This window comes from Haliotis rubra, unplaced genomic scaffold (assembly GCF_003918875.1).
Source record: "Haliotis rubra isolate DU_JTF1 unplaced genomic scaffold, ASM391887v1 Scf84, whole genome shotgun sequence".
Taxonomy (NCBI): Eukaryota; Metazoa; Mollusca; class Gastropoda; order Lepetellida; family Haliotidae; genus Haliotis; species Haliotis rubra.
Genome location: NW_025767568.1, coordinates 1,623,554 through 1,767,732, shown reverse-complemented (window position 1 = coordinate 1,767,732; position 144,179 = coordinate 1,623,554). Strand labels below are relative to the sequence as shown.

At 41.3% G+C, this 144,179-nt stretch overlaps 4 protein-coding genes across 5 annotated transcripts in view; 2 read left to right on the top strand and 2 right to left on the bottom strand.

Moving 5' to 3' along the window:
• Window positions 1-15,988, top strand: part of LOC124262455 — a 54,675-nt gene extending 38,687 nt beyond the window's left edge. The window contains exons 3-5 of the mRNA XM_046696961.1: window positions 8,915-9,006; window positions 10,568-10,617; window positions 14,523-15,988. Coding sequence (XP_046552917.1) covers window positions 8,915-9,006; window positions 10,568-10,617; window positions 14,523-14,786 — 406 coding nt within the window. The 3' untranslated portion in view covers window positions 14,787-15,988. The remainder of the gene's footprint in view (window positions 1-8,914; window positions 9,007-10,567; window positions 10,618-14,522) is intronic.
• Window positions 15,989-36,208: 20,220 nt separating this feature from the next.
• Window positions 36,209-57,177, bottom strand: LOC124262486 (organic cation transporter protein-like). Its single transcript, XM_046696991.1, has 8 exons — window positions 56,902-57,177; window positions 54,279-54,700; window positions 53,135-53,374; window positions 46,387-46,521; window positions 45,538-45,620; window positions 41,220-41,340; window positions 37,282-37,354; window positions 36,209-36,570 (listed from the first exon to the last, which is right to left on the bottom strand). Exons 1-8 carry the CDS (start codon window positions 57,175-57,177, stop codon window positions 36,343-36,345), a joined length of 1,578 nt encoding a protein of 525 aa, XP_046552947.1. The 3' UTR covers window positions 36,209-36,342.
• A 24,124-nt stretch (window positions 57,178-81,301) lies between these two features.
• On the bottom strand, window positions 81,302-118,644 carry LOC124262492 (organic cation transporter protein-like). Of its 2 annotated transcripts, none has more exons than XM_046696997.1 (9): window positions 118,541-118,644; window positions 102,405-102,711; window positions 101,105-101,526; window positions 99,967-100,206; window positions 96,966-97,100; window positions 96,144-96,226; window positions 86,302-86,422; window positions 82,516-82,588; window positions 81,302-81,669 (listed from the first exon to the last, which is right to left on the bottom strand). In XM_046696997.1, exons 2-9 carry the CDS (start codon window positions 102,678-102,680, stop codon window positions 81,442-81,444), a joined length of 1,578 nt encoding a protein of 525 aa, XP_046552953.1. In that variant the 5' UTR covers window positions 102,681-102,711; window positions 118,541-118,644; the 3' UTR covers window positions 81,302-81,441. The 2 variants fall into 2 exon arrangements, with proteins under 2 accessions (XP_046552953.1, XP_046552952.1); XM_046696996.1 differs by lacking the exon at window positions 118,541-118,644 and adding an exon at window positions 106,098-106,245.
• Window positions 116,160-124,493, top strand: LOC124262484 (solute carrier family 22 member 16-like). Its single transcript, XM_046696990.1, has 6 exons — window positions 116,160-116,324; window positions 116,965-117,386; window positions 118,271-118,510; window positions 122,798-122,932; window positions 123,712-123,794; window positions 124,405-124,493. Exons 1-6 carry the CDS (start codon window positions 116,160-116,162, stop codon window positions 124,491-124,493), a joined length of 1,134 nt encoding a protein of 377 aa, XP_046552946.1.
• Window positions 124,494-144,179: the final 19,686 nt, after the last annotated feature.

Below are 144,179 nucleotides of genomic sequence, written 5' to 3'. Positions count from 1 at the left end.
CAGTTATGTCACCTATGTGATGTGACACTATGTAGAATTGCAGTTAGGTCACCTATGTGATGTGACACTATGTAGAATTGCAGTTAGGTCACCTATGTGATGTGACACTATGTCGTATACCTGGGACACACCTAGCGTGTTGGGGCAATATGTCGTATACCTGGGACACAACTAGCGTTTTGGGGCAATATGTCGTATACCTGGGACACACCTAGCGTGTTGGGGCAATATGTCGTATACCTGGGACACAACTAGCGTGTTGGGGCAATATGTCGTATACCTGGGACACAACTAGCGTGTTAGGGCGCTATGTCGTATACCTGGGACACAACTAGCGTGTTGGGGCAATATGTCGTATACCTGGGACACAACTAGCTTGTTGGGGCAATATGTCGTATACCTGGGACACAACTAGCGTGTTGGGGCGCTATGTCGTATACCTGGGACACAACTAGCGTGTTGGGACGATATGTCGTATACCTGGGACACAACTAGCGTTGTTGGGGCAATATGTCGTATACCTGGGACACAACTAGCGTGTTGGGGCAATATGTCGTATACCTGGCACACAACTAGCTTGTTTGGGCAATATGTCGTATACCTGGCACACAATTAGCGTGTTGGGGCAAAATGTCAACTGTGACACCACTACCTTATTTAGTATTGCAGTCATGTCACCTACAGTATGTAGTATTGCAGTTATGTCACCTATGTGATGTGACACTATGTAGAATTGCAGTTAGGTCACCTATGTGATGTGACACTATGTAGAATTGCAGTTAGGTCACCTATGTGATGTGACACTATGTAGTATTGCAGTCATGTCACCTACACTATGTAGTATTGAAGTCATGTCACCTATGTGATGTGACACCATGTAGTATTGCAGTTATTCTACCTATGTGATGTGACACTATGTAGTATTGCAGTTATTCCACCTATGTGATGTGACACTATGTAGTATTGCAGTTATTCCACCTATGTGATGTGACACTATGTAGTATTGCAGTTATTCCACCTATGTGATGTGACACTATGTAGTATTGCAGATATACCACCTATGTGATGTCACATCATGTAGTATTGCAGATATTCCACCTATGTGATGTGACACTATGTAGTATTGCAGTTATTCCACCTATGTGATGTGACACTATGTAGTATTGCAGTTATTCCACCTATGTGATGTGACACTATGTAGTATTGCAGATATACCACCTATGTGATGTGACACTATGTAGTATTGCAGTTATTCCACCTATGTGATGTGACACTTTGTAGTATTGCAGTTATTCCACCTATGTGATGTGACACTATGTAGTATTGCAGATATACCACCTATGTGATGTCACATCATGTAGTATTGCAGATATTCCACCTATGTGAAGTCACACTATGTAGTATTGCAGTTATACCACCTTTGTGATGATACACTATGTAGTATTGCAGATATTCCACCCATGTGATGTGACACTATGTAGTATTACAGTTATTCCAACTATGTGATGTGACACTATGTAGTATTGCAGATATACCACGTATGTGATGTGACACTGTGTAATACTACAGTTATTCCTTCCATGTGATGTGACACAAAGTAGTATTGCAGTCATGTCACCTACACTATGTAGTATTGCAGTCATGTCACCTATGTGATGTGACACTATGTAGTATTGCAGTTACTCCACCTATGTGATGTGACACTATGTAGTATTGCAGTTATTCCAACTATGTGATGTGACACTATGTAGTATTGCAGATATACCACCTATGTGATGTGACACTATGTAGTATTGCAGATATACTACCTATGTGATGTGACACTATGTAGTATTGCAGTTATTCCAACTATGTGATGTGACACTATGTAGTATTGCAGATATACCACCTATGTGATGTGACACTGTGTAATATTACAGTTATTCCTTCCCTATGATGTGACATTATGTCATACTACAGTTATTCCACCAATGTGATGTTACGCCATGCAATACTGCATTAGTCCATCTATTTGATGTCACACTATATAATACTACAGTTATTCCACCGATGTGATGTGACCATATGTAGTATTGTATTTTTTCCACCTATGTGATGTCACACTATGGGATACTACAGCTATTACACCTACGTGATGTGACACTATGTAATATTGCAGTTATTCCAACTATGTGATGAGACATTATGTCATACTACAGTTATTCAGCCAATGTGATGTTACGCCATGCAATACTGCATTAGTCCACCTATGTGATGTGACACTATGTAATACTACAGTTATTCCACCGATGTGATGTGACACTATGTAATACTACAGTTATTCCACCCATGTGATGCGACACTGTGTAATACTACAGTTATTCCACCTATGTGATGCGACATTATTACCCACGTGGTCAACGTATGGGTAGTTGCATACTAATCTCGTACGTCACACGAGTGTCGTTTCGCGTTGACCTGTGTCGTAACGACTTGACCTGAGATTCTAACGATTTGATTGGATAACCGATGACCTCTCAATTAGGTCACATTCTGACGTAACTATTTTTTCATTCATAACAAACACGTGAATCCATTCATTCTAAAACTTAAATGCATTGTGGGAATGTAAACATCGCGAACGTCGCCGTGTCGCTGTTTAATTGTGAGCCGAACTGAGACATTATACCCGTCGAAAAACGTAAACGCAATGTTTCCACCAGTGATGTTAGCCGAATGAAGCAACTGCAAACCAAGAAACGAGGTGCTACGGAGTAGTTTACTGTAGGAGGCTGTACGAGGCGATGACAACTGACATGCATCGTGACGTCGGTTACCAAGGCAGTGACGTCATTACAGTGACGTCATGCAAATATTGTACTACAGTGCAAAACTCTTCCGCAACCTCTTTATGAAACCGGTTTCGGTTTGAAACCACAATATTAACAAAAATACGCTATTTTGTCAATTTAATGCATGTAAGACGTGGGTAATAAATAAAATACCGCACTCGGTCTCATTACATACGAATTATACGAAACTCGTGACCTTCCTATGTTATCTGAGCTCGCTTTCGTTCGGTCAGATACCATAGGAAGGACACTCGTTTCGTATAATTCGTATGTAATGAGACCTCGTGTAGTATTCTCTATATATGTAATACTACAGTTATTCCACCTATGTGATGCAACACTATGTAATACTACAGTTATTCCACCCATGTGATGTGACACTATGTAATACTACAGTTATTCCACCTATGTGATGCGACAATATGTAATACTACAGTTATTCCACCCATCTGATGTGACACTATGTAATACTACAGTTATGCCACCTATGTGATGTGACACTATGTAATACTACAGTTATTCCACCCATCTGATGTGACACTATGTAATACTACAGTTATTCCACCTATATGATGCGACACTATGTAAATCTACAGTTATTCCACCCATTTGATGCGACACTATGTAATACTACAGTTATTCCACCTATGTGATGCGACAATATGTAATACTACAGTTATTCCACCTATGTGATGCAACACTATGTAATACTACAGTTATTCCACCCATCTGATGTGACACTATGTAATACTACAGTTATTCCACCTATGTGATGCGACACTATGTAATACTACAGTTATTCCACCCATGTGATGCGACACTATGTAATACTACAGTTATTCCACCTATGTGATGCGACACTATGTAATACTACAGTTATTCCACCTATATGATGCGACACTATGTAATACTACAGTTATTCCACCCATGTGATGAGACACTGTGTAACACTACAGTTATTCCACCTATGTGATGCGACTCTATGTAATACTACAGTTATATCACCTATGTGATGTGACACTATGTAATACTACAGTTATTCCACCTATATGATGCGACACTATGTAAATCTACAGTTATTCCACCCATGTGATGCGACACTATGTAATACTACAGTTATTCCACCCATGTGATGTGACACTATGTAATCCTACAGTTATTCCACCCTTGTGATGTGACACTATGTAATACTACAGTTATTCCACCCATGTGATGCGACACTATGTAATAGTATAGTTATTCCACATATGTGATGCGACACTATGTAATACTACAGTTATTCCACCCATGTGATGCGACACTATGTAATACTGCAGTTATTCCACCCATGTGATGTGACACTATGTAAAACTACAGTTATTCCACCCTTGTGATGCGACACTATGTAATAGTATAGTTATTCCACATATGTGATGTGACACTATGTAATACTACAGTTATTCCACCCATGTGATGCGACACTATGTAATAGTATAGTTATTCCACATATGTGATGCAACACTATGTAATACTACAGTTATTCCACCCATGTGATGCAACACTATGTAATACTACAGTTATTCCACATATGTGATGCAACACTATGTAATACTACAGTTATTCCACCCATGTGATGTGACACTATGTAATACTACAGTTATTCCACCCATGTGATGCGACACTATGTAATACTACAGTTATTCCACATATGTGATGCTACACTATGTAATACTACAGTTATTCCACCTATGTGATGCGACACTATGTAATACTACAGTTATTCCACCTATGTGATGCGACACTATGTAATACTACAGTTATTCCACCCATGTGATGCGACACTATGTAATACTACAGTTATTCCACCCATGTGATGCGACACTATGTAATACTACAGTTATTCCACCTATGTGATGCGACACTATGTAATACTACAGTTATTCCACATATGTGATGCAACACTATGTAATACTACAGTTATTCCACATATGTGATGCAACACTATGTAATACTACAGTTATTCCACCCATGTGATGCGACACTATGTAATACTACAGTTATTCCACCCATGTGATGCGACACTATGTAATACTACAGTTATTCCACATATGTGATGCAACACTATGTAATACTACAGTTATTCCACCCATGTGATGCAACACTATGTAATACTACAGTTATTCCACCCATGTGATGCAACACTATGTAATACTACAGTTATTCCACCCATGTGATGCAACACTATGTAATACTACAGTTATTCCACCCTTGTGATGTGACACTATGTAATACTACAGTTATTCCACCCATGTGATGTGACACTATGTAATACTACAGTTATTCCACCCATGTGATGCAACACTATGTAATACTACAGTTATTCCACCCATGTGATGCAACACTATGTAATACTACAGTTATTCCACCCTTGTGATGTGACACTATGTAATACTACAGTTATTCCACCCATGTGATGCAACACTATGTAATACTACAGTTAATCCACCCATGTGATGCGACACTATGTAATACTACAGTTATTCCACCCTTGTGATGTGACACTATGTAATACTACAGTTATTCCACCCATGTGATGCGACACTATGTAATACTACAGTTATTCCACCTATGTGATGCGACACTATGTAATACTACAGTTATTCCACCCATGTGATGCAACACTATGTAATACTACAGTTATTCCACCCATGTGATGCGACACTATGTAATACTACAGTTATTCCACCCATGTGATGCGACACTATGTAATACTACAGTTATTCCACCCATGTGATGCGACACTATGTAATAGTATAGTTATTCCACATATGTGATGCGACACTATGTAATACTACAGTTATTCCACCCATGTGATGCAACACCATGTAATACTACAGTTATTCCACCCATGTGATGCAACACCATGTAATACTACAGTTATTCCACCCATGTGATGCAACACTATGTAATACTGCAGTGAACACACTAACACAATCTCTGAGACATACTCACGCACACGTTCATCCTCAGTGATTTGAATGTATATCCCGTCATATGTAAGAAGTTACTATTATCATAGTATATTTATATAGCGCACATATCCGCGCAACTGGTGCATGCTCAAGGCGCTGGTATTTTTTCGATCATTGGATGTCAATCTCAACGGCACATCGTATTATCAATCTCAACTCTCTGGGGAGTATACAAATCTTGCTGCCACTAGGCGCACTGTTTCACGTACTCCTCACCCTTACGAGGTACCCATTCATAGCTGGGTGGACTGGGACAGATAGTCAGAGTACTTTGTCCAAGTTCACTGCACGTTGCACCCGTGAAAGCCTTGGTTAGAATGAACCTTCAGTAACCCATGCTTGTCGTAAGAGGCGATTAATGGAATCGGATGGCCAGGCCCGCTGGCTTGGTTGACACATGTCATCGGTAAGCGATAAACAGTGGACAAAGGGATGCCTGTTCTACTTGAAATCACTTTAGCTGATCTGATGTCCTTGTTATAATACTCTAAAAACAACTTCCTCTTTTCTAAATCATCCATACTGGGGATCAGTGAAAATGTCGTCTGCTAGCAAGTAAACAAAGGGGGATAACTCTTCACAAACTAATGACAAAGGATTAACGGAGTTGTCTCTCTTGAATGAAACAAAGCACTTGATAGCTGGTCAAGGTTGTTTATACCAGAAATCCAATTAAGCATATTCCTAAAATTCTCAATAATTTCTGGTCATACTATAAGTGCACAGGGTTGTGTACTGTACTGTACACTAGGGGTTGTGAGTAAGTAAGACTCTTACATATTCTTTCTTAACTTGACAAGACATGTGCTGTTTGATGTGGTATCTTCATATGGTTGCATTATGTATGAAGTCTTCTCTTACACCACATATGCTCGCGTCAGTGGAAGTAGGTACACATACTCCCATGATAATGATAATAGTTACACATGAGGAGGAACGCGTTATTTACTTGAATTATTTATGAAATGTACAAGATCCGTATATCATCAACATTATAGTAGATTGATGGCATTTACTTATGTCATGAGTGTCATTTATGGTCCTTTTCGTTCAAATGTTTGTTTCTGATTTCAGAATAATGTTCATATGCAATGAAAAATGAAATTCTTTTTTAACGCAATGTTTGTCAACGAAATATGCAAATTAGTTCTGTTGGGTTGCAATAACGCCCATCTCACATCTAAAGTGACGGAAACGTGTTGGTCACTCACTCACTCACTCACAGATTAATCAGCTCTCAGGAATATTTACTACAGTTCCTATTGGAATGGTCATTTTATCTCTCAAAATGTCACAACTCAATCCTAGCTTGTATACTAACTTTTCTTTCGCGGATCCTTACACAGTTAGTGGGGGCAACATCTGCTTCGTGAATTCCGGTGACTTTTATGGCGAAGTTACATATACAGCATGACTGATTTTTATGAAATGACGATAGTTCATATTTTAAGTAAACGTTTGGTGCTGTTTGGTGTTTAAACAATTACATTCTGGTAGACGATTGATTTACAACATTACTTTGTCACATTGATATGCTTCTTTGATAATAAAAACATATGTACAACAAAAAAAATTGCTGCTGACTAAATGTCAACAATATTACAAATATAATTAAAGAAAAAAACAAGAAACAAAACAGAAACACGTCAAGTGTTCTCGTAATTACATCTAAATGTTATGCTATTTGCTTCAAGATAGAAAACAAGGATTACCTACTTTTGGCGGAGCGTCTAATCGATGCACCTGAAATAGGTGTTTGTGAGATTACATTCTGGGAGCCCCACAAGCAATATTGCTGGCAAGTAGACCGGATTTATGCCGTCCATTACACCGTTTCCCACTCACATTTAGGGCAGATTGCTCACCAATCATCTCCGGGTATTGGTATTTGATTTATTGGCATCTTCATTAGGTATTAGTTATAGTTAATTCATTACATTTTACCTGTCCTTATCAGTGCCACGCACGGCGTGTCCTGATCTGTCATTTAGCATGCAGTCTGTCCGACGCTGTCCAACACTCGGAGCTGCCCTATTGTCCGCGTTTAATAGCGATGGCTATAATGGAGCTGCGCCAATCAGCTAAATAACTTGTCTATAACTATGTTCAGTCTACACTGAATGTGTATCGATTATCATTCAATCACGGTACACAGTATAGTGTAGAAATAAACTCGGCGATTATTAGGATTATCAGATTCCACCTCGACCAGAAGGACATTACGGCTATTGATGAGGGTCGTCATCGTTGCTGTACACACTGACGTTGCCAATAACGACGAGGATGCTTTGAGGCCGTGATGGTGAAGTGAGCACGGCGCACACAGTGAATATTTCAAGCTCTGTATGGAATCCACCATGGGAATTGGATCACATGCTTGCAATGTAGTCTCATGAATTGTGTTGCCAAGGATTATTTCCTGCGATCGATCTTAGTATTGGTCACAGCGTACTCAGTGAGTGAGTGAGTGAGTATGGTTTTACGCCGCTTTTAGCAATATTGCAGCAATATTACGGCGGGGGATACCAGAAATAGGCTTTACACATAGTACACGTGTGGGGAATTGAACCCGGGTCTTCGGCGTGACCAGCGAACGCTTTAACTACTGGGCTACCCCACCGCCCCCACGACGTACTGGCGGTGGATAGGGACTATGTATCACGTGTTCTGGTGGGGGATGGGGGATGGGGGAGTGACGTGAGTAACATTAGTGACATGGGTAACATGAGTGAAGTGAGGAACACGAGTGACGTGAGGAACATGAGTGACGTGAGGAACATGAGTGACGTGAGGAACATGAGTGACGTGAGGAACACGAGTAACACGAGTAACGTGAGTGACGCGAATAACGTAAGTAACATAAGTGACGGGAGGAACATGAGTAACATGAGTAACGTGAGTGACGCGAATAACGTAAGTAACATAAGTGACGGGAGGAACATGAGTAACATTAGTAACGTGAGTGACGCGAATAACATAAGTAACATGAGCAACACGCTTGTTAAAGTGAGTGACGTGAGTGGCGCGAGCTACACGCGTGACGTGAGTGACATCAATATTGTTTTGTTTCAGGCCAGTGGGAGTGCGGGACAAGTCAGGACAAGCCTATATCACGTGCACCTGGGAGGTGGAATTTGGCCCACAAAAAGTGGTCATAGAATTCTGTAAGTATCAGCATTTTGTGTAAGTTGTCAAATATCGTTGTGTCGAACTAGGATAATTATGGCAAACAGAATGTTGGTGGACTGTTTCTTAAAAGGTTTCTTTGGTTGTGAATGAAGTTTACAAGTTTCAAAACTATTTTCGACGCATCCATGAAGTCAGTCTCCTTATTTACTCGCCAGGGTCTTCGTGTTTGAACCTGTGAAGAATTGTTCTTCAACAGCCCATGCTTGAGGGGGCGGCGAACGGCATCGGGTGGTTAGGCTCGCTGACTTGGCTTACACGTCATCGTATCCCAACTGCATAGATCAATGTTCATGCTGTTGATCACTCGATTGTCTGGTCCAGACTCGGTTATCTACAGACTGCCGCTATATAGCTGGAATATTGCTGTTAGCGGCGGAAAACTAAAACTAAACTTCGTGACGTGTCCAATCCAACGTTATCCCACACCAGGGGCGGTGGGGTAGTCTTGTGGTTAAAGCGTTGACATGCCACGCTAAACAACATGGGTACAATATGTGGACCCCATTTCTGAGTCCCCCTACGAGATGTTGCTTATCACATTCACAAACGGAATCCCAGCTTCTACAGTCCGTTTGGCTCAAAAGCGGACGGATGAATTTCAATCTAACTCGAAAACTAATAAACATAACATACTCAATGAAACGCTGATCATAATCAAAACATCATACCCACTCTGTGAGGTTGTTGCAGAATTTTTGTCCTAAAAATAAAAAAGTTGTTTAACAAACTATCATTAAAATATTGACACAGTTCACTGTTTGTTACGAGGGAGGAGTGCAGAGAAAGGGACAGCCAGGTGTTCGTGAAGCACGTTCACAGACAAAGTTATTTATTTATTAACCTGTGCTGTGCCGTCTCAATCCGTTCTCGAACACCTGGCCGTCCCTTTCTCTGCACTCCTCCCTCGTAACAAATAGTGAACTGTGTCAATATTTTAATGATAGATTGTAAAAACAACTTTTTTATTTTCGTCTAATTTCAAAACCACAGATTTTATAATATAATGCATATAGATATAACTTAAATATTCCTGCAACTAGATGTGTAAATCTGTATGTTTCTGGTCTGATGGTTTAGCCTTCCATGACACCACTTCTTCTTTTCCTTCTATTCATTCTTTCTTTCTTTCTTTGTTAGTTTTTCTTTGAGACACAATCTCTTCTGCATGAACAACCTTCGTCTTCGGGAGTAAAGCGGATTCGTTTCTTGTATTGGAAAAACAAAACTTTTACAGGAATCCCTACAGTTTATAGCAGAGTAACGTGATGTCTAAACTTCTCTACCGGTGAAGATCCGGGTTAGAATTGGTCTACAGCAACCCATGATTGTCGAAAGAGGCGACTAAGGGGATCGGGTGGTCAGACTCGCTGATGTGGGACACACATGCCTTGATGCTTATGATGTCCATCACTGGTATCCAGACACCATTATTTACAGACCGCCGCCACAGAGCTGGAATATTGCTGAGTGCGGCGTTAAACAACAAACAAGTAATGTAACAGACTCTAACTAAAGCTGTGTATCGTTGTTTTCCAGCTCGAGACAGTATGTGTGTGTACATTGACAAAGTACCCGTCCAGACAGAAGTAAGTAACCTCAGTCATGGTTTAGCTTGCGTAAGGCGTGTTGGAGATAAATAGAGATTATTACACGAGTAAGTGAAGTTTTGTATGCATAATTTTGCACGAGTTTCCTAAATTCGTATGACACACTTTGCTCAAGTGTAATAATTTCTTTATTATCTATTTTATTCATTTTATGTATTTTTATGTACATTTGTGCAGTAAAATACGGCAACACGTGTGACGGTTTAATGACGTAACAGACAACGAAATACAGAAACAATGATTGCTAGGCAAAAGCGATATGTGCAGATTCACATATGATATATGTGACACTGGTTATGTTTCACCATATGGATAGTAAGTTGTTTTACTGAGCCGGGTGGCTGATCCGTCGGCTTCCACATACACTGAGACTGAATTTCACCAACACGAAATATGTGAACATAGTACATGTTCCGTCTAGTGTGTCACTTTATTCATTTTATAGTGATGATAGTGCATCCATTCTCTGTCAACTGGAGTTATTTCCAGGGTGTCGGTAAGATGACATTGATTGCTGTAACTAATAGCGAGTTGGTGCATTCCTCAATAACAGTTTTGCTGAATTTTTCTGAATTCCTTGATTAGATTTCGTATTCAGTTTGGGATTTGTTGACATGGTATTTCATTTTACTGGCTCATGGTGTGAAGTGCACTGAGGATAAAAAAACCCCGTTATGGTGTGGATAATGAGCCAAATTATTTTATTATATATGAAGACTTCTATATAAAACACCCAATTGCGTCAGTTTAAATGAAATTAGCTCAAAGAATGTCAAAGTATTCATATGTGCATGTCAACACGGTTTGGGGACAGAATTTATAATATATTCACACAGCAAGCACAGTGGTTGTCGGACGAAAATGTTCAAGTTTTAGACTGGCCCTGTTACAGCCCAGATCTTAACACTATTGAGAATGTTTGGGGACCAATGAAGGACAGAATAAACCAAAAAGGTCTTAGAAATATTGGGATATGAAGAAAGAAGTGGTCAAATATTGGGATACGCTGTCACGCGATTTCCTACAAACTTTGATCGGTAGTGAACCTAGGCGCATCCATTCGTGCATTGCAGGGTAAGGAGGTCCCACAAAGTACTGAAAATACACCTAGACTGTGTTCAAGAAACACTCATTATATCTTGTGGCCAGTTTGTGAGTTCTATGCATGTACCAAATAATCCAGTGATGTCTGTAGATGACACAAGATATTAAATGAAAACCTCCCACCAACATCCAACAGTCAAAAACATCACATTGAACGAGTAAACTACCAAGTCCATGTTTGGAAACAGTCACTGCAACCAATCATGGACATTCCTTCACCAGTTGACCATGGTTGGAGCATTTGTGATGGTCAGCGTATCCTATTCTGATGTCGAGAGATCCTGCTCCCCGTGGATTGGTTGAACTGACATCGTGTAAATGCAAAAAGTCAGCATGCCAGCAGAAAGAATGATAAAGTGTGCACATAGGCATGTCTTTTTGTATGGCAGATGATTGTTGCCCGAACACATTTGACTTGTTGCCAGTAGATGACTCCGATTCTGACATGAGTGAGTGAGTGAGTTTAGTTTTACACTGCATTCAGCAATATTCCAGCTATATGGCGGCAGTCTGTAAATAATCGTGTCTGGACCAGACAACCCAGGGATCAACAGCATGAACATCAATCTGTGCAATTGAGATACGATGACATGTGTCAACCCAGTCAGCGAGCCTGACAACGTTACCAGATCCCGTTAGTTGCCTCTTACGACAAGCATGGGTTATTGAAGATCAATTCTAACCCGGATCTCTACAGGTCCGATCGTGACATGATGTAACATATGAAATGAAAGAAAGTGAAAAGGAGGGTTAATTTGCAAGCTTATGGATGTATCAAAAGTGATTAAGAGTTATCTGATAGAACAATTTGAATGCCTACAACCAAAGGTTATACGTAGTTATCGGCCATGAAGCATAGTTTTCAAACACTTTTGGATAATGTTATTTCATCAAATATTTTAGGAGTGTGAAGCTTTGATTGACCCTATCATTGAAATTTAGCTGTATTCCTATACTGTATTTAACATTAGACACCAAATGATTTGTTTGGATTTCATATCAGCACAAATTTAGTCCTCCGCTAAGTATATGTAGTAAAAACTACAATGGCGGCCATTTTGGCGGCCATTTTGAATTCTGGGTAATATATAAAAATCCCCAATAATATGCCGTCACTCTAGAAGTAAAGAGAAAACAAAAACATCTTGTTTTAGTAACAAAAATAATGTTATCTGCCATGAAAGAAATCACCCTCACTCATTTCCATGAAAAGTCGGAGAATTGCTAAAATACCCCTGTCTCAAAGAATAAGCTGTAAAACATTAAATTACCACGATATGACCAACCAAATGACTTGTTTTGTGCCCAAGCCATCACTCTAGGAGAAACAAGTGTCAAAACACATCAAAAGTATCAACTTTGGATGTAAATGGAAACATTCGGTGTACATTTTTATGTAGATTTAAGTGCTGAGAAGGCAAAACACGACAAAACAAAATGGCGGCCATTTCGATTTTGTTTACAAAACAAAATTATGTCAAATAATTTCTACATCCTTTAGCAGTACACAGAAGTCAAAATGAAAGTGATCAGATTGATAGTAGTAAAACTATTAATGATTAACTTTGAGGTGTTGTCGGGCAGCAAACCAAATGTGACGAAAATGCCCCCAGACCACAACCACATATAATGGCCTGTAAAAAACAACTGATACCACAATCTGAGAGTATTACAGGCCTTTTCATGAGCCCAAGACATCATACTAACTGAAAATAGTATCACACAAAATCAGTACTGGGGAGGCTACGAAATCCTATTTCTAGGCTCCTTTTGAGATTCTCCTCCTGGACTAGTACAACAGTCATCTCTCAACATATTCATAAAGTAAAACTTCAATAGTTTATATACATGTATTAGATATTTGCCGAAACAACTTTCTCAATTCTTTCTGGGAATACTATATACGAGTTATTTGTGTATGTTTGTTGTATGTGGTGTATAGTGTATATGCTGTGCATATGCTAGATGTATTGAATATACAGCTTATGCTGTCATGGAAAAGCAAGTTCTATGGATGGTCAGCTTCTGCAATGAGTATGACGTTTCAGTGTAGGTACTAACACCGTTATCAAGCAAGTGATACAAAGAGTTAAAACAAGGAGAATATATACATAGCTGCATAGTGAGTATATACAATTGACAAGGTTGATGTACGTAGGATATCTAATTAGTGATTTGAGAAGGGTAGGTACAGAGTGATTGGCTCTGATTAGAGGTTGAGTTTATACAACCGAGACGTCGCACTCATTACAATAAAGAAGTTGACTATCCATAGAACTTGTTTTTCCTTTATTTTTACAACTTCTAAAATGCCTCTCAAAAAAGCTTATGTTGTGTATCTGATATATATTAATGAATATCCAGTATATGTTTGTTTATATGATATATAAATGAATACCCAGTATATGTTGTGTATATAATATCTATTAATGAATTTCCAGTATATATTGTGTATATTATTTATATTAATAAGTATCCAGTATGTGTTGTGTATATGATATATTAATGAAAATACATTATATATTGTGGATATAATATATATTAATGAATACACACTGTCAGTATATGTTGTGGATATAATATATATCAATGAATACACACTGTCAGTATATGTTGTGGATATAATATATATTAATGAATACACACCGTCAGTATACGTTGTGGATATAATATATATTAATGAATACACACTGTCAGTATATGTTGTGGATATCACTATATGATATATATTAATGGATGTACATTATATGTTGTGAATATGGTGTATCACTTTGTTACAGATGTTGATTAAGGACTGTGGGTACGACGTACACATCTGGTGGGAGAACTGTCTGGGTAGTTTCTATATCTTCAGTGATGTTGACGTGGATAAGTGTGGCAAGCCAATGGTCAATTACCTATACATCAACGACAAGCTGGTCTCCAAGAAGAACTACAAGGAACACAAGAAGAGGCAACTTGTGCCGGAGGTTCCCAGAAAACCCATTGATATATACATGTCTGAGTGCGAGATGGAGCAACAACAGCAGCAGGTTAACCACTAAGTGACCGGAAGTAGCCACGAAGTGACCGGAAGCAGGGAGGATGTGTTTACACATCAGCCATCTTGAAGGAGGACAATGTACAAGCTGAAGTGTGTCCTCCTGGAACTTAGGTTATAATCAGTGGTCCCAAGGATGTCATCCATTTGTAATAATTTTGTGCATACTAGAGGTGAACATGTTTTCCGCAAGTTTTTCCAGAAAAATGCGTCACGAAATCTTAGGCAGTTTACAAACTGTAGATGAACATGATCTTCTTAAACAAACCTGTTATACATTTGGCGACAAGAAGTCACGTGATCAGATGTCGTGTTCAGAACATAAAGGCCAGACGGTTAAATGTTATACCTAACTCACGTAGTCAACCACCTGTGTTATATACTTCATTTGTATAACCTTCACCTTGTGTTTCTACATTTATACCTGCACGAGATAAGCAAGGATATAAGTAACACGTGCGGAAGTACCCATGCTTGGATCTTGAGCACAAGTTTGGCTAGCAGATCCATTGCAGGGTACGTTTACATGATCAACCCGAACTTGCATTAACAAAGTGCGTTATAAACATTTTCGTATGGTATCCTAATGTGATATGGCACACATCCCTGGTAGGTGGGAGTTTAGACCGATTTGGTATCCTTTTCGCACGATTCTTTAAGTAAACATTATATTTAACGCTCTCGAGATTTACAAAAAGCACTACTTCACTGAATTATTGGATTGTGTTTTTCATTTGAAATGAAATTTCAAGACTAGAAGAGCCACTGAAACAACTGTTTAATCGGGAATAAATACACAAGAAATTAAACCTGTTTAACTCGAACATCTTAAACTCGATTACTACAGCATGACCGATATACCAATATCCCTGAGTGGCGTTGAAGCTGCTGTCGACACATCGATTGTCTTGATTTACGGAGAACCCGATTTGTTCCCTTGGACTTCGAGTTAAGGAGGCTTGATTTTAGTCTATGGTGCAGAGTCTATGCACTGTACACGGTAGAATTAACTGTGACGTCACACCCTACAATGACTGGCGACAACGTCACATGTTCCGCCAACGTAAGGTTCTACCCCAATATGACGTATCTCCAAATAGCAGCAGGTTACGCTGTTTGGGTATGCGAGGGCAACATCCAGTTATAATGTCTTAGTTTGTATCAATGTATACAATGAATAAACGATCGATTGAACGTTGGCTCTTATATTCAAAGCAATTGTTCTTCATTTAAAGCCTGACATAATGTTGCAGAACGAATATACTACTTTACTTATTACCAGCAGAATTTCTGCACTTGTACACAGCTGACGTAAATAATGACTTACATATCGTTTTTAGTTTGGGCAAAACCAGCAGCTGCGTCACAGTGCCATTCGATGTTCTGGTTTGTTTACAAGCCATCTTCTCTTAGGCGTCAGACTCTGCGTCTAGGACCAAACTTTTACATTTTCATGCAAATTATGTGAGAGACTGGTTCTACAAGAAAGGACATGCTGACCCCTTTGGGGGACACCCGGTGACAGGGGCGGTGGGGTAGTCAAGTGATTAAAGCGTTCGCTCGTCACGCTGAAAAGCTGGGTTCGATTCCACACATGGGTACAATGTGTGAAGCCCATTTCTGGTGGCCCCCGCCGTGATATTGCTGGAATATTGCTTGAAGCGGCGTAAAATTAAACTCACTCACTCACACCCGGTGCCATCACTGTTTATCAGTCATTCGTTCATATCATTTTCACTGCGATATTGTGATGTTAAAATGTGTACATGGAAACCTGCTTTTGAGTTTAAGTGGATATGTGTGTCTGTGAATATGGTCTCGTCGTTATATGGCTGAAATGTGACTGATGCGACAGTTAACTCACTCACCCACAGCCCAAATGAAGTCCGTTTCGGAGGAAACTAAAGAAATCGTCCAGAATGATTAAGGTCAAGGATAACGTGTAAAATGTATTACGTTGCAAATTCCAAGCATCAGGTGCATGGTAGCGACCAAATGGAACCTAATCTAACCATCTCACGCAAGGCATCGCTGATAGTATCCAATCACACTTCGAGATTTGAAATTTAAATACGATACTAGTACCTCACCTTCACACAGGTGTCCTTGATCAATAATATCCAAAGCCAAACGTAAATATTTTGAAAAGTGTTTTAATATACACGTATTGCAATATTTTTTCGGAGAACCGGTATATTGGATAAAGAACATATATCAATGATAACACAATGCCATTTGGAAAGTTGCCAAATGTAACATGTTATATTTGGGACTACACTTTCTTAGTAAAGTACAGATTCTAGTATTTTTAGTTGGGTTGAGTAATATCCGGGGTTCGAACCCACACCCTCAGAGTCAGGCACCTAATCGCCAGCACACAAAGTCATCTGCCTAACCCGCTAAGCCACCGCGACTTCCACTAATGTATGTTGTGATTATTTTATGGTTTGAATTAAAATCTACACATACTTTCATTCACAACAAATGTTTTCCTTGGTTATTCAATGACAAAACGACATAATGTAATACTATAAATTGTATAAGAAAGCAAATAGAATCCCTGACTATGCAACCTAATTTGGAGATTGCTGTTATCAGAACCATGTTTAGGGACTCATTATGTAGAAAATAGGATTGACATGCACAATTAGTGTCACTCACTGTCAAACACTTAAGTTCCCAGTATATTGCAATACATATCGCAATACGGGAACCTGAATCGCAATATATTGCAATACAATTTATTTGCCAATACACAGCCCTAGGATCACGATTAGGTCCCATACTGCCTACAGTTCCAAACTGCCAACATCCCAAACTGCCCCCCAAAATATTGAAGGCAGCGTGGGAAATGATTTTTTGCCCTGTGGAATAATGGAACAGCCCAATTATCAATGAAGAAGGAGTGTGTCGTTTGGAGTAAGGTAGTAGTAGTTATTTGCTTTATTTAATGTCGCACGCACAACTAAGGTATTTCGGCGACGGGGTAGTAGACTTATACAAAAAAAGGGGGGGACAAAAAATAGAAATTTTGAAAGAGTGGTGTTACTACCACACAAAAAACCCTCAACAACTGAGTATTAAGGGAAAGTTGAATCGGATGCCGAATTATAAAGGTAAAAAGAAATATGATATAGGTAGAGAGTATTAGAGATTTTGAATTTAATATAGATGTGGTGTAGTAAATGGTTATTGTTATTGTATTTTTAACCAACCCATGTTTAAAAACATATGTATTAAGTGAATAATGATAAATATATAAAAGGTAAGGTATATATTTGTTTGGTATAATTTTGTATGAATGAGATATTTAGTGGATTAAGTAATTTGGAATTTGTTAGAATGTACTTCAAATCAGAAGAGTACTACTGGTTTTGGTATCTACATACCCCCCAAAAAGCGTTAAACAATCCTATAATCTCCCGGCAAACTTCAGTATCTTCACAGCAGAACTCGCAGCCATAGTTCAGGCCTTGCGAACAACATCTGACCAAACAAACACTACCATCTGCATTTTTACGGATTCCTTAAGCTCCATACAGGCTCTCATAAATTACTCTACAACAAAAAGACCATAAGATCTAATACATGCCATATATAGGAGAATACTATACCAGCAAAACAAAAATATTCAAATATATTTTATCTGGGTCCCGTCACATATCGGAGTCCATGGCAACGAAATGGACATCTTTGTCAGTTGTGCGTAATTGTGAAACCAGTAAAAGACTGTAAAACTGATCAGTGTTTCATGACATATAGAGAATCTCACCCGAGTGTCTTTTGATATCAAATATATCACCACGTGTTGATAAAGTAACAACGAGTGTTGATATATTTGATATCAGAAGACACGAGGGTGAGGGTTTTTTTAACATCAAAAATCACTCTTCAATAGTTTTCCATGAAAAATGTACATCTCTGAACACAGTACTGCCATTAGATTTGCAGTGCAGCGATATCTACTGTGGAACACAGTTTTGGGTGATATATCCACGTCTCCATGTAAAGACAGAGAATTCTCAGAATGAATAAACCAACCAACACTTGTCATTTTTTAAACTTCTGTCGGCAGAGTGGGAAGACACCATAGAACAGGTCAGTTCATTAACCAAGTAACTGGTCAAGTTCATTTTAGCAGGGGTAGAACAGGTCAGAGCGGTGTATTCACTTCCTGATCACTGGACCCTATCATGTTGTTTTAACCTATAGGCAGTTTGGAACTGCAGGCAATATGGGAATACACCAGGATTACGGCCTAATCCGTCGAATTTTGAACAGCCAGCAGTGCCGATCCGTCGAATAATGAGTGGTTCTGTGCTAATCGGTCGAATTTCAGAATGTGTTAACACACTGGGAGAGTCTAAGTTCATTAATTAAGGGGACGGCTTGTATTGGGCTAAAAACCCTGACCCTGAAGCATCGCTCTGCCCGTTCTGTAGAAACACAGATGAAGACGAGTTCCATGTCCTCCTTGTATGTCCTAGGTATGAGGAGGGCAGACAAAAGTATATACCAGAATATTATACAAAGCACCCATTTGTTTGTTAAGTTTGTAGGACCACTAGCCAACCAACATGAAAAACTTACCTTATGTTAAGCAATATTTATAACAAAGATATTTGAGATAAGAAACACCTAATTTTAATCCCTACCGTGTGACTTTGTATACCTTACAATATTATACTCCCAGGTTTATGACCAAGTCTAAATTACTACTCGAGAAGTTTAACATCACGAACTTTATATTTCTCCTTATGAATGCACTTTATTTAATGCATCAATTTCAATTTTGTACAAAAGATAGAAATATAGAGAGTCCAAACATACATTTAATGCATCAATTTCTCATTGTATCATATGAGTAGGCAATGTTTTGATAACTAATTCATAGGTAAGATCACAGTGCCGATCCGTCGAATGCATTTTACTACTCTGAAATTAGAAATTCGTCGGATCGGTACGCGACCAGCCCTAGTATTGAATGTGTGTTGAAAAAACGCGTTGTTATCACATATGTATTAGTACCTTAAGCGGCATTTAGAAGCTGCTATGATGAAGTGGAACACTTTTTATGGATAGACAACTTCTTTGTTGCAGTAGTAGTTGCGACGTTTCGGTGTAGATCCTAACACCGTTATCAAGCCAATGATACACACTATTTGCACAAGGAGAAATATATACATGGCGGGTATTGGTTTATACAAGAGAAGAGGTTGATGTACGGTTTGTTGACATGAGACTTGTTGTGATAGGAATGATTGAAGCCAGTAGACAAAGGGTTGGTTATTCTTGATTAGGCTTGATTAGTTGATCGTAAGCCATGGGGGTGTAATAACCTTGATCTAAGAGTTTTCTTATCTTGTAATCTGACCGGTTGGCTTCTAGGATGCTAATGTTGTTCCAAAGCATGGTATGGTTCGGGTGGGCTTGGATGTGGTCGGAAATGGCTGATTTGGAGTCTTTTTTCTTTACAGATGTCTGATGTTCCTTGATTCGTAGGTTTAGGGGGCGGCACGTTTCTCCTATGTATAAATAAGAATAATAATAATAATGTCTTTGCTCTTCTGGCTAGGCAGGCGATTTATATTGCCGCTGGGTTCCATCCACAGAGGTGCATGCTCTCAAGGCGCTACAATAGTCACAGATGAGAAGTTCACGGGAGGAGATAGTTCGTGGGGATAGAACTTTCTAAAGAGAAAGGTTTTTTGGTTGGTTTTGAATGTCTCAAGGGTGGGGGATTCTTTAATGTTCTGAGGTAGTGGGTTCCATAACTGAGGTGCTGCTACTTGAAACGATCTGTTGCCGTAGGATTTTAGTCTTGAGTTTGGTACTGCAAGTAGGCATTGGTTTTCAGACCTTAGACGTCGTGAAGGCTGGTATGGTGAGATCAGTTCTGATAGATAGCTCGGTGCTGTACCATTCAAACAGTGGTAGGCAAAACACAAGATCTTGAAGTGGATCCGGGCTTCTATTGGTAGCCAGTGTAGGGACATCAATACCGGTGTTATGTGGCATCTTTTTGGTGCACGACTCACAATACGAGCTGCCCTATTTTGTACCTTCTGGAGTTTGTTCAGCAGATCCTGACTCAAACCATACAACAGACTGTTGCTGTAGTCAATGCGGGACATCACAAGTTGTTGGACTAGTGTCTTTGTTACGTCTTTGGTAATAAGATGTCGGATATTACCAATACTTCTTAGATGGAAGTAGCAGGTCTGGCACATTTGATTAACTTGGACTTCCATTAACAAGGGAGAATCAAAGATGGCGCCCAAGTTTGTCGGCGAATGGTATGAATGAGTCTCCAACAGCCACTGACGTGATATTCAACTGTTGGATGCGCTGTCTGGGTCCAGCGAGTAAGGCCTCAGTTTTTCCATCATTCAGTTTTAATCTGTTTGACGTCATCCATGTTTTTATTCATTTAGTGCAATCAGTAGTTCTTGCAAGTGCATCGACTGCTTCGCTTGCTTTGAAACCTTGATATAGCTGGGTGTCGTCAGCATATGCATGGTGGTTCAGCCCATACTGTCTGATGCTGGAGCTGAGACTACTTGTGTACAGCACAAACAGGACTGGACCTAGCACAGATCCTTGGGGAACCCCACAGGGTAGCGCGATACTTTCAGATTTAGTATCACCAATCATAACTGACTGGCGTCTGTTGCTCAAATATGAGCGTATCCATAAAAGTGGTATTCCTGATATACCCACTTCCTGTCGTAGTCGTACTGTATCGAGCAGGATAAGAGATCCAATGGAACCTGTGTCCACATAGCCCCGCAGATCATTCGTAACCCTTAGTAAAGCACTCTCTGTGCTATGGTTCGGACGATAGGCGGACTGGAACTTGTTCACCAGGTTGTTCTCATAAAGGTGCTTTGCCAGTTGAAGGTCAAAAAGCTCTCTCCAGACCTTTGGACATAAAGGTCAGGTTTGAGACTGGCCGGTAGTTTGCAAGGCATAGCACATCTAAAGTCTTCTTTTTAATGTGTGGTCTTATCAGTGCCAGTTTATATATATTTGGGAATGTACCAGTGGCTTGACTGATATTCACGGTCCTTGTGATCACAGGCAGAAGTACATCTAAATACTTCGCAAGTAATTTTGTAGGAATAGGGTCCAGCGCACATGTAGTGGGTTTTGATTTTCCAATAACCTTGACAATGTCTTCCACAGTGACCGGTTGAAGTGTAAATCTGAGATCTCCAGGCAATATGGAATCTGGTGTGTCACCAGTATCACTATCCACATTATCGAATTCCTCTTTGATTTTGTTTATCTTGTCCGTAAAATAGACACAAAAGCCGTGTGCTAACTCACTATTGCTGTTGGCTTTAGGGGGTTTAGTTTCAGGCCTTTCTCCAAGCAAAATTTCATGTAGTCATGTAAACGTCCAGGACATTTATCAGACAATTCAGTTATCCTATTTTGACAATAATCTCTTTTCGTTTTTCGAATCAGTTTATGTTCATTTCATTCCTGGCACTCCTGTATGGCTGACGATGTACAATCAACAGAGATCACGGTTATTACATCCCCACGGCTTACGATCAACTAATCAAGCCTAATCAAGAATAACCCACCCCTTGTCTACTGGCTTCAATCATTCCTATCACAACAAGTCTCATGTCAACAAACCGTACATCAACCTCTTCTCTTGTATAAACCAATACCCGCCATGTATATATTTCTCCTTGTGTAAATTGTGTATCATTGCTTGATAACGGTGTTAGGATCTACACCGAAACGTCGCAACTACTACTGCAACAAAGAAGTTGTCTATCCATAAAACGTGTTCCACTTCACATATGTATTGTTGCTCATGACATAAGCGTCAACTGCATCATGTCATCATTACGTTTCCTGGACAAAAGAACATCACTTTCGCAGAGCAACCAAGTAGTCAGGGAAGAGAATCATCAATGACACATGAAACTAACATACTGTAGATCATAAGATTAATGCAGCACCAAATTAATGCAATTGTCAATCCCAGGAAGAGAGTGCATCGCAAAATTAATGCGAGTCGCCTTTGAACTTCAAAAATGGACAGGGGCGATGGGGTAGCCTAATAGTTAAAGCGTTGGCTCGTCACGCCGCAGACCCGGGTTCGAATCCCCACATGGGTACAATGTGTGAGGCCCATTTCTGGTGTCCCCCGCTGTGATGTTGCTGGAATATTGCTAGAAGCGGCGTAAAACCAAACTCAGTCAGTCAGTCAGTCAAAAATGGACAGCAAACGGTAACACGAAGACTATAGACTTGTTTGGAGTGACAACTATTCTAATGAATAATATCTTCACCAAGGTATCTGTATGAGTGAGTGACTAGTGTTTTACGCCTCCTTTTTAAGCAATATTCCAGGTGGGAACACCAAAAAGGGCTTTGCTCGTTTGATCCGTGTCTTCGGCGTGACAGGCGTGGACTTAAACCTCTAGGCTATCCAACTGCCTTCGTTTCTAAATGAATTTTGAAAACCCAACTATACAATGCTTTATTCTCTGCACTACATCCCACTTCCTGCACTGGCCTGACACTGGACATAATGTAGGAAACAGAAGCACTATCAACCACAGTGAGATACAGTGCGGTAGTCATGCTTTGTTTACTGAGGATCTGGAGTGAGTGAGTATAGTTTTACGCCGCTTTCAGCAACATTCCAGCAGTATTACGGCAGGGGCCACCAGAAATATGTTTCACACTATACCCATGTGGAGAATCGAACCCGGGTCCTCAGCGTGACAATCGAACGTTCATTAACCACTAGGCCACTCCACCACCCTTGCTCCATGTTTGTTATATATGCTGTGGAACATGGGACATGTATTATATATTTTTCATTTCTAGAACCCCTGAGGTATAGTTCTTTGGACTCCAGATATATAATCAAGTATGCACCAGTGACTGGTATCATGCCCATTGATCTACGCATTTGAGATACAGTGACATTCATAAATCAAGTCCCAGCGAGCCTGACCTCCAGATCAGGTTACTCCCCTCTTTCGAAAGCACTGGTCACTGAAGATCAACTCTAACCCTGACCAACACGGATTTCTGCATTTATCCATGCATGTAATAAGTAAATAAATAAATAATCTATCTTCTGTATTCAGAAGATGTAGGATCCCCGTGATTGGTTTGCTTAGAAAATGTAGGTACCGTGAGTTTTCAGCCTTAAAAGTAGAAGATATAGGGCCTGTTAGTGTCGCGGGGCGCTACTTCCGGTACTAAACTGGTTCCCGGCTCTTTTTGCGCGCGCCAACTTGCGATATGCGAGACGGGGCCCAGCTTACTTCCGGTACCAGATTTCCAGCTGCCTATGCATATCTACGGTGACTGAAGTGTGGTTTGATTAATAGGGTGTCAAGATACTCGACAACATGGATCGTTGTCTGATTCTATCGCGGGTGTGTCCAGTGAACTGTATACATAGTGCCGTTATATGACTGGACTATTGAAATAAAACAATCACAAAATTACTGGATCGCCAGTTCAGAACTGAACATACTGGAATGTTGTCACAGTGTTCTTCATCCATGACCTTTCTGTACTGGGGAATTCATTGAAAGACTTCTGACCTACGATTAAAGTATTTTTCACTGTACTTTCAGCGTTCCATGTCCACCTCTGGAAATGTGACATTGCTGTTGGTACCTTATCCCTTCTTCGCCTGATCATCATCATCATCATCATCATCATCATTATCATCATCTTCTTCTTCGACGTCGTCGTAGCTGTAACCGTTATTGCCGTCGTTAACACTGTCATGTTCATTTCCTAGTTCAACTGGGATACGAATGACATGTGTCAACCAAGTCAGCGAGCCTGACCCTAGCTGGAATATTACTGAGTGCAACGTTAAACAACAAACCAACCAAACCAGCCGTAAGTCACCTCTGTCGTACAATAACATTTCATCTTACACAGATGTTCTCAACATCATCCTCATGCCCTTCATCTCTATGAATCAAAGGACCGCCTCCGTGGTGAAGTGGTTAGAGCGTCCGCCCGGAGAGCGGAAGGTCGCGGGTTAAATTATGGTACTTGTTGGTCCCTGCCTGGCGCTCGACATTAATGGGTTGAACAAGGACTGGTCGGCTCGGAGTCAGTATAATGTGTCTGAGTGGGGTATTCATGCTTCACTGCGGCATGGTATCTCAGTGGGCTAGCACTATAAAACCAGCTTCAGTCTGGGCTAGTACAAGCAGCCGCACATACATATACACACGCATGCACGTCGTCATATGAGCGAAGTATTCTCAAGAACGACGTTAAACCCAATTTCACCTCACCTATGAATCATAGGAAAACATAGGTCTGAAGTATAGATCCTGTGCGTTTGTTGATGGCGACAGTAATGTCGAGAAGGTCGATGCTGTAATACATCCTAGCTGTTAATTGATTTGTTATAGTTTTTGACGTTTGATGATATTCCATGCACAACGTGCAGATCGAGTTCCACATTCAGACGATGCATCTGCATATACAACAGAAATCCATCAAGGGTAATTTGTCGACCCTATAGTTCGTCATTGGGACTGCGTGACTATACATCATATTGTGATCAAGTAGTATTGATTTAACGCGAAACAAAGTATGGTCCCTTGTGTTATAAAATATTGCAGATTGTCCAAGTTAAATAACGACGATGAGCCTCAAGTGTAACAGGCATATTATAACTTCATTATCATATTTGCAATAATCCAGTCCACGGTGTCAAGAGATAAACACCGCCAAGGTTACCATATAGAATAGAAGCAACAAAACACTTTTTACAGCCATACGAAATCTCTGCGAAATCAGAGTCGATGGTGCAATTGTTGCTATCACGAGTAACCATTGTTGCCATCACGAGTAACCTTGATCGAACATCTTCTGAGCAAGAGAGGTATGACGATTGTACCTCAAAGGTTGTGAAATGAAAACACCAAAGGCTGTAGCTGTTGGAATATTGCTCGACATTAAAGGGACGTTGACTAATGGAAAGATGAAATCATCCCTTTTGTCCTAAGCTTTGTGGAAAGTTTTTTTGTCACTTTATCTTTATGCATATATCTAAATATGAAACACTTGAGGCGGTGTCATGTGTCTCCTTACTTTCAAGTTCAGGTGGAAGGCAATTGACTATTTGATGGTTATTGAACGACATTAAATCATCGATATACTTGAAACCTCTTTGCAAAAGTACCTTGTTTTGATTTTGCCAACCCAAGCAGAAATTCTGATATGTATGCACAAAAAAACAGATCCGCAAGGGGGTAGGGTGGGGGATTGAGTGGGGGCACAATTGGTGCCCATGGGATTGGGATGCTTTTTTTTGTCGAAATGTTTTAACCCCAAATTTTACAATGGTGTTATCAATGAGAAAGTCCAGCATTTCACATATTATTTTCTCGGTAAACTTTCATTTTCTTCACAAAGTTTGCCCTCAAATGCCTCATGGACCAAGTTTGAGTTTGTTATGTGGAAGAGTGGTATACAACGTTGAAAAATCAAATATTTTGACAGAACGGAACTGGGATCTTTTCTGATATTGTTAAAATGTGAGCAAATTATTTTCAGTTTATGAGAATCCACATGTTATTAATTCAATATTTTTTAAGTAGTTTCTGTAAATGGCGAGAAGAATTCTTTCATTGTATTAAGAATTATGGTTAATCTTTAAGACAGGGATTTGTTTGTACATTTGGGGGACCAAGCAGCTGGAATCAGTTTTCCAGGCAAATAACAAATTCTTGCTAATTATGCTTTCGTGATGTACATCACTTGAAAATCTGCTTATACGAAAGCGAAAGTTTTAAAAATATGTCTATTTCCGCTCCGTAGTAGAAATAATATGCACAGTATTATTAATATTTATAACAATAAAGGTAAAGTCTCTCATTGGATATTATTTATGGCTTCGAGAATTAGAGAAGGGCATCGAACCGGAAAGTATACTCTCATTTCAGCGCAAATGTGGAAAGAAACTTATCATATTTTATTTATAGAAACATACCTGAGGAACAAAAGTTGGTCAACATGTCCTGAGAAATATTCACAATAGCACTCTCTCAAAGACACACACTCAAGGAAATCACAGTCATACAACTACAAACAAAACACACACACTCAACCCAATCCAACATCCATACAGTCACAGACACAAAAGGATATACTCAGATAGACACGCACACTCACAGACAAACGCACACGCACTTGTGCAATACTCTTAAACAATCGCACGCGACGTTTGACCAATCTAACTTCGCCTGATATGTTTTTACTTTCACTTTTCTGAGCTCAAACTACGGATCGCTATTGTATTACAAAAATATGCAGGGGCGGTTGGGTAGCCTAGTGGTTAAAGCGTTCGCTCGTCACGCCGAAGACCCGAGTCCCTACACGGGTACAATGTGTCATGCTCATTTCTGGTGTCCCCGGTCGTGATATTGCGTGAATATTGTTTAAAGCGGCGTAAAATTAAACTCACTTACGACAAATATATCCTCATGTTTGCGTAATGATGATTTGTGTCAACTTAACAGCGATCACTTTATTGTATGAATGGTTGATTCTGACGTTGATTCTGGAAAGGAGAGTTGGTTATCAAGATACATTATTTTGGATTAAAAGGTGCATTTGACTTCTACATGAAAAACGTGGACATACACCAAACATACCAGGTTATGGGGTATAACCAACAACGTAGTTATAAAATCGATTACCCCTGTAACTGTTCCTGCGAAAATTGTCAGATATATTATTCTCGGCATGCGAACTGTTTGATGGACAAGACAAAACACTACATTACACCTCAACATATTGATGGTTTATATAAACACTACTGGTACAGATCGAGCTAAGAAATCACTTGTGTTCAGATCAAGGTTTGAGACTGTCGCCTAGCCACGTATTGTTCAGCTAGAGGGTTAGACTCAACACTCTTCCATTCCATCGTCTAAAATATTCACATGCGTAAATAACTTATCGTTGATGTCCTCGTCGTTAAGATAACACATGTTTGAAGGACTGTACGCGTTGTTTCTTCATGACCGCTTCCTTGACGCGCACATCCCATGGGATGGAAGGCTTTCAGTTTCATTGGCATTAAAGTAACCTTATAATGGTTCATATCGTTAAGTGCCTATATCATTAATGAAGTATTCACTAGCCAGTGTTTGTCCAGCTTTCGTGGTCCGGGGCCACCGACAATAGCGCAACATATCATTGCATGTAAGGGGTTTTATGCTTATAAACGTTCAATCATTTGTATTGGCGGCCTTGTTTCATAACTATTACTTGTGATGAAGGATAGAATGATAGTGCCGTGCTCAATCTGGTTTGCACGATTACACGTAATGAACACGGGCACTTGTGTACGTGTTGACGTAAGTTAGGGGAACAGACAAGCGATACAGCACTTCCCACAACGATAAGAAAAATATATTGTCATTATGACATGAAATGGTTAACCTTTATAAATAAAATATTATACAACATTTCTTTGTTCCAAATAATCAGCAAATGTCACTGAAAGACTGCCGCCATCACGCCATCTCTGATTTATATCATACTATGTCTGTTTGCAAGTGAGGGAGGTGCAAATGTGCTTGTGGCTGAGATGTTATGCAGATAGTCTCTGAGTTTTAGTGCGCATGTACTCTGGAACCAAGAGTACAGTGACCGTGAACATTACCCGATACAGGTGTCCTCAGTTGACACTCCCTCAGTCGTCGCATCAAAACAACGAATTACAACATAACAACAAACTGGGGAGAATCTGTTAAAGGGTAATTCATTAAGGAGTTAAGGAGTCTTTGTATTAACGAAGGTCCCCAATGCTGTCAGCGATATCAACATTAAGATCAGGATGGCGGGGTCTCCAGATGAGAAGGGTGTGTACTAACGAAGTGACACTGAACACAGACAGGATGCGATCAATATTTGATTATACATTGTAACAAAACACAAACCTATAAAAAACTACCTAAAACAATTCGAAATTTACAACAGGCCGGATCTTTAGAAATTCCTAACCATTTATCTTTAACTTTCAAGATGTCCCCAATTGTAGACATTCCTATGGCATGCCCCATAGATTTCTCAAAATGCTTACTGATATGGTCCAAAATGGCTGAAGGATTACTTTCTTTAAATTTGCAAATATCACGCTTCTCAGCAGCAGTCACACTGTGGCGTTTGCGTTTTGCAGGTTGGTATATATACTGAGTCAGAAAAGAAACTTCACATTCTTTCTTCAGGGCACTATAAAAGAACAAGAGATGGTAAGATGGTTAAATTGTTATTATTTCATTGCTGAGATCTGTGTGATGTACTCGATACACTGACAGTGCCACAATCAGTTCCATTAGGCTACACCGCCGTTCAAAAACATGGGTATACAGAATGTCAAGTCACAAGAATAAAAATGCTAAATTTCTCAGTTCAATATCGTGTATGGCCGCCCCGCACATTCACCACTGCCAAGCACCGTCTCCTCATCGACTGCCTGATGCTTGTGAACACGTGGTTGGTGATTCTGCGCCATTGCTCTTGCAAGGCAGCGCCAAGTTCCTGCAAATTCTGAGGTTTGTTCCTAAGACTACGAAGCCTTCTCCTAAGTGCATCCCAAACGTGCTCCATTGGATTAAGGTCAGGGGACCTCGATGGCCAGTCCATGACGTTGATTCCAGCGTTTTGAAGGAAATTTCGTGTCAACATCGCTGTATGCGGCCGAGCATTATCATGCTGGAACTGTAGACCTGGGCCATAAGCCGCCATGAAAGGAACGAATTCAGGGGTGAGCACCTGGTCGCGGTAAGCAGCAGCTGTGAGGTTTCCACGGATGACCAGCAGTCGGGAACGATTGTTCCCACAGAAAGCACCCCACACCATGCAACTTCCGCCCCCGAATCTGTCGACTTCCTGTACACAACATTGGGCATACCGTTCACGACGTCGTCTCCAGACTCTATGCCTGCCGTCCGCGAATCTGAGGGTAAACCTGAATTCATCGCTAAAGACGACTCGATTCCAGTCTCTCTGGGTCTATCGGAGGTGACGTTGGGCCCACAACAGACGTTGACGTTGATGAAACGGCGTCAATATTGGCCCACGATATGGACGTCGAGAATGGAGATTGGCAGCCCGCAACCGATTTCGAATGGTCTGAGGACAGTCGACCTCTAAACATCTCAGCCCTGGTTCGTGTAGCCGGCAGAAATCTGTCAGGTAGGTGACGTAGGACGATTTGACGGTCTTCTGCTCGTGACGTCACACGTGGACGACCCGACTTTGGGCGATCAGAAGTGGTGCCAGTTTGTTGTAGACGACCTCGAAAGTCATACACAGTACGACGGCTGCGTCCCATTGCTCTTGCGACGTCAATAACTGATCTTCCCGCTTGCAACATGCCAAAGGCACGTTCACGTTGCACATTTGACAATCTATGCATTTCAAGCACCGTTAGAACTGTGGTTTAAAAGCGTTTTTTCAATTCTTGAGGCCAATGCAAACACGTGCATATGAAGAAACTTCGCTGCGAAGATCACGTGATCGACTGCACGTGCAAAACTGATTTGGCACTAATCTCATTTGCAGGACGAATGGATGGGTTTGAGTGGGTTTTGCTAACGTTTTTCTAGAGTCGAAAGATAGGGATCCCATTTCGGATACATATATCATCAGAGAAAAATTATTCATTATTTTTGAAATTACATTTTGTGAAGTTTCTTTTTTGACTCAGTATATAATCACAATGAAATGTTACTTCCTGAACCATATAGACCCGTGAAGATCCGGGTGAGAATCGATCTTCAGTAACCAATGCTTGTCGTGAGAGGCGACTAACGGGATCGGGAGGTCAGGCTCGCTAAATTGGTTGACACATGTCATCGGTTCCCAACTGCGCAGATCGATGCTAATGGTGTTGATCACTGGACTGTCTGGTCCAGACTCGATTATTTACAGATCGCCGCCATATAGCTGGAATATTGCTGAGCGTGGTGTTACACAGTTATAAGAATGTGTTGACTGATGGTTTCAGTTAGTTATGATACGGACTGATTCCGGGTTAACTTTTAGTTGGAAGCAAAACGTGACACCATTACAAAGATAATTGTAAGAAGATGAGGACGTCAAATCACTGTTTAGCTAATATATTTTAGTTCATAGTCCATGTTCGAGGGGCAGAGGGGTCAGCCGATTGGTTTATGTATTCGCTCGACACACCCGTGACCCGGGTTCGATCCCAGCATGGGTACAATATGTGAAGCCCATTTGTGATTTCCCCTGTGATGATATTGATGGTATATTGCTACAATCAACGTAGAGCCTTATAGTGAAGCGACTAAGATCAAGTTTCCATTAAAAATGTGCATTTAGTGATAAAAACACAAAAGTTGGTCATTATTTTCAAAATAATTTCTGAAATAATTTCAGATATGGGGGGTCACTATTTTTATGTCCGTGTGCGCATGTGCAGTCGACAAAGAAATTCGTACTGTTTTCAGTGTTTCCTCTTTCATAGTCAGCACACTAGGCAATCATTACAAAGCAATAATTTCACAATTAATTGTTTTCAGGTACAGGAAAAGTAGAGAAATAGTTAATTTACATTAATTAAAAACATCCCCAAAATATAAATGCTCCTTCCATCCAAAATGGCAGGTAGCAGACAGCTTAACGAATATAGATATCCATTACAAAAGATAAGCATGTTATGGTTTCATCTGATCAATACTGGCTGAAAATGCACGTACTATTTGGTTAAAGAACTTTAGGAAAATAATTCATAAGTTTTTTGGATATTGTTAACAATCTTTAAGTTATTAGACTTAAGTGTGGCAGATAATCCAGAGTTGTCTTTCGCAAGGGAGCAGTCATTATTTTATCATTATTTTATTCCAGTAAACATCACTGAACCGCACTTTTATTGTTTAATATTGTTTAAAAACCAATGGAATTATTGCAATTCAGTGACAATTGTGCCTAATTTGATTTGACAAATGTCTGATGAAATATTTTTTACACGTTTTCTTTAGAAATTACCATTTAGCATAACTATGTTGTGAGGTTTTGGTTGATGATAATACACTAAGTTTATGTTCATAATATTTTTTATTAGAAATTGAAAACTCATGATGGCACATTAATCGTCCTCTCTTACAGGCCCCGTGGCAGTTATACTACACATGACTAGTAACCATATTGAATTTGGACTTCATGCTGCAAGGCCATCTATGTAATATATCCATGAGCATTAATCGTGCAGTTACCCCCTTTTTAAGATGAGTACGAAGACACATGTTGCTGCATATGCTTTGAAAACCAAAATGTCACGGATTAAAATAATAACTGTAACACATTTGACTCTGATTTCAACAAAAACAAAACTAAAATTGAAACATAGTAACACATTACTGCAATCTGAGAAGAATACACAAAAACGTGAACATCAACACTGCTGGAAAGTATGGTCACCATGACTACCCCAGAAATCGCACAGTTTTTGAACAATGGTTGTTCTGATTGTATGAACCACCACAAGCGACCACACCAGTATCACGTGTAGCCATCCCTCCAACATCTGCCAGACTCCTCCTCATACTGCCAATCAAATATTGTATTAATAGCAGCTGATTCCTCTGACATTCCCGATACAGTGTATGCCTCAATTCTTCACTTTGAACAGGATACGGTCCAGCTCGAACTTGGCATCTAACATGGTCCGAAGGATATTCAATGAGGTTTATACTGGGGCTGCTTGCGCGGGCCATGGTAATGTTTCGATTGAATTGCTCCCTAACAAGGGCGATGACGGCACATGAATATCTGACGACTGGCAAAGTTAATAAAATGTGGCCCCATGGCCGTATCAGTTATTCCTGTCGAAAACGTTGACTCTTGTGTTTCCCAGGTACTATAATGAGATCCAACTGGCAGCCATACGAAACACAGTCCCACACCATCACTGATGGGTTCAGCTGCATATATCAGCTCCTGATGATACGACGTCTGTATAGTGACATCGGCCTTGGGCAACGTGCAGAAGAAAGCGACGTTCATGAGACCAATGAACCCTTCGCCATTTCCTCAAGTTGCAGTTGTTGGAGTTTGCACCACACCAGACGTTTCTGCCTGTTCCTATCTGTGAGGAAGGGACGTCACAGCCTCCTTCTGATGGTAATGATGGAGAGTCTTTGAGACTCCTACTCCCCATTGCAGCTCTTCGGCAAGGTTTATCATACTGATTTCTTGCCAGACGAATTTACACCCGTTCATCATCGTCATTGCCAGGACTTGGACGACACTTTGGCCACAAGATTCTTTGTAAGTGGACTAACAGCCATGTGGTTAAAGCACCCATGTTACGACAAGACATCTCTGCATCATGCACACCAATAGCTTGCCATATATTTTCAAAACGTCTTCGTCTTGCCATATCAAGAAAATGGGACCTATAGGAGAAGAAGTCCCCCCCCCCCCTCCCTTTTGAAAATGAGTAAAGGCCACATTCAAGTTAAGGTTTTGCGTTGGTGGAGCCAGGGGGGAATGATCAAAACACACCCACCCACCCCACCTCGTTTGTGTAACTCGAGGGTGTGTGGGAGGCTGATGTTAAATTTCAGACCCATGAAGATTTTGGTAAGACAACAGGATCGGGTGCTCAGGCTCGCTGACTTGGTTGGCATATGCCATCATGTCCCATCTGCGTGGATCGAAGCTCATGCTGTCGATCACTTGATTGTCTGGTCCAGAGTCGATTATTTACAGACCACTTCCATATAACAGGAGGAAGCAGGAATATCTACCTTCTGCGCATGCGCAAAATGAAATACTTTAGAGTGCCACCGTATCTGAAACTGTTCACTGTGCATCAGTCAATAAATGTGCAAAGTTTTATCCTTTTGTCATTAAATGCACGATTTGTCTGTTTAGCCCCTCCACTATTACGCACATGTTCTAAGTTGCTACTAAATCATCGCTGGTAACGTGATTGGAATACAAAGCAGAATATTCTGTGAAGTTTCCAAATGTTTAAAAAAAATTGCAAATAGATTGCTATGGTTGTATGTTGCGGTAAATTAAATATTGAATTTAATTGAAAACCGACCCTTTTAAACATTCTACAGTCCTCTGCTTGCGATGGCTCATATCGATGCAGTGGTATGGTATGGTATTTGGGTTTAGGGCTACCTTTAAATGTCTATTTGCGCCAAACACATCAAACGACAAAACAAAGTGAGAAATGCAAATGAGATGATTAACCAGTCCGCGTCATACACTTCTAAAAAGTAAGACCTCGTTCAATATGACAAGCAGATAAAACAAAAGGAAAACCGTATAAATGGTTAAAAAGTCAATACAAATCTATGAATCGAACCCGGGTCCTTTAGTACAACGTGCGGACGTTTTAACCACCAGGCTACCCCCGCCACCCCAGTCTGTGCGGATGTCGGGTCAAGGTGTGTTTGTACATTGACAGGAATAACTTACAATTTTGTTTCCGAGTGCATATTTTGCAGTCATTAAGTTATTGCAAAACGTTCATAATATAACCCTATTCAAATAAACTTCTACGAGGTGTACCACATTTAGCATGCTGTTCTATATACTTACGTCTCCCATTCACTAACTTTACTTTATACTCTCTTTAAAAGGAGAGTGAAGCCCATTTATGGTGTCCCCCGCCGTGATATTGCTGGAATATTGCTAAAAGCGGCGTAAAACCAAACTCACTCACTCACTCACTCTAAAAGGAGAAATGTTTGTTTGTTCGTTGTTTAACGCCGTACTCAGCAATATTCAAGCCGTAAAACATGCCACATGGACCACACAATCTAGTGATTCAAAGAAAAGAGAACCGCATAGGCTGGCATTTAAATAAATACTGTGTTCAATTAAATATTCATTTAATGTGATTGATACAAGGAAAATGTTAGCATTGAGACAATCACATATCCTGTAAACATATTGGCACTAGTGACGGTACTGTCAAAAGGCGCGTATGTCCAGTTTTGGGGTTTGGTGTGATCACTGCCTTACACCTGTTTGGCGCAGACTGTTAAAAACATTGGGTTCTGTCCAATGGAATTCTCTTCTACTCTACCTGCAGCACTTTGACCGGTTGTGCAAGTGTCTTGTCAAAACAACACACGCACTTTTCTTGTTTCAGTCGCTCACGTATATTTTATGGCGCTTTATATCCATCTGGATATTCGCATATTGAATAAGTGTACCCTCGAACTGTATAGTCCATGTATTGCTATAACAGGAATGAAATCCTTACATTTAAGAAAGCTTCTGAACGCTATTTTCTAGACTTCACGTGTTGTGGTTTAGATGAAGTATATAAGAAATGTTGCTAAATGTTTTGCCAATGAACTCAGTTCTGACCCAGAATCTCGGATACAGATCATCTCACCGAAGTGTCTCATTCGTGACCAACTCGTGTTATTCCGGGACAAGCCGAATACCTTGCAGGTTACGGAAAGGGGCGTGTGGTGACGAATGCGAAGTGTCTGTTTGTACCCTGTGTATTATTCGCTGATGATGAGCGGGATATCTGGAACAAGGTAAACCCATCCATAGACACGGCCAGACAATACTGAAAATTATATTCATACTCAATACCAGATCACTACCAGATGATTTAGTTGAAACGGTAAGACCCGATAGAAGTAAACATGGATCTGCGGACATGATTCCCAGTGACAGTGTGGCCAAAAGCTCTTTCAATGCCCACTCAGTGAGTGTTGAAACACCGAAGCTTTGAAATCAGGTCTAAATATACCATCTTTCTATCAGGCCATGCAGCAAATTTGGGTATGTACTTGGGTGCATCAGCCCACGGATTGTAATACAACTACTGCATTGACAACAGGGGTTTGATAATGGAACTGGGACTCTTGTTTTGACAGCTTGCTTATTGATTTTCATAAACATGCATTTTATTTAGTGATGCTGAACAGAAGTGTCGGTCCATTGAAATGCAGAAAGGATAACCTCACTTCCTGATCTGAACAGCTGTGAAAAATTAATTTATTAACAGGCTGGACTTCACGTGTTTCAGTTGTTATGCCATTCAAAGAGTTTTTTCGAGTTCCATTTACAAGATATGCATCAGTAGAAGCTACTGATGAGAAAGGCCATGTTTGAAATATGTCTCAGCAGTGAATGTTAAGATGGGAAGCAACGTGACTGTGAACCTTCAGGGCCCGTTTCACAAAGCGATCGTAGCGCTACGGCTGTCGTAAGGCTATACTAAGGTATGGGGGTTGCCATCACCTTAGCGCTACGATCGCTTTGTGAAACGGGTCCCAGGACCCATCATAAGTGCCCTTGGGTGTATACTTCTTAGGGAGCCGAGAACGATACTCCAGCGTGCATTGATTAAGTGACAAACTGACATTGGTAAAAAGGAAGTGCTTTGAGCTTGTTTTATGTTTTTACTTCAAATTTAGAGTAACTGTGATTACAAACGAAGTTTCTTTGTCCTTTCCACATTTATTAAGGACCAAGAATCAACCATCTTAGCATTGATCCTGTCCATGTGTTCCAGATTCAGGTCAGAATTTCGTGGATGAGAAAGATTCTGGTTGTTTCTCAGGTGTGTCCACAGTTATGGTCTTGTTGGGCGTGCTGTTCTTAATGGTCGTCAGTTCAGACTTGACTTCCGTTACCATCGTGTCACTCAAAGGGAGACCTCTTGTTTCTTTCAGGAGCATAGTCATCGCTGCGCACGCAGCTGACGTCGCCCCGACAACCATGAACGGAACAAAGACATACCCCTTTTTCTGCAATGAGGATTACTTATACTTAATAGGGGTGACCTATTACAGTCATGCATACTTCTGAAAAGGGTATTTGGTGTAGAAGGCTGAAATCAGATTATTTCAAATATTTTCTTCTCATATCAAAAGGGCACAGTTTGACAATGTGGCGTCGAGAACAACGTGACATGTGGTCACAAACAGATCATGAGGCACACGTGACATAGCTCATCAAAACCAATACCCTGTTTGTTCTTGTTCTAGGTTCAAGTTCCTGCACGAACTCGTTCTGAAAGGTCCCATCACCTGTGTTGGTTGGGCGCGGTGGGCGAGCTGTCTACTAGTATACAGTACACAACCCTGTGCACTTAAAAGAACCCACGAATCCGTTGGTTTTTGACCAGATGGTGGTCACATGAATACGTGCAAACACCTAGTTGCGGGTACAGCAACGTGCAGTAAACTTGGACAAAGTACTGTGACTATGCGCCCCAGTCCACCCAGCTGTGAATGGGTACCTCGTAAGGATGGAAAAGCCACATTAACTCGGTGCGCCTAGTAGGCAGCAAGAGTTGTATGATCCCAAGGGAGTTGAGATTGAAAAATACGATGTGCCGTTGTGATGGCTATCCAATGATCGAGGGAAACAAAGCGCCTTTGAGCAGTTGTACTGGATATCGGCGCTATACAAATGTATGTATGTACAAAAGTGAAAGTATGGATAAATGACGTTACCACAGTAAATATATATGGTGCAATTATCCCTCCTATCCGAGCTGTTGTATTGGCGGCGCCGTAACCTAGGTTTCTGAAACAGACCGTATTTCATGATAATAATATCTTTTGCTGACATGAAAACATGAATCAATACATGGAATCGAACCTTCCGTGCAGTCAAGATCGCCTTCTTAAAGTTCTTTGCAGACACATAAATAAAACATGTAAAAGCAAAAAACACTTTTCCATATTTGGGCAAATATGACAAAATTGGGATGCAAAATTATTAGGATTCATTAAAAAAAATACGTCGAACACGAGGAAATGACAACTGACGTTGATGTATAGCAATACACTCTCCAGGTCCTCACTATCGATGTCACTGTCTTTGTAACACAAATCTGCTTATCGCACAGAAACAGGTGATCTCATGAGTTGGGGATGCGTCTGATTTTGATCTACGACTAAGCGCACAGTCTCGTTGAACTTTAGTAGGTGTCATCGATGTAGGCGTCATACTGATATGTTATATTGGACATGTATGCTGTACAACCATATCGGGCATGGCGGTGATATATATATCAACCTGCAAAACGCAAACGCCACAGTGTGACTGCAGCTGAGAAGCGTGATATTTGCAAATTTAAAGAAAGTAATCCTTCAACCAGTTTGGACCATATCAGTAAGCATTTTGAGAAATCTATAGGGCATGCCATAGGAAAATCTACAATTGGGGACATCTTGAAAGTTAAAGATAAATGGTTAGGAATTTCTAAAGATCCGGCCTCTATTTCCTGTGTCAGGAATACAAAACATCAAACTTTGGAAGAAGTCCAGTACCTTTGGATTATCGATATGAATAGTAAATAGGCAGCAGTAAATGACGCGATGATTGTTGAGAAAGCGCAATTCTTTGGCACACAACTTGACTTTTCGGACTTTGCATATTCACGTGGTTGGCTGACACGTTTTAAATCGCAGTACTCTCTCTCCAAGGAAAATTACCAGGGCGAAACAGCCAGTACTGACAAAAATGCAATCTCAAAAGGGAGAGAAGAGTTAAAATCAGTGCTTAGAAAGTACGAGTCTGATGATATTATAATTTGGGCGAAACCGGAGTGTTTACGCCCCAACTACACTCTCGCTTCAAAGGCTTGCACAAGCGTCAAGTGGTCAAAAGAGGGCATTACAATTGCTCTTTGTTCAAATGTTGTAACTGGCTCATTAAGTTTAAACCTTTTCTGATTGGTAAGGGAAGGCGTCCGAGCTGCTTCGGTTGTGACTTTGATCCAGAATTGTATGTTCACAACACCAAAGCCTGGATGACGAGTGACTTGTTCAGTGACTGGTTGAGATATCGTTTTGATAGTAGACTTTTTTACCATGCCCTGACGTCATCAAAAAAATGACTCACAATGCTTTGACGTCAAAAACTTGATGGCGTCACAATGCTATTACATAGCTGCACTGCAAGTCTAATGGCAGTACCGTGTTCAGAGATGTACAATTGTCATTGAAAACTAATGAAGCAAACATTTATCAGCTCGTGTTGATCTAATTGATATCAGTCGACACATGGATGATATTCACTCCACATATCTGATTTGGTTGTACAGTACAGTATATATGTCCGTAAAGTCCGATATGTTACGTTTATACAGTATATAGGCCTGCTATATTCACGCAGAATGCATATCTGATGTTATTCTCCATACATTTTTGCTACATTCATGAAGAATACATACCTGTTGTTATTCTTTATACATTTCTGCTACATTCATGAAGAATACATATCTGATGTTATTCTCTATAAATGCCTGCTATATTCATGAAGAGTACATATCTGTTGTTATTCTCTATAAATGCCTGCTACATTCATGAAGAATACATATCTGATGTTATTCTCTATACACGTCTGCTACATTCATGAAGAATACATATCTGATATTATTCTCTATAAATGCCTGCTACGTTCATGAAGAATACATATCTGATGTTATTCTTTTTACATGCCTGCTACATTCATGAAGAATACATATCTGATGTTATTCTCTATACATGCCTGCTTTATGCATGAAGAATACATATCTAATTTTATTCTCTATACATGTCCGTAATATTCATGAAGAGTACATATCTGATGTTATTCTCTATAAATGCCTGCTTTATTCATGAAAAACTCATATCTAATGTTATTCTCTATAAATGCCTGCTACATTCATGAAGAATACATGTCTAATTTTATTCTCTATATATGTCCGTAATATTCATGAAGAGTACATATCTGATGTTATTCTCTATAAATGCCTGCTATATTCATGAAGAATACATATCTAATGTTATTCTTTATATATGTCCGTAATATTCATGAAGAGTACATATCTGATGTTATTATCTATAAATGCCTGCTATATTCATGAAGAATACATATCTGATCTTATTCAATATAAATGCCTGCAATATTCATGAAGAATACATATCTGATGTTATTCTCTATAAATGCCTGCTACATTCATGAAGAATACATATCTGATGCTATTCTCTATAAATGTCTGCTACATTCATGAAGAATACATATCTAATTTTATTCTATATATATGTCCGTAATATTCATGAAGAGTACATATCTGATGTTATTATCTATAAATGCCTGCTACATTCATGAAGAATACATATCTGATGTTATTCTCTATAAATGCCTGCTACATTCATGAAGAATACATATCTAATTTTATTCTATATATATGTCCGTAATATTCATGAAGAGTACATATCTGATGTTATTATCTATAAATGCCTGCTATATTCATGAAGAATACATATCTGATGTTATTCAATATAAATGCCTGCTATATTCATGAAGAATACATATCTAATGTCATTCTTTATATATGTCCGTAATATTCATGAAGAGTACATATCTGATGTTATTATCTATAAATGCCTGCTATATTCATGAAGAATACATATCTGATCTTATTCAATATAAATGCCTGCAATATTCATGAAGAATACATATCTAATGTTATTCTCTATAAATGCCTGCTACATTCAGGAAGAATACATGTCTAATTTTATTCTCTATATATGTCCGTAATATTCATGAAGAGTACATATCTGATGTTATTCTCTATAAATGCCTGCTATATTCATGAAGAATACATATCTAATTTTATTCTTTATATATGTCCGTAATATTCATGAAGAGTACATATCTGATGTTATTATCTATGAATGCTTGCTATATTCATGAAGAATACATATCTGATGTTATTCAATATAAATGCCTGCTATATTCATGAAGAATACATATCTGATGTTATTCTCTATAAATGCCTGCTACATTCATGAAGAATACATATCTGATGTTATTCTCTATAAATGCCTGCTACATTCATGAAGAATACATATCTAATTTTATTCTATATATATGTCCGTAATATTCATGAAGAGTACATATCTGATGTTATTATCTATAAATGCTTGCTATATTCATGAAGAATACATATCTGATGTTATTCTCTATAAGAATACATACTACATTCATGAAGAATACATATCTGATGTTATTCTCTATAAATGCCTGCTACATTCATGAAGAATACATATCTAATTTTATTCTCTGTATATGTCCGTAATATTCATGAAGAGTACATATCTGTTGTTATTCTCTATAAATGCCTGCTATATTCATGAAGAATACATATCTAATGTTATTCTCTATATATGTCCGTAATATTCATGAAGAGTACAATTCTCTACAAATGCCTGCTATATGCGTGCGGAATACATATCTGATTTTATTCTCTATATGTGTCCGTAATATTCATGAAGAGTACATATCTGTTGTTATTCTCTATAAATGCCTGCTATGTGCATGCAGAATACATGTCTGTTGTTGTTATTGTCTATAAATGCGTGCTATATTTATGTACAATATATGTCATTCAACCCACCTGATGACAGTGGGGTACATTTCAGTCGAGAGTATCTGCATGGCTCCCCAACCGTTTCCAATTCCAAATTTGGTGACCAGAGCGAGGCCAGTGATGATTGGGCCCTGTTTATCAGCATCCACTGAAACATGCCCCATGCTATTATAGGCAGTGTTATACGTTGTACAACAATAGTTCACATTGTGCCTGTAAAAACACTGTATCTGGGAATTCCGTAAGGGGCACTAATGTGCTATAATGTGCCTTGCGCTATATTCAGCCAGAGTTATAGAGGCTTCCATCGTGTTCTGACCCAAAGACTATCATAGAATGTTCTAGCAACTTATATGTGTGCTTATAAGGAAAGTCCTGAGTCATTTCTCATTTCTCATTACATTTTATGCAACCAGGCTAGGTTTTCTCGAAATGTTCGTAGCCCTACGAACTTCGTAAGTGCATTCTTAAAACATTGGCTACGGTCAAAGTCAAGAATTCTTAAGAAGGCCAGCATTGTGGGTGATCATCATTCCCTGCCTAGCCCTAGTTTCAAGTTGGAGTACTGCTGCTGAGAACTGTACATTGCCATCATTGTTTTTACTGCTATAATCTGTACTAAATTACCCCTGAATTTGTACTGCCACACAATTTTGCACTGTCATAGTGATACAATTGTATTGATCTGTATTGATTTGTGAAATATAGTCAAGTTTAGAACACAATTGTTAATTATAGTAAATTTCTGTGTTGTCTGTTGGTTACATGCATAGTTCTCTTACAGACTGATTTCAGGTTGACTATTTTATGTTAACTTAGAAATCAACTTGCGGAGACCAATTCACGGAAAATAGGGTGGGATTTGGAGGTTTGTGCACTTAACAGTTTATCCCTTTTTCACATAATCTCGAATATGACTCTGTTTCCGATTTCACCTCGTCTCACTGTCTGATATATGGAATCTGACTGTGAAAGGGGCTTCACACTCATGACGTTTTACAGTATGTACGTACCGCCATAAAAAAACTGAGAGGTTAAAAAGAGGCAAGGAGACCCTGGTATTTGTATCTTATTACAAACTGACAGAACGACGCTGGGTTTGATGTGATTATTCGACAATATCTCATTTGTGCCATGGCTAGCAGTGTAGCAATGTGTTTTAGAAAGAGACAGAAAGTTTAATCATTTGGTATGAAGTGTTTTTTCTCCTTTTATTGGAGCGTTGAAGAAAAGCGTAAAATGTAACGCATAGTTTTCGTTCTGTCGATAAATATACATGGCTTCAGATCACAGCAAAAACTGCATGGAGTCATTTTTCAGAGCTTATGGTACCTTAAATGACCTCCATAGTTGGATTCAACCTTTGATCAGCAAAACCGGTGAGAGTAGTAAACCGTAAAATGTTCAAATATCCATTAAAATAGACTTAGTAATAGTATAGAAAACCAATTTCAGACAGAATCTATATGCGAGGTGATAGGGTGACAATTCGTTGTTTCAGCTTCAAGTTGTGATCGGTGCGTTTTTTTATAGTGGAGCTCGAGAATATTAAGCAATAAGGTGTGTTACAGAAACTATTTCACTCGCGTGTCGTGTGTTTCAAACTGATTGATGCTTTGTAAGAATGTTTGCATTACCTACAATCTCGTTGGGGAAATAAAATAGACAATTACAAGAAGGACATATTTTCTATTTTACAATCACACGCACTGGTCAATGCCTTGGCCAGGTTTCACAAAGCTATCGTAGCGCTACGACTGTCGTAAGTCTATGTTACAGGAAGTACGACAGTCGTAGCGCTACGATAGCTTTGTGAAACGGGGCCCTGGCCTCACAAGGAACCGAAAACCTTTTTGTATAGCAACGGAAACGTTTTGGGTTGGTTTCAAATTCTTCTGCGAGTGCTCATAGAGGTTTCATCGCACCATAGCAACGAGTTACGGACTGAAGAAGACAAGGACCCTTTCACCAAGGATGTGGCGTAGTTTTATATCGAGGGAACTTATAAACTCTTTAAGCAAGCATATTGAGGAAGAGTCACCATGAATTTGCCGTCGTGTCTTAAAGATATATTTCAGACATCTTTCGGAGTTGTTCGGCAGTTAGAGAGTATTCTCCCCTGATTGTTAGGGGTTTCAGCAGGGCTCCAGATAATTTTTCAATATACAGGAGGAGGAGTACTGGAAAAACCTAAGAGTACATTTAGAGTGGTATGCTCCCATTTGTTAGACATGCCAGTTGTTAAACACCCCAAAACACATAAGGTCACAGACCACTGCACACACCTATTACCTATTAGTGAAGAATGGGATAGTCTATATTCGTTACAGACATATAAAGAGAACGCAACACAATTGATAAGCACTACATATCATTTTATTGCATTTTATATGCATTTGTTTGCAAATCCATGTATATGAAATTCAGCATTCTTCAATGTCTTTTATCATTTATTTCTAAACCACTGATTCAACTCAACTTAATCAAATGTCCGATGGCATCAAGGAAGTCAAGTGGTGTCCTGGTACCCTGGTGAAGCTGGTCCTTCAGTCTCTGGATTCTGTTCTCCAACTCCCTGTACACTCGCTTTCTAGTAGGAGGAGCTGCACCGAAGTCGATCTGAAACAGCTTGGGTCGGTCTGCGGACTCGATCTTGCGGATGACGGTGATGAACCTGTAGATGTTCGGATGGTCGTGTGGCAAAGTCCGGTTTAGTCTGTTGTGGAAGCCTCGAGATTGTTGTTAGCGCGCGGTCATCTGGTCTGCTGGTGCTTCCATAGGTGCATTGGAAATCTGGCGTCGTCATCCACCCAGTTGGCAACAATGTAGTCATTGAAGTCCACTGAATGAGGAGTGTCAGGAGTTGAGTTCATGGATTCCAGCCACGTGTCTTGCACCAGATCTATGGGAAGGAGTGGAAGTGCTGCAACACGTCAAATCCACTTCTGAACACTGGGGTCATCCTTGTAGAGTCTGGCTAATCCCCAGTCTTGTGTCTTGCGCTATATGGCTTGACTGAAATGAAAGAAGCATCCCTTGTTCTCGGCATTAGGAAACTCAGCTTCGACAGCCTGAAAACCTGCAAGTTCAAAGTCTGTCTGAACCTTGGATGGAGCAAGGTCTCGCGGCAACTTCTCGTGGGCATGGGTCTTGAGTAAACTGAACAATCTTCTGTAAGTTGTCATCTGTCTGTCCGGAAGCAGTGCGTACACCAGGGCGAAGGTAGAGTTACCTTAGAGCGTAGAGCTGCAGACACTGTTTAAAAACGGCATCAAAGGAACTTCTGCTGCATCTTGTTCAGCGATCACCTGGTTGTAGAGGCCATGCATGTGGATTGTCTCTTCTCTAGCTCTTTTCCTAAGACTGCCGATAAACTTAGCCCGAGTGACATTTTCCGGTGGATGACTGTGGTCAGAAACATTCCTGACAAGATCTCCAACTGTTGTGCATTTGCCCTTGCAGGTCTTAACAATGCATCGCCAGTGCTGACATGTGTGTCGTGTTGTGGACTTGTTGTAGAGGAATCCTTCAAAAAGAACTTGTGATCTGCCTCGCGACGATGGGACATACTCTACTCTTTGTATACCAGCCATGGTTAATGTGCAAGGGTCATCCTCAGTAAATGATGTATTTTCTCAATATAATTGAGTTAACTCTACTAAATAGTTAATCCCGCCTTGAGAAAAAGAAATGATCTCAAGATAAACACAACTGAATGTAAATATTAAATGCTAACTATAAAAAAATCTTTAATCAAACAAACATTTCTTGAGTAAAAAAACATCATAACTGCTTGCTCTTAATCCTTTTGATCTATTTGACAGTTAAGCTGCTTTACTATAAATCCTTCTACTGAGCAGTTTGGGCTAGTCCACTATTGTTGTAGGTATAGCAGTAATTAACCCCCAACCTCTGGCAATATCAGAGTGTGTGACAACTGACATGTGTATCAAATGGGAGACAACCTTTAGATTACTGTATGGAATTAAATACAGTATCAGTAACCTTGCGTTCTGTTTCATAAATGCACCACGACATTGCTGGTCTTGTGTAAACAGGCCAATAAACAATAAAACAATACTTTTTCAGATAAATACGTCTGTAAATAATTCTAAGACCGAACACCATTGTTGTGATGCGTATCTGCGACGTTTCCTAAATTATTTCCTATCGTATCGTGCATATTTTTTATCCGTACATACGCCGATATGCCTTTACCCGGTAGCCCTGCGCCGGTTTGGGTATTAGCACTCTAACGGTTTTTACTTTGTCCAATCCCTTCTTTTATTTTATTGTTTCTCCATAAACGAGTAAACATTTGATTGAGTGGTTAATGATACCTCACCATATGTCCACACCACGGGTACAGCAAATGCAGCAATTGAAGCGATCCCAAAATATAGGATGCTTGTCAACTTCCTTCCAATTCTGGGAATAGAGATGGCACGTCAGTGAAATGAGAGTACCTCTTGATATAATTCCAACCATGTCAAAATATCTGAATCTGAGTGACGGAACAGTTCAAGACATGCTTACCCTTTTTCGCCAACACCTAGTGTCATCGCTGACTTATTCATTCATTTAATTTTGACTACTATATAGCATTATGTATTTACAAATAAAAGCGACAAAACCCTTTCCGCATCCATTAGACATCTCTGCTATAAGCTGAGTCGATTGTACAATTCTGACTTTGTCATGCTTATGTATTTGTTTCAACAGTATTACAGCTGTATGATGTTTTTTTGTAAACAATCGAGTTGGACCAGACAATCCAATGATTGTCAACTTGCGATATGGACGGATCTGACGGATTAACAAATGTTCGGATTAACAAATGTTTGGCTTAACGAATTATGCATACAACCATGCCCCTGTTATTGTTCTTCGGTTAAAGGGGCGGTGGGGTAGCCTAGTGGTTAAAGCGTTCGCTCGTAACGCCGAAGGCCCGGGTTCCATTCCCCACATGGGGACAATGAGTGAAGCCAATTTCTGGTCCCCTTACTTAAAACGGTGTAAAACCCAACTCAGTCAGTCAGCCTTCAATTACATATCGCTTATTGAGTTTTGTGAAATGCTTGTGTTAGTTTGTCAGACCATACGATTTGTTTCTCAATCTGCCGACTAAGCCTTTTTCTTGCTCCAACGGATCTGAGCATGTATAATAGTATGTGTCATATAACAAGGTACCTACTTGTTAGCTAGGACGAACGTCATCATGGTGCCTGGTACCTCGACAATGGCCATAAGGAAGATGTTGAGGTAGAGGTTTCCTGACAGAGAACCAACTCCAAATGAAAGACCGTAGTACGCAAGCGACATGCAAGCCCTGAAAAAATCATATCAGAATGTGAGGGGCTATTCAACACAGGGAAATAATTAAGAGCAGGGGGTTTTTTTTCGTTGTTTTTTTCAGAAAACGTAGCAGGTACACACCACGGCAATTGTGTACGGTCTTAGAATACTTTACTTGCGTATTTATCTGAAAAAGTATTGTTTTATTGTTTATTGACCTGTTTACACAAGAGTAGAAATGTTGTGTTGCATATATGAAACGAATCACAAAATTACTGATACTCCATTAAATTCCATCGAGTACTCTTAAATGTACTCAATGTTACCGCATACACTTTATCACACACTAATACCAGACCCCAAATGCCACCATGTTCCATGTTCGTAATGGTACGTATACCGAAAAGACCGCACCAAACTACTACACTGCTCCAACACACTGCCACAATACAACGTAACTCTCCCGCACCACATCATATCTACGGTACAGGAGACAAGATTGGGATGGCTTTTGTTCACTGACGAGTCAAGATTTCATCTGGCAGGTCAGACGGCGAGGTGACTGGTATGCGTTGTTCAACGTCGACAGTTTGGTGTTGACAGCGTTATGGTATGGGGAAACATGCCATCCCATGTTTGGACATAACTTGTCGATGGCCATCTGATAGGTCTGCGATATGGGGAATGAGATCACTGGGTCTCATGTGCAGCAGTTCGTTCAAGGACAGAGACGTAACTTGAAGCTTCATCACATCACATAACATCACATTACATCACACATTACAGCCCATGTCAAACATTACACGTCGTACATTACACCACACATCACACTACACCACACATCACATCACATCACACGTCACACATTACACCACACGTCACACATTACACCACACATCACATCACACGTCACACATTACACCAAGCATCGCATCACACGTCACACATTACACCCCACGTCATACATTACACGTCACACAGTACATCCAACGTCACTTATTAAATCACACATCACATCATATACCACGTCACATTTTACACCACACATCACATCACACGTCACACATTACATCACACGTCACACATTACACCACACATCAGATCACACGTCACACATTACACCACACATCACATCACGTCACACATTACAACCCGTGTCACACATTACATGTCACGCATTACACCCCACGTCACACATCACACGTCACGCATTACACTCCACGTCACACATTACACCACACCTCACATTACATGTCACACATTACACCACACGTCACACATTACACTTCACACATCACATCACACGTCACACATTACACCACACATCACATCACACGTCACACATTACGTCCCACGTCAAACATTACACCACGCATAACATCACACGTCACACATTACACCACACATCACATCACACGTCACACATTACACTACACATCACACATTACACCACACATTACACCACACGTCACACATTACACATAACACGTCACACATTACTCCCCACGTCACATATTACATCACACTTCATATCACACCTTAAACATCACACGTCACACAATACACTCCACGTCACACATTACACCCCAGTACAATGTGTGAAGCCAATTTCTGGTGTCCCCCGCCGTGATATTGCTGGAATAATGCTAAAAGCGGCATAAAATCAAACTAACTCACTCACTCACTTACACACATTGCACCCCACATCACATCACATCACACCACACATCACATCACACACCACACATTGCACCCCACATCACATCACACCACACATCACATCACATTTTATACATTACACCCCATCTCACATCACACGTCACACCACACATCACATTACACGACACACACTACACGCCACGTCACACATTACACTTCACACATCACATCACACGTCACACATTACACCACACATCACATCACACGTCACACATTACGTCCCACGTCAAACATTACACCACGCATCACATCACACGTCACACATTACACCACACATCACATCACACGTCACACATTACACTACACATCACACATTACACCACACATTACACCACACGTCACACATTACACATAACACGTCACACATTACTCCCCACGTCACATATTACATCACACTTCATATCACACGTTAAACATCACACGTCACACAATACACTCCACGTCACACATTACACCCCAGTACAATGTGTGAAGCCAATTTCTGGTGTCCCCCGTCGTGATATTGCTGGAATAATGCTAAAAGCGGCATAAAATCAAACTAACTCACTCACTCACTTACACACATTGCACCCCACATCACATCACATCACACCACACATCACATCACATCACACACCACACATTGCACCCCACATCACATCACACCACACATCACATCACATTTTATACATTACACCCCATCTCACATCACACGTCACACCACACATCACATTACACGACACACACTACACGCCACGTCACACGTCACACCACACATTACACCCCACGTCACATATTACACACACATCACACCTCACGTCACACAATACACCCCACGTCACACGTCACACCACACATGATATCACGTCACATCACACATCACACGTCACGCATTACACCACACATCACCCGTGTCACACGTCACACCACACATCACCGTCAGGTCACACGTCACACGTCACACCACACATTGCACCCCACGTCACGCATTACGTCACACCTTACACCACATATCACAGGTCACACATTACACCACACGTCACACATTGCGCCATACATCACATTACGTCACACATTACACCACACATCACATCACACGATACACATTACACACCACGTCAAATCACACGTCACACATTACACCACACGTCACACATTACGCCACACATCACATTACGTCACACATTACACCACACATCACATCACACGATACACATTACACACCACGTCACATATTACACCACACATCACATTACGTCATAAATTAAACCCACGTCACAAATTACACTACACGTTACACATTACACCACTCATCACATCACACGTCACACATTACACCACACATCGAATCACACGTCCAATACTACACCACACGTCCCACATTACGCCACACATCACATTACGTCACACATTACACCATACATCACATCACACGATACACATTACACCACACGTCAAATCACACGTCACACATTACACCACACGTCACACATTACGCCACACATCACATTACGTCACACATTACACCACACATCACATCACACGATACACATTACACACCACGTCACATATTACACCACACATCACATTACGTCATAAATTAAACCCACGTCACAAATTACACTACACGTCACACATTACACCAATCATCACATCACACGTCACACATTACACCACACATCGAATCACACGTCCAATACTACACCACACGTCCCACATTACGCCACACATCACATTACGTCACACATTACACCACACATCACATCACACGTTACACAGTACACACCACGTCACATATTACACCACACATCACGCCACGTCACAAATTAGACCCCACGTCACACATTACACCCCACGTCACACGTTACACCACACATCACATCACACGTCACACCACACATGACATAACGTCACATACTAAACCCACGTCACATATCATACCACACATTACATCAAGTCACATCACACTGAACACATTACACCACACATCACGTCACGAAACAAGTCACATCATACATTGCACCGCACGTCACACATCACACCACACATCACGCCACGTCACACATTACACCACACATGTCATTACGTCACACATTACACCACACATCACATTACGTCACACATTACACCACACATCACATTACGCCACACATTACACCCCACGTCACATATTACACCCCACATCACATCACACGTCACACATTACACCCCACATCACACATTACACCACACATCACATCACACGTCACACATTACACCCCACGTCACACATTATACCACACATCACATCACACGTCGCACATAACACCACACGTCGCATATTACACCACACATCACATCACACATTACACGTCACACAATACACCCCACGTCACACATTACACGCCAGTACAATGTGTGAAGCCATTTTCTGGTGTCCCCCGCCTTGATATTGCTAAAAACGGCATCAAATCAAACTCACTCACTCATTCACTCATTACAACCCACGTCACACATTGCACCTCACATCACACCACACATCACATCACACGCCACACATTGCACCCCACATCACGTCACACATCACACCACACATCACATCACATCACATTTTACACATTACACCACACATCACATCACACGTCACACCACACATGACATAACGTCACACACTAAACCCCACGTCACATGTCACACCACACATGACATCACGTCACATCACACGTCACACATTACACCACATATCACGTCACGAAACACGTCACATCATATATTGCACCACTCGTCACACATCACACCACACATCACGCCACGTCACACATTACACGTCACACATCACATTGCACCCCACGTCACACATTACGTCACACATTACACCGCATATCACATAACGTCTCACAGTACACCGCACGTCACACATTACACCACACATCACATTACGTCACACATTACACCACACATCACATTACGTCACACATTACACCACACATCACATAACGTCATACCAAACATCTCATCATGTTACACATCATATCACACCACACGTTACACTTCAAATCACACTTCACACATCACACTACACGTCGCAATCACATTACCACGACAACGCACCTCTGCACACTATGCAACATTCAAAATGTTGACGGGAGAATTCTAACTTAATTTCCAACCCTTGTCCAGATGTCCTTCACCAGTAACAAGGAACATATGAGGGGCGTTTACAGATTCTTATAATGTTCTTGCAACAAAATGATCATCCTCTTCATTCCAAAACACAACACATGAGCTCGTCCACAACAGATTTCTAATACAAACGTTTGTTTACAACGCCGTGGGGTCTTTAGTATCTACCGCTCCATACTCTTCAGATGAACTGGATGACAAGCGACCACCAATACATGTTCCTGACCTATTTAAGTCCCGGTAGGTGTACTGTTAGGGTCCTGTGCTCACCAGACAAACTGGATGACAAGCGACCACCAATACATGTTCCTGACCTATTATAGTCGTGGTAGGTGTACTGGTAGCGTCCTCTGCTCACCAGATAAACTGGATGACAAGCGACCACCAATACATGTACCTAACCTATTATAGACGGGGTAAGTGTACTGGTAGGGTTCTGTGCTCATCAGATGAACTGGATGACAAGCGACCACCAATACATGTTCCTGACCTATTATAGACGCGGTAGGTGTACTGCTAGGGTTCTGTGCTCACCAGATAAACTGGATGACAAGCGACCACCAATACATGTTCCTGACCTATTATTGTCGAGGTAGGTGTACTGGTTGGATCCTGTGCTCACCAGATGAACTGGATGACAAGCGACCACCAACCCACGTTCCTAACCTATTATAGACGTGGTAGGTGTACTTGTAGGGTCCTGTGCTCACCAGATGAACTGGATGACAAGCGACCACCAATACATGTTCCTGACCTATTATAGTCGCGATAGGTGTACTGGTAGGGTCCTCTGCTCACCCGATAAACTGGATGACAGGCGACCACCAATACATGTTCCTGGCCTATTTTAGTCGCTGTAGGTGTACAGGTAGGGTCCTGTGCTCACCAGATGAACTGGATGATAAGCGACCACCAATACACGTTCCTGACCTATTATAGTCGCTGTAGGTGTACTGGTAGGGTCCTGTGCTCACCAGATGAACTGGATGACAAGCGACCACCAATACATGTTCCTGACCTATTATAGTCGAGGTAGGTGTACTGGTAGGGTCCTGTGCTCACCAGATAAACTGGATCACAAGCGACCACCAATACAGGTTCCTGACCTATTATTGTCGCGGTAGGTGTACTTGTAGGGTCCTGTGCTCACCAGATAAACTGGATGACAAGCGACCACCAATACTTATCTTGAGTTTCACGTAAATGTCGTTTTCTGATTGGCTGAGCCAATCAATGTACCCCGCTTACAAGCGTATAACATTTTCTAGGTTACCCGCTGGAAATGGCCAAATGTGGGAATTCGTTTGGTACTTCGTATTAGTAGTGTTTGGGCCTAACGCTGGTACTCCTTATTACGATCCAATACCCGTCCTTCCCCTCGCCCTTCTTGCTCAGATTACATGAACAAATATAGAGGGTACATCAACCCATGTTTCCACCCAGAACCCCACCCCCACCCCCGCTAGTGACCAGTAAACTTATAATCTTCCTGACATGTTAAGGCCGCGGCAGGTGTACTAGTAGGGCTCCATACTCTCCAGATAAACTGGAATATCAGTGACCTCCAGGTCAGGTCGAGGTGGTTTTACTAGTAGGGCTCCATACTCACCAGATGAACTGGATGATCAGTGACCTCCAACACAAACTCCAGCCCTGGTACAGGTCGAGGTGGTTTTACTAGTAGGGCTCCATACTGACCAGATGAACACGATGATCAGTGACCTCCAACACAAGCTCCAGCCCTGGTACAGGTCGAGGTGGTTTTGTTATAAGGGCTCTATACTCACCAGATGAACTGGATGATCAGTGACCTCCAACACATGCTCCAGCCCTTGTAAAGGTCGAGGTAGGTGTACTTAGTGCCCGATGCTCGCAATGTATTTTCCTCCTCTGCAACCTGTTTTAGCATCTCTGCGGTGTTTGGAGATTTCTCCTTCCGGTTGTATCGACTCATCTGCTCGACCACCTTCTCCGCCTCCTCAAGCCGTCCCTTCACAGTCAGCCACCGGAGGCTTTCTGGGACGATGCTAAACAAAAGTAATATTCAAACTCAAACGAAACCGTGATCATGTGAGCAGGTTAGTTAGTGACTAGCATTATTAGAACAGTATCACCGCAAGGGACAGTGGAAATGGGCGTCACACTTTGTATCTTGCCATTGTACGCATGTGGAAGCGCCACTTTAAGCAATAATCCAGTAATATGACGACGGGGATCCCAGGGCTTCACACATTGTTCCCATGTAGGGAATCGATCCCTGGTCTTCGGCGTGACGAGCCAAGGCTTTAACAATCGGCTACACCACCGCCCAACCATTATGGGAAACGGACCTACTGTACACAAGCGAAAGCATGCGCATGCTTGACCCTTTTCTAAAACTAAAGGATATTTGTGGTGGATTCTTATGTTACAAGAGAGCCATCCAGATCTATACAAAAATGGACTGCACGTCAGACATTACCAGAGGTCATATCTGTGGGTATGGGAATAAATCGAGTAGGCCCGAATGGAACAGTTCACTTCATCCCATAGAAGCCATTCCAAGTCAAATACCATTAGCATATAGCGCTCGAGTGAGCAGCAACTCCACTATTGCCTCTTCCCATTTTATTTGGTCAGCGATTGTTGTTTTACGTTACCAGGTCTGCAATATCACGACGCCAAAAATACGGCTTAGCCTTCTCTTGGACGATTAAAGAGAGAAGTAAGTGAAGGAGTTACTTTTAAACCTGCTTTAGTGCTTACAGGCTACGTTCACAGCCTTGGTGAAACCCACGAGCATAGGTACCACGAGCAGGACCAACCGGGATTCGAACCCACTACAGTCCCAAAAGGATGCAATGAATCGTGAATCACAGCACCATTGAAGGCTGGCTACACTATGATTCCCGATGCTTACTGAAACAGAACAAAGTGTATTGTGTCACTCACAACCAGCCCAGGAAAAAAGGGATGTGCAGAGCTGCGTTGATGAGGTGTTGGTTGTGCCAGTCTGGCTGCAGCCACGTTGCTAAAGCCATCAACCCGACTCCACACGCCCAGGTAGGCAGCGATGAACAAACCGACCTCCATTTGGTACCCACGAACTCCATTGCATATGGATATGAAGTTGTGAAGAATATGCCTATCCCCAAGCCAATGAAAAACCTGAAAGTGGCAAACATTTGCCAAGACACCGAGAAAGCAGCTCCAATGTTACACACGCCGTGTAGAAGGATCCCAAGGTAGTAGGTCCTCTTCCTTCCAATGACATCAGCTGACTGTCCTCCCAGAAACGCACCTGCCAAGACGCCGGCCATCTGAATTGACGTCATTGTTGCCGCAATTGTATCTTTGTCACAAACAAGGTTCCACTGGATAAAATAGAAACGTTCGCATATAGTCTGTTTGTTCGTTGCCTAACACATCAAGAAAAATTGTCTTGTAAACACTCCACTGTTGTCGAAAAATACTTTGGGTGAATCACGCTTTGAACAGTATTATAACTTTCTGTGGAAGAAAAGGCGGGAATGGTGATGCACATCACCACACGCTGACAACTTATAAGTCAGATTTTGGGTATAAATGGGAGTAGAACCGACGATGATCCGAACCTTGAACAGCGAAATGACACTGGAGTAACCATGAAGCAATTAAATGTAAGAAAATCTGAAAAAAATCTCACAGGGTGCTCACAAACGATGAACCACAGGGTGCTGACAAACGATGACCCACAGGGTGCTGACAACGATGACCCACAGGGTGCTGACAAATGGGGACTGATGGGGTACTAACTGACGGAGACTCATAGGGTGCTGGCAAACGGGGACTCACAGGGTGCTGACAAACGATGACCCACAGCGTGCTGACAATGGGGACTGGGAGGGTACTAGCTGACGGAGACTCATAGGATGCTGGCAAACAGGGACTCACAGGATGCTGACTAACGGGGACTCACAGGGTGCTTACTAACGGGGACTCACAGGATGCTGACTAACGGGGACTCACAGGGTGCTGACTAACGGGGATTCACAGGATGCTGACTAACGGAGACTCACAGGGTGCTGACTAACGGGGACTCATAGGGTGCTGGCAAACGGGGACTCACAGGGTGCTGACAAACGATGACCCACAGCGTGCTGACAATGGGGACTGGTAGGGTACTAGCTGACGGAGACTCATAGGGTGCTGGCAAACAGGGACTCACAGGATGCTGACTAACGGGGACTCACAGGGTGCTGACTAACGGGGACTCACAGGGTGCTTACTAACGGGGACTCACAGGGTGCTGACTAACGGGGACTCACAGGATGCTGACTAACGGGGACTCACAGGGTGCTGACAAACGGGGACTCACAGGGTGCTTACTAACGGGGACTCACAGGGTGCTGACTAACGGGGACTCACAGGGTGCTGACTAACTGGGACTCACAGGGTGCTGACAAACAGGGACTCACAGGGTGCTGACTAACTGGGACTCACAGGGTGCTGACTAACGGGGACTCACAGGGTGCTGACTAACGGGGACTCACAGGATGCTGACTAACGGAGACTCACAGGCTGCTGACAAACGGGGACTCACAGGGTGCTTACTAACGGGGACTCACAGGGTGCTTACTAACGGGGACTCACAGGGTGCTGACTAACTGGGACTCACAGGGTGCTGACAAACAGGGACTCACAGGGTGCTGACTAACTGGGATTCACAGGGTGCTGACTAACGGGGACTCACAGGGTGCTGACTAACGGGGACTCACAGGGTGCTGACTAACGGGGACTCACAGGGTGCTGACTAACGGGGACTCACAGGGTGCTGACAAACGGGGACTCACAGGGTGCTTACTAACGGGGACTCACAGGGTGCTGACTAACTGGGACTCACAGGGTGCTGACTAACGGGGACTCACAGGGTGCTGACAAACGGGGACTCACAGGGTGCTGACTAACTGGGACTCACAGGGTGCTGACAAACGGGGACTCACGGAGTGCTGACAAACAGGGACTCACAGGGTGCTGACAAACGGGGACTCACAGGGTGCTGACTAACGGGGACTCACAGGGTGCTGGTAAACGGGGACTCACGGGGTGCTGACTAACGGGGACTCACAGGCTGCTGGTAAACGGGGGCTCACAGGAGGCTGACAAACGGGGACTCACAGGGTGCTGGTAAACGGGGACTCACGGGGTGCTGACTAACTGGGACTCACAGACTGCTGACAAACGGGACTCACGAGGTGCTGACTAACTGGGACTCATGGGGTGCTGACTCTTACAGGGACTGACGGGCTGCTGACAAACAGGGACTTACAGGCTGCTGACTAACGGGGACTCACATGGTGCTGACTAACGGGGACTCACAGGGTGCTGGCAAACGAGGACTCACGGGTGTCGAATGAAAGATGAATTCACGGCATGCGTCTTTGATTCAGCGACGACTTACAAGGTTCAGGCAAACAGAAACCAGCTCAGCAACACTGACCACCACATTCGTTCTAATCACTGACCAGTCACATAAACAGATTGTTCACTAGATCCACAATGGGGGCACGATGTCATGACGATAAAACACACTCACCTGATTAATGACGGTGTTCATGTCATCGGCGTATACATAGGTGCAGGAGTTGTTATCACCCTTGGGACACTGCTGGAACGTCGTGTTGTCCCTGTAGCTGACGTTGTTGGGGTCAACGCCGGGAGGCGTGCACCACCAGTTTGGGGCCACGCTTGCGAATGACATTATCATCATACTCCAAGCGAGTATCAGCCTAACGCCGAATATGATACTCAGCATCGCTAGTTGGAATGGTCCAAAACCTCCAACACTCTCAATGATTTCTTCTATCGACATGATGGAAGATGACCCTGTTTACTATCAGCTTCTGTGGCAAAGAAAAGTGACAATATTGAATCAATTATCATAAGAGTGAGTGTGTAAGTATATTTTTTTGGTCAAAATAAGAATTCTATAAGAGATTTATTCGTCACCGATGTGTCGAATTTTACTTTGTCCACCAAATGTTCATCATATGAAACCTTTACTGATGCCTTTATTGGTGTAATCCTGATCAGACAATATTGGACAAGGATTCGCGTGACTCTAGAAATCTTCATTCAAGAGTGAGTGAGTGAGTGAGTTTAGTTTTACGTCGCTTTTAGCAATATTTCTTCATTCAAGAGCGTACGAGCGGACCTCAAAGAAAATAATTTTGCATCATTCTCCTGAAATATGTATTTAATTATTATTTTTGAAATGATTTGAAGCTTACTTATCATCTAAAAGTTTGTTTATATGGCATTAAAATAACATTTTGTGTAAATATACGTTAGCATTTTATGACGTCCATGTGTTTACATGCGACTCAATGTGTATATTTGAACATTACGTTTAGGTCCGAGTGTCAGTATTGTGACGCAACTTGCTCTTTGATGAATGTATTTCGTTTGTTGGTTTTTAATGTAGCAACATTCCAGCTACATGGCTGCGGTCTGTAAATAATCGATTCTGGACCAGACAATCCTGCGATCCACAGCATGAGCATTCGCAATTGGTATACGGTGACATGTGTCAACCAAGCCAGCAAGATTAACCACCCGATCCCATCAGTCGCCTCTTACCCCATGCAGGGGTTGCTGAAGGCCAATTCTAACCCGGATCGTCACGGGTATCTTTGATGAATGAGAAATATGTGCATTTTGAAGGGTACTTCCGGGTAAAAACAATACTGTCAGCAGAATTAGATTTGACTAAGCAACCGTCATGAAGACGTTACTTAACATTTCCACAGCTACCGGAAATATTTATTTCTATTAATATTTGTATGACAATAATGACCGAATTGGGAACACATGTCAGCCGGCAGTGAAGTATTGTAGTAGATGTCACGGCCGGCAATGATCATGAAGGAAGGTAGTCTCAAGAAAGGAAGTGTCAAATGTTTCATATCAGTAGTACGTGATACCTACTCGATTTGTCAAACATGTCATTTACTCGACGAGGCATACTTATCTGAGTTTCCCAAAAGCAATTTGCGGAGTCTGTCTCAATCCTCTTGCAGCGCTGAACCAACTTCAGTCAACGTGGGGCGGAGGGATAGCCTAGTGGTTAAAGCGTTCGCTCGTCACGCTGAACACCCGGGTTCGATTCCCCAGATGTGTATAATGTGTGAAGCCCATTTCAGGTGTCCCCCATCGTGATATTGCTGGAATATTGCTAAAAGCGAGATAAAACCATACTCACTCACGCAGTCAGTCAACGTATTCGACGCACAAATCTCTGCGTACTGTCCAAGAATCGTCCAGTGGAAGAAATGTTTGTGCTCACTGCTTGCAACGAAATTTTATGAAATTTATGATGCTGAAGACAAAACGTCGACCCACACGCCATGCAAACGAGACCACGCGGATCGTCAGGATGTTGTCCCTATAGTGTTATCAAGATACCCTTCCTTTTATAGTGTGAGGCTGGATTTACTCAGTCATAGTGATGCTACCCGGGAGGTATGTTGGATTAAGTATGGCCCACGTTAATAGCTATTTATAGTGTCCTAAATAACCAATCGTATTACTCACTACACGAAACAAAACGCGGTACCCCTCGATTGAATATTGATAGACTGCCTACCTGAGTCCACCTGGAAATAATTTTAACGCACTGAGATAAAGTGTTACATTTACTCATCAGTTTGTTTGGTCACGATGGAACACCCCAAATATACTAGAATTTATAGTTTACTAGGGAATCTGTAATCACAGAGACGTTTGACCAACTTGTTAGATGGGTACACAAAGTTCAAGGTCTACCAGTTGGTTCTGTCGCAAAGTGGGTCAGATTACTGACCCTGTGTGCTGACGATTCGGTGCTTCTCTCTGAGAAGTGTCGGGAAATGCGGATTTGACTAAACCGTGTATAAAACTACTGAGTCTCATGCAAAACAGTTCTTAATGCTTGCTCCTTCGCACCTTGCAAAAGTTAACACGGCACATTCTGAGTTTAACGACTACGACTAATTCTGAATGCTAGACATATAACACGAAAGACACTTTAAACAGTGGAAGATACTGCCATACAATCTCGGACACCTGTTAGCTAATTCCTTCCCTGGTTTGGGTTTGGAATTTGTTATTCAAAAACATTGTCAAAATTGTTTCCAATGTGTAGTCTTCAATGTAAGTCGCCACTCACAAACTAATACCGTCAAGCTGGAGAAAGCTGCTTTATGATTGGCTATAGCTAATGTCGACTTCTTGTTAGTTGATTGACAATAGGTCAATCAAAGTTCGCAAGTCTTCTGACGTGGCCTTTCAATGCATTGTCATCAGAGCACTACATAGTGGTAACGAGCACTAATTTAAGATTTTAAAAACTCATTTAAAAAGAGCGGCCAAATTGAATGTATTTTTTAATAATCCCACAGAAGAGTGTTTTGGACTCTCACGTGTAAAACCAGCTACATCAAAGCCAGGCATGATGCGCGTACACACATGTTTATGCTTTTGCAAAACACAAAATATGCATACCCAGTCCCGAACCCCCTCAGATGTATTTAACATTTTGAAACGAATCAAAAGCCCATAATAAATTGTAATTCTTACCAGTTTAATCGCCAGGACTGTTTGAAGTCATCCGACCCCTTGTTTACACTTTGATAAGAACTACCTGACCCTTTTACACTGGGTCATCTCCAGATTAAGGAATGATGACCATGCAAATTCCTGTAGCGTACCTGGCAAAGATTCAAACACGCTGAGATTGATATTCAAATTTACACAGCAATGTGTTTGGCATTGCAATGTTTACTTTTTAAAATAACTTTTAAATATGATCATGCAAATGATAGTTAAATCGTGTCATTACAATGCGACATTATTACATAGCAGACCTAAGACCGGGTACAATGTGTGAAGCCCATTTCTGGTGATATTGCTGGAATATTAATAATATGAAAGCAGCGTAAAATCAAACTCGCCCTCTCACAACTGTCAGCTGATTCAGTCTGCACTGAAGGTTCGGGACGAAAAGTGTTTGTTAAAATACGGATTCTGATTTGGTGTAGTGTAACCTGTAGCATGCCACTGCCATGCGGAGACAATCCTACTTAAAGATTTGCGTTATCTATTTTGCAGGCCATGGATACTATCACTTAGATATACCTGCTATGTAATAATGCCGCATTGTAATGACACGATTTAACTATCATTTGCATGATCATATTTAAAATTGATGGTCAGTGTTGCTGAGCTGGTTTCTGTTTGCCTGAACCTTGTAAGTCGTCGTTGAATCAAAGACGCATGCCGTGAATTCATCTTTTATCCGACACCCGTGAGTCCCTGTTTGTCAACACCCTGTGAGTCCCCGTTAGTCAGCACCCTGTGAGTCCCCATTTGTCAGCACTTCCGTGAGTCCCCGTTTATCAGCATCCTGTGAGTCCCCGTTAGTCAGCACCCTGTGAGTCCCTGTTTGTCAGCACTCCGTGAGTCCCCGTTTGTCAGCACCATGTGAGTCTCCGTCAGTTAGTACCCCATCAGTCCCCATTTGTCAGCACGCTGTGGGTCATCGTTTGTCAGCACCTGGTGGGACTTTTTTCAGACTTTTCTTACAATTTAATTATTTCATGGTTACTCCCGTGTCATTTCGCTGTTTAAGGTTCGGATCATCGTGGGTTCTACTTAGGAGATAAACCTAGTGTGTTTGAAATATTTAGTCACCATCAATTCAGTAAAGCATGTCTCTGATTTTCAAACACACTAGGGTTATCTCCATTCTACCATGAACCATTTAAAATCGAACTTCTTCGCTCTGCGGAAGACACTGCGTAATCCGGCATGGGACGAGAGGCGAATTGAACTCGTCTGTGAAGGGAGCGGTAGGTGCCGTTCGTATTTTTGTAACATTACAACATAACAATATTCTGTCCAAAGAAATCAAACTACTGTTTATTCAAGGCAATTATGTAATACCCGAGATCTTGGGGTTTTTTTTCATCCCAACTCCACACGACTAAAACCAGCCTATTGTTTTGTGTGCCGTGAAACTGTACCCCCCTGGCCACACTATAATGGAATCGTCTGACCTACTTATTTTCTTCGAAGTAGACAGGTACGCAACAGTTTGAAATGGCGGACGAGCCAGTGTTTACATTTTGCGAAAGGTTGAAATTTGAAGTGACAGTGGGCAATACTTGACTGACTGTCGAATCTGAACCCTGCAGAATCGAAGGATAGATACTTTCCTGATCAACCTACGACCTGTAACTCATCAAAGACTGTTGATTTTTATGACCGGCCGATCATGATTTCACGTACTGCCTCCACCCCGGCATGCGACAAAAGGGTGACAGTGCTGCTGCTTAGTGTACATGCGACTAACTTGTGATTCCTTGGAACTTTGTTTTCATCGTTTGGGACTGGATTGTGAACGATGCAACGGGATATGATGGAGTATGACTATGAGTGGCATAAATGTGGTGTTTCACCAGACCGTTAGATCTATCTTGCAAATTTCCCATTCTAAACGTAATTCAATATACCATTTACCAGGTAGGTAAATGTTTACTAATGTTTTGCTGCATATTTTGTATAGATAGGGATGTATTTTTACAAGGCTTTCTGATTTATAGGTTAGATATTGTTTTGTTTATGTTTGGGGCTGTATATTGTAATTGAGTTTGAATATTTTTATAATAGAAGGTAATATGATAGTGAGGTTCCCTCATAATTGTGTGTGTGTGTGGGGGGGGGGGGGGGAAAAATCATATAATTGTATTTTTCGAGTTTAAATAAATGTTTTATCAGCATTTCCATCACGTATGTTGTGTTGATATTAGTCATGTTGGTGGTCAAGCTGAAGTAGTGCGGCAGTGTTCTATACGTGCGCAGTGAAGCGCAATGAAATCAAACGCATTTTTAATCCAAAAATTTCCAATTGCCTATGTGGAATATTCGAAAGTCAGCGTCAAATTCCATGGAGTTGTTGTTATGATCCGCCATCATTGTGGTCAAACGGCAGTAGTTCTCACAATAAGATTTGTCAATGCGCGGTGAAGCGGCCTTACAATCAGATGAGCGTCAATCCACAATTGATGCCGTCTGATTTTTCTGAAAAAACAATCAGAATCTAGTATTTTCTTGATTCATGGTAGAATCCCATTTATACCCTAAATCTGATTCATAAAGTTGTCAGTGTGTGGTGATGTGCATCACCATTCCCGCCTTTTCTTCCACAGAAAGCTATAATACTGTTCAAAGCGTGATTCACCCAAAGTATTTTCGACAACAGTGAAGTGTTTACAAGACAATTTTTCTTGATGTGTTAGGCAACGAACAAACAGACTATATGCGAACGTTTCTATTTTATCCAGTGGAACCTTGTTTGTGACAAAGACACTATTGTGGCAACAATGACGTCAATTCAGATGGCCGGCGTCAGCTGATGTCATTGAAAGGAAGAGGACCTACTATCTTGGGATCCTTCTACACGGCGTGTGTAACATTGGAGCTGCTTTCTCGGTGTTTTCAGGTTTTTCATTGGCTTGGGGATAGGCATATTCTTCACAACTTCATATCCATATGCGATGGAGTTTGTGGGTACCAAATGGAGGTCGGTTTGTTCCTCGGTGCCTCTATAAGAATGTGGGCGTGTGGAGTCGGGTTGATGGCTTTAGCAACGTGGCTGCAGCCAGACTGGCACAACCAACACCTCATCAACGCAGCTCTGCACATCCCTTTTTCCCTGGGCTGGTTGTGAGTGACACAATACACTTTGTTCTGTTTCAGTAAGCATCGGGAATCATAGTGTGGCCAGCCTTCAAAGGTGTTGTTATTCACGATTCATTGACGTGCAGTCCATTTTTGTGTAGATCTGGATGGCTCTCTTGTAACATAAGAATCCACCACAAATATCCTTTAGTTTTAGAACAGGGTCAAGCATGCGCATGCTTTCGCTTGTGTACAGTAGGTCCGTTTCCCCAAATGGTTGGGCGGTGGTGTAGCCGATTTGTAAAGCCTTGGCTCGTCACGCCGAAGACCAGGGATCGATTCCCTACATGGGAACAATGTGTGAAGCCCTGGGATCCCCGTCGTCATATTACTGGATTATTGCTTAAAGTGGCGCTTCCACATGCGTACAATGGCAAGATACAAAGTGTGACGCCCATTTCCACTGTCCCTTGCGGTGATACTGTTCTAATAATGCTAGTCACTAACTAACCTGCTCACATGATCACGGTTTCGTTTGAGTTTGAATATTACTTTTGTTTAGCATCGTCCCAGAAAGCCTCCGGTGGCTGACTGTGAAGGGACGGCTTGAGGAGGCGGAGAAGGTGGTCGAGCAGATGAGTCGATACAACCGGAAGGAGAAATCTCCCAACACCGCAGAGATGCTAAAACAGGTTGCAGAGGAGGAAAATACATTGCGAGCATCGGGCACTAAGTACACCTACCTCGACCTTTACAAGGGCTGGAGCATGTATTGGAGGTCACTGATCATCCAGTTCACCTGGTGAGTATGGAGCCCTACTAGCAAAACCACCTCGACCTGTACCAGGGCTGGAGCATGTGTTGGAGGTCACTGATCATCCAGTTCACCTGGTGAGTATGGAGCCCTACTAGCAAAACCACCTCGACCTGTACCAGGGCTGGAGCATGTGTTGGAGGTCAGTGATATTCAAGTTTATCTGGAGAGTATGGAGCCCTACTGGTACACCTATCGCGGCCTTAACATGTCAGGAAGATTATAAGTTGTTTACTGGTCACGAGGGGGGTGCGTGGTGGAAACATGGGTTGATGTACACTCTATATTTGTTCATGTAATCTGGGCAAGAAGGGCGAGGGGAAGCACGGGTATTGGATCGTAATAAGGAGTACCGGCGTTAGGCCCAAACAGCCCAAACACTACTAACACGAAGTACCAAACGAATCCCCACTGTTGGCCATTTCCAGCGGGTAACCTAGAAATCAGAAAACGACATTTATGTGAAAGGCAAGATAAGTATTGTTGGTCGCTTGTCATCCAGTTCATCTGGTGAGCATAGGACCCCACCAGTACACCTACCGCGACTATAATAGGTCAGGAACATGTATTGGTGGTCGCTTGTCATCCAGTTCATCTGAAGAGTATGGAGCGGTAGATACTAAAGACCCCACGACGTTGTAAACAAACGTTTGTATTAGAAATCTGTTGTTGACGAAATCATGTGTTGTGTTTTGGAATGAAGAGGAGGATCATTTTGTTGCAAGAACATTATAAGAATCTGTAAAGGCCCCTCATATGTTCCTTGTTACTAGTGAAGGTCATCCGGACAAGGGTTGGAAATTAAGTTAGAATTCTCCCGTCAACAGTTTGAATGTTGCATGGTGTGCAGAGGTGCGTTGTCTTGGTAATGTGATTGCGACGTGTAGTGTGATGTTTGAAGTGTGATGTGAAGTGTTACGTGTGGTGTGATGTGATGTGTGACGTGATGTAATCTTTGGTATGACGTTATGTGATGTGTGGTGTAATGTGTGACGTAATGTGTGACGTGTGGTGCAATGTGTGGTGTGACGTGTGACGTGACGTGATGTGTGGTGTAATGTGTGACGTGTGATGTGCCATGTGACGTGATGTCGTGTGTGGTGTGACGTGTGATGTGAGGTGTGGTGTAATGTGTGACGTGTGATGTGATGTGTGTTGTGATGTGTGATGTGATGTGGGATGCAATGTGTGACGTGTGGTGTAATGAGTAAGTGAGTGAGTGAGTTAGTATGATTTTATGCAGCTTTTAGCAATATTCCAGCAATATCACGGCGTGGGACACCAGAAATGGGCTTCACACATTCTACTGGGGTGTAATGTCTGACGTGTGGTGTATTGTGTGACGTGTGATGTGTGGTGTAATGTGTGACGTGTGATGTGACGTGTGGTGTAATACGTGACGTGAGGTGTAATGTGTGACGTGTGACGTGAGGTGTTATGTGTGACGTGTGATGTGATGTTATGTGTGACCTGTGATGTGATGTGTGGTGTAATGTGTGACGTGTGATGTGATGTGTGGTGTAATGTGTGACGTGTAATGAGATGCGTGGGGTAATGTGTGACGTGATGTGTGATGTAATGTGTGACGTGGGGTGTAATGTGTGACGTGTGACGTGATGTTATGTGTGACGTGTGATGTGATGTGTGGTATAATCTGTGACGTGTGATGTGATGTGGGGTGTAATGTGTGACGTGTGATGTGATGTGTGGTGTAATGTGTGACGTGTGATGTGATGTGTGGTATAATGTGTGACGTGATGTGGGGTGCAATGTTTGACGTGGGGTGTAATGTGTGACGTATGACGTGATGTTATGTGTGACGTGTCATGTGATTTGTGGTGTAATGTGTGACGTGGAGTGTAATGTGTGACGTGTGATGTGTGGTGAAATGTGTGACCTGTGCTGTGATGTGTGGTGTAATGTGTGACGTGATGTGTGGTATAATGTGTGACTTAGGGTGTAATGTGTGACGTGTGACGTGATGTTATGTGCGACGAGTGATGTGATGTGTGGTGTAATGTGTGACGTGTGGTGTAATGTGTGATGTGATTTGTGGTATAATGTGTGACGTGTGATGTGATGTGTGGTGTAATGTGTGACGAGGGCTGTAATGTGTGACGTGTGATGTCATGTGTGGTGTAATGTGTGACGTGTGATGTCATGTGTGGGTAATGTAATGTGTGACGTGTGATGTGATGTGTGGTGTAATGTGTGACGTGGGGTGTAATATGTGACGTGTGATGTGATGTGTGGTGTAATGTGTGATGTGGGGTGTAATATGTGACGTGTAATGAGTGACGTGGGGTGTAATATGTGATGTGGGGTGTAATATGTGACGTGTGAAGTGATATGTGTTGCAATGTGTGATGTGGGGTGTAATGTGTGACGTGTAATGAGTGACGTGGGGTGTAATGTGTGATTTGTGGTGTAATTTAATGGAGTATCAGTAATTTTGTGTTTCGTTTCGTATATGCAACACAACATTGCTACTCTTGTGTAAACAGGTCAATAAACAACAAAACAATACCTTTTCAGATAAATACGCAAGTAAAGTATTCTAAGACCGTACACCATTGCCGTGGTGCGTATCTGCTACGTTTTCTAAAAAAGAAATAAAATGAAAAAAAAAACCCTGCTCTTAGTTATTTCCCTGTGTTGAATAGCCCCTCACATTCTGATATGTTTTTTTCAGGGCTTGCATGTCGCTTGCGTACTACGGCCTATCATTTGGAGTTGGTTTTCTGTCAGGAAACCTCTACCTCAACATCTTCCTTATGTCCATTGTCGAGGTACCAGGCACCATGCTGACGTTCGTCCTAGCTAACAAGTAGGTACCTTGTTATATGACACATACTATTATACATGCTCAGATCCGTTGGAGCAAGAAAAGACTGAGTCGGCAGATTGAGAAACAAATCGTATGGTTTGACAAACTAACACAAGCATTTCACAAAACTCAATAAGCGATATGTAATTGAAGGCTGACTGACTGAGTTGGATTTTACGCCGTTTTTAGTAAGGGGACCAGAAATGGGCTTCACTCATTGTCCCCATGTGGGGACTGGAACCCGGGGCCTTCGGCGTGAAAGGCGAACGCTTTAACCACTAGGCTACCCCACCGCCCCTTTAACTGAAGACTGACTGAGTATGGTTGTACGCCGCTTTTAGCAATATTCCAGCAACATCACGGCGGGGGAAACCAGAAATGGGCTTCACACATTGTGCCCATGTGGGGATTCGAACCCGGGTCATCGGCGTGACGAGCCAACGCTTTAACCATTAGGCTACCCCACCGCCCCACCTTTAACTGAAGAACAATGGTTGTATTCATAATTCGTTGTCTCCCATTTGTTACGCATGCCAGTTGTCACACACTCTGATATTGCCAGTTGTTACACAATCCGGTTGTGGGTTAATTACTGCTATACCTACAACAATAATGGACTAGCCCAAACTGCTCAGTAGAAGGATTTATAGTAAAGCAGCTTAACTGTCAAATAGATCAAAGGCATTAAGAGCAAGCAGTTATGATGTTTTTTTTTACTCAAGAAATGTTTGTTTGATTAAAGATGTTTTTATAGTTAGCATTTAATATTTACATTCAGTTGTGTTTATTTTGAGATGATTTCTTCTTCTCAAGGCGGGATAAACTATTTAGTAGAGGATGACCCTTGCACATTAACCATGGCTGGTATACAAAGAGTAGAGTTTGTCCCATCGTCGCAAGGCAGATCACAAGTTCCTTTAGAAGGATTCCTCTACAAGTATACAACACGACAGACATGTCAGCACTCGCGATGCATAGTTAAGACCTGCAAGGGCAAATGCACAACAGTTGGAGATCTTGTCAGGAATGTTTCTGACCACAGTCATCCACCAGAAAATGTCACTCGGGATAAGTTTATCGGCAGTCTTAGGAAAAGAGCCAGAGAAAAGACAACACACATGCATGGCCTCTACAACCAGGTGATCGCTGAACAAGATGCAGCAGAAATTCCTTTGATGCCGTTTTTAAACAGTGTCTGCAGCTCTACGCTCTAAGGTAACTCTACCTTCGCCCTGGTGTACGCACTGCTTCCGGACAGACAGATGACAACTTACAGAAGATTTTTCAGTCTACTCAAGACCCATGCCCACGAGAAGTTGCAGCGAGACCTTGCTCCATCCAAGGTTCAGACAGAGTTTGAACTTGCAGCTATCCAGGCTTCCTAATGCCGAGAACAAGGGATGTTTCTTTCATTTCAGTCAAGCCATATAGCGCAAACTAAGAGACATGTAACAGATCAACCACCTGATCCCCATGTCTGTTGATTCCCACATGTACCATCTACCCGAGTGATTTTAGAGGAGACACTCTCTTATAAGCGTCATACATAACATATAACAGTAAAGGTACAGGTTTAGACTAAGTGAACTTCTGGCACATGGTCGGATAACGTGAAATGGTTTTAGGCCTTTCGTGTTATAATAGTGAATGAGTACTGGACATAGTTCCCTGGCCGGATGTGTCCAGTGGCACTAGCAGTCTTGGGAGGTAGCTCCTTAAATGAATGTCTCCGAGAGAGGTCAAATAGATATTGTTGCACTCTACGAAACTGATAATCAGAGTTCATTTGGTCGCCTGTCCGAGAGCGGGTATCACCTGAACCTGGCGGGTAGCGTTGATAATGTTTCTCAGAAACATCGTCTCCAAATGGGCTTAAATGCAGCTCAAGGGATATAACCATTCTCATGTATATATTTTACGTGCGCTTCTGATGTTTATACTCCGGATCGATTACTGCTCCATAGTTCCTGGGAGGTGGCGGCGGTCGTGGTGGTAGTGATGATATATTATAACGGTCACTTGGACCAGAAGTAGGGTCTCCCCCCTCCCCCCCCCCCCAACACACACACACACACACACACACACACACACACACACACACTACCTGATGTTGATAAATATACTGTACTGTATCAACAGATTACATCAAAATGTATTCATTGTATTTAGGTATTTTGATGTTAAGTCAGGATCGTCTTCTTGGAATAGAACATCAAGCATGGTATCAGAATGGGTGAATGTTACCTGTCTGACTGTGTGTTACCTTACTGGATATGGTATCTGAATGGGTGAATGCTACCTGTCTGTGTGTTACCTGGCCGGGCGTGGTATCAGAATGGGTGAATGTTACCTGTCTGTGTGCTACCTTACTGGGCGTGGTATCTGAATGGGTGAATGTTACCTGTCTGACTGTGTGTTACCTTACTGGATGTGGTATCAGAATGGGTGAAGGTTACCTGTCTGTGTGTTACCTGGCTGGGCGTGGCATCTGAATGGGTGAATGTTACCTGTCTGACTGTGTTACCTTACTGGATGTGGTATCAGAATGGGTGAATGTTATCTGTCTGACTGTGTGTTACCTGGCTGGGCGTGGTATCAGAATGGGTGAATTTTACCTGTCTGACTGTGTGTTACCTTACTGGATGTGGTATCAGAATGGGTGAATGTTACCTGGCTGTGTGTTACCTGCCTGGATGTGGTATTTGAATGGGTGAATGTTACCTGTCTGACTGTGTGTTACCTTACTGGATGTGGTATCAGAATGGGTGAATGCTACCTGTCTGTGTGTTACCTGGCTGGATGTGGTATCTGAATGGGTGAATGTTACCTGTCTGACTGTGTGTTACCTTACTGGACGTGGTATCAAAATGGGTGAATGCTACCTGTCTGTGTTTGGTTTGAAGAAGAATTTCTTGACAGTAATCCCAGTGAACAACTACGTTGAAACAACGTTGGTGTGCCAGCTGGGACGAAGCTGGAAATTTCGTCAGCAGCGCAAAAGCGGCAGTATTCAAACCTGGTCTAGATCTAGCGGGCATGACGTCGATAACACACGTCGGCCCACACGTCCTAACCTGACCGCTTCCGTCCCGGCCGTAATGCCCAGTCCTTCAACTTCCACAGTCCATGTGTCCCACATAAAACGTGGCATGTGAGGTCTTTTCCAAATTGGGAATTGTTAGGTGGTTATCAACAATTATTTCCGTGAATAAAGTTAGCGGCGACTAAACTTAAAGAGTTCACGGCTTGAATTAGGGCAAGTCGATTGTCATACAGTAGGGGAGATCAATAAATCGCTTGAGAAAAATCAAATAATTGTACTTGCTCACAGTATAAACTGTATTTCTTTTTATTTATGTGTGCTACTTGTTACAAATACAAGCATTCTGGTTCCTGAAATAAAGCATTTATGTTGTTGAGAATGTCTTATTTTGTTCATTACACAACCTGTCCCTCAACGGGACGATTCCATGCGATTTCCAGGACAAAAGGCCCCTTCACGCCTTGTGTTCATGCGCGCCAAACAGTTCGGTTTTAAAATGCTTATCAGTCGTGCTAGAATGAAGATAAAGCTACTCTGTTTTCAATTTTGCGGTCCTGTATCGTTTATTTAAGACCGTTAAATGTTTAATTTCAAAACCTCACGCTCACGCGTGCTTTATCTTCCAATAATCACACTCCTCAATGTCGCCGTCAGATTTCACAGTGAGTGAGTGAGTATGGTTTTACGCAGCTTTTAGCAAAATTCTAGCAATATCACGGCGGAGGACACCAGAAATGGGTTTCACACATTGTACCCATGGGGGGAATAGAACCCGGGTCAGATTTCACAGCATCTCGTAAACCACTGTCACTGTTTGAAGATCCGCGTTAGAAGTGGTCTTCAGTAACCCATGGTTGTCGTAAGAGGCGACTAACGGAATAGGATGGTCAGGTTCACTGACTTGGTTGACACATGCCATCGTATCCCAACTGTGTAGATCAACAAACCAACAAACAGACTGAAATGACAGCATTGCTTGTCTTTTACATTTAAGTAAAAGGTGAAATAAAAGATTTTATGACGCTTTATGGGGTGCTAAATGCAGATAGAGTCATTCGCGGCAACTCCGGTTATCGCATTACGTGATTGTATTAGAAAATCATGAAAAATATATATGGTCATTATGACACTGCTAGTGACTGGATTGTCTGGTCCAGACTCGATTATTTACAGACCGCTGCCATATAGCTGATATTGAGAGCGCTGCGTAAAACTAAACTCACTCACTCACTCACTCATTCACTCACTCACACACTATGACATGGCAAAGAACATAGCTAACAGAATTGTGTTTCCTAATTTGACGTTTTTAATAATGCACACAAATACACATACATGCGTTTGCCTCAACAAAGGAACTCATCCGTGAAGATCCGGGTTAGAACTGATCTTCAGTAACCCATGCTTGTCGTAAGAGGCGACTAACGGGATCCGGTGGTCAGGCTCGCTGACTTGGTTGACACATGTCATCGGTTGCCATTTGCGTAGATCGATGTTCATGTTGTTGGTCACTGGATTGTCTGGTCCAGACTCGATTATCTACAGACCGCCTCATAAAGCTGGAATATTGCTGAGTGCGGCATTAAACAACAAACAAACACAACGTCTCTTACGTTTCCAAATCAGCATATTCTTTGATGATCTTCAGGTCTTGCTTTGGGAATTTTACGTGCGTTTTCCGACGTTTGAAGATAACGCACGTTTGTTTGTTTGCTGTCCACTGCCCCACCATGTATTCATGAAATGCCACACGACTAGCCAGTCTCATGTACTGATCATTGTTTTTCTATTCGTTTTCTGTCTTAAATTAATCGTTGGAGAGCATTAAATTTGGCACCGTAGAAAAGAAATACCTTCCTGGTACTGTAACGTTATATAAAATCATTCAAATCTGGACTTTATTACACTATACTGGGTGTAGGACCCGTGAAGGTCCGGGTTAAAAAATTGATCTTCAGTAACCCATGCTTGTCGTAAGAGTCGACTAGCGGGATCGGATGGTCAGGCTCGCTGACTTGGTTGACACATGTCATCGGTTCCCAATTGCGCAGATCGATGCTCATGCTGTTGATCACTTACAGACCGGTACCATATAGCTCAAACATTGCTGAGTGCGGTGTAAAACTAAACTCACCCACTAAAACTTTCCGATCTGCGTGTAATGGCAAGTAAATCGAATGGCAAATAATATATACAATTTAGCATTTAACTACTATTTAACATATGTTCGTGGCCTAATGACGTATTTTCTACACCATAGACATAAGTATGCAAATTAGGTAAACGGGAATGGCACTTTTTCCGCCGGTGTTTCAGGTGAGTTCACGGTTTGAATCGAATGCTGAATATTAGTGATGTCCTACCAGAGATACTCATGTCACAGAGAATCGGTGTTGTTACCGTTTGTTATTCTGTAAAACTAGAGTAGGTTTTGAATAATCCGAGGTACTTTTTCGTCAGCGAATGAATATGACGAAAAGAAGTTTACAAATTCTATTTATTTGGTTTCAAACGGCAATGGAAAACATGTATTATACTCAGATAGACACGCACACGCACAGACAAACGCACACGCACTTGCGCAATACTCTTAAACAATCGCTCGCGACGTTTGACCAATCTAACTTCGCCTGATGTGTTTTTACTTTCACTTTTTTGAGCTCAAACTACGGATCGCTCTTGTATTACAAAAATATGCAGGGGCGGTTGGGTAGCCTAGTGGTTAAAGCGTTCGCTCGTCACGCCGAAGACCCGAGTCACTACACGGGTACAATGTGTCATGCTCATTTCTGGTGTCCCCGGTCGTGATATTGCGGGAATGTTGTTAAAAGCGGCGTAAAATTAAACTCACTTACGACAAATATATCTTCATGTTTGCGTAATGATGATTTGTGTCAACTTAACAGCGATCACTTTATTGTATGAATGGTGTATTATTCTGAACAGGTGTTCTGGGAAGGAGAGTTGGTTATCAAGGTACATTATTTTGGATTAAAAGGGGTATTTGACTTCTACATGAACAACTTGCACACACACCAAACATACCAGGGTATGCGGTATAACCAACCAAGTAGTTATAAAACCGATTACCCTTGTAACTGTTCCTGAGAAAATTGTCAGATATATTATTCTCGGCATGCGAACTATTTGATGGACAAGACAAAACACTACATTACACCTCAACATATTGATGGTTTATATAAACACTACTGGTACAGATCGAGCTAAGAAATCACTTGTGTTCAGATCAAGGTTTGAGACTGTCGCCTAGCCACGTATTGTTCAGCTAGAGGGTTAGACTCAACACTCTTCCATTCCATCGTCTAAAATATTCACATGCGTAAATAACTTATCGTTGATGTCCTCGTCGTTAAGATAACACATGTTTGAAGGACTGTACGCGTTGTTTCTTCATGACCGCTTCCTTGACGTGCACATCCCATGGGATGGAAGGCTTTCAGTTTCATTGGCATTAAAGTAACCGTATAATGGTTCACATCGTTAAGTGCATATATTCTCTCCCCCAAAAAGAAACGCATATAGGAATTTCAACTGTATTTTTATGTTTATATTATCTTGTAGGCTTTATGAGTCAATGAAATATAGCGAAATTGCACACTGGAAATGCAGACTAATCCGTCTTTGGCACCAACTTGAGGAAAGTCAGTTTGAGTGTCACATGGAGACGTGTGGTGGCGCTGAGGTCAATACCTCGTGTGACCACCGTGGGCATCCAGAACTGCACGGCACCGTATCGGCATGGAACGAATAAGTCTCAGAATCGTGTTGCCCAATCGCAGCCCACTCTGCCTGTAGTGCCTGTGCGAGTTGCTGAAGTGTCTGGGGCTGAGGGTTGCGGCGTCGCACCCGTCTGTCCAGAGCATCCCACAGATGTTTGATCGGGTTTAAGTCCGGTGATCTTGAGGGCCAGGGGAGCACATTGATGTTGTGGTTCTGGAGGAAGTCTCTAGTGTGACGTGCTGTGTGGGGCCTGGCATTGTCCTTTTGAAACAACTCCCTCTGGCGATCAATGATTGGAAGGAGGTGTGGGCGTAGGATTTCGTCACAGTACCGTTGAGCTGTCAGGTTGCCTTGGATCATCACCAAATCACTTCTCCTACGGCAGGTGATCGCTCCCCACATGATAACACTTCCACGGCCGAATCTATCCACCTGGGGAACGCAAGCGACGAATGATACGTCGACGTCTGTACACCCGCATTCTTCCATCGCGTCGTTCCAATAGAAATCGTGATTCATCACTGAACCAGATTCTACGCCAATACGTTAGGTTCCAGGCCTGAACGTTGGTGCACCATTGAACTCGATGTCGACGATGTTGTTGTCGAAGCACAGGGCCAAAATAAGGTCTTCTGGCACGTAAACCAGCCTCTCTCAACCTGTTCCTGACGGTCTGTGCAGAAAGCCTCCTCAATCCGGGTATTTGTCGAGCGGTACTGGTCGCCGTAGCTGTTCGATGACGCAGGTGATGTACCCGGATATAGCGATCCTGCGCCGCAGTGGTCGCTCGAGGTCGCCCACTACGAGGGGCATCTGCTACCGCATTCTGCCGGCGATATCTCTCCCAGAGCCGTGAAATGGTGCTTTGGTGAACATTCGTGCGTCGGGCAACTGGACGTTGAGACTGGCCAGCTTCAAACAAACCAATGGCGATATGACGGTTGGCTTCACTTAGACGTGGCATTTTGCGTTCGTCAACAATATTCCAAATACAGTGAATAATCGACAGACAGCGATCAACCTTTAATACCCATCATTGAGACTATCTGATTTCCAACTTTCACGTGCATTGCATGTGAATTGTGTATTCTGTGACACTACACGCCGAAATTGAAAATCATGCTGTTAAATACGGCAATTTTACGGATGGTGCGTTTTGTTGTGATGTTTCAAAACATAAACACCATAGGACTCATAAACAGAGCAAAACCTTTTGTAAAATGAATCACGTTTTAATTCATTGCTACATGAAATTGCTATTTTCATGATGCGTTTCTTTTTTGGGAGAGTATGTCATTAATAAACTATTCACTAGCCGGTATTTGTCCAGCTTTCGTGGTCCGGGGCCAACGACAATAGCGCAACATATCATTGCATGTAAGGGGTTTTATGCTTATAAACGTTCAATCATTTGTATTGGCGGCCTTGTTTCATAACTATTACTTGTGATGAAGGATAGAATGATAGTGCCGTGCTCAATCTGGTTTGCACGATTACACGTAATGAACACGGGCACTTGTGTACGTGTTGCCGTAAGTTAGGGGAACAGACAAGCGATACAGCACTTCCCACAACGATAAGAAAAATATATTGTCATTATGACATGAAATGGTTAACCTTTATAAATAAAATATTATCAAACATTTCCTTTTCGCATTCATGTTTGTTTGAGGTCAAGTTGACATTAACGCGTAAAACATACAGTCATACCCTTCACTGTCTTTGTCGCTGTCTTTGTTCCAAATAATCGGCAAATCACACTGAAAGACTGCAGCCATCACGCCATCTCTGATTTATATCATACTATGTCTGTTTGCAAGTGAGGGAGGTGCAAATTTGCTTGTGGCTGAGATGTTATGCAGATAGCCTCTGAGTTTTAGTGCGCATGTACTCTGGAACCAAGAGTACAGTGACCGTGAACATTACCCGGTACAGGTGTCCTCAGTTGACACTCCCTCAGTCGTCGCATCAAAACAACGAATTACAACATAACACCAGGATAACATTAAGATCAGGATGGCGGGGTCTCCAGATGAGAAGGGTGTGTACTAACGAAGTGACACTGAATACAGACAGGATGCAATCAATATTTGATTATACATTGTAACAAAACACAAACCTAGAAAAAATAACCTAAAACAATTCGAAATTTACAACTAACAAGAAGGAAGGGAAATATGATTTGCACACGAATTATGATGATTCGTTGAAGTGTGCATTTGAAATATATATAATCACAATGAAATGTTACTTCCTGAACCATATAGACCCGTGAAGATCCGGGTGAGAATCGATCTTCAGTAACCCATGCTTGTCGTGAGAGGCGACTAAAGGTATCGGGAGGTCAGGCTCGCTAAATTGGTTGACACATGTCATCGGTTCCCAACTGCACAGATCGATGCTAATGGTGTTGATCACTGGATTGTCTGGTCCAGACTCGATTATTTACAGACCGCTGCCATATAGCTGGAATATTGCTGAGTGCGGCGTAAAACTCACTCACTCACTCACTCACACTGAACCATATGACTGATTCCGGGTTAACTTTTAGTTGGAAGCAAAACGTGACAACAGTACAAAGATAATTGTAAGAAGATGAGGACGTCAAATCACTGTTTAGCTAATATATTTTAGTTCATAGTCCATGTTCCAGGGGCAGAGCGGTCAGCCGATTGGTTAATGTATTGGTTCGACACACCCGTGACCCGGGTTCGATCCCAGCATGGGTACAATATGTGAAGCCCATTTGTGATGTCCCCTGTGATGATATTGATGGTATATTGCTACAATCAACGTAGAGCCTTATAGTGAAGCGACTAAGATCAAGTTTCCATTAAAAATGTGCATTTAGTGATAAAAACACAAAAGTTGGTCATCATTTTCAAAATAATTTCTGAAATAATTTCAGATATGGGGGGTCACTATTTTTATGTCCGTGTGCGCATGTGCTGTCGACAAAAAAATTCGTACTGTTTTCAGTGTTTCCTCTTTCATAGTCAGCACACTAGGCAATCATTACAAAGCAATAATTTCACAATTAATTGTTTTCAGGTACAGGAAAAGTAGAGAAAAAGTTAATTTACATTAATTGAAAACATCCCCAAAATATAAATGCTCCTTCCATCCAAAATGGCAGGTAGCAGACAGCTTTTCGAATATAGATATCCATGACAAAAGATAAGCATGTTATGGTTTCATCTGATCAATACTAGCTGAAAATGCACGTACTATTTGGTTAAAGAACTTAGACGTAAGGGCAAGTGTGGCAGAAAATCCAGAGTTGTCTTTCGCAAGGGAGCAGTCATTATTTTATCATTATTTTATTCCAGTAAACATCACTGAACCGCACTTTTATTGTTTAATATTGTTTAAAAACCAATGGAATTATTGCAATTCAGTGACAATTTTGCCTAATTCGATTTTACAAATGTCAGATAAAATATTTTCTATACGTTTTCTTTAGAAATTACCATTTCAGCATAACTAAGTTGTGAGGCTTTGGTTGATGATAATACACTAAGTTTATGTTCATAATTCATGAGCATAATTCGTGCAGTTACCCACTTTTAAAGATGAGTACGAAGACACATGCTGCTGCATGTGCTTTGAAAAGCAAAATGTCACGGATTAAAATGGTAACTGTAACACATTTTACTCTGATTTCAACAAAAACAAAACTAAAATTGAAACATAGTAACACATTACTGCAATCTGAGAAGAATAACGTGAACATCAACAATGTTGGAAAGTATGGTCACCATGACTACCCCAGAAATCGAACAGTTTTTAGACAATGGTTTTTCTGATTGTATGAACCACCACAGGCGACCACACCAGTATCATGTGTAGCCATCCCTCGGACTTATAACATCTGCCAGTGTCCTCCTCATACTGCCAATCAAACATTGTATTAATAGCATCTGATTCCTCTGACATTCCCAATACAGTATATGCCTCAATTCTTCACTTTGAACAGGATACGGTCCAGCTCGAACTTGGCATCTAACATGGTCCGAAGGATATTCAATGAGGTTTATACTGGGGCTGCTTGCGGGCCATAGTAATGTTTCGAAGGAATTGCTCTCTAACAAGGGCGATAACGGCACATGAATATCTGACGATTGACAAAGTTAACAAAATGTGGCCCCATGGCCGTATCAGTTATTCCTGTCGAAAACGTTGACTCTTGTGTTTCCCAGGTACTATAATGAGATCCAACTGGCAGCCATACGAACCACAGTCCCACACCATCACTGATGGGTTCAGCTGCATAGATCAGCTCCTGATGATACGACGTCTGTATAGTGACATCGGCCTTGGGCAACGTGCAGAAGAATGCGACGTTCATGAGACTTCGACGACACTTTACTTCACCGGTGGCCACGTGGCCACAAGATTATTCGTAAGTGGACTAACAGCCATGTGGTTAAAGCACCCATGATACGACAAGACATCCCTGCATCATGCAAGCCAATAGCTTGCCCTATATTCTCAAAACGTCTTCGTCTTGCCTTGTCAAGAACTGCCGTCTTTTAATCAATTCAGGAAATAGTACCGCACATACAGCAATTTTGAAATGAACACACCACTTTTCTCGGGACCATCGCATCATGAGAAAATGGGACCTGTAGGAGAAGAAGTCCCCACACACACACACACACCACCCCCTTTGAAAATGAGTAAAGGCCACATTAAGGTTTTGCGTTGGTGGAGCCAGGGGGGAATGTTCAAACATCAACACCCACCCCACCTCGTTTGTGTAATTAAATTTGTTAACAGATTTGTAAATAGCTAAATATTTTATGATTGGAAGTTTGAATTAGAAACATAGATTGTTAGTGGCTGTATCCTCGAGGGGGGTTAAAGTACTGTAAAATTATTGTCCTCCTGAGAGGGTACGTAAGTCCCAAAACATTCAAGGTAAATTTCAACTTTCCGTTTTTTAATCGTAGAATATTTGTAATTTTAATGTATGGCTAGATATGTCTTAATTGCTAACGGCTGAGGGGATGATGTAAATCCAGCTAGGGCCCATGCAGGAAGCAAATGTACTGTAAGTCCCCATGGTCCCTAGTGTGGTGATCTACCTTCAGTTGTTGGCAATCTATAGCCTGTTTTTACCTTGTATTGACATTTATAGTTCCAATATTTTAGATTTAATTGCTAGTTTTAAATGGATATCTGTGATACACTAGTAGTTTTACTGTTCTTCGTCAACAGGTTTTTTTAATGTCCTACTTTATTGATCTATAATATAATTATAAACTGTTCTCGTCACGATATGGCTGAAATACTGCCGATGTGACGATAAATATTAACTCACTCACTCACTCTAAAAGGAGAAATGTTTGTTTGTTCGTTGTAAAGCCGTACTCAGCAATATTCAAGCCGTAAAACATGCCACATGGATCACACAATCCAGTGATTCAAAGATAAGAGAACCGCATAGGCTGGCATTTAAATAAATACTGTGTTCAATTAAATATTCATGTAATGTGATTGATACAAGGATAATGTTAGCACTAATGACGGTACTGTCACAAGGCGCTTATGTCCAGTTTTGGGGTTTGGTGTGATCACGGTCCTCTGTTGTCACTGCTTTACACCTGTTTGGCGCAGACCGTTAAAAACATTGGGTTCTGTACAATGGAATTCTCTTCTACTCTACCTGCAGCACTTTGACCGGTTGTGCAAGTGTCTTGTCAAAACAAACACACGCACTTTTCTTGTTCCAGTCGCTCACGTTTATTTTATGGCGCTTTATATCCATCTGAATATTCGCATATTGAATAAGTGTACCCTCGAACTGTATACTCCATGTATTGCTATAACAGGAATGAAATCCTTACATTTAAGAAAGCTTCTGAACGCTATTTTCTAGACTTCACGTGTTGTGGTTTAGGGTTTGATAATGGAACTGGGACTCTTGTTTTGACAGCTTGCTTAATGTATTTTCATAAACATGCATTTTATTTAGTGATGCTGAACAGAAGTGTCGGTCCATTGAAATGCAGAAAGGATAACCTCGCTTCCTGATCTGAACAGCTTTGAAAAATTAAGTTATCAACAGTCTGGACTTCACGTGTGGTTCCAGTTGTTATACCATTCAAAAAGAGTTTTTTCGAGTTCCATTTACATGATATGCATCAATAGAAACTACTGATGAGAAAGGCCATGTTTGAAATATGTCTCAGCAGTGAATGGTAAGATGGGACTGACTGACTGACTGAGTTTGGTTTTACGCCACTTTTAGCAATATTCCAGCAACATCACGGCGGGGGACACCAGAAATGGGCTTCACACATTGTACCCATGTGGGGATTCGAACCCGGGTTAAGATGGGAAGCAACGTGACTGTGAACCTTCAGGGCCCGTTTCACAAAGCGATAGTAGCGCTACGACTGTCGTAAGTCTATGTTAAAGTATGGAATTACTATCACCTTAGAGCTACGACTGTTGTTAGTCTATGTTAAAGTATGGGAGTTACCATCACCTTAGAGCTACCACTGTTGTTAGTCTATGTTAAAGTATGGGAGTTACCATCACCTTAAAGCTACGACTGTTGTTAGTCTACGTTAAAGTATGGGAGTTACCATCACCTTAGAGCTACCACTGTTGTTAGTCTATGTTAAAGTATGGGAGTTACCATCACCTTAGCGCTACGACTGTTGTTAGTCTATGTTAAACTATGGTAGTTACCATCACCTAAGCGCTACGACTGTTGTTAGTCTATGTTAAAGTATGGGAGTTACCATCACCTTAGAGCTACCACTGTTGTTAGTCTATGTTAACGAATGGGAGTTACCATCACCTTAGAACTACGACTGTTGTTAGTCTATGTTAAAGTTTGGGAGTTACCATCACCTTAGAGCTACCACTGTTGTTAGTCTATGTTAACGTATGGGAGTTACCATCACCTTAGAGCTACCACTGTTCTTCGTCTATGTTAGAGTATGGCAGTTACCATTACCTTAGCTCTACGACTGTTGTTAGTCTATGTTAAAGTATGGGAGTTACCATCACCTTAGAAATACGACTGTTGTTAGTCTATGTTAAAGTATGGGAGTTACCATCACCTTAGAAATACGACTGTTGTTAGTCTATGTTAAAGTATGGGAGTTACCATCACCTTAGAACTACGACTATTGTTAGTCTATGTTAAAGTATGGTAGTTACCATCACCTTAGAGCTACGACTGTTGCTAGTGTATGTTAACGTATGGGAGTTACCATCACCTTAGAGCTACGACTGTTGTTAGTCTATGTTAAAGTATGGCAGTTACCATTACCTTAGCTCTACGACTGTTGTTATTCTATGTTAAAGTATGGGAGTTACCATCACCTTAGAGCTACCACTGTTCTTCGTCTATGTTAAAGTATGGGAGTTACCATCACCTTAGAGCTACGAATGTTGTTAGTCTATGTTAAAGTATGGCAGTTACCATTACCTTTGCTCTACGACTGTTGTTAGTCTATGTTAAAGTATTGGAGTTACCATCACCTTAGCGCTACGACTGTTCTTCGTCTATGTTAAAGTATGGGAGTTACCATCACCTTAGAGCTACGACTGTTGCTAGTCTATGCTAACGTATGGGAGTTACCATTACCTTAGAGCTACGACTGTTGTTAGTCTATGTTAAAGTATGTGAGTTACCATCACCTTAGAGCTACGACTATTGTTAGTCTATGTTAAAGTATGGGAGTTACCATCACCTTAGCGGTACGATCGCTTGGTGAAACGGGTCCCAGGCCCCTTCATGAGTGCCCTTGGTTGTATACTTCTTATGGAGCCGAGAACGATACTCCAGCGTGCATTGATTAAGTGACAAACTGACATTGGTAAAAAGGAAGCGCTTTGAGCTTGTTTTATGTTTTTACTTCAAATTTAGAGTAACTGTGATTACAAACGAAGTTTCTTTGTCCTTTCCACATGTATTAAGGACCAAGAATCAACCATCTTAGAATTGATCCTGTCCATGTGTTCCAGTTTCAGGTCAGAATTTCGTGGATGAGAAAGATCCTGGTTGTTTCTCAGGTGTGTCCACAGTGATGGTCCTGTTGGGCGTGTTGTTCTTAATGGTCGTCAGTTCAGACTTGACTTCCTTTACCATCGTGTCACTCAAAGGGAGACCTCTTGTTTCTTTCAGGAGCATAGTCAGCGCTGCGCACGCAGCTGTCGTCGTCCCGACAACCATGAACGGAACAAAGACATATCCCTTTTTCTGCAATGAGGATTACTTATACTTAATAGCGGTGACCTATTACAGTCATGCATACTCCTGAAAAGGGTATTTGGTGTAGAAAGCTGAAATCAGATTATTTCAAATATTTTTTTCTCATATCAAAAAGGTACAGTTTGACAATGTGGCGTCGAGAACAACGTGACATGTGGTCACAAACAGATCATAAGGCACACGTGACATAGCTCTTTAAAACCAATACCCTGTTTGTTCTTGTTCTAGGTTCAAGTTCCTACACGAACTCGTTCTGAAAGGTCCCACCACCTGTGTTGGTTGGGCGCGGTGGGTGAGCTGTCTACTAGTATACAGTACACAACCCTGTGCACCTAAAAGAACCCACGAATCCGTTGGTATATGACCAGATGGTGGCCACATGAATACGTGCAAACACCTAGTTGCGGGTACAGCAACGTGCAGTAAACTTGGACAAAGTACTGTGACTATGCGCCCCAGTCCACCCAGCTGTGAATAGGTACCTCGTAAGGATGGAAAAGCACCTAGTAGGTAGCAAGAGGTGTATGCTGCCCAGGGAGTTGAGATTGTATGTGTGTGTGCGTGCGTGTGTGTGCGTGCGTGCGTGCGTGTGTGTGCGTGTGTGCGTGCGTGTGCGTGCGTGCGTGTGTGCGTGCGTGCGTGCGTGCGTGCGTGTGTGTGTGTATGTATGTATGTATGTTTTTAGTTTTACTCTCGATGTGCCTCTTATGACAGGAGTTAAAAAATGTGCTACGATCATTCGGGGTATGATGACAAAAGTTGAGTATCATACATGTCTTTTCTACCTGAGTGGTGTGCATAAACAAAAGTGAAAGTATGGATAAATGACGTTACCACAGTAAATATATATGGTGCAATTATCCCTCCTATCCGAGCTGTCGTATTGGCGGCGCCGTAACCTAGGTTTCTGAAACAGACCGTATTTTATGATTATAATATCTTTTGCCGACATGAAAACATGAATCAATACATGAATCGAACTCTCAGTGCAGTCAAGATCGCCTTCTTAAAGTTCTTTGCAGGCACATAAATAAAACATGTAAAATAAAAAAGACACTTTTCCATATTTGGGCAAATATGACAAAATTGGGATGCAAAATTATTAGGATTCATTAACATAATTATATCGAACACGAGGAAATGACAACTGACGTTGATGCATAGCAATACACACTCCAGTTCCTCACTATCGATGTCACTGTCTTTGTAATACAAATCTGCAAATCGCACAGAAACAGGTGATCTCATGAGTTGGGATGCGTCTGATTTTGTTCTACGACTAAGCGCACAGTCTCGTTGAACTTTAGCAGGTGTCATCGATGTAAGCGTCATACTGATATGTTATATTGGACATGTATGCTGTACAACCATATCGGGCATGGCGGTGATATATACTGAGTCTAAAAAGAAACTTCACAAAATGTAATTTGAAAAATAATGAATAATTTTTCTCTGATGATATATGTATCCAAAATGGGATCCCTATCTTTCGACTCTAGAAAAACGTTAGCAAAACCCGCTCAAACCCATCCATTCGTCGTGCAAATAACGTTAGTGCCAAATCAGGTTTTGCACGTGCAGTCGATCACGTGATCTTCGCAGCGAAGTTTTCTTCATATGCACGTGTTTTCATTGGCCTCAAGAATTGAAAGAAACACTTTTAAACCACAGTTCTAACGGTACTTGAAATGCCACGATTGTCAAATGTGCAACGTGAACGTGCCGTTGGCATGTTGCAAGCGGGAAGATCAGTTATTGACGTCGCAAGAGCAATGGGATGCTGCCGTCGTACTGTGTATGACTTGCGAGGTCGTCTACAACAAACTGGCACCACTTCTGATCGCCCAAGGTCGGGTCGTCCACGTGTGACGTCACGAGCAGAAGACCGTCAAATCGTCCTACGTCACCTACGTGACAGATTTCTGCCGGCTACACGAACCAGGGCTGAGATGTTTAGAGGTCGACTGTCCTCACAGACCATTCGAAATCGGTTGCGGGCTGCCAATCTCCATTCTCGACGTCCATATCGTGGGCCAATACTGACGCCGTTTCATCAACGTCAACGTCTGTTGTGGGCCCAACGTCACCTCCGATTGACCCAGAGAGACTGGAATCGAGTAGTCTTTAGCGATGAATCCAGGTTTACCCTTAGATTCGCGGACGGCAGGCATAGAGTCTGGAGACGACGTTGTGAACGGTATGCCCAATGTTGTGTACAGGAAGTCGACAGATTCGGGGGCGGAAGTTGCATGGTGTGGGGTGCCTTCTCGTCATCCGTGGAAACCTCACAGCTGCTGCTTACCGCGACCAGGTGCTCACCCCTGAACTCGTTCCTGTCATGGCGGCTCATGGCCCAGGTCTACAGTTCCAGCATGATAATGCTCGGCCGCATACCGCGATGTTGACACGAAATTTCCTTAATCGAATAGAGCACGTTTGGGATGCACTTGGGAGAAGGCTTCGTGGTCTTAGGAACCAACCTCAGAATTTGCAGGAACTTGGCGCAGCCTTGCAAGAGCAATGGCGCAGAATCCCCAACCACGTGTTCACAAGCATCAGGCAGTCGATGAGGAGACCGTGTTTGGCAGTGGTGAATGCGCGGGGCGGCCATACCCGATATTGAACTGAGAAATTTCGCATTTTTATTCTTGTGACTTGACATTCTGTATACCCATGTTTTTGAACGGCGGTGTAGCCTCATGGAACTGATTATGGCACTGTCAGTGTATCGAGTACATCACACAGATCTCAGCAATGAAATAATAACAATATAACCATCTTACCATCTCTTGTTCTTTTATAGTGCCCTGAAGAAAGAATGTGAAGTTGCTTTTTTGACTCAGTATATATATCAACCTGCAAAACGCAAACGCCACAGTGTGACTGCTGCTGAGAAGCGTGATATTTGCAAATTTAAAGAAAGTAATCCTTCAGCCAGTTTGGACCATATCAGTAAGCATTTTGAGAAATCTATGGGGCATGCCATAGGAATGTCTACAATTGGGGACATCTTGAAAGTTAAAGATAAATGGTTAGGAATTTCTAAAGATCCGGCCTCTATTTCCCGTGTCAGGAATACAAAACATCAAACTTTGGAAGAAGTCCAGTACCTTTGGATTATCGATATGAATAGTAAATAGGCAGCAGTAAATGACGCGATGATTGTTGAGAAAGAGGAATTCTTTGGCACACAACTTGGCATTTCGGACTTTGCATATTCACGTGGTTGGCTGACACGTTTTAAATCGCAGTACTCTCTCTCCAAGGAAAATTACCAGGGCGAAGCAGCCAGTACTGACAAAAATGCAATCTCAAAAGGGAGAGAAGAGTTAAAATCATTGCTTAGAAAGTACGAGTCTGATGATATTTATAATTTGGGCGAAACCGGAGTGTTTTAAAGATTACGCCCCAACTACACTCTCGCTTCAAAGGCTTGCACAGGCGTCAAGTGGTCAAAAGAGCGCATTACAATTGCTCTTTGTTCAAATGTTGTAACTGGCTCATTTAAGTTTAAACCTTTTCTGATTGGTAAGGGAAGGCGTCCGAGCTGCTTCGGTTGTGACTTTGATCCTGAATGGTATGTTCACAACACCAAAGCCTGGATGACGAGTGACTTGTTCAGTGACTGGTTGAGATATCGTTTTGATAGTAGACTTTTTACCATGCCCTGACGTCATCAATTAGATGTCTCACAATGCTATGACGTCAAAACCTTGATGACGTCACAATGCTATTACATAGCTGCACTAGTCTAAAGGCAGTACCGTGTTCAGAGATATACAATTGTCATTGAAAACTAATGAAGCAAACATTTATCAGCTCGTGTTGATCTAATTGATATCAGTCGACACATGGCTGATATTCCCTCTATATCAGATTTGGTTGTACAGTACAGTATGTATATCCGTAAAGTCCGATATGTTACATTTATACAGTATATAGGCCCGTTATATTCACGCAGAATGCATATCTGATGTTATTCGCTATACATTTCTGCTACATTCATGAAGAATACATATCTGATGTTATTCTCTATACATTTCTGCTACATTCATGAAGAATACATATATGATGTTATTCTCTATAAATGCCTGCTATATTCACGCAGAATACGTACATGATGTTATTCTCTATAATGCCTGCTATATTCATGGAGAATACATATCTGATGTTATTCTCTATAAATGCCTGCTATGTTCACGCAGAATACATATCTGATGTTATTCTCTATAAATGGCTGCTTTATTCATGAAGAATATATATCTGATGTTATTCTCTATAAATGCCTGCTACTTTCATGAAGAATACATATCTGATGTTATTCTCTATAAATGCCTGCTACATTCGTGAAATTACATATCTGATGTTATTCTCTATAAATGCCTGCTATATTCATGAAGAATACATATCTGATGTTATTCTCTATAAATGTCTGCTACATTCATGAAGAATACATATCTGATGTTATTCTCTATAAATGACTGCTACATTCATGAAGAATACATATCTGATATTATTCTCTATAAGTTCCTGCTATATTCATGCAGAATACATGTCTGTTGTTGTTATTGTCTATAAATGCGTGCTATATTTATGTACAATATATGTCATTCTACCTACCTGATGACAGTGGGGTACATTTCACTCGAGAGTATCTGGATGGCTCCCCAACCGTTTCCAATTCCAAATTTGGTGACCAGAGCGAGGCCAGTGATGATTGGGCCCTGTTTATCAGCATCCACTGAAACACGCCCCATGCTATACTGAGTCAAAAAAGAAACTTCACAAAATGTAATTTGAAAAATAATGAATAATTTTTCTCTGATGATACATCTATCTATCCGAAATGGGATCCCTATCTTTTGACTCTAGAAAAACGTTAGCAAAACCCACTCAAACCCATCCATTCGTCGTGCAAATGACGTTAGTGCCAAATCAGGTTTTGCACGTGCAGTCGATCACGTGATCTTCGCAGCGAAGTTTTCTTCATATGCACGTGTTTTCATTGGCCTCAAGAATTGAAAGAAACACTTTTAAACCACAGTTCTAACGGTACTTGAAATGCCACGATTGTCAAATGTGCAACGTGAACGTGCCGTTGGCATGTTATAATAATAATCTTTATTTGCACTGAAAAGGCCACAGGCCTATAGTACATAAAGTTATGTTACATTTGAGAGGAATTGAGATCGGGTAATCATAGCATAGTAAATGAACATTGAAATATTTTGTAGAAGAACTGGATTTTTTACTACTTAACAATGAGGAGAATTTTATCACATTTGGATGGACATAGTAGTATCTTTTAATATATTTTGTTCGCAACCGGTCATAAAATGGACATATTAGGAGAAAATGTAATTCATCTTCTATTTCGTTAAAATTACAAAGTGTACATATTCTATTTTCTCTTTCTACATTCATATATCTGCCTCTTTCAATCAACAAATCATGAGAAGAGCATCTGAATCGTGCCAGTGCTATTCTAAACTTTTTTAACATTAACAAAGGATAGATATGACTCAAGAACTATGGCATTTTTAAACAATGGATAATACATGCATTTATTTGATAAGGATATCCTTTCACTCCATGTTTGAATATACATATCTTTTAATCTTGTCGTTAAGGATTGTATGAATAACGTAGGTGATTCGACATATTGTGTATTCCATGTAATTCCAAAACCAATAGAATATAAAAAGTTTTTTACATTAGTTGCCCAGTTTTTTTGTCCACCTTTATCATATAACAACATCATATTATAACACTTCTTGGGTAAGCGATTTGAAGGCATAATCAGCAGTTTTACCCAGTACTTAATAACTTTAATGCTTGTAAGAATGTGCAATGGGTACCTACCGCATTCACCATAAATCACTGCGTTAATAGTGTTAATTTTAACTCCGAGGAACTTTTTTGCATGCGTATAAATGGATTTTTTCAATTTCGTCAAATTTTGTTATTCCCCAAATTTCGGCCCCATATGATAAAATTTGACTGACCTTGGCATCAAATATTTTAAAGAATGAAGAGTAGTTAATATTACCAAGTACACTCAACTGTTTCATAATTCCAATTAATGCTTTTTTGTCCCTGTAACGCTGCATATTTTACATGCCTCGTCCATGACAGGCCACTGGTGAAATATAGTCCCAAATATTTATAAAAGCCAATACACTCCAGCTGCATACCTTTATATAACCAGTTTTCCTTTTTTGACAATTTGCCTCCATTTTTGAATACAACAAATTTCGTTTTTTCTCTATTTACAGTTAATTTCCATTTATCGCAGTAATTTTCAAGTTCATTAATTTGATTCTGTAAGCCATTAATCGTGCTTGAGAACAAAACAATGTCATCTGCAAATAGCAATAGGAAAATATGAACTATAACAGGGTGGAGTTGAATCCCGTGTACACAATTAGTTTCAATTTGTCGTGCTAACTCATTTATAAAAAAGGAAAATAGAAATGGGCTTAGTATACAGCCTTGTTTCACACCAAATTGCAAGTCGAATGTTTCTGAATAATTATGATTACTTTTAATGCAAGACTTTACATTTTCATACATATTGCATAAAAGTTTACTCATTTTACCACTGAGACCGTGGGTATTAAATAGAAGCCAAAGTTTTTTTTTCGTTGTATTGAATCGAAAGCTTTTGAAAAATCTACAAATAATGCGTAGAATTTTCCCCCTTTAGAGTTTAAATACCTTTGAATAATACTTTGCAGTATAAACATATTATCTACTGTCGTATATCCCTGTCTGAAGCCAGCTTGCGCTTCGCTGATCTTATCCATTGAGTCTCCCCAGTTTACAAGTCTTTTATTTATTATAAAGGTGAAAGTTTTACTAAATATGCTCAGTAGTGTTATGCCTCTGTAATTATTTGGATTATTTATATTACCTTGTTTATGGATAGGAACTATTATGCCAATTGCCCAACATCTGGGGAACGTACCAGTTTCTAATATCAAATTAAAAAGCAATTCTAAGTACGGGACGATAAGATCTGCTGAGTATTTAAAAAATTCAGATATCGTTTTATCAATTCCTGGTGATTTATTGCATTTCAATTGGTTAATGCTATCTAAGATTTCACCTCTAGTAATTGGGAATCAAGTATTACCGTGGTAAGCTCTGAATTCGGATCTGATGGGTTTTCATTCTCGAAATTATCACATGTTACATCGTCATTTTCATTATGTAAAGAGTTAAACAGTGTCCGAAAGTGTTCTAGCCAGTCGTTCATTTCGATGTTGTTTTGGGCTTCATGTCTAGTATTCAGGTGTTTGAGTTCATACCAAAATTGTTTTGAATCAGATATACTGTTTTCTATTACTCTCTGCTTCTCTTTATAATAATTAAGGCGTTTTTCCTTACAAATTGAGTTATATTTATTTCTTTTAGCGCAATATTGATCGTATGATTCTTTATCTTTCGATTTCCTAAACTTATTCAGAGCTCTACATCGGACAGATTTTAATCTTTCACATTCAGAGTCGAACCATTTATTAGTTGTTGTTGTGGGAGGGCTAACTGTTTTCTGCATGCAAGAGGCGGCCAGACAGAGTGCCTCGGTCATATAGCTTATACTATCATCAATATTAACGAAAGCACAGTCAATCGATTTATCTAGTAATTTTTGTACGTTTTCTGACAAAATATTTTCTCTAAACTGTTCTAATTTATCGTTATCCCAAATGAACTTAAACGACTTATTCCTACATTTGGTAGAAGTGTTGGATTGTTTTTAGTTTTAATGTAGTGGGAAGATGATCAGATTCAGTTCTCGTTTGTATGCTAAAATCTAGAATATAGTCAAACATTGTTGATGAAGAAATGATATAGTCAATAACACTGGTGCCAGTTGGACCAAGAAAAGTAAAGTCTCCAACTTCTGTGTCACTTCCACATCGGCCGTTTAGTATATGAATGTTACAAACAGAGCACATGTCAAGAAATGTTTTACCAAAGTTGTTAACGACCTTGTCGGCGGAGAAACGCTTCAAGTAAAAATAATCTATAAGAAAATCCCAGTAGGAATGATTTCTATTTTCTGTATATTCAAATAAGTCATCTTCAACAAAATCTGCTTTCGTTCCGGTTCGAGCATTAAAATCTCCGCCACACAAGATATAACAATCTGGTAGAGATGAGATAATTTCTAATATAGAGTCCTGGAATATACTAATACCATTTTTACAATTAGGGGAAAATTTATCATACCATGACGATGACTCCGGTTGTACATAGACACAGGAATATAGAATATCTTTTTCAAAACCAAACAGCGAACGGTCGAAAAGAACGAAAACAGCATTTTCTGTTACTTTAAACCACTTCAAGTATTTAAGTAAATGATTCTTTATTAAAACCACAATACCACCGGAAGATCGACCACCGCTTGATATATTTTGTGCATGTTTCATAACATTCTTATAATCAGAACAAATATCATTTAAATCTAGATTCTTTGACCATGTCTCAGTTAATCCAATTATGTCAAATGACTTAATATATTCAATAAAATCAGAGTCTGTTAGTTTCTGCGTAATACCAGAAATATTCCAAAATAATAAATTCATTTGGTTATAAGAGTCTTTAGTAGTATTTTTAACATCATCATCTTCATTATTTAGTTCACTTCGATGCGCCATAAAATGCCTATATACATGTTGGCCCTGGCCACACCCCTACTTGTCACTGTCGACACGTCTGGATGTCGACCTCAGGGGGTATTTACCCCCTGTGTCCTGGCTACCCCAGGATCTGGGTGTACGGTCAGTATTAGTCGGTGAGGGACGGTGTGAGGTCGACGTACCCGCAGATCTACTAGTGTCTTCCCAGGGAGTATGCAGCAACTTACTACCCTTGTAGTAGTATCGAGTTTCGGGGTTCTCACTGCGGAGTCGATACAGTTCTTGACGTTGATGGGAAGTAAGGTCATTGGCAATCCCCACTCCTTGATCTTTCAAGACACTTCTCATCTTAACCGAGTGCCACTTGTCTTCCCAATGACACATGCGGGCTATTATAGGTCTTGTCTTGTCGTTCCGTTTGGTGGATATCCTATGGGCTCGTTCTATGTCGCGGGGGATAAGGGGTGGGAGATCGTTGGCATGTTGCAAGCGGGAAGATCAGTTATTGACGTCGCAAGAGCAATGGGATGCTGCCGTCGTACTGTGTATGACTTGCGAGGTCGTCTACAACAAACTGGCACCACTTCTGATCGCCCAAGGTCGGGTCGTCCACGTGTGACGTCACGAGCAGAAGACCGTCAAATCGTCCTACGTCACCTACGTGACAGATTTCTGCCGGCTACACGAACCAGGGCTGAGATGTTTAGAGGTCGACTGTCCTCACAGACCATTCGAAATCGGTTGCGGGCTGCCAATCTCCATTCTCGACGTCCATATCGTGGGCCAATACTGACGCCGTTTCATCAACGTCAACGTCTGTTGTGGGCCCAACGTCACCTCCGATTGACCCAGAGAGACTGGAATCGAGTAGTCTTTAGCGATGAATCCAGGTTTACCCTTAGATTCGCGGACGGCAGGCATAGAGTCTGGAGACGACGTTGTGAACGGTATGCCCAATGTTGTGTACAGGAAGTCGACAGATTCGGGGGCGGAAGTTGCATGGTGTGGGGTGCCTTCTGGGCATCCGTGGAAACCTCACAGCTGCTGCTTACCGCGACCAGGTGCTCACCCCTGAACTCGTTCCTGTCATGGCGGCTCATGGCCCAGGTCTACAGTTCCAGCATGATAATGCTCGGCCGCATACCGCGATGTTGACACGAAATTTCCTTCAACACGCTGGAATCAACGTCATGGACTGGCCATCGAGGTCCCCTGACCTTAATCGAATAGAGCACGTTTGGGATGCACTTGGGAGAAGGCTTCGTGGTCTTAGGAACCAACCTCAGAATTTGCAGGAACTTGGCGCAGCCTTGCAAGAGCAATGGCGCAGAATCCCCAACCACGTGTTCACAAGCATCAGGCAGTCGATGAGGAGACCGTGTTTGGCAGTGGTGAATGCGCGGGGCGGCCATACCCGATATTGAACTGAGAAATTTCGCATTTTTATTCTTGTGACTTGACATTCTGTATACCCATGTTTTTGAACGGCGGTGTAGCCTCATGGAACTGATTATGGCACTATCGAGTACATCACACAGATCTCAGCAATGAAATAATAACAATTTAACCATCTTACCATCTCTTGTTCTTTTATAGTGCCCTGAAGAAAGAATGTGAAGTTGCTTTTTTGACTCAGTATATTATAGGCAGCGTTATGCGTTGTGCAACAATATTTCACATTGTGCCTGTAAAAACACTGTATCTGGGAATTCAGTAAGGGGCACTAATGTGCTATAATGTGCCTTGCGCTATATTCAGGCAGAGTTATAGAGGCTTCCATCGTGTTCTGACCCAAAGACTATCATAGAATGTTCTAGCAACTTATATGTGTGGTTATAAGGAGACTCCTGAGTCATTTTTCATTTCACATTACATTTTATGCTACCAGGCTAGGTTTTCTCGAAATGTTCGTAGCCCTACGAACTTCTTAAGTGCATTCTTAAAACATTGGCTACGGTCAATGTCAAGAATTCTTAAGAAGGCCAGCATTGTGGGTGATCACCATACCCTGCCTAGCCCTAGTTTCAAGTTGGAGCACTGCTGCTGAGAACTGTACATTGCCATCATTGTTTTTACTGCTATAATCACTTGTACTAAATTACCCCTGAATTTGTACTACCACACAATTTTGCACTGTCATAGTGATACAATTGTATTGATCTGTATTGATTTGTGAAATATAGTCAAGTTTAGAACACAATTGTTAATTATAGTAAATTTCTGTGTTGTCTGTTGGTTACATACATAGTTCCCTTACAGACTGATTTCAGGTTGACTATTTTATGTTAACTTAGAAATCAACTTGCGGAGACCAATTCACGGAAAATAGGGAGGGATTTGGAGGTTTGTGCACTTAACAATTTATCACTTTTTCACATATTCTCGAATATGACTCTGTTTCCGATTTCACCTCGTCTCACTGTCTGATATATGGAATCTGACTGTGAAAGGGGCTTCACACTCATGATGTTTTACAGTATGTACGTACCGCCATAAAAACTGAGAGGTTAAAAGAGGCAAGGATACCCTGGTATTTGTATCTTATTACAAATTGACAGAACGATGCTGGGTTTGATGTGATTATTCGACAATAACTCATTCATGCCATAGCTGGCAGTGTCCCAGCGCACAATTTAAGAGGTATGGTATTTTGACTCAGTCATTAATAAGACTTAAATGTGTTTTAGAAAGAGACAGAAAGTTTAATCATTTGGTATAAAGTGTTTTTTTCTCCTTTTATTGGAGCGTTGAAGAAAAGCGTAAAATGTAACGCACAGTTTTCATTCTGTCGATAAATATACACAGTTTCAGATCACAACAAAAACTGCATGGAGTCATTTTTCAGAGCTTAAGGTACCTTAAATGACCTCCATAGTTGGATTCAACCTTTGATCAGCAAAACAGGTGAGGGTAGTAAACCGTAAAATGTTCAAATATCCATTAAAATAGACTTAGTAATGGTATAGAAAACCAATTTCAGACAGAATCTATATGCGAGGTGATAGGGTGACAATTCGTTGTCTCAGCCACAGGTTGTTATCGGAGTGGAGCTCGAGAATATTAAGCAATAAGGTGTGTTACAGAAACTATTACACTCGCGTGTCGTGTGTTTCAAACTGATTTATGCTTTGTAAGAATTTTTGCATTACCTGCGATCTCGTTGGGGAAATAAAATAGACATTTACAAGAAGGACATATTTTCTCTTTTACAATCACACGCACTGGTTCAATGCCTTGGCTACGACTGTCGTAAGTCTATGTTACAGGGAGTACGACAGTCGTAGCGCTACGATAGCTTGTGAAACGGGGCCCTGGCCTCACAAGGAACCGAAAACCTTTATGTATAGCAACGGAAACGTTTTGGGTTGGTTTCAAATTCTTCTGTGAGTGCTCATAGAAGTTTCATCGCACCATAGCAACGACTTACGGACTGAAGAAGACAAGGACCCTTTCACCAAGGATGTGGCGTAGTTTTATATCGAGGGAACTTATAAACTCTTGAAGCAAGCATATTGAGGAAGAGTGACCTTGAATTTGCCGTCGTATCTTAAAGATTTATTTCAGATTTCTTTCGGAGTTGTTCGGCAGTTTGAGAGTATTCTCCCCTAATTGTTAGGGGTTCAGCAGGGCTCCAGATAATTTTTCAATATAACGGGAGGAGGAGTACTAGAAACACCTAAGAGTACATTTAGAGTGGTATGCTCCCATTTGTTAGACATGCCAGTTGTTAAACACCCCAATACACATAAGGTCACAGACCACTGCACACACCTATTACCTATTAGTGAAGAATGGGATAGTCCATATTCGTTACAGACATATAAAGAGAACGCAACACAATTGATTAGCACTACATATCATTTTATTGCATTTTATATGCATTTGTTTGCAAATCCATGTATATGAAATTCAGCATTCTTCAATGACTTTTATCATTTATTTCTAAACCACTGATTCAACTCAACTTAATCAAATGTCCGATGGCATCAAGGAAGTCAAGTGGTGTCCTGGTACCCTGGTGAAGCTGGTCCTTCAGTCTCTGGATTCTGTTCTCCAACTCCCTCCCTGTACACTCGCTTTGTGGTAGGAGGAGCTGCACCGAAGTCGATCTGAAACAGCTTGGCTCGGTCTGCGGACTCGATCTTGCGGATGACGGTGATGAACCTGTAGTTGTTCGGATGGTCGTGTGGCAAGGTCCGGTTTAGTCTGTTGTGGAAGCCCTCGAGATTGTTGTTAGTGCGCGGTCCTCTGGTCTGGTGGTGCTTCCATAGGTGCATTGGAAATCTGGCGTCGTCATCCACCCAGTTGGCAACAATGTAGTCATTGAAGTCCACTGAATGAGGGGTGTCAGGAGTTGAGTTCATGGATTCCAGCCACGTGTCTTGCACCAGATCTATGGGAAGGAGTGGAAGTGCTGCAAATCCACTTATGAACACTGGGGTCATCCTTGTAGAGTCTGGCTAATCCCAAGTTTCTGTCTTGCGCTATATGGCTTGAGTGAAATGAAAGAAACATCCCTTGTTCTCGGCATTAGGAAACTCAGCTTCGACAGGCTGGATAGCTGCAAGTGCAAAGTCTGTCTGAACCTTTGATGGAGCAAGGTCTTGAGTAGACTGAAAAATCTTCTGTAAGTTGTCATCTGTCTGTCCGAAAGCAGTGCGTACACCAGGGCGAAGGTAGAGTTACCGTAGAGCGTAGAGCGTAGAGCTGCAGACACTGTTTCAAAACGGCATCAAAGGAATTTCTGCTGCATCTTGTTCAGCTATCATCTGGTTGTAGAGGCCATGCATGTGGGTTGTCTCTTCTCTAGCTCTTTTCCTAAGACTGCCGATAAACTTATCCCGAGTGACATTTTCTGGTGGATGACTGTGGTCAGAAACATTCCTGACAAGATCTCCAACTGTTGTGCATTTGCCCTTCCAAGTCTTAACAATGCATCGCCAGTGCTAACATGTCTGTCGTGTTGTGGACTTGTTGTAGAGGAATCCTTCAAAAAGAACTTGTGATCTGCCTCGCGACGATGGGACATACTCTACTCTTTGTATACCAGCCATGGTTAATGTGCAAGGGTCATCCCCAGTAAATGATGTATTTTCTCAATATTATTGAGTTAACTCTACTAAATAGTTAATCCCGCCTTGAGAAGAAAAAATCATCTCAAGATAAACTGGATGTAAATATTAAATGCTAACTATAAAAACATCATTAATCAAACAAACATTTCTTGAGTAAAAAAACATCATAACTGCTTGCTCTTAATCCTTTTGATCTATTTTACAGTTAAGCTGCTTTACTTTAAATCCTTCTACTGAGCAGCTTGGGCTAGTCCATTATTGTTGTAGGCATAGCAGTAATTAACCCCCAACCGGATTGTGTAACAACTGGCAATATGAGAGTGTGTGACAACCGGCCTGTGCAACAAATGGGAGACAACCTTTAGAGTACTGTGTGGAATTTAATACAGTATCAGTAATCTTGTGTTTTGTTTCATATATGCACAACGACATTGCTAGTCTTGTGTAAACAGGTCAATAAACAATAAAACAATACTTTTTCAGATAAATACGTCTGTAAATAATTCTAAGACTGTACACCATTGTTGTGATGCATATCTGCGACGTTTCCTAAATTATTATTTATCGTATCGTGCATATTTTTTATCCGTACATACGCTGATAGGCCTTTACCCGGTAGCCCTGCGCTGGTTTGGGTAATAGCACTCTAACGGTTTTTACTTTGTCCAATCCCTTCTTTTATTTTATTCTTTCTCCATAAACGAGTAAACATTTGATTGAGTGGTTAATGATATCTCACCATATGTCCACACCACGGGTACAGCAAATGCAGCAATTGAAGCGATCCCAAAATATAGGATGCTTGTCAACTTCCTTCCAATTCTGGGAATAGAGATGGCACGTCAGTGAAATGAGAGTACCTCTTGACATAATTCCAGCCATGTCAAAATATCTGAATCTGAGTGACGGAACAGTTCAAGACATGCTTACGCTTTTTCTCCAATACCTGGTGTCATCGCTGACTTATTCATTCATTTAATTTTGACTACTATATAGCATTATGTATTTACAAATAAAAGCGACAAAACCCTTTCCGCATTCATTAGACATTAGTCGATTGTACAATTCTGACTTTGTCATGCGTATGTATTTGTTTCAACAGTATAACAGCTGTAAGATGGGTTTTTTTTAAACAATCGAGTTGGACCAGACAATCCAATGATTGTCAACTTGCGATATGGACGGATCTGACGGATTAGCAAATGTTTGGATTAACGAATATTTGGCTGAACGAATAATGCATACAACCATGCCCCTGTTATTGTTCTTCGGTTAAAGGGGCGGTGAGGTAGCCTAGTGGTTAAAGCGTTCGCTCGTCACGCCGAAGGCCCGGGTTCCATTCCGCACATTGGGACAATGTGTGAAGCCAATTTCTGGTCCTCCTTACTAAAAACGGCGTAAAATCCAACTCAGTCAGTCAGCCTTCAATTACATATTGTTTATTGAGTTTTGTGAAATGCCTGTGTTAGTTTGTCAGACCATACGATTTGTTTCTCAATCTGCCGACTCAGCTTTTTCTTGCTCCAACGGATCTGAGCATGTCATATAACAAGGTACCTACTTGTTAGCTATGACGAACGTCATCATGGTGCCTGGTACCTCGACAATGGACATCAGGAAGATGTTGAGGTAGAGGTTTCCTGACAGAGAACCAACTCCAAATGATAGACCGTAGTACACAAGCGACATGCAAGCCCTGAAAAAAACATATCAGAATGTGAGGGGCTATCCAACACAGGGAAATAATTAAGAGCAGGGGGTTTTTTTTAAAACATTTTTTAGAAAACGTAGCAGATACGCACCACGGCAATGGTGTACGGTCTTAGAATACTTTACATGCGTATTTATCTGAAAAAGTATTGTTTTATTGTTTATTGACCTGTTTACACAAGAGTACAGCTTGTTCAGCTTGACCTGAGCTACTCTGCATATGCATGACCCGGGAGGTCAAAAGGCACACACGGCAGATCAAGTCAACTTCATTAAAAAGGGGTGCAGAGAATGTTATTAATGATTGTAAACCAAAGGTCACTGTGTTTTTTAATCTGATTTGTTTATAAACATGATCAAATGGTATTCGATTCCCGGAAATTCGCTGCGTATTAATACATACAAACATCGCTCGCACCATTGTACTGTTACGTCGTCAGCTGAGATGACGTCATTCAAATCAAATTGTGACGTAAATATTGTGACGTCACAAATGAGCAGTTCCAGATGCTACCATGGGAGACAGCCGAAACGGACGGCTGATGACATTGCACTGTTGTACCCGTACTATGTCAATGAGTGCAGACACAAAAACATGTGTGGACCTTTAGGTTTACTTTTGTGTTTACAATGTCGATAAACATCATGTGTTGGCCACTTTCCGGGTGTTATTGAGTATTTGAAGCACAGGTATATTCATTTGAAACCTCCGGCTGACGCCGTCGGTTCCAAATGAATTCCCTAGCTTCAAATACTCAATAACACCCGAAAATTGGTCAACACATGATGTTTATCTCCTAACTAAATGCCATAATCGGAAACATTAAACAATCTCAAGTTTCTTTTTTAAAGAAAGTTAGGACATTGCTGACGATTTCTCGACACTGAGATGTCAAAGGGCGAACTTGTCTCGGCTGTTGACAATGAACTGACAAAGGTGCATCCCTTCAAAATAATAGACCCAACCAGTTGTGACACGGTCACGCAATGCATTAGTATTCACTTAGTCAGGTCAAGCAGAACAAGCTGTAGAAATGTTGTGTTGCATATATGAAACGAAACACAAAATTACTGATAAGCCATTAAATTCCATCCAGTACTCTTAATGTACTCTTAAGTTTTTCCGGTACTCCTATATTGAAACATTCAGGCGTACGTACTCCTGATGTTGAAAAATTATCTGGAGCCCTGCATCAGTACTGTCTGTGTCAATGTTACTGCAAACACTTTATCACACACTAATACCAGACCCCAAATGCCACCATGTTCCATGTTCGTAATGGTACGTATACCGAAAAGACTGCTCCAACACACACTGCCACAATACACCGTAACTGTCCCGCACCGTATCATATCTACGGTACAGGAGACAAGATTGGGACGGCGTTTTGTTCACTGACGAGTCGAGATTTCATCTGGCAGGTCAGACGGCGAGGTGAACGGTATGCTTTGTTCTACGTCGACAGTTTGGTGTTGACAGCGTTATGGTATCGGGAAACATGCCATCCCATGTTTTTTTACATAACTTGTCGATGGCCATCTGACAGGTCTGCTATATGGGAAATGCGATCAATGGGTCTCATGTGCAGCACTTCATTCAAGGACAGAGACGTAACTTTAAGCTTCATCACATCACATCACATCAAATAACACCACATATCAGACATTACACCCCATGTCACACATTACACGTCACACATTACACCCAACGTCACTCATTACACCACACATCACATCACACATCACATCACATGTTCCTGACCTATTATAGTCGCGGTATGTGTACTGGTAGGGTCCTGTGCTCACCAGATGAACTGGATGACAAGCGACCAACAATACATGTTCCTGACCTATTATAGTCGCGGTATGTGTACTGGTAGGGTCCTGTGCTCACCAGATGAACTGGATGACAAGCGACCACCAATACTTATCCTGCTTTTCACATAAATGTCGTTTTCTGATTGGCTGAGCCAATCAATGTACCCCGCTTACAAGCGTGTAACATTTTCCAGGTTACCCGCTGGAAATGGCCATGTTTGGGGGTATTTGTTTGGTACTTGGTACTAGTAGTGTTTGGGCTGTTTGGGCCTAACGCCGGTACTCCTTATTACGATCTAATACCCGTGCTTCCCCTCGCCCTTCTTGCTCAGATTACGTGAACAAATATAGAGGGTACATCAACCCATGTTTCCACCCAGAACCTCATCCTCACCCCCACCCCCCTCGTGACCAGTAAACAACTTATAATCTTCCTGACCTGTTAAGGCCGCGGTAGGTGTACCAGTAGGGCTCCATACTCCCAAGATAAACTGGAATATCAGTGACCTCCAGGTCAGGTCGAGGTGGTTTTACTAGTAGGGCTCCATACTCACCAGATGAACTGGATGATCAGTGACCTCCAACACAAGCTCCAGCCCTGGTACAGGTCGAGGTGGTTTTGCTAGTAGGGCTCCATACTCTCCAGATAAACTGGAATATCAGTGACCTCCAGGCCAGGTCGAGGTGGTTTTACTAGTAGGGCTCCATACTCTCCAGATGAACTGGATGATCAGTGACCTCCAACACAAGCTCCAGCCCTGGTACAGGTCGAGGTGGTTTTGCTAGTAGGGCTCCATACTCTCCAGATAAACTGGAATATCAGTGACCTCCAGGCCAGGTCGAGGTGGTTTTACTAGTAGGGCTCCATACTCACCAGATGAACTGGATGATCAGTGACCTCCAACACATGCTCCAGCCCTGGTACAGGTCGAGGTGGTTTTGCTAGTAGGGCTCCATACTCTCCAGATAAACTGGAATATCAGTGACCTCCAGGCCAGGTCGAGGTGGTTTTACTAGTATGGCTCCATACTCACCAGATGAACTGGATGATCAGTGACCTCCAACACATGCTCCAGTCCTTGTAAAGGTCGAGGTAGGTGTACTTAGTGCCCGATGCCCGCAATGTATTTTCCTCCTCTGCAACCCGTTTTAGCATCTCTGCGGTGTTGGGAGATTTCTCCTTCCGGTTGTATCGACTCATCTGCTCGACCACCTTCTCCGCCTCCTCAAGCCGTCCCTTCACAGTCAGCCACCGGAGGCTTTCTGGGACGATGCTAAACAAAAGTAATATTCAAACTCAAACGAAACTGTGATCATGTGAGCATGTTAGTTAGTGACTAGCATTATTAGAACAGTTTCACCGCAAGATACAGTGGAAATGGGCGTCACCCTTTGTATCTTGCCATTGTACGCATGTGGGAGCGCCACTTTAAGCAATAATCCAGTAAAATGACGACGGGGATCCCAGGGCTTCACACATTGTTCCCATGTAGGGAATCGATCCCTGGCCTTCGGCCTGACGAGCCAAGGCTTTAAAAATCGGCTACACCACCGCCCAACCATTATGGGAAACGGACCTACTGTACACATGCGAGAGCATGCGCATGCTTGACCCTTTTCTAAAACTGAAGGATATTTGTGGTGGATTTTACTAGAGAGCCATCCAGATCTACACAAAAATGGACTGCACGTCAGACATTACCAAATGTCATCTCTGTGGGTATGGGAATAAATCGAGTAGGCCCGAATGGAACAGTTCACTTCATCCCATAGAAGCCATTCCAAGTCAAATACCATTAGCATATAGCGCTTGGGTGAGCAGCAACTCCACTATTGCCTCTTCCCATTTTATTTGGTCAGCGATTGTTTTACGTTACTACGTCTGCAATATCACGGCGCCAAAAAAAAAAAGACTTAGCCTTCTCTTGGAAGATTAAAGAGAGTAGTAAGTGAAGGAGTTACTTTTAAACCTGCTTTAGTGCTTACAGGCTACGTTCACAGCCTTGGCGAAACCCACGAGCATAGGTACCACGAGCAGGATAAACCGGGATTCGAACCCACTAAGGTCCCAAAAGGATGCAATGAATCGTGAATCACAGCACCTTTGAAGGCTGGCCACACTATGATTCCCGATGCTTACTGAAACAGAACAAAGTGTATTGTGTCACTCACAACCAGCCCAGGAAAAAAGGGATGTGCAGAGCTGCGTTGATGAGGTGTTGGTTGTGCCAGTCTGGCTGCAGCCACGTTGCTAAAGCCATCAACCCGACTCCACACGCCCAGAGAGGCAGCGAGGAACAAACCGACCTCCATTTGGTACCCACGAACTCCATCGCATATGGATATGAAGTTGTGAAGAATATGCCTATCCCGAAGCCAATGAAAAACCTGAAAGTGGCAAACATTTGCCAAGACACCGAGAAAGCAGCTCCAATGTTACACACGCCGTGTAGAAGGATCCCAAGGTAGTAGGTTCTCTTCCTTCCAATGACATCAGCTGACTGTCCTCCCAAAAACGCACCTGCCAAGACGCCGGCCATCTGAATTGACGTCATTGTTGCCGCAATTGTGTCTTTGTCACAGACAAGGTTCCACTGGATAAAATAGAAACGTTCGCATATAGTGTGTTTGTTCGTTGCCTAACACATCAAGAAATATTGTCTTGTAAACACTCCACTGTTGTCAAAAATACTTTGAGTGGATCACGCTTTGAACAGTATTATAACTTTCTGTGGAAGAAAAGCCGGGAATGGTGATGCACATCACCACACACTGACAACTTATGAGTCAGATTTAGGGTATAATTGGGAGTAGAACCGACGATGATCCGAACCTTAAACAGCGAAATGACACGGGAGTAACCATGAAGTAATTAAATGTAAGAAACGTCTGAAAAAAGTGCCACGGTGTGCTGACAAACGATGACCCACAGTGTGCTGACAAATGGGGACTGATGGGGTACTAACTGACGGGGACTCACAGGGTGCTGATAAATTGGGACTCACATGGTGCTGAAAAACAGGGACTCAAAGGGTGCTGACAAACAGGGATTCACAGGGTGCTGATAAACAGGGACTCACGGGGTGCTGACTAACTGGGACTCACAGGCTGCTGACTAGCGGGGACTCATGGGGTGCTGACAAACGGGTACTCACAGGGTGCTGATAAACGGGTACTCACAGGGTGCTGACTTACAGGGACTGACGGGCTGCTGACAAACGGGGACTCACAGGGTGCTGACAAACGGGTACTCACAGGGTGCTGATAAACGGGGACTCACGGGTGTCGGATAAAAGATGAATTCACGGCATCCGTGTTGGATTCACCGACGACTTACATGGTTTAGGCAAACAGAAACCAGCTCAGCAACACTGACCACCACATTCGTTCTAATCACTGACCAGTCACATAAACAGATTGTTCACTAGATCCACAATGGGGGCACGATGTGATGAGGATGAAAAACACTCACCTGATTTATGACGGTGTTCATATCATCGGCGTATACATAGGTGCAGGAGTCGTTATCACCCTTTGGACACTGCTGGAACGTCGTGTTGTCCCTGTAGCTGACGTTGTTGGGGTCAACGCCGGGAGGCGTGCACCACCAGTTTGGGGCCACGTTTGCGAATGACATTATCATCATACTCCAACCGAGTATCAGCTTAACGCCGAATATGATACTCAGCATCGCTAGTTGGAATGGTCCAAAACCTCCAACACTCTCAATGATTTCTTCTATCGACATGATGGAAGATGGCCCTGTTTACTATCAGCTTCTGTGGCAAAGAAAAGTGACAAAATTGAATCAATTACCATAAGAGTGAGTGTGTAAGTGTATATTTTTGGTCAAAATAAGAATTCTATAAGAGATTTATTCGTCACCGATGTGTCGAACTTTACTTTGTCCACCAAATGTTCATCATATGAAACTTTACTGATGCCTTTATTGGTGTAATCCTGATCAGACAATATTGGACAAGGATTCGCGTGACTCTAGAAATTTTCATTCAAGAGTGAGTGAGTGAGTGAGTGAGTTTAGTTTTACGTCGCTTTTAGCAATATTTCTTCATTCAAGAGCGTTCGAGCGGACCTCAAAGAAATGGATAAACAATTTTGCATCATTCTCCTGAAATATGTATTTAATTATTATTTTGAAATGATTTGAAGCTTACTCATCATCTAAAACTTGTTTATATTGCATTAAAATAACATTTTGTGTAAATATACGTTAGCATTTTATGACGTCCATGTGTTTACATGCAACTCAATGTGTACATTTGAACATTAATTTTAGGTCCGAGTGTCAGTATTGTGACGCAAATTGCTCTTTGATGAATGTATTTCGTTTGTTGTTTTTTAATGTAGCAACATTCCAGCTACATGGCGGCTGTCTGTAAATAATCGATTCTGGACCAGACAATCCTGCGATCCACAGCATGAGCATTCGCAATTGGAATAAGGTGACATGTGTCAACCAAGCTAGCTAGATTAACGACCCGATCCCATCAGTCGCCTCTTATCCCATGCAGGGGTTGCTGAAGGCCAATTCTAACCCGGGTATCTTTGATGAATGTGAAATATGTGTACTTTCAAGGGTACTTCCGGGTAAAAACAATACTGTCAGCAGAATTAGATTTGACTAAGCAACCGTCATGAAGACGTTCCTTAGCATTTCCACAGCTACCGGAAATATTTATTTCTATTAATATTTGTATGACAATAATGACCGAATTGGGAACACATGTCAGCCGGCAGTGAAGTATTGTAGTAGATGTCACGACCGGCAATGATCATGAAGGAAGGTAGTCTCAAGAAGGGAAGTGTCAAATGTTTCATATCAGTAGTACGTGATACCGACTTGATTTGTCAAACATGTCATTTACTCGACGAGGCATACTACTTAGTAATATGATTTCCCCAATAACAATTTGAGGAGTCCGTCTCACTCCTCTTGCAGCGCTGAACCAACTTCAGTCAACGTGGGGCGGAAGGATAGCCTAGTGGTTAAAGCGTTCGCTCGTCACGCTGAACACCCGGGTTCGATTCCCCAGATGTGTATAATGTGTGAAGCCCATTTCAAGTGTCCCCCATCGTGATATTGCTGGAATATTGCTAAAAGCGAGATAAAATCATACTCACTCACTCAGTCAGTCAACGTAATCGACGCACAAATCTCTGCGTACTGTCCAAGAATCGTCCAATGGAAGAAATGTTTGTGCTCACTGCTTGCCACGAAATTTTATGAAATTTATGATGCTGAAGACAAAACGTCGACCCACACACCATGCAAACGAGGCAACGCGGATGGTCAGGATGTTGTCCCTATAGTGTTATCAAGGTACCCCTCCTTTTACAGTGTGAGGCTGGATTTGTGATGCTACCCGGGAGGTATGTGGGATTACGTATGGCCCACGTTTAATAGCTATATATAGTGTCCTACATGACCAATTGTATTACTCACTACACGAAACAAACACGGTATCCCTCGGTTGAATATTGATGGACTGCCTACCTGCGTCCACCTGGAAATAATTCTAACGCACTGAGATAAAGTGTTAAACTACTCATCAGTTTGTTTGGTCACGATGGAACACCCCAAATATACTAGAATTTATAGTTTACTAGGGAATCTGTAATCATAGAGACGTTTGACCAACTTGTTAGATGGGTACACAAAGTTCAAGGTCTACAGTTGGTTCTGTCGCAAAGTGGGTTAGATTACTGACCCTGTGTGCTGACGATTCGGTGCTTCTCTCTGAGAAGTGTCGGGAAATGCAGATTGGACTAAACCGTGTATAAAACTACTGAGTCTCATGCAAAACAGTTCTTAATGCTTGCTCCTTCGCACCTTGCAAAAGTTAACACGGCACATTCTGAGTTTAAGGACTACGACTAATTCTGAATGTTAGACATATAACACGAAAGACACTTTAAACAGTGAAAGGTACTGCCATACAATCTCGGACACCTGTTAGCTAATTCCTTCCCTGGTTTGGGTTTGGAATTTGTTCACGCCGAAGACCCGGGTTCGAATCCCCACATGGGCACAATGTGTGAAGCCCATTTCTGGTGTCCCCCGCCGTGCTGTTGCTGGAATATTGCTAAAAGCGGCGTAAAACCAAACTCAGTCAGTCAGTTGGAATTTGTTATTCAAAAACATTGTCAAAATTGTTTCCAATGTGTAGTCTTCAATGTAAGTCGCCACTCACAAACCAATACCGTAAAGCTGGAGAAAGCTGCTTTATGATTGGCTAATGTCGACTTCTTGTTAGTTGATTGACAATAGGTCAATCAAAGTTCGCAAGTCTTCTGACGTGGCCTTTCAATGCATTGTCATCAGAGCACTACATAGTGGTAACGAGCACTAATTTAAGATTTTAAAAACTCATTTAAAAAGAGCAGCCAAATTGAATGGGTTTTTTTAAGAATCCCACAGGAGAGTGTTTTGGACTCTCACGTGTAAAACCAGCTACATCAAAGCCAGGCATGATGCGAGTACATACATCTTTATGCTTTTGCAAAACACAAAATATGAGTTTAAGCAAATGGAAGTATCCTTCTCCAAGTTTTTAATAAAACCACAATGTAGCTGAATTGAGCTGAATTAGGCATCATGATAGCTACATTGATACACTGTCATGTATTTGCCGAAGAAAAGCATTGAAAATCAGTTAATTCGTTCGCATTGAAATATTTCAATCAAATGAAAGTTTTGATCAAAGAAAATATTCTCGCCATGTCTCCTGTACATGGGTGATATATTTTCAAGTTTTAATTTCGAGTTTTCGAGGTAACGGTTATTTAATTTTTTTAATTCCATGTTCAAACTTCCTATTCATGCTGAATGTTGGGCAAGCCTTGCCAAAGCTCATCCACAGTTGTAATCGGACTCGTCCTTTCATGATACTCAACCGTTTTCTGAAGAGTATATAACTCACTTTATGTGCATGTGGAGGCATCGGATAAAGTTAGCAAGACTGCGTACCACCGTTTATAAACATCCTATACATATATTCTATTGTGATTCCTTTTCAAAGAAAAATATAACATGAACCCCAGTTCGACATGATAAATACTAAGTACATACCCCGTCCCAAACCCCCTCAGATGTATTTAACTTTTTGAATCGAATCAAAAGCCCATAATACATTGTAAATCTTACCAGTTTAATAGCCAGGACAGTCATCCGACCCCTTGTTTACAACTTGATAAGAACTACCTGACCCTCTCACACTGGGTCATCTCCAGATTAAGGAATGATGATCATGCAAATTCCTGTAGCGTTCCTGGCGAAGATTCAAACACGTTGTGATTGATATTCAAATTTACACAGCAATGTGTTTGACATTGCAATATTTACTTTTTAAAATAAATATGATCATGCAAATGATAGTTAAATCGTGTCATTACAATGCGACATTATTACATAGCAGGTTTATCTAAGCGATAGTGTCCATGGCCTGCAAAATAGATAACGCAAATCTTTAAGTAGGTTGTCTACGCATGGCAGTGGCATGCTACAGGTTACACTACACCAAATCAGAATCCGTTTTTTAACAAACACTTTTCGTCCCGAACCTTCAGTGCAGACTGAATCAGCTGACAGTTGTGAGAGTGCAAGTTTGATTTTACGCTGCTTTTATTTTATTAATATTCCAGCAATATCACCAGAAATGGGCTTCACACATTGTACCAGGTCTTAGGCCTGACGAGCGATCGCTTTAACCACTAGGCTACCCAACCACCCACTCTGACAGAGTGATTGGGTGATTTTGTGTATTTTTAAAATGTACATCCATCCAGCAATTAAAACTGACCATATTTGTTAATATTAAAAAATAGTGCTGTTTTTCTTACATGATGACTTATACTGAATGTGACCACAGGTATTTTCAAGCAGTTGACGTTTTGTGCGGATCTGGGGTTGGTCCGCTTAGCTTGGGATGTTCATATTTCCTATTTTCATTGCTTCTTTAAGGCCAGACTATGCACACATGAACGTGTAATAGCTGTTGATATTTCTGTTACTTTAGTTAAAAATATAACGTTACTATAGAAGTCAAGGGGAAGGTATTTGGTTTTGTGTAACCTGTACTCGACAAGGACCCAACTATGTGACGGAGGTCTGTGAACTGTCAAGTGTTAAACAATACAATTTGGCGTCTTACATCATGATCATCCATCTACGTAAATGACATACAATGACATACATCAGTTCGGTCATGAACAGCGAGTTTGACCACCTCATCCCGTTAGCCGCCTTTTACAAGCAACGGTTGCTAAGACACAGTCTAACCCGGATATTCATGAAGGCAGTCACTGATAATGTTTCGGTGGCAGGATCCGGAGAGGGGTGCGTTTTACATTTACCCTGAATGGGATCTTCGCTTTATCACCACCACACCTTTGTCGTTGTTTTCAAGCTAATGATAAATGCTAACGACCTGCATCTGTTTTTTTTATACATATGTACACGCCGATAAGTAACGAGTGAGTGAGTTTAGGTTTACGCCGCACTCAGCAATGTTCCAGCTAGTGATCAACAGCACGAACTCAATCAAGTCAGCGAGCCTGACCACCCGATCCTGTTAGTCGCCCCTTACGACAAACATGGGTTACTGAAGACACTGTTCGATCAACTAGCCTTAAGCATTAACGCGTTCTCTCGCCACGCCGTAGACCTGGGTTCGAACCCCCACATGGATACAAAGTGTGACCACTTCCATCGTCGTGACATTGCTGGAATATTGCAAGAAAACGGCACAAAACCATACTCAAGCAATCAATCAAACAATTCACTCCTCCACTCTAGTATTGAAAATAATAAATGCGAAAAAATACGAAACACAAATCTAAGTTTTGTTGCCTTCTAACAGACAATATGATTTATGATTAGATTTGACAGATGATCTCTTCAAGCAGCATTTGACCCAACTGGTGGTCGTATCAGCATCTGTACTGTCACTCAAGGGTATGATAATGATATGGTTAATATACTGAACATCATTGAAAACGCACCACCTGTATTAGTTTAGATTTCCAAGAGCATAAATGAGCAATCGGTGTAAATTTTACATACTTTTGTAGCCCAATGATTGGTAAAGAAAAGAAACAAGAACCAATCAAGCAAAACAGTGAAGTTTTAATGCAGCTGACCATGAAAGAAAGATGGAGTCAAATTTGAAAGTCAGTAACGTGTATGACCACCGTTAGCAGCAACACAAGCTGTGCAACGTCTGCTCGTTGAACTGATAAGTCTCTGAATAATTTTTTGAGGCAATGCTTTCCACTCTTGTTCCAAGGCATTCTCAAGTTCCCCAAGATTGTTGATCTGTGGGCGACGTGAGAGGCGTTGGCCGATGTAATCCCACAAGTGTTCAATGGGAGACAAATCTGGTGACAATGCAGGCCATGGAAGTAGAGGAATGTTGTTGTTTGCCAGAAACTGTGTTGCAACACGTGCAGTGTGCGCGCGCTTGAGCATTGTCCTGCTGGAATGTGTGCAGATCTTGATATTGGTTAAAGAAGGGAACGACGTTGTTCTGAAGAATGGTGTCACGGTAGTAAAGGGCATTCACTCTGCCACGACAAACTACCAGAGCGGTTTTGTGATGATAAGTGATCCCTCCCCACACCATAATGCTTCCACCCCACCGATCTGTTTGCACAACACAGTCCTGATGGTAACGTTCTCCCCGTCGACGCCATACCCGTAGACGCCCGTCAGCATTTCGCAAGTGAAAACGTGACTCGTCGGAGAACACAACACCATGCCAACGTCCTAACAACCACAAACGCTGCTGTTCAGCCCATCGTCGGCGTTCACGGCGATGTCTATCAGTCAGGTTGGGTCCAACATAAAGGCGTCGACACCGTAATCCTGCCGCACGGAGACGGCGTCAGACGGTGGAAGCACTGATCAAACCACGTCAGCCTTGCACAGCGTTGGCGGTTCTGGCAGCTGGCAACGTACGATCCCGAATATGGCGCCGAACAATGTCTCGAACTTGGCGAGGGGTGGTAACACGTGCCTGGCCAGGACGTTGGCGGTCCCTGGTAGTTGGTACCTGTTGGCAAGTCTTATGATGGTGGAACGATGGCAACCAAATCGTCTGGCAATAATCCTGCTTGGTGTGCCAACCTGCAACATGCCCAACGCCCGTTCTCGTTCCTCTGGTGACAATCTTGGCATTGCAAAATAAACTTTTATTGAACATCCCAAGCTAAGCAGACCAACCCCAGATCCGCACAAAACGTCAACTGCTTGAAAATACCTGTGGTCACATTCAGTATAAGTCATCATGTAAGACAAACAGCACTATTTTTTAATATTAACAAATATGGTCAGTTTTAATTGCTGGATGGATGTACATTTTAAAAATAAAAATTTCTGGGGATATTGCGTGAATATTAATAATATAAAAGCAGCGTAAAATCAAACTCGCCCTCTCACAACTGTCAGCTGATTCAGTCTGCACTGAAGGTTCAGGACGAAAAGAGTTTGTTAAAAAACGGATTCTGTTTTGGTGTAGTGTAACCTGTAGCATGCCACTGCCATGCGGAGACAATCCTACTTAAAGATTTGCGTTATCCATTCTGCAGGCCATGCATACTATCACTTAGATATACCTGCTATGTAATAATATTGCATTGTAATGACACGATTTAACTATCATTTGCATGATCATATTTAAAATTTTATTTTAAAAAGTAAATATTGCAATGTCAAACACATTGCTGTGTAAATTTGAATATCAATCTCAGCGTGTTTGAATCTTTGCCAGGTACCCTACAGGAATTTGCATGATCATATATAATTCCTTAATCTGGAGATGACCCAGTGTGAGAGGGTCAGGTAGTTCTTATCAAGTTGTAAACAAGGGGTCGATGATTTCAGCAGTCATAGCGATTAAACTAGTAAGAATTACAATGTATTATGGGCTTTTGATTCGATTCAAAATGTTAAATACATCTGAGGGGGTTTGGGACAGGGTATGCACTTAGCATTTATCATGTCGAACTGGGGTTCAAGTTATATTTTTCATTGAAAAGGAATCACAATAGAATATATGTATAGGATGTTTATAAACGGTGGTACGCAGTCTTGCTAACTTTATCCGATGCCTCCACTTGCACATAAAGTGAGTTATATACTCTTCAGAAAACGGTTGAGTATCATGAAAGAACGAGTCCGATTACAACTGTGGATGAGCTTTGGCAAGGCTTGCCCAACATTCAGCATGAATAGGAAGTTTGAACATGGAATTAAAAAAATTAAATAACCGTTACCTCGAAAACTCGAAATTAAAACTTGAAAATATATCACCCATGTACAGGAGACATGGCGAGAATATTTTCTTTGATCAAAACTTTCATTTGATTGAAATATTTCAATGCGAACGAATTAACTGATTTTCAATGCTTTTCTTCGGCAAATACGTGACAGTGTATCAATGTAGCTATCAGAATGCCTAATTCAGCTCAATTCAGCTACAATGGGGCTTTATTAAAAACATGGAGAAGGATACTTCCATTTGCTTAAACTCATATTTTGTGTTTTGCAAAAGCATAAAGATGTATGTACTCGCATCATGCCTGGCTTTGATGTAACTGGTTTTACACGTGAGAGTCCAAAACACTCTCCTGTGGTATTCTTAAAAAAAACCATTCAATTTGGCTGCTCTTTTTAAATGAGTTTTTAAAATCTTAAATTAGTGCTCGTTACCACTATGTAGTGCTCTGATGACAATGCATTGAAAGGCCACGTCAGAAGACTTGCGAACTTTGATTGACCTATTGTCAATCAACTAACAAGAAGTCGACATTAGCCAATCATAAAGCAGCTTTCTCCAGCTTTACGGTATTGGTTTGTGAGTGGCGACTTACATTGAAGACTACACATTGGAAACAATTTTGACAATGTTTTTGAATACCAGATTCCAAACCAGGAAGGAATTAGCTAACAGGTGTCCGAGATTGTATGGCAGTATCTTCCACTGTTTAAAGTGTCTTTCGTGTTATATGTCTAGCATTCAGAATTAGTCGTAGTCCTTAAACTCAGAATGTGCCGTGTTAACCTTTGCAAGGTGCGAAGGAGCAAGCATTAATAACTGTTTTGCATGAGACTCAGTAGTTTTATACACGGTTTAGTCCAATCCGCATTTCCCGACACTTCTCAGAGAGAAGCACCGAATCGTCAGCACACAAGATCAGTAATCTGACCCATTTTGCGACAGAACCAACTGGTAGGCTAGATAGCTGTAGCTGGAATGTTGCTACATTAAAAAACAACAAACGAAATACATTCATCAAAGAGCAAGTTGCGTCACAATACTGACACTCGGACCTAAAATTAATGTTCAAATGTACACATTGAGTGGCATGTAAACACATGGACGTCATAAAATGCTAACGTATATTTACACAAAATGTTATTTTAATGCAATATAAACAAGTTTTAGATGATGAGTAAGCTTCAAATCATTTCAAAATAATAATTAAATACATATTTCAGGAGAATGATGCAAAATTGTTTACCCATTTCTTTGAGGTCCGCTCGAGCGCTCTTGAATGAAGAAATATTGCTAAAAGCGACGTAAAACTAAACTCACTAACTCACTCTTGAATGAAGTGAGTCACGCGAATCCTTGTCCAATATTGTCTGATAAGGATTACACCAATAAAGGCATCAGTAAAGGTTTCATATGATGAACATTTGGTGGACAAAGTTCGACACATCAGTGACGAATAAATCTCTTATAGAATTCTTATTTTGACCAAAAAGAAATATACTTACACACTCACTCTTATGATAATTGATTCAATATTGTCACTTTTCTTTGCAACAGAAGCTGAAAGTAAACAGGGCCATCTTCCTTCATGTCGATAGAAGACATCATTGAGAGTGTTGGAGGTTTTCGTTAAAGTGGAATAAGAACGAAAACAAAACTTTTGATATATTGTAAAGGATATCCTTAAAGTCACCTCCCGTGATTAAAACTGAGCAAGAGGTTTGTAAGATAGCAATAAAAACACAAAAACGTACTCGTATTTCCGCCTATTACGGAAACACCCGTCAGTTAATGAGCAGAGGGGGTATCACGTGACGTGATGTCATATGTGCCTGTTGCTGATGCCCAAAGGACAAGGTATGATAAGGGTTATAAGATACTAGTTTTGGCCCACAAACAGAATTGGCTGAACACATGTTATTTGTTTAGAGACAAGATAGCTTTGCATAAAAATTTAGCTATTTTTTTCAAATGATCTGAGGCCATAATTTCAATGCAGAGGGGCCCAAAATGGGTTTTATCAGTTCCCATGAAAAATAACAAGAAGTCTGAAATATCAGTGTGCCATAATGACTTATATACAACTATCAGTTTATTTACATACAAATAGTATCAGTTTTACAACAGGTATTCATGATGAAGAAACATGTCAACATCAATCACAAGGTTTTAACTTCAAGGGGCCCAATTAGGGTTGCAATACATTGTGGACAGTAATTCAATTACTTGCCAATTGATTACAAAAAAACTCATTATTCACAATTTTCTTTGCAAATATAAACTGTAGGTCAATTTTACAACATGTACTTATGATAACCAATCATGTCCTACTAAAAGTCACAGGTCTTGACCTCAAAGGGGCCTATTTCAGGTGAAATTACATTCTTGGCACAGCTTGATTTAACACCATGTAAGTGTTAAAAGTCAGTATTTACAACATTCTTGCAAATATACAGTAAACATCTCATTCACAACATGTTGTTATAATAACCAATCATGCCTCCCTAAATATCACAGGTCTTGACCTCAAAGGGGGCCATTTTGGGTGAAATTACATTCTTGACACAGCTTGATTTTAACACCATGTAAGTGTTAAAAGTCAGTATTTACAACATTCTTGCAAATATACAGTAAACATCTCATTCACAACATGTTGTTACAATAACCAATCATATTGCACTAAAATTCAGGTCTTGACCTCAAAGGGGCTCCATTTTGGGTGAAATTACATTCTTGGCACAGCTTGATTTTGACACCAAGTAAGTGTTAAAAGTCAGTATTCAAAAATCTTCAAAAAAGTAATTATTCACAACTCATTCACTGCAAAGATATATAAAACATCCACTTTCACTCTTCATCCACATGGTCATCAATCTCTGAATCAGTTTCTGAATCACTGTCAAAACTGCAGCATTCAACCATGTATCACTAGAGTTGCTGGAAACAGGCATATTGTCTTGGTGTTTGCCATACCCAGATCTTCTCTCAACTGAAAAACAGATGACTTTATATCAAAAGAAAATTCTGTTTTAAAAACTTTGATATTATAAATCTATTCAAGGGTAACATTACTTATTTATTTTCAAATGTCAGTAGTCTGGCTTTGAAGGCTTATGCAGATTTAATCACCACTGAGGCATCAGTATTTCTGAAATTCTGTCACACTAAATTAGAAAATTGAAAAAAATTAATATTGATTATTTTTTAACACACATATTATGCTTACCTTCAACCTCAAGTTTTAAGTTGTCATCTTCATGAAATGACACTCCTGAAATCAGACCAAGCAAATTTCTCTTATCTGAAAACAAATATTTGAAATCATAAAAGAATTATCATTATGTTCAAGAAATTGGTGCTTTCTAATTTTTCTAATGCTAAATATGTCAATAGTATAGTTATATAGGGAAGGGAATTGACCTCCAATAGCATAATCAATTGTTGAGGCCACCTTTTGATCAATTATAGATATAAGATAAAAACAACTGTTAGAGCACATGAAAACAAAGGTAATCAGTTCTCAGTTTCAATATGACAATTGAAACCAATAGTCATTGATTCTGTAAACATATATTTAAGAAGAAATAGTGAACGCATTAATTGATTATGTGTTTTGGTTATCGGTGATTGACTGGCAGCCCACAAAATATCCATAAACTAATTATTTGTTTGATCAGTACACCACTAATTAACAGCTCTGGACAGTTTGTAAATATTTACTTAAAGAAATTACCATACTAACATTTTGAAACAATGCTTACCTTCTCCAGGTTCTTTATTGTGTGGCAACAAAGGCAACGAGACAGAGTGGAAAAGTCAGTGTCTTCAGGCTTAAACAAGATTTACATGATGTTAATTCAAGTCTGTTTGAACTTAAATTACCAAACTTAAGAAAACATTTTTGATAACATTTGGATTTCATGTGTACAAGTTCAGTTAAACATTGTAAATTGGCTGACCAAACTTTTGAAAAAAAAAAAAAAAAAAAACCCATCAGGATTTGAACCTGCATGTCTGATAACAGAAAAAAATTGACAGGCCATCACTGTAACCACTAGGCTACAAATCTACTATTACCTCTTGTCACTTTAAGCTTATATATTACACTTTGCAACAATGTGTCACTTGGCGTCTGCTTGCTTTTCATCATCTGCTAGACCTTGATACAATGTTCTTATTCTAACAATATTAAATGTAGCCTAATATATCCTAGAAAACATCAAGGTACATTATTTTTGTTAAAATGTGTATGTTTATACACAGTTACATCCTGTGGAATGCCAGTGTTATTTGACAGTGCCAGTTGAAACAGAGGGGTTTGCTAAACAGATGATAGAACAAATATGATACAATTCTAGCATAATTACAAATATTCTCACCTTTAGAATGCTGCCTGATCATATTTTGAAAAATCTTCTGATGTCTTCTTACTTTTCCAGCAGAGATCAACAGGGTCTCCAAAAAACTTCCCTTGTTTACCTCAAAGTAATCAGCCTTGAGAGTCCCTTACGATATGGAATGGTTTAATAAACATGCTTGATAAGTTCATTTTAGTGCTCTAAAACATTCAAAATAAATAATGAATCTGGTATAGTTGTGTAAATGTGACGGATAGTTTTCAGAGATATTACTTTACGCCAATGTTTATTTTTGAGATGTTGTATGGGGCAATTTCATATAACAGAAAAATGTACTTTTTTTAAACATTTTGATATGAGCAAAAGCGTGACCCACCACAATTTTTTAGGAGTGCATTCTAATTTACTCTCTTCATGTGCGGTGAAAAAATTGGGATGGGTCATGCTTTTGCTCACACTTTTTTATCACTCTGAAAGTATGAAAATGTAGGTTTTTCGAAGATATTGTAAAATAGGTAAACTTTGAGGTCTTCAAAGAGGAAAAAAAACAGCACTAAAACATAAAAAAGGCATATGGAGGTAATTTCAACAATTTATTTAGCATTTTTTATGCTAAAATTATCATGTTGTAGAACTTTGAATATCATGAAATTTTGTGGGCCAATAACGGCCTTTATCATACCTTGTCCTTTAGTCATTCATTCTAATTGGGTCAAATTTATTAAAAATGATTAAATATATGCCGTAAATGCATAGTTTTTGTCAACTTTGATATAATGTTCTTCATATAAAAATTATTTGGAAGTATATTTCTGATAAATGTTCCATTAGTAAACTCATATCTATGTATATAATTTTAAATGAAGAACATAATATCAAAGTTGACAAAACTATGCATTTATGGCCTATATTTAATCATTTTAAATAAATTGGGGCATTTTGACTACCCCATGGGGCAATTTGACCAAAACCTCAGGGCATTTTGACTAACTTTGCTGGGGCAATTTGTAGCGGGGGCAGTCTGACTGGCAATTGGACTTTAAACTAATTTTATGTTTAAAATACCACTGACAGTAAGTTGTAACAGGGAATGATGGAGTATAAATGAATCTCGTGGGTACTTCTTCCTTCTTCAGCCTAGCTTTGGGATTTCCATACCCCATGTGTGCATGTCTCTTTCATATGCGTCCGACTCGGAATGATCGGAGCATTTCCCCTGCCTAAATCTGTCTCTTTACTTGGAAAACGGAAGAAATGGTGGCCCCAGGGAACGGAATACACCATCATACCATTTACAAAACGACAGAAACTGTAGCGATTGTTCGTTGGCAATATGGAGGACGTTTGTCACATATGACGTCACGAGCGGAAAGGTCACGTGAGTTCCAGCAGAATATGCATAATGGCCGAAGCTGAGATAACAGAAACTGTTTTCGCGATAAAAACACAACAAACCATATTTTTGAAATAAATATTGGGGTACATGTTTCTGATGACTTTATGTTTCACCCAGCAAATTATTGCAATTTTCTAGTATTCTCCTTTTAGCTGATACTCGCTTGGAGTATGATGATAATGTCATTCGCAAGCGTCGCCCCAGACTGGTGGTGCACACCTCCCCGCGTTGACCCCAACAACGTCAGCTACAGGGACAACACGACGTTCCAGCAGTGTCCCAAGGGTGATAACAACTCCTGCACCTATGTATACGCCCATGATATGAACACCGTCATTAATCAGGTGAGTGTGTTGTATCCTCAACACGTCGTGCCCCCATTGTGGATCTAGTGAACAATCTGTTTATGTGACCGTGTAGGAGAACGAATGTGGTGGTCAGTGTTGCTGAGCTGGTTTCTGTTTGCCTGAACCTTGTAAGTCGTCGTTGAATCAAACACGGATGCCGTGAATTCATCTTTTATCCGACACCCGTGAGTCCACGTTTGTCAGCACCCTGTGAGTACCCGTTTGCCAGCACCCAGTGAGTCCCCGTTTGTCAATCCCCCGTGAGCGCCTGTTTGTCAGCAGCCCGTCAGTCCCTGTAGGTCAGCACCCTATGACTCCCCGCTAGTCAGCAGCCTGTGAGTCCCTGTTTATCAGCACCCTGTGAGTGCCCGTTTATCAGCACCCTGTGAGTCCCTGTGGGTCGGATCATCGTCGGTTCTACTCCCATTTATACCCTAAATCTGACTCATAAGTTGTCAGTGTGTGGTGGTGTGCATCACCATTCCCGGCTTTTCTTCCACAGAAAGTTATAATACTGTTCAAAGCGTGATCGACCCAAAGTATTTTCGACAACAGTGGAGTGTTTACAAGACAATATTTCTTGATGTGTTAGGCAACGAACAAACAGACTATATGCGAACGTTTCTATTTTATCCAGTGGAACCTTGTCTGTGACAAAGACACAATTGCGGCAACAATGACGTCAATTCAGATGGCCGGCGTCATGGCAGGTGCGTTTTTGGGAGGACAGTCAGCTGATGTCATTGGAAAGAAGAGGACCTACTACCTTGGGATCCTTTTACACGGCGTGTGCAACATTGGAGCTGCTTTCTCGGTGTCTTGGCAAATGTTTGCCACTTTCAGGTTTTTCATTGGCTTCGGGATAGGCATATTCTTCACAACTTCATATCCATATGCGATGGAGTTCGTGGGTACCAAATGGAGGTCGGTTTGTTCCTCGCTGCCTCTCTGGGCGTGTGGAGTTGGGTTGATGGCTTTGGCAAAGTGGCTGCAGCCAGACTGGCACAACCAACACCTCATCAACGCAGCTCTGCACATCCCTTTTTTCCTGGGCTGGTTGTGAGTGACACAATACACTTTGTTCTGTTTCAATAAGCATCGGGAATCATAGTGTGGCCAGCCTTCAAATGTGCTGTGATTCACGATTCATTGCATCCTTTTGGGATTCTAGTGGGTTCGAATCCCGGTTTGTCCTGCTCGTGGTACCTATGCTCGTGGGTTTCGCCAAGGCTGTGAACGTAGCCTGTAAGCACTAAAGCAGGTTTAAAAGTAACTCCTTCACTTCCTACTCTCTTTAATCTTCCAAGAGAAGGCTAAGTCGTATTTTTGGCGCCGTGATATTGCAGACGTGGTAACGTAAAACAATCGCTGACCAAATAAAATGGGAAGAGGCAATAGTGGAGTTGCTGCCCACCCGAGCGCTATATGCAAATGGCATTTGACTTGGAATGGCTTCTGTGGGATGAAGTGAACTGTTCCATTCGGGCCTACTCGATTTATTCCCATTTGGTAATGTCTGACGTGCAGTCCATTTTTGTGTAGATCTGGATGGCTCTCTTGTAAAATACGAATCATCCACAAATATCCTTCAGTTTTAGAAAAGGGTCAAGCATGCGCATGCTTTCGCTTGTGTACAGTAGGTCCGTTTCCCATAACGGTTGGGCGGTGGTGTAGCCGATTTTTAAAGCCTTGGCTCGTCACGCCGAAGACCAGGGATCGATTCCCTACATGGGAACAATGTGTGAAGCCCCGGGATCCCCGTCGTCATTTTACTGGATTATTGCTTAAAGTGGCGCTCCCACATGCGTACAATGGCAAGATACAAAGGGTGTCGCCCATTTCCACTGTCCCTTGCCGTGATACTGTTCTAATAATGCTAGTCACTATCTAACCTGCTCACATGATCACGGTTTCGTTTGAGTTTGAGTATTACTTTTGTTTAGCATCGTCCCAGAAAGCCTCCGGTGGCTGACTGTGAAGGGACGGCTTGAGGAGGCGGAGAAGGTGGTCGAGCAGATGAGTCGATACAACCGGAAGGAGAAATCTCCCAACCCCGCAGAGATGCTAAAACGGGTTGCAGAGGAGGAAAATACATTGCGGGCATCGGGCACTAAGTACACGTACCTCGACCTTTACAAGGGCTGGAGCATGTGTTGGAGGTCACTGATCATCCAGTTCATCTGGTGAGTATGGAGCCCTACTAGCAAAACCACTTCGACCTGTACCAGGGCTGGAGTTTGTGTTGGAGGTCACTGATCATCCAGTTCATCTGGTGAGTATGGAGCCCTACTAGCAAAACCACCTCGACCTGTACCAGGGCTGGAGTTTGTGTTGGAGGTCACTGATCATCCAGTTCATCAGGTGAGTATGGAGCCCTACTAGTAAAACCACCTCGACCTGACCTGGAGGTCACTGATATTCAAGTTTATCTGGAGAGTATGGAGCCCTACTAGTACACCTACCGCGGCCTTAACAGGTCAGGAAGATTATAAGTTGTTTCAGGTCACGAGGGGGTCGCGGGGTGGAAACATGGGTTGATGTACCCTCTATATTTGTTCATGTAATCTGAGCAAGAAGGGCGAGGGGAAGCACGGGTATTGGATCGTAATAAGGAGTACCGGCGTTAGACCCAAACAGCCCAAACACTACTAACACGAAGTACCAAACGAATTCCCACAGTTGGCCATTTCCAGCGGGTAACCTAGAAAATGTAACACGCTTGTAAGCGGGGTACATTGATTGGCTCAGCCAATCAGAAAACGACATTTATGTGAAAGGCAAGATAAGTCATTGTTGGTCGCTTGTCATCCATTTTATCTGGTGAGCACAGTGCCCTACCAGTACACCTACCGCGACTATAATAGGTCAGGAACATGTATTGTTGGTCGCTTGTCATCCAGTTCATCTGGTGAGCACAGGACCCCACTAGTACCCCTACCGCGACTATAATAGGTCAGGAACATGTATTGTTGGTCGCTTGTCATCCAGTTCGTTTGAAGAGTATGGAGCGGTAGATACTAAAGACCCCACGGCGTTGTAAACAAACGTTTGTATTAGAAATCTGTTGTGGACGAGCTGTGTATTGGAATGAAGAGGACGACCAATTTGTTGCAAGAACATTATAAGAATCTGTAAACGCCCCTCATATGTTCCTTGTTACTGGTGAAGGTCATCCGGACAAGGGTTGGAAATTAAGTTAGAATTCTCCCGTCAACAGTTTGAATGTTGCATGGTGTGCAGAGGTGCGTTGTCTTGGTAATGTGATTGCGACGTGTAGTGTGATGTGTGAAGTGTGATGTGAGGTGTAACGTGTGGTGTGCTGTGATGTGTGACGTGATGTAATATTTGGTATGACGTTATGTGATGTGTGGCGTAATGTGATGTGTGGTGGGACGTGGGACATGGGGTGCAATGTGTGGTGTGACGTGTGACGTGGGGTGCAATGTGGGGTGTAACGTGTGACGTGACGTGATGTGTGGTGTAATGTGTGGCGTAATGTGATGTGTGGTGGGACGTGGGACATGGGGTGCAATGTGTGGTGTGACGTGTGACGTGGGGTGCAATGTGGGGTGTGACGTGTGACGTGACGTGATGTGTGGTGGGACGTGGGACATGGGGTGCAATGTGTGGTGTGACGTGTGACGTGACGTGATGTGTGGTGGGACGTGGGACGTGGGGGGCAATGTGTGGTGTGACGTGTGACGTGACGTGATGTGTGGTGCAATCACGTCACATGTGTGACGTGTGATGTGACGTGATGTCATGTGTGGTGTGACGTGTGATGTGAGGTGTATCGTAATGTGTGACGTGTGATGTGATTGGTGGTGTGATGTGTGATGTGATGTGGGGTGCAATGTGTGACGTGGGGTGTAATGAGTAAGTGAGTGAGTGAGTTTGATTTTATGCCGCTTTTAGCAATATTCCAGCAATATCACGCCTGGGGACACCAGAAATGGGCTTCACACATTGAACTGGGGTGTAATATGTGACGTGGGGTGCAATGTGTGACGTGTGATGTGATGTGTGGTGTAATGTGTGATGTGTGATGTGATGTGTGGTGTAATGTGTGACGTGGGGTGTAATGTATGCCGTGTGATGTGTGGTATAATGTGTGACGTGTGATGTGATGTGTGGTGTAATATGTGACGTGAGGTGTAATGTGTTACGCGTGGCGTGATGTTATGTGTGACGTGTGATGTGATATGTGTTGTAATGTGTGACGTGTGATGTGTGATTTGATGTGTGGTGTAATGTGTGTCGTGATGAGTGGTGTAGTGTGTGACGTGGGGTGTAATGTGTGACGTGTGACGTGATGCTATTTTTGACGTGTGATGTGATGTGTGGTGTAATGTTTGACGTGGGGTGTAATGTGTGACGTGTGATATAATGTGTGACGTGTGATGTGATGTGTGATATAATGTGTGACGTGTGACGTGATGTGTGGTGCAATGTGTGACGCGTGACGTGTGATGTGTGATGTGATGTATGGTGTAATGTGTGATGTGTGGTGTAATGTGTTACGTGTGATGTGATGTGTTGTATAATGTATGACGTGGATGTAATGTGTGACGTCTGATGTAATGTGTGGTGTAGCATGTGACGTGGTGTGTAATGTGTGACGTGTGATGTGATGTGTGGTGTAATGTGTGACGTGTTATTTGTGGTGTAATGTTTGACGTGGGGTGTGATGTGTGGTGTAATATGTGGCGTGGGGTGTGATGTGTGGTGTAATGTGTGACGTGTGATGTGATGTGTGGTGTAATGTGTGACGTGTTATTTGTGGTGTAATGTTTGACGTGGGGTGTAATGTGTGACGTGTGATGTGATGTGTAGTGTAATATGTGACGCGTGGTGTAATGTGTGACGTGTGATGTGATGTGTTGTATAATGTGTGACGTGTGATGTGATGTGTGGTGTAATGTGTGACGTGTTATTTGTGGTGTAATGTTTGACGTGGGGTGTAATGTGTGACGTGTGATGTGATGTGTTGTGTAATATGTGACGTGGGGTGTAATGTGTGACGTGTGATGTGATGTGTTGTATAATGTGTGACGTGTGATGTGATGTTTGGTGTAATGTGTGACGTGTTATTTGTGGTGTAATGTTTGACGTGGGGTGTAATGTGTGACGTGGGGTGTAATGTGTGACGTGTGATTTGATGTGTGGTGTAATGTGTGACGTGGGGTGTAATGTGTGGTGTAATATGTGACGTGGGGTGTAATGTGTGACGTGTGATGTGACGTGTGATGTGATGTGTGACGTGTGATGTGATGTGTGGTGTAATGTGTGATGTGTGGTGTAATGTGTGACGTGTGATGTGATGTGTTGTGTAATGTGTGATGTGTGGTGTAATGTGTGATCTGTGGTGTAATGTGTGACATGTGATGTGATGTGTGGTGTAATGTGTGATGTGTGGTGTAATTAGTGACCTGTGATGTGATGTGGTGTAATATGTGACGTGGTGTGTGACGTGGGATGTGATGTGTGACGTGTGATGTGATGTGTGGTGTAATGTTTGACGTTTTGTGTAATTTGTGACGTGTGATGTAATGTGTGACATGGGTGTAATGTGTGACGTTTGATGTGATGTGATGTGTGGTGTGGTGTTACGTGTGACGTGGGGTGTAATGTGTGATGTGTGATGTGTGGTGTAATGTGATGCGATGTGATGTGATGAAGTTTAAAGTTACGTCTCTGTCCTTGAATGAACTGCTGCACATGAGACCCAGTGATCTCATTCCCCATATCGCAGACCTATCAGATGGCCATCGACAAGTTATGTCCAAACATGGGATGGCATGTCTCCCCATACCATAACGCTGTCAACACCAAACTGTCGACGTAGAACAACGCATACCGTTCACCTCGCCGTCTGACCTGCCAGATGAAATCTCGACTCGTCAGTAAACAAAAGCCATCCCAATCTTGTTTCCTGTACCGTAGATATGATCCGGTGCGGGAGAGTTACGTTGTATTGTGGCAGTGTGTTGGAGCAGTGTAGTAGTTTGGTGCAGTCATTTCGGTATACGTACCATTACGAACATGGAACATGGTGGCATTTGGGGTCTGGTATTAGTTCGTGATAAAATGTATGCGGTAACATTGACACAGACAGTACTGATGCAGGGCTCCAGATAATTTTTCAACATCACGAGTACGTACTCCTGAATGTTTCAATATAGGACTACTGGAAAAACTTCAGAGTGGAATTTAATGGAGTATCAGTAATTTTGTGTTTCGTTTCATATATGCAACACAACATTTCTACTCTTGTGTAAACAGGTCAATAAACAATAAAACAATACTTTTTCAGATAAATACGCATGTAAAATATTTTAAGACCGTACACCATTGCCGTGGTGCGTATCTGCTACGTTTTCTAAAAAATATAAAAAAAATTAAAAGAAACCCTGCTCATAATTATTTCCCTGTGTTGGATAGCCCCTCACATTCTGATACGTTTTTTTCAGGGCTTGCATGTCGCTTGTGTACTACGGTCTATCATTTGGAGTCGGTTCTCTGTCAGGAAGCCCCTACCTCAACATCTTCCTTATGTCCATTGTCGAGGTACCAGGCACCATGCTGACGTTCGTCCTAGCTAACAAGTAGGTACCTTGTTATATGACACATACTATTATACATGCTCACATCCGTTGGAGCAAGAAAAAGCTGAGTCGGCAGATTGAGAAACAAATCGTATGGTTTGACAAACTAACACAAGCATTTCACAAAAGTCAATAAGTGATATGTAATTGAAGGCTGACTGACTGAGTTGGATTTTACGCCGTTTTTAGTAAGGGGACCAGAAATTGGCTTCACACGTTGTCCCGATGTGGGGAATGGAAGCCGGGCCTTCGGCGTGACGAGCGAACGCTTTAACCACTAGGCTACCCCACCGCCCCTATAACTGTAGAACAATAACAGGGACATAGTTGTATGCATAACTCGTTAAGACAAACATTCGTTTATACAAACACTTGTTAATCCGAACATTTGTTAATCCGTCAGATCCGTCCATATCGCAAGTTGACAATCATTGGATTGTCTGGTCGAACTCGATTGTTTACAAAAAACATCATACAGCTGTATTACTGTTGAAACAAATACATACGCATGACACAGTCAGAATTGTACAATCGACTCAGCTTTTAGCAGAGATGTCTAATGGATGCGGAGAGGGTTTTGTCGCTTTTATTTGTAAATGCATAATGCTATATAGTAGTCAAAATTAATGAATGAATAAGTCAGCGATGACACCAGGTATTGGCGAAAAAGCGTAAGCATGTCTTGAACTGTTCCGTCACTCAGATTCAGATATTTTGACATGGCTGGAATTATGTCAAGAGGTACTCTCATTTCACTGACGTGCCATCTCTATTCCCAGAATTGGAAGGAAGTTGACAAGCATCCTATATTTTGGGATCGCTTCAATTGCTGCATTTGCTGTACCCGTGGTGTGGACATATGGTGGGATATCATTAACCACTCAATCAAATGTTTACTCGTTTATGGAGAAAGAATAAAATAAAAGAAGGGATTGGACAAAGTAAAAACCGTTAGAGTGTTATTACCCAAACCGGCGCAGGGCTACCGGATAAAGGCCTATCAGCGTATGTACGGATAAAAAATATGCACGATACGATAAATAATAATTTAGGAAACGTCGCAGATACGCATCACAACAATGGTGTACGGTCTTAGAATTATTTACAGACGTATTTATCTGAAAAAAGTATTGTTTTATTGTTTATTGACCTGTTTACACAGGACTAGCAATGTTGTGTTGCATATATGAAACGAAATACAAAATTACTGATACTCCATTGCCAGTTGGTACACAGTCAGGTTGGGGGTAAAATAGATATTGTTGCACTCTACGAAACTGACAATCAGAGTGCATTTGCCTGTCCGAGAGCGGGTATCACCTGAAACTGGAGGGTTGTAATCCGTGGTATTCAGGGGTAGCGTTGATAATGTTTCTCAGAAACATCGTCTCCAAATGGGCTCAAATGCAGCTCAAGGGATAAAACCATTCTCATGTATATATTTTACATGCGCTTCTGTATTTATACTCCAGATCGAATACTGCTCCATAGTTCCTGGGAGGTGGCGGTGGTGGTGGTGGTAGTGATGGCATATTATAACGGTCACTTGGACCAGAAGTAGGGTCTGCCCCCCAACACACACACACACACACACACACACACACACACTACCTGATGTTGATAAATATACTGTACTGTATCAACAGATTACATCAAAATGTATTCATTGTATTCACGTATTTTGATGTTAAGTCAGGGTCGTCTTCTTGGAATAGAACATCAAGCAAACCAGTTTTTGTTATTGAAAAAGCCGAAAACATACACAAATTTGATGCTCGTTCAATAAAAATGCAGAAGACCAACAAGATAAATGTTGAAACGATTTAACAGCAATATATACATAATATGGTTTAATGTTTCTGTCAGATCACATAAGCTTAGGCTGTCTCATGATTGCCTGATGCAGTCACGTACTCCAGTATAGCCCTTTGAATTGAACGGTATAGGATGTTGGGGCCCAATATTGCAGCAAGGGAAAATGTATAACTTTTCTCAAGCAGGGTACTTCTAAGATTTTGTCTGATGCAAACATAACGGGTACACTCCAATAGATAGTGTTGAACTATTTCAGGCGTTAAGTATCACTACAATGCTTCTTTATCAACTACACTTGTGAAGGCGTTTAATGCAGACTGGCCAACTTCGTCTCTTACGAAGAGGATTTACACAATACAGGTCCCGTTTCAAAATGTTATCGTAGCGCTCCGACTGTGATACCTTCTATACTGTAACATAGACTTTCGACAGTCGTACGCAGCGCTACGATAGCTCTCCGAAACGGGAGCCCAGATAAGACAGAGCCGGTACAAATGTCGACCAGCAGATCCAGCGTCGCGCTAGTGTCGCCATCTCTTGGAGACCGACTTTCCAATGGCACATTCAAAATCTCTTTGGGAAAAATCTAAATTGAAAGTTATCAACCTCATCCTTTAGCATCCTGACCTAGCAACATTATCTGCTGTTTCATTAGTACATACAACATCACAGAGGATAAGATGCAAGCTTAAACAGGAGATAACAGTCAGTTATCTCCCTTGTTTTGGGGAGATGTTTACTTCACTGCTAATATCACCTAAATGACAAAAGACAAATTCTGAATCAGAATTTGACGTTTTACTGATGCAGTCTTAAATTACCTTTTCAATGTATATTACAAACCCCATTCTCCAATCACAACAAATCTCTGCTAAATGCAGATTACGCTGTACGACTTTTAATCAAGAGCATGTGTTATGAATCACTTTGAGGTAGTTACGATTCCAGGTATTCGCTTAAAGGTGACTGTGCCCTGCTCCTTCGATGCCAGCACACACAAACACATGCACAGGCAAGTCAACTGTTCCCTGAAAAGACATGGAAACATATGTAATAATAAGAAATTGCATCGGACATCGTGATGCGACAAATTTGAAAATAACCTCCACCATGTCTACCATTTTTAACGTTTGAACTTTCATTGCATGTATTGCCTTCAATTGATGAAAACGGTGGCAAGAGCATTAAGTGTATGAATGAATCAAGTATCTCAAATATTTCTAAACAATCACATATTATGACACAGACATGTTATGGCTAACAACTTCTTATTTTTCTTTTTAAAGACGGTTTAAGTTACGTCTTGCCCCTTCATCAGATGAATACTGAGTAAAAGTATTCCCTAAAAGATTTAAAACAAAACGATCGCCACTTTATATACGCCGAACATATTTCGATACATGGCACATTTCTAATCACATATCTCTGGCATCACATCACATATCATACAAATTACTTAAGTGTCACAATATGAGATGCTCTCATGCGCTCTATTTCTCTAATAGATCTTGAGTTCATGGACAAGTTTTCTATTCTTCCTTCTTCGAGGTCTGTACCACTTCGTTAAACTGTGATTTCGTATTTTAAGAATCCTACTTTTCAAGACGCCCAACAGTTTGTAGATATCGGGACGTCTACTGCCATTCCGCCACATGGGGGACCAACACTGTACTTCCACGCCTGGCGTGGCCTTCACCCTTCTACCCGGTGACGTATATTTAGTTTGTTTGTTAAACTCCTCGGTCAGCAATATTCCAGCTATCTGTTTTGTTTTTCAATAAGGAAAATATCAACTGATTCTAAGTTATTTTTGTATTTGCCGTGTCATTGGTACTTAACGGGACGGGGTTGATATTTCACAAACTAGAAAAAAGGGTGATGGATTCTTTTTAGGAATCTCATTTCCTTATTACTCTTTCCGTTCTATGAAATAAATGCATTAACACCAGAAACGTGTCGAATTATTATTGTGCCAAGTAATAATTATAAATGTTTTCCATTGCCGTTTGAACCAAAATAAATAGAATTTGTAAACTCCTTTTCGTCATATTCATTCGCTGACGAAAAAGTACCTCGGATTATTCAAAAACTGCTCTAGTTTTGCAGAATAACAAACGGTAACAACACCGATTCTGTGTGACATGAGTATCTCTGGTTTGATATCACTAATATTCAGCATTCGATTCAAACCGTGCACTCACCTGAAACACCGGCGGAAAAAGTGCCATTTCCGGTTACCTAATTTGCATACTTATGTCATTGGTGTAGAAAATACGTCATTAGGCCACGAACATATGTTAAATAGTAGTTAAATGCTAAATTGTATATATTACTTGCAAAAATGTACTTGCCATTACACGCAGGTCGGAAACCTTTAGTGAGTGAGTTTAGTTTTACACCGCACTCAGCAATGTTTGAGCTATATGGCGGCGGTCTGTAAGTGATCAACAGCATGAGCATCGATCTGCGCAATTGGGAACCGAGGACATGTGTCAACCAAGTCAGCGAGCCTGACCATCCGATCCCGCTAGTCGCCTCTTACGACAAGCATGGGTTACTGAAGATCAATATTCTAACCCGGACCTTCACGGGTCCTACACCCAGTATAGTGTAATAAAGTACAGTTATGAATGATCTTTTCTAACGTTACAGTACCAGGACGGTATTTCTTTTCTACGGTGCCAAATTAAATGCTTTCCAACGATTAATTTAAGACAGAAAAGGAATAGAAAACAATGATCAGTACAGGAGACTGGCTAGTCGTGTGGCATTTCATGAATACATGGTGGGGCAGTGGACAGCAAACAAACAAACGTGCGTTATCTTCAAACGTCGGAAAACGCACGTAAGATTCCCAAAGCAAGACCTGAAGATCATCAAAGAATATGCTGATTTGGAAACGTGAGGCGTTGTGTTTGTTTCTTGTTTAATGCCGCACTCAGCAATATTCCAGCTATATGTGGCGGTGTGTAAATAATCGAGTCTGGACCAGACAATCCAGTGACCAACAACATGAACATCGATCTACGCAATTGGGAACCGATGACATGTGTCAACCAAGTCAGTGAGTCTGACCACAGGATCCCGTTAGTCGCCTCTTACGACAAGCATGGGTTACTGAAGATCAGTTCTAACCCGGATCTTCACGGGTTAGTTCCTTTGTTGAGACAAACGCATGTATGTGTATTTGTGTGCATTATTAAAAACGTCAAATTAGGAAACACAATTCTGTTAGCTATGTTCTTTGCCATGTCATAGTGTGTGAGTGAGTGAATGAGTGAGTGAGTGAATGAGTTTAGTTTTACGCAGCGCTCTCAATATCAGTTATATGGCAGCGGCCTGTAAATAATCGAGTCTGGACCAGACAATCCAGTCACCAGCAGTGTCATAATGACCATATATATTTTTCATGATTTTCTAATACAATCACGTAATGCGATAACCGGAGTTGCCGCGAATGACTCGATCTGCATTTAGCACCCCTAAAGCGTCATAAAATTTGTTGTTTCACCTTTTACTTAAATGTAAAAGACAACCAATGCTGTCATTTCAGTCTGTTTGTTGGTTTTTTGATCTACACAGTTGGGATACGATGGCATGTGTCAACCACGCCAGCGAACCTGACCATCCGATTCCGTTTGCCATCACTACCACCACCACCGCCGCCACCTCCCAGGAACTATGGAGCAGTAATCGATCTGGAGTATAAACATAAGAGGCGCACCTAAAATATATACATGGGAATGGTTATATCCCTTGAGCTGCATTTGAGTCCATTTGGAGACGATGTTTCTGAGAAACATTATCAACGCTACCCTTGAATACCACGGATTACAACCCTCCAGTTTCAGGTGGTACCCGCTCTCGGACATGCGACCAAATGAACTCTGATTATCAGTTTCGTAGAGTGCAACAATATCTATTTGACCTCTCTCGGAGACATTCATTTAAGAAGCTACCTCCCAAGATGCTAGTTGTCCACTATCAACCGGCCAGGGAACTATGTCCAGTACTCAGTCACTATTAAAACACGAAAGGCCTAAAACCATTTCACACTATCCGACCATGTGCCAGAATTTCACTTAGTCTAAAACTGTACGTTTACTTTTATATGTTATGTTTGATGCTTCTAAGAGAGTGTCTCCTCTACAATCACTTGGGTAGATGGTGCATGTGGGAATCGACAGACATGGGGATCAGGTGGTTGATCTGTCACATGTCTCTTGCCTGTATTAGTGCCTGTTACCTGTCTGGATATGTGTTACCTGTTACCTGAATGTGTGTTACCTTTCTTTTATCAGTGTATCTGTGTACCTGTATGTCACCTGGTAGGTGTTTTATTTCCCAGTCTGTGTGTGCCATCTGTCCGACTGTGTGCTACCTGTGTGCTACCTGTGTGCTACCTGTGTGCCCTTGGTTTTGTGTGCTGCATCTCCGATACTGTGTTATCTGGTTGGGTGTTTTATACGAGTCTCTCTGTGTGTTACCTTACCTGATGTGGCATCTACATGGGTGAATGTTACCTGTCTGTGTGTTACCTTACCTGATGTGGCATCTACATGGGTGAATGTCACCTGTCTGTGTGTTACCTTACCTGATGTGGCATCTACATGGGTGAATGTTACCTGTCTGTGTGTTACCTTACCTGATGTGGTATCAGAATGGGTGAATGTTACCTGTCTGTGTGTTACCTTACCTGATGTGGCATCTACATGGGTGAATGTTACCTGTCTGTGTGTTACCTTACTGGATGTGGTATCAGAATGGGTGAATGTTACCTGTCTGTGTGTTACCTTACCTGATGTGGCATCTACATGGGTGAATGTTACCTGTCTGTGTGTTACCTTACCTGATGTGGCATCTACATGGGTGAATGTTACCTGTCTGTGTGTTACCTTACCTGATGTGGCATCTACATGGATGAATGTTACCCGTCTGTGTGTTACCTTACCTGATGTGGCATCTACATGGGTGAATGTTACCTGTCTGTGTGTTACCTTACCTGATGTGGTATCAGAATGGGTGAATGTTACCTGTCTGTGTGTTACCTTACCTGATGTGGCATCTACATGGGTGAATGTTACCTGTCTGTGTGTTACCTTACCTGATGTGGCATCTACATGGGTGAATGTTACCTGTCTGTGTGTTACCTTACCTGATGTGGCATCTACATGGATGAATGTTACCTGTCTGTGTGTTACCTTACCTGATGTGGCATCTACATGGGTGAATGTTACCTGTCTGTGTGTTACCTTACCTGATGTGGCATCAGAATGGGTGAATGTTACCTGTCTGTGTGTTACCTTACCTGATGTGGCATCTACATGGGTGAATGTTACCTGTCTGTGTGTTACCTTACTGGATGTGGTATCAGAATGGGTGAATGTTACCTGTCTGTGTGTTACCTTACCTGATGTGGCATCTACATGGGTGAATGTTACCTGTCTGTGTGTTACCTTACCTGATGTGGCATCTACATGGGTGAATGTTACCTGTCTGTGTGTTACCTTACCTGATGTGGCATCTACATGGGTGAATGTTACCTGTCTGTGTGTTACCTTACCTGATGTGGCATCTACATGGGTGAATGTTACCTGTCTGTGTGTTACCTTACCTGATGTGGCATCTACATGGGTGAATGTTACCTGTCTGTGTGTTACCTTACCTGATGTGGCATCTACATGGGTGAATGTTACCTGTCTGTGTGTTACCTTACTGGATGTGGCATCTACATGGATGAATGTTACCTGTCTGTGTGTTACCTTACCTGATGTGGCATCTACATGGGTGAATGTTACCTGTCTGTGTGTTACCATACCTGATGTGGTATCAGAATGGGTGAATGTTACCTGTCTGTGTGTTACCTTACCTGATGTGGCATCTACATGGGTGAATGTTACCTGTCTGTGTGTTACCTTACCTGATGTGGCATCTACATGGGTGAATGTTACCTGTCTGTGTGTTACCTTACTGGATGTGGCATCTACATGGGTGAATGTTACCTGTCTGTGTGTTACCTTACTGGATGTGGCATCAGAATGGGAGAATGTTACCTGTCTGTGTGTTACCTTACTGGATGTGGCATCAGAATGGGTGAATGTTACCTGTCTGTGTGTTACCTTACCTGATGTGGCATCAGAATGGGTGAATGTTACCCGTCTGTGTGTTACCTTACTGGATGTGGTATCAGAATGGGTGAATGTTACCTGTCTGTGTGTTACCTTACCTGATGTGGTATCAGAATGGGTGAATGTTACCTGTCTGTGTGTTACCTTACTGGATGTGGTATCAGAATGGGTGAATGTTACCTGTCTGTGTGTTACCTTACTGGATGTGGTATCAGAATGGGTGAATGTTACCTGTCTGTGTGTTACCTTACCTGATGTGGCATCAGAATGGGTGAATGTTACCTGTCTGTGTGTTACCTTACTGGATGTGGCATCAGAATGGGTGAATGTTACCTGTCTGTGTGTTACCTTACTGGATGTGGTATCAGAATGGGTGAATGTTACCTCTCTGTGTGTTACCTTACCTGATGTGGCATCTACATGGGTGAATGTTACCTGTCTGTGTGTTACCTTACCTGATGTGGTATCTGAATGGGAGAATGCTACCTGTCTGTCTGTGTTACCCGTATGCCTCTGTCTTGTGTCTGACTGTCTGACAGGACAGAGCCTGTGATCTGAATGGGCGAGTGTTACCAGTCTGACCGTGTTTTACCTTTATGACCCTGTTACCAGTCTAACTGTATGTTCCATGGCGTGGTATCTGAATGGGTGAATTTTACCTGTCTGACTGTGTGTTACCTTTATGCCTCTGTTACCTGTCTCATTGTGTGTTACCTGTATGCATCTGGTACCTCTGTGTTACCTGTATGCCTCTGTTACCTGTCTGACTTTGTGTTACCTGTATGCCTCTGGTACGTCTTTGGTACATGTATGCCTCCGTTATCTGTTTAACTGTATGTAACCTGTATAACTCTGTTACCTGTCTGACTGTGTGTTACCTGTATGCCTCTGTTACCTATCTGACTGTGTTACTTGTATGCCTCTGTTACTTATCTGACTGTGTTACCTGTATGCTTCTGTTACTTAATCGACTGTGTTACCTGTATGCCTCTGTTACCTGTCTGGCTTTGTGTTGCCTGTATGCCTCTTGTACGTCTTTGGTACATGTATGCCTCCGTTACCTGTTTAACTGTATGTAACCTGTATAACTCTGTTACCTGTCTGACTGTGTGTTACCTGTATGCCTCTGTTACCTATCTGACTGTGTTACGAGTATGCCTCTGTTACCTGTCTGTATGTGTGTTACATGTATGGATCTGTTACATGTGTGACTTTGTGTTACATGTATGCCTGTGTTTCCTGTCTGACTGTGTTACATGGTGCCTCTGTTACCTATTTGACTGAGTGTTATCTGGGTGGAGTTTACTGGTCTGTATGTTACATGAGTGGGCGGGGATATCTGAATGGGTGAATGCTACCAGTTTGACTGTGTATTACCTGGCTGACTGTGCGTTACCTGTATGCCTCACTTACCTGTCTGACTGTGTTACCTGTATACCTCTGTTACCTATTTGACTGAGTGTTATCTGGGTGGAGTTTACTGGTCTGTATGTTACATGACTGGGCGGGGATATCTGAATGGGTGAATGCTACCAGACTGACTGTGTATTACCTGTCTGACTGTGTTACCTGTATGCCTTTGTTACCTATTTGACTGAGTGCTATCTGGGTGGAGTTTACTGGTCTGTTTGTTACATGACTGGGCGGGGATATCTGAATGGGTGAATGCTACCGGACTGACTGTGTATTACCTGGCTGACTGTGCGTTACCTGTATACCTCGCTTACCTGTCTGACTGTGTTACCTGTATACCTCTGTTACCTATTTGACTGAGTGTTATCTGGGTGGAGTTTACTGGTCTGTTTGTTTCATGACTGGGCGGGGATATCTGAATGGGTGAATGCTACCGGACTGACTGTGTATTACCTGTCTGACTGTGCGTTACCTGTATGCCTCGCTTACCTGTCTCATTGTGTGTTACCTGTATGCATCTGGTACCTCTGTGTTACCTGTATGCCTCTGTTACCTGTCTGACTTTGTGTTACCTGTATGCCTCTGGTACGTCTTTGGTACATGTATGCCTCCGTTATCTGTTTAACTGTATGTAACCTGTATAACTCTGTTACCTGTCTGACTGTGTGTTACCTGTATGCCTCTGTTACCTATCTGACTGTGTTACTTGTATGCCTCTGTTACTTATCTGACTGTGTTACCTGTATGCTTCTGTTACTTAATCGACTGTGTTACCTGTATGCCTCTGTTACCTGTCTGGCTTTGTGTTGCCTGTATGCCTCTTGTACGTCTTTGGTACATGTATGCCTCCGTTACCTGTTTAACTGTATGTAACCTGTATAACTCTGTTACCTGTCTGACTGTGTGTTACTTGTATGCCTCTGTTACCTATCTGACTGTGTTACGTGTATGCCTCTGTTACCTGTCTGTATGTGTGTTACATGTATGGATCTGTTACATGTGTGACTTTGTGTTACATGTATGCCTGTGTTTCCTGTCTGACTGTGTTACATGGTGCCTCTGTTACCTATTTGACTGAGTGTTATCTGGGTGGAGTTTACTGGTCTGTATGTTACATGAGTGGGCGGGGATATCTGAATGGGTGAATGCTACCAGTTTGACTGTGTATTACCTGGCTGACTGTGCGTTACCTGTATGCCTCACTTACCTGTCTGACTGTGTTACCTGTATACCTCTGTTACCTATTTGACTGAGTGTTATCTGGGTGGAGTTTACTGGTCTGTATGTTACATGACTGGGCGGGGATATCTGAATGGGTGAATGCTACCAGACTGACTGTGTATTACCTGTCTGACTGTGTTACCTGTATGCCTTTGTTACCTATTTGACTGAGTGCTATCTGGGTGGAGTTTACTGGTCTGTTTGTTACATGACTGGGCGGGGATATCTGAATGGGTGAATGCTACCGGACTGACTGTGTATTACCTGGCTGACTGTGCGTTACCTGTATGCCTCGCTTACCTGTCTGACTGTGTTACCTGTATACCTCTGTTACCTATTTGACTGAGTGTTATCTGGGTGGAGTTTACTGGTCTGTTTGTTTCATGACTGGGCGGGGATATCTGAATGGGTGAATGCTACCGGACTGACTGTGTATTACCTGGCTGACTGTGCGTTACCTGTATGCCTCGCTTACCTGTCTGACTGTGTTACCTGTATACCTCTGTTACCTATTTGACTGAGTGTTATCTGGGTGGATTTTACTGGTCTGTTTGTTACATGACTGGGCGGGGATATCTGAATGGGTGAATGCTACCGGACTGACTGTGCGTTACCTGTATGCCTCTGTTACCTGTCTGATTCGGTGTTACCTGTATGCCTCTGTTACCTGTCTGACTCGGTGTCACCCGTATGCCTCTCTTATCTGTCTGACTCGGTGTTACCTCTGACTGTGTGTTACATCTTTGTCTCTGTTACCTGTCTGACTGTGTGTTACCCGGATGGATTTTACTAGTCTGTGTGTTAAAGTACTGGGCGTGGTATCTGGGTGTGTTTCATGGCTGGGTGTGTTACCTGCCTGACTAAGTGTTACCTGAGTGTCTGTCTTATAAATATGGCTCGATGTGTTACCAGTCTGACTATTCGTTACTGGGTGGGTGTGTTACCTGACAGTCTAGGTGTTACATTGGTGGCTGTGTTACCAGTCTCACTGCGTGTTACCTGGTTGACTGTGTGTTATTGTACTCCAAAGACAAAAGCAACCCAAATATTTCCCAGTGTTATATATCACACAAGAATATAAGACCCATGTTACCAGCCTACAAACTTATCTTCTTACAGGCAGGTTTCAACGAAGTGAGAAAGGAAGAGTTACCTCCCATGTACTGTGTCTGGAGAATACGACGCCGCATTGCAGTTGTCGACAAATGTGAGATTTTTATCCCTTTTTTTTCTTTACAAAAAAGTGACAAAATAGTGAATACCCAAAGAGCCAGGAACATCAATCAGCATAAATTAGAGTGAAACAAACTGACATAATAAATATGTGAAAATGTTTTCTATTCAGAATTTCCTAAAGGAATTAAGGAAGTGTCCTGACAGAATTTTACGTCTACTAAAATACACCCGTGAGATATATATTCTATGACACCTGCCTATGTCGAAACTAAATGAGAACATCAACAAGCTGATGTCAATAATAATGATGAACACGCAACACAATGCTGTTTAATTATGTAAATAGTGTTGACACTGTATTTCTAAGAAAAAATGAAATCGATAGCTCACTGGAACGAAATAACACTACATACAGGATCTTCTCTCAAGCTGCCATGACATCATGGTTTTCAGGAAAGATCTCGAAGATTTTTAAGAAAACATATATTAAGAAAAATGTGTTTTCTCTGATCAAATAACATGTACATCTATTCTCTTGACCTGACGAAGATGACATTTACGCTCATTTTTAAGTACATTCTTCCTTATGTCATGAGATGAGATAAACATGTCATTTATATAAACAGAAAATAGAAACATCTTCAATATCATCGTTAACAGCCTACCCATGTTTATTCTGACTGACATTTGACGGATGGTTTTTTTAATGACTGATACGTTTTTAAGTGTCATTACATCAATATGATTCTAATATTGAACCTAATTGTTACATATGGTATAAACATGTTTAGGACGATACAACTCATGGAAGTGTTATTCGTGCAAATTAAAGTACAACTTGACAATAATTTCCAATTGATCAAAAGAATATCGTATACATTCTGGGTTTGTGCCGTTGCCGTTGTCAACGATTCTCGTCAACAGGGTCGTCAAAGAGTGCTACAACACCAACACACCAATTTCCAGCTGTCAATTGGTCATACATCAGTGTCGCTGTTTAAGCAATGGAAAGGCTCTCAAGTGATGGACAGCACAATTCTATATGAAATCGGGAGAGCGGATAAAGGACAAGTAGATTTTGACCCTCATTATTAAGCTATCGTGAACAAGAAGTATACAATTACGTTTGATGGGTGCTAAAACTGAAACTATCTAGGAATGGTATTCGACGATGATGTACTTGATGCGGGTAGGACAGCTGTGTTGTGAATCTGAAGTGGGCAGTGTTTTGGCGACTGTTTTCAGCAGAGTAACGTTTTTGAGGTCGTTTGAAATTGTGTCTTCAAATCCAAATTATGTAGTTTACAATGAAATTTTGTTACAATTAACGGTTTCCTATGAAATTATTCTGACTGACTGAGTTTGGTTTTACGCCGCTTTTAGCAATATTCCAGCAACATCACGGCGGGGAACACCAGAAAAGGGCTTCATACATTGTACCCATGTTGGGATTTGAACCCGGGTCTTCGGCGTGACGAGCCAACGCTTCAACCACTAGGCTACCCCATCGCCCCAAATTATTCTGATTTAAAAGTTCTGAATTGAAGACGAGTAAATGATGTTCTCATTATAAATCTTCACCCCGAACAATCATTGATGAGACGTTGGTTGGATTGTTGATAATGCCCCACTCAGCAATATCTAAGCTATATATCGGCGGTCGTTCATACGTCAGTGAACAGGACTACTAGTCTTTAGAAGACTGAAAAGTTGAGAATCAAAATATTATGTGGATGTTTGTGATAATACAGAACACAACGGTCCTGATTCTACAGAACGCATCAGTGCATTTATGCAATAGCCCAGTGATAATTCGAGCCGTATTGGAGTGAGTGAGTGAGTTTAGTTTTACGCCGCTTTTAGCAATATTCCAGCTATATGGCGGCGGTCTGTAAATAGTCGAGTCTGGACCAGACAATCCATTGATCAACAGCATGAGCATCGATCTGCGCAACTGGGAACCGATGGCATGTGTCAGCCAAGTCAGCCAGCCTGACCTCTCGATCCAGCTAATCACCTCATACGACAAGCATGGGTTACTGAAGATCTGTACTCTATTGGAAGAATTTGATGTTCTGACGCGATCTATATAGGTGGGAGTTATTCTATTCCGATAGGGTCAGATGGATACCAATGTATCTTGTTCGATCTTAAAGAGAAAGAACAGACACGACAGTCGGTTACAGTATCATTGATAGATTCATTGTGCATTGTGATTCATAGATAAAGATTCAGTTTTGATATTTTCATCCATGAAAGCAGAACTTAAGTGTGAATAGGTTCAAAACGTACTTATGGTTAATGTAATGTGACTAATAAGGAATCTCTCTGCTCCTATTGTAAATGTCCAAATATGAAAAGCACGTTTTGTTTGTATGTTCTGTGCATGCCGATACACGCACCGACTGTACAGTTTTAACAATGACATGTAGTAACACAGTCTGCATTGTAACAGTCAGGTAACATACCCAACCATTGTAACAGTCAGGTAACACACACAGGTAACCAACAGTCAGGTAACATAGACACACAGGTAAAGAACAGTCAGGTAGCACACACAGGTAAAGAACAGTCAGGTAACACACAAACAGTCAGGTAACATACCCACCCAGGTAACGTACAGTCAGGTAACACAGACAGTCAGTTAACATACACACACAGGTAAAGAACAGTCAGGTAACACACATACAGTCAGGTAACATACCCACCCAGGTAACAAACAGTCAGGTAACACACACAGGTAAAGAATAGTCAGGTAATACACACAGGTAAAGAACAGTCAGGTAACACACATACAGTCAGGTAGCATACCCACCCAGGTAACAAACAGTCAGGTAATACACACAGGTAAAGAACCATCAGGTAACACACACAGGTAAAGAACAGCCAGGTAACACACACACAAGTAACTAATAATAAGACTGTTCACACATCAAACGATTAGTAATCATCAAAAACTTCAGAATCTTATCCACATGTCAAGTATATGACACATATAAACATAATTTCATATAAAATATGAAATTACTTTCATGTTGAATGTAACGTAGTTGTATAATATACATGTATGTAATATGGATTTTATGACACTGAAAACAATAAACTAAACATAACATTTGTAATATGCTCACAAGGATCATATTTGACACAGGAACTACTTTATTACTAATATCAGGTATTAATCTGTCACCAGTCAGGCATCATGGCTACCCTTCCGTCGACAGGGGACACGTCCCTCCTGGCTAAATAATTCATTAATTTTAGCAGCTTCATTACAATGCCGACAAGATGCGAGCCCCAGTCATTAACTCGCCCCTTCCATTTGACTTAATTCATTTAAGAACAGGGTACACGCTAATGATACCTCCAGACACTCAGCATGGTGGTCTGGCTCCGTTGATTTTTATACAGGTTGTTGCTGAAAATTGGGGAAAAGATTTACACGTGTTGCAGTTTGTGTCAATTAAAAGCTAATACAGAACTAATCATAACTGCGGACTGTTTCTTAATTTCCACAGCAGGAAAATTTGACAAAATATAGTTTATCTATTTTCTTCATCGGGTATGGGCCGACATTCTCTTTGATAAGGGCAGTAGTTAGAAATGGGTGAAAGTAGAATAGGTCTTCGGTGGACGTCCCATTTAAGCCCAAGGCTATACTCCTGATATGGGAAAATATTCTTGGAGCTTGACCGGTACAAAAGGTGGCGACATGTGTGGCCATTGGTTTTAGAGATGGTAAGGTTAGTGAGTGAGTGAGTTAATATTTATCGTCACAAGAGAGAGAGAGGGGGTTGAGTTTGTCTTAGTATGGTGTCACCTTCGTACCCCTATTCTATGTAGCCTTGTTAGTGGCACCCTGTCCCCTCATATCTGAAGGATGTTTTCATGTTTCCATGCCCCTTCCTGCCCAATCACTAAATGATATTTACATAAAAATGGGTTTATATGAAAAAATAAAATAGTCATTTTTCCTGACTCTTTTCCATCCATCATCTTTGTAACGGTAAGCACAAAACACTCTAGGAAAAACATCGCTTATATACATTCAGTTATGCTCATAAGGCTTGCGTCTTCTCGAAACATGTTACAGAACATTTATAGTGCTACACACCTCAAGAAAATTCTCACTTTTCGTTTTGTGGTTTGGCAAAATATATTGCGCTTAATCTGATTTCTAAACTTTAAATAACTAAAACAATATTCATCCCTCTTGTGTTTTTGCGTATAAAAATCAAATGAATATAGAAAACAAATGAGAGGATAGAGGGGGGAAATTGAATAGTTTTATTTCTTAAAGTTGTACTTCCTTGCACTGCTGATGAAGAGCTTAACCAAGTGTGATGACATATCGCGCTGAACTGCCATGGAACTGGTCATACAGATTGATTGCCACCACAAAACATGTTTCCGTCGTTGCGTGTATAAATTATACATAATTTTCCCCCAGGACGTTATCTGTCTTCCTTGTATTTATAGTAGTTATTCTCCCATTCTGAAATAACCCCGGAAAATCAGAGCATAGTGTTTCTCATTGATTTGGCGTCAAATGTTCCATCGTCAAAGACTACAGGCCACCACTGCAACGTTAAATACTATTGACAAACATTTCATGCTCGATGACACAAGGGATTGTTCTGATGTGATGGGGCCATTATCAGCGAATGAGCGTTTTGTTTTTTTATTCTCTGTATTTTTTCTTTAATTTTGGTTTTGTTCATCATCACTGCATCATGAAAATGAAACATCACCTTATGATTTTCAGAACTGGAAAAAATACTGGAGGATATTCCCGTTTATTTAATTTATTTTTACGAAACAATTTATGGAAAAATGTCCTCCAATTTAGGAATGGCATTGATGTCAATCGATTATTGCAACAACACGGTAACAGATTGTGTCCTTATCAACAATTGATGCGGTCATATCAGATGGTTGAAAACAATTTATCTCTTTGACATGACCACTGCCTCCAATCAGTCAGAGGGTGGTGACAGTTTATCTTCTAGAACACTATCAAAGTTATAAATAAAGTATATGCTAGTTTAACTTAGCTATCTTAAGTACTACCGTTTCGATGATTAGGATTTTCGGCCATGGCTCGTAATGTCCCTTGAAGCATCTCTGGTTAATAACAATTCCAATTCTGATTAATTTATTTTGGTGCTGAATAATATTCATCGTACTCTGCAATGGACGGCACAATGTTAGGATACATTTAACACAGCAATCATAAGCACGCAGTTACATACCAGAAATGCAGACTAGTTTGGTGTCTAGTTCGAAATATAATTAAGTTTAACCATTTTCATTGTAATTTCTATTATGAGGGGAATCGGTGTTGCTGGCTATGTGGTTACATTCACAGTGTAGTAAAATCAATAATTCAATAATACAGGCAAAAACAATATCGATAATAACAGGTATGAGAAACATCTGTTGTGTCATGGATGCTGGTTAGGTAATTGTCTCCGATTGTATATTTTTTCACGTAGGACGTAGGATAAGAATATTTCTACTCGGCCTTGCGACTAAGTAAGAACACGCCTGGCATCAAATGAACAACAGGTGGTGCCAAGACATTTATATTTCCGTTAAAAGATCAGATATAGACTTAAGATATAACATCAGTTTTGTAACTGAAGTTATGAAGATACAACTTGTTAAGTGTGTGGAGCTCTCTGGTGACATTGATTTCATAACTTTGTGAAGCATAGCGCTTGGCAAAAATAGTATATGTCTGAAAAATGAATTAGAGCAAGAATTAAAGATTTATTGAAACGCTACAAGGATGAACACGATTTAGGTTTAAAAACTGTATTGGCATCAGTATCAAACATCACCACCTATTTCCTGTTTCGTGTTTCATTTTCAGCAACCAAGACACAGGGTTAAATACATTTTTAATCATTTTGCCATTCACAGTAGCAGGGACATATGTTTCAAATATACATTCAATAATCATTTTTGACACATTTTCATAACGATAATCTTTCAGACTCACTGGATATTGACCACAAATGTAGTGCCTTGTGTCTCATAGGCCTTATGGTCGGATGTTATATTGAGTATTTTATAGTGTTTATGTATGAGTTATATATAACATGTGACACACAAACAGAAATATTTTCTTCTTTCTTCTCCGTAACTATACGTAAACGCACTTTGTAGTCATGTAATTAAATATACAATACTCCACTGTTGCTTACAAAGCTGTGATATTTTATTCACTACTATCTGTTTTAGGTATAATGTAGTGTCTTGTGTCTCATTTGCCATATGGCCGGATGTTATATTTTATTGAGTGTTTTAAAGTGTGAATGTATGTTTTCATATTTGCTTCTTTCCTTCTTTCTTTTTTCTTTCTTTCTTTCTTCTATGGTTGCTGACTACGGCGTATAACAACATTTATGCACTGTGATTACCAGTTGTGGACATTGCCATAGCAATGGCTATTGTTTGTATTGTCACAAATTCCATACAAATGTCCCTCATATTTTACTAATGACCATGTATTAATGGTCAAATTCATGATCACCTTCCTGGTCAGCATTTCATCGATACGAAACAAACACATACATATCCCAACTTACTTCCTTTAAGCACATGCGTCCCCAAGCAACATCAAACAAACATAATTTATCTATTCAACATCAAACCATTGTCATATGCTTCATTGTCTTGGTAAAATACCCAAATACCACTAATTGTTCCAGGAATCTGTGGTACCCATTGACTGTCCACAGACGCCAATGAGCAGGATGACAGCAACACCTAAGGAGAACATATGATTACAGAGCCCCAGCTGTCATTTGTCGAGGCAATCAGTCCAACGCTACCGAAACACTTGCAGCTCGGACACGAACAAAAGATAGACGTTATTAACAAGCAAGGCTTATTTCGGATCAAGAGGACAAACACTGTACAAGCATGTCTTGTAATGTTCGGGACAAATCAGGACACTCAAAGACCAAAGCCTCATTCTTAAAATGAAGATTATACCCCATTTTACAATATTATAATAATCATAAATATGAAATTAATTTCAGAATTAATACTGAGCTTGGTTCACATGGCTGGGTATTTTGTGTGTAATTATCCTTAATATACGGTTCAACATGACGGTTTATTTCTTCACCGTCATTTGAGTTATTGATTCCGCCAGTGGCGAGGATAATTTCAGCCAGTGCTAAGATGTCAATGAAGACTTAAGTATCATTAACGATAAGCTTTTGACCGTCTGGACAGAATATACTTGACAACCGTTAACTGGTCATAATTTACGTTTATTTGTAAAGGGATTTGTATATATTTTATTTTGTCCAGAATCATGTAAATTAAGCAAGATAAGAATACTGTCGTGCAGTCGGATAACATCCGAACATCCCATGTATAGAGATTATTAACCTCGTGTGTTTCCGTATCATTAATATCATATATTAGGAAACAAAATTGTATTATGCGAGCCTTTGGCCTCTATAGTGTTTGTCAATTTAGGAATAATATGCCTAACCCCAAATACAATTCTAACGGTTCCTTTTGAAATGCATAATGATTTTGATTATGACCATGTCATGGTTCTTCAAAGTCTAACAGGATCGACTGGTCAACTCGCAGATTGGGTCAACCCACGTGGTTTTACGCCACTTTTAGCAATATCCAAGCAATATCACGGCGGGGACACCAGAAACTGGCTTCACACATTGTACCCATGTGGGGAATCGAACCCGTGTCTTCGGCGTGACGAACGAGTGCTTTACAACTAGACTACCCCACCGCCCCTTTCCATATGAGAACAGAGTTGCGGCCCTTGGGAGTCCCGGAACCGTATGGTTATGAGTTTGGACCCAAGATTTGCGCTTGCTATATAGATGGGGTCGTCAGCACAAAGCGTCCTATAAAGATCCTGTCATTCCAGACACATAACGCTAATAAGCTGTGATCTAAATGAAGTACCGCCTAAAGCGGTGGTAAGGAACATCCATGTACGATAAAATAATAAAATGATGATGTTCATCATATATGCAGCTTGTTTGTTTGTTGTCTAAAGCTGAACTATGTGAAGGTGAGCGAGACTGGACAATCCGGTGATTGACATCATGAACTTTAGGGCTGTTCCATATAACCGGTTTACCGGTATTTACCGGTTCAGACATGAAAACGATACGTATTGCGATACGCTGATCGAAAACCGGTATTTTGACTTGCATTCGAAAACTTCGTAACACTCGGAAATCTTCGGATATTTCCGTGTTTTTAATTGTTCTTTTCCCTGTTTCATTAGTGCCAAATGTGACTTACATTTTGATTTTGTCATGATTAAAAGTTTTTATTAAAAGTTAATCAATCTTAGTGATTTTGTTGTGTTTTTGCTTAAAAGTTAAAAAAATAATTCGTGCAATATATTGCAATACATATCGCAATATATGCTTCCGCATCGCAATATATCGCAATATGAAAATTCTCTGCGATACCAACCCCTACTGAACATAAATCTACGCAACTCGGATTCGATGACCCGATCCCGTGAGACATCAGTTTACGTCATTGCAGTAATACTAGAGTAATACAAATGAATTTTTATGTCAATGAGCTTTACACATGGTACTCATGTGGGGAATCGAATCCGTTTCTTCAGTGTGACGAGCGAACGCTCTAACCTCTAGACCAGCCCAGCAATGAATAACTAGTGAGTTAACTTTCTGTGCTTGTTTTCTTAACAAGGATGAACTGGTGAACAGCTTCACAAACCCATACTTTAGGGTATATTCAGTCATCCATTCATACATTTTTCACCGCTCATTTGCCTTTTACAGCCAGTGGAATCAGATAATCAGATAATCGGGGCTGCTTATACACTGGCATTGACGTTTCACATTTGTATTTCATACATTACGTTTTATCCGTATAGCTAATAATTACCGGTTAAGATCCGGGTTGGAATTTGTCTTCAGCAACCAATGTCTGTCGTAAGAGGCGACTACCGGGGTCTGGTGGTCGGGCTTGCTGACTTGGTTGATACATGTTGTATCCCAATTACCTAGATCGATGCTCGAGCAGTTGATCACTGGATTGTTTGGTCCAGACTCGATTATTTACAGACTGTCACCATATAGCTGGAATATTTTATGCGGCGTGAAACAACAAACAATGCAGCCACATTATCTTGGTGCGCTTAGTGGCTGCAAGAGTTGTATACTCCCCAGGGAGTTGAGATTGATAATACGATGTGCCGTTGAGATTGACATCCAATGATCGAGGGGAAAATACCAGCGCCTTGAGCATGCACTAGTTGCCTTGATATGTGCGCTATATAAATATCCTATAATAATAATAATAAATGATGACTCAACGTTCTCCAGCAAGTTAGTGAAATAGCTGTTCCTAATCATATTTGGTTTGTGACCAAGATGAAACTAAAGCACGCCTACCCTGACGATGTATCAATAAGTCATGACTCAGCATTTTTCAAAACTCCCCTCATTCATGTTTAA

Coding starts and splice junctions, on each gene's coding strand:
- LOC124262486 (XM_046696991.1), bottom strand. CDS start 57,177: ATGTCGATAGAAGAAATCATTGAGAGTGTTGGAGGTTTTGGACCATTC. Junction 46,522..53,134: donor CTGATCATCCAGTTCATCTG/GTGAGTATAGAG, acceptor TGATTTTTTCAG/GGCTTGCATGTCGCTTGCGT. Junction 37,355..41,219: donor ATGTACCCCACTGTCATCAG/GTGGGTTGAATG, acceptor GGTCTGTTTCAG/AAACCTAGGTTACGGCGCCG.
- LOC124262492 (XM_046696997.1), bottom strand. CDS start 102,680: ATGTCGATAGAAGAAATCATTGAGAGTGTTGGAGGTTTTGGACCATTC. Junction 96,227..96,965: donor ACGTTCGTCATAGCTAACAA/GTAGGTACCTTG, acceptor CTCTATTCCCAG/AATTGGAAGGAAGTTGACAA. Junction 86,423..96,143: donor ACCCGTGGTGTGGACATATG/GTGAGATATCAT, acceptor GGCGTGTTTCAG/TGGATGCTGATAAACAGGGC.
- LOC124262484 (XM_046696990.1), top strand. CDS start 116,160: ATGTCATTCGCAAGCGTCGCCCCAGACTGGTGGTGCACACCTCCCCGC. Junction 118,511..122,797: donor CTGATCATCCAGTTCATCTG/GTGAGTATGGAG, acceptor CGTTTTTTTCAG/GGCTTGCATGTCGCTTGTGT. Junction 123,795..124,404: donor ACCCGTGGTGTGGACATATG/GTGGGATATCAT, acceptor TTTATACTCCAG/ATCGAATACTGCTCCATAGT.